This window comes from Pelodiscus sinensis, chromosome 1 (genome assembly GCF_052426305.1).
Source record: "Pelodiscus sinensis isolate ZL-2025 chromosome 1, ASM5242630v1, whole genome shotgun sequence".
Taxonomy (NCBI): domain Eukaryota; kingdom Metazoa; phylum Chordata; order Testudines; family Trionychidae; genus Pelodiscus; species Pelodiscus sinensis.
The window spans coordinates 143429888-143571675 of NC_143052.1; the positions used below are offsets into that span (position 1 = coordinate 143429888).

The 141788-nt window shown below is 48.0% G+C and overlaps 4 protein-coding genes and 2 long non-coding RNA genes across 19 annotated transcripts; 4 read left to right on the forward strand and 2 right to left on the reverse strand.

Annotated features, from left to right (window-relative positions):
* The first annotated feature begins 15948 nt into the window (after positions 1 to 15948).
* ING4 (inhibitor of growth family member 4) lies at positions 15949 to 45371 on the forward strand. Of its 8 annotated transcripts, XM_075903930.2 has the most exons (11): positions 16025 to 16099; positions 34042 to 34117; positions 38303 to 38330; positions 39015 to 39126; positions 41983 to 42054; positions 42247 to 42413; positions 42685 to 42799; positions 43167 to 43275; positions 43718 to 43862; positions 44199 to 44260; positions 44539 to 45371. In XM_075903930.2, the coding sequence occupies exons 4-11, from the start codon at positions 39027 to 39029 to the stop codon at positions 44576 to 44578; spliced, it is 810 nt and encodes a 269-aa protein (XP_075760045.2). In that variant the 5' UTR covers positions 16025 to 16099; positions 34042 to 34117; positions 38303 to 38330; positions 39015 to 39026; the 3' UTR covers positions 44579 to 45371. The 8 variants fall into 8 exon arrangements, with proteins under 8 accessions (XP_075760063.1, XP_075760072.1, XP_075760045.2 ...); XM_075903959.2 differs by lacking the exon at positions 39015 to 39126 and having other exon boundaries at positions 16032 to 16099; positions 43715 to 43862; XM_075903957.2 differs by lacking the exons at positions 34042 to 34117; positions 39015 to 39126 and having other exon boundaries at positions 15997 to 16099; positions 43715 to 43862.
* LOC149525646 (uncharacterized) lies at positions 16106 to 26395 on the forward strand. The gene is made up of 2 exons (XR_016347565.1): positions 16106 to 24351; positions 25658 to 26395. It is a non-coding gene; the product is annotated as an uncharacterized LOC149525646 (long non-coding RNA).
* Positions 26405 to 33021, reverse strand: LOC106732091 (uncharacterized). Its single transcript, XR_003089570.3, has 4 exons — positions 32882 to 33021; positions 29333 to 29420; positions 28261 to 28585; positions 26405 to 26767 (listed from the first exon to the last, which is right to left on the reverse strand). It is a non-coding gene; the product is annotated as an uncharacterized LOC106732091 (long non-coding RNA).
* Positions 45372 to 54268: 8897 nt separating the features above from the next.
* On the forward strand, positions 54269 to 97862 carry ACRBP (acrosin binding protein). Of its 5 annotated transcripts, none has more exons than XM_075904011.2 (11): positions 54269 to 54557; positions 55373 to 55585; positions 69159 to 69253; positions 74360 to 74483; positions 75741 to 76191; positions 94821 to 94953; positions 95238 to 95417; positions 95504 to 95671; positions 95750 to 95836; positions 97235 to 97340; positions 97653 to 97862. In XM_075904011.2, exons 1-11 carry the CDS (start codon positions 54518 to 54520, stop codon positions 97676 to 97678), a joined length of 1623 nt encoding a protein of 540 aa, XP_075760126.2. In that variant the 5' UTR covers positions 54269 to 54517; the 3' UTR covers positions 97679 to 97862. The 5 variants fall into 5 exon arrangements, with proteins under 5 accessions (XP_075760126.2, XP_089628064.1, XP_089628061.1 ...); XM_089771938.1 differs by having other exon boundaries at positions 54270 to 54557; positions 97235 to 97303; positions 97655 to 97862; XM_089771935.1 differs by having other exon boundaries at positions 54270 to 54557; positions 97235 to 97862.
* A 150-nt stretch (positions 97863 to 98012) lies between these two features.
* LOC102455801 (protein Wnt-4) lies at positions 98013 to 105641 on the reverse strand. Of its 3 annotated transcripts, XM_006124161.4 has the most exons (6): positions 105519 to 105641; positions 104009 to 104504; positions 103469 to 103707; positions 100981 to 101112; positions 100516 to 100658; positions 98013 to 98946 (listed from the first exon to the last, which is right to left on the reverse strand). In XM_006124161.4, exons 2-6 carry the CDS (start codon positions 104071 to 104073, stop codon positions 98479 to 98481), a joined length of 1047 nt encoding a protein of 348 aa, XP_006124223.3. In that variant the 5' UTR covers positions 104074 to 104504; positions 105519 to 105641; the 3' UTR covers positions 98013 to 98478. The 3 variants fall into 3 exon arrangements, with proteins under 3 accessions (XP_006124223.3, XP_025040982.3, XP_075760153.2); XM_025185197.3 differs by lacking the exon at positions 104009 to 104504 and having other exon boundaries at positions 105519 to 105639; XM_075904038.2 differs by having other exon boundaries at positions 104009 to 105535.
* LPAR5 (lysophosphatidic acid receptor 5) lies at positions 105566 to 116033 on the forward strand. The gene is made up of 2 exons (XM_006124162.5): positions 105566 to 105694; positions 113394 to 116033. The coding sequence occupies exon 2, from the start codon at positions 113707 to 113709 to the stop codon at positions 114826 to 114828; it is 1122 nt and encodes a 373-aa protein (XP_006124224.2). The 5' UTR covers positions 105566 to 105694; positions 113394 to 113706; the 3' UTR covers positions 114829 to 116033.
* Positions 116034 to 141788: the final 25755 nt, after the last annotated feature.

The following is a 141788-nucleotide window of genomic DNA, read 5'->3' on the forward strand; positions in this document are numbered from 1 at the left end:
CATGCGTTGGGTCTCCTGGCTGCACCTCTTGGGATTTCCTAGGAAGGTGCAGAACACTGTTGAAGACTTGCTCTTTGAGGGATGGAAGCTGTTTTCCACCACCATGGATGCTTCATTATACTTGCTCAAAGATTTGTGAGCTTCACTAAAGACTCTGGGGATGTATGTTCCCCAGCCTAAAAAGAAACTCTACCATTTATTTACACCTCGAGGCAGAGCATCATCCTCATACCCTTCCCTGAGGAGGCGACAGAGGCAACAAAGGCATAGGCAGCCTCAAGGCCAAACTGCCACATCCTTGTCCCTCAATGGCTGGCAAACCTTTTGAACTTCTGGTTGAGGGTTCGAAGTTTTTTCCATCAACTGGCCAATATCAGTTCACTCTGCAGCCCTTTTACTGTGCATGGGCCACCACTGCAACAGACAGATGGGCCTTGGAGATCATAGAAGAAGGCCTCTCAATACCCTTCCTTACCTTTCCTCTCATTCAACCCCCTTCCTGGTCCCTTTTCAGGGACCCTTCTCACGAGTCTCTGCTACAACAGGAGAGCCACAGATTGCTTCAGATGGGGGCAATAGAGAGTGTACCTTCACATCAAAAAGGAAAGGGGATTTAATCAAGATACTTCCTCACCCCAAAGAAATCAGGGTTGGAGGCCCAATCTGGACTTTAAAAAAAAAAAAAAATTCACCATGGTAACTCTTGCAAAGATAATTCCAGCCCTGGAAAAAGGAAACTGGATGTTATCGCTTGACCTGCAGGAGACTTACTTTCACACAGCAATTCAACCCTCTCACAGAAAGTTCCTGAGATTCACAGTAAAGAATCAACATTATCAGTATCGCATCCTACCATTTGGCCTATCCTCAGCACCCAGATTTTTTCCAAGATTTTTGCCATAGCAGTGGCCCCCCTATGAAAACTAGGCATAGTAATCTTCCCTTACTTGGATGATTGTCTCATTGTAGCACCTACACAAAAGGAGGCTGTCCGCAAAGACAAACCAACTGTTCAGAACTCTGGGGCTTCGGGTATACATGCAAAAGTCCCATCCTACTCTATCCCAGGAGTTGGAGTTCATAGGGGCCACACTGGATTGCGTACGAGCACAGGCATGACTACCAATGTGAAGATTACACGCACTGGCTGCCATAGCAAGGACAATCATAGGCAGCCCCGTAGCATTGGTCAAATAATATCTCCAGCTTCTCAGTCACATGGCTGCAACCACGTATGTGGTTCCACACGCCAGGCTCTGCATGAGATATCTAGAAGCCTGGCTTCACACATTCTTCTGGCCTCTCAAACACCATTTACACAAATGACAAAGCCCTACAAAGGTCAGAGACTCGCTTATATGGTGGTTACATGCAAGCAGTCTTTGTTCAGGAGCGCCCTTCCAACAAACGCCTCCCTCCATACACATAACTGCAGATGCTTCGTTGGAGGGCTGGGGTTTGCACACCCACAGTCACAGCACACAGGGAAGGTTGACTCCTCCAGAGTCAAGCCTGCACATCACCATTCTAGAACTCTCTGGAGGAAGAAGAGCATGTGAGTACTTTCTCCCCCTAATCCAGGGCAAGCCTATGAGGATACTCTCAGACAACACCACCTGCATGTTTTACATAAATCGGCAAGGTGAAGCCAGGTCATGCTTCCTCTGCAGAGAGGTGACAGAACTGTGACAGTTGTGCATCCACCACCAGATCACCTGTCAGCAGTATATATCCCAGGCAAGCAAAATGTCACTGCAGACCATCTATTTTATCACAAGTATGAATGAGAGATACACCCCAACCCCTGCATACCATATTCCTCAGGTAGGGCTTTGCAGAAATAGACTTATATGCTGCATCACACAATGCTAAATGTCCCAAATACTGTTCCGGGGCGGGGCTAGGCAAGGGCTCCATAGAGGATGCCATGATGATCAGCTGGCCCCATAACCTTCTATATATCTTTCTATCTCTTCCTCTTATTGGCAGTTATACAAAAGATAAAACAGGACAAGGCCAAGGTAATCATCATAGCTCCTTCTTGACCCAGACAGACCTGGTTGTCCTACCTGTCACAACAGTCAGTGGTTCCTCCGATTCCCCCATGGCTGGACATTTTATCTCAGGACCAAGGCCGACTTCTTCATCCTAACATGCACAGTTTCCACCTCAACGCCTGGTTCTCCCAGGGTCAGCACGCAAGACCAGATCTGTTTGGAGGAAGTTCGAAATTTAATCCTGAACTGTCGCAAACCGCAAAAAAGGACTTGCCTACAAAAATGGCACTGCTTCTCTCAGTGGGCAAACCACAAAATACTGCAACCTCATTCAACACACCTGATGATCATCCTTGATTATCTAATCTCATTAAAGAAACAAAACCTCTCCAATTTATTAGTGAAGGTCCACTTATTTTGAGTGAGCATGATGGGATAGATGGCCACCCTATTCTCACATCTGACCACAAAGAAATTTTGAAAAGGTCTGACTTTATCCTTTCCCCGATAAAACCAACAGTGCCACCATGGTACCTCGACCTCATCCTCAGCACCATGACCTGCCCTCAGTTTGAGCCAATGGCAACGTGCCCACTGTCCCACCTTTTCAGAAAAGTTACTTTTTTTTACTAGCAATTACGACAGCAAAGAGGATCCGCGAATTGGCAGCACTCATGGCAGATCTACCATTCACAATCTTCTACAAAGAGAAAGTAGTGTTAAGTCCCCATCCAAAATTTCCCCCAAAGATAGTCTCGCATTTCCACCTTAACGAACTTATATACTTATCTCTTCTTCACCGGAAGCCTCATCCAGATGCCAATGCAGCACCATTCCACTCCTTGGATGTTTGCTGGGTGACTGCTTTCTACCTAGCAAGAACAAAGCAGTTCAGGTGTTTTCCCAGTCTGTTCACTTCCATAACAGATGGCTGCAAAGGCCACGTGATCTGAAAACTGAGACTTTCAAAATAAATAACAAATTGTATTAAAGATTGCTATATTATTGACAAGGTGCCACTGCCGACCCTTATGGTTGTGCACTGGGTCATAAAATCTTTGAAGTGTAGGGCTGCGAGGGACTTCGAGGGGTCATCTAGCTGAGCCCCCATGTTGAGGCAGAAGCACATCTACCTAGAGCATCCTTGACAGGTGTTTGTCCAACCTGTTCTTAAAAACCTCCAGTGATGGGGATTCCTCAACATTCATTGGAAGCCTGTTCCAGAGCTTAACCCTTGTCACTAAAAAGCAGTTTAACCTCTCTCTTGTTGCAGATTAAGACCATTACTTCTTGTCCTACCTTCAGTGGACTTGGAGAACGAGTGGCCATGATGGGGTAGATGGCCACACTGTATTCTCATGTCTGACCACAAAGAAATTTTTAAAAGGGCTCACTAATATCTTTTCCCCGATTAAACCAACAGTGCCGCCATGGGATCTCAACCTTGTCCTCAACACCATGATCAGTATCCTCTTTATAAGAGCCCTAAACATATTTGCAGACTATTTTCAAGTGTTTTCGGCCTCCCTTAAGTCTTCTTTTCTCAAGACTAAACATACACAGTTTTTAACCTTTTCTCAGAGGTCAGATTTTCTAAATATTTTGCCTTCTCTCCTCTGAACTCTCTCATTTGTCCCAATCTTTCTTGAAGTCAAGTGCCAAAATTGGTCACTGTACTTTAGCCAAGGCCACACCAGTGCCAAGTGAAGAGAATGATTACCTCTAGCATCTTACATAAAGCAGTCCTGTTAATACACTCGAGTGACACTTTTTCCCCCAGCGGCATCACATTGTTGACTCTCATTAAATTTGCTATCCACAATAACCCCCAGAGCCCTTTCTGCAGTATTTCATTTGGTGAGTTATTCTGTTTTTTGTGCATTTGATTTTCCCTCCTAAATGTAGCACTTTGAAAGACAGGAAATGCTGGATGTTAAAGATGTGAGCGATGTACACATGCCACACTTCACTTACCTGACCAGATATTCTTTTTTGCATTTGTCTAACCTGGCTGAAATCACTGGCGGTGTTGTTTGCCCAAGGTATATTAGAGGTTCACTTGACAGCCTGGCTCATGTTTAAAAATACTGCATAGGTTCAGAGAGGTTGAACTTCAACGTGCTTTAATAACTTTTCACGTTGCCTTTCCTGTCTCTGGGATATTTAAATTTTCAGCCTTAATAGTGCATTAGGTACCCTTTTGTATTTCAATTTCAGTAGGTTGTTGCTTGTTTTTTAAGAGAATCCCTCTTGTCCTGATAAACCTAGAAAGCTACTTCCTAGCAATGTAGTGGGTTTTGTAACTCAATAACAGGTTCTTTTCAAAAGACTCTGTAACCTCAGCACTGAAGAGCTGGTTTAATACAGAAGACAGGTAAACACCTCAAGTAGGCAGATCTTATGCAGTTGCTAATGGGAGCCAGATAGGTACCAAATAGATAGATAGATACAGTGAAGTTCAGCCAGCTATTTAAAAAAAGAAAGGGGAGACCAAAAGGTGCTGTATGGCTAAGTGGCGAAATCAAAGTTTTTCAAGTCACACAGAATCTTTCAAACAATAGAAATCCAACTTTATTGAAGCTAATGGAAAGGAGCACGAACTAGAGCAGCCAATATGGAAGAAAGTAGAAGTGCTAGTTTGACCCCAATATGCACAAAGGGGAATTTCAAATAGGAGCAGAGAGGTTATTTTACATGGATGTGACTGCTGCTAAAATACTGTGTTCAGTTCTGGTGTCCACAATTCAAGAACTGGAGAGAATTCAGATAGGCGCCGTTAGAAATACTTTAAAGGATTAGAAAACAGACCTTTTAGCGATTGACTGAAGGATCTCAATCTCTTTAGTTTAATCAAAGAGAAAGTTGATTTCAATCTAAATACCTACATGTAGAACAAATCATTAGTAATGGTACAGTCTACTACAGAAGGGTATACCATGATCCAGTAGCTGGAAGCTGAAGCAAAACAAATTCAGACAGGAAATAAGGTATTTTTTTAACAGTGAGAATAATTAATCATTGGAACAATTTCTAAGGGCTATGGTAGATTCTCATTCACTGACAATTTTTAAATCAAGATTGTATTTTTATTTTCTAAAAATATGCTCTAGGAATTATTTTAGGGAAGTTCTATGGCTTATGATATGTAAGCCAGCCTAGATTATCACAATGGTCACTTCTGGCCTTGCAATTATACATCTATGAGGTAAATTATGAAGCACACATAACTAAAGACCTACCAACAAAGGTTTATTAGGGCTATGAGAGAGTGAAAAATGGCTTGTAAGAGAATCAATGGGCCCGCTGGAATAGCGGGAAGTAGAGAGATTGACAATAGAAAGTAGCTATACTTTGTATCTCCCCCTCCCCCATGGATATTAATAGGTGATCTGCCCCAAAGCTATCTTTCAGTATAAAATCTATTCTTTTTCACTGTTGGAAAAAAGATGTTGAAACACATGCATAGAGAACAAGTCATCAGGATTGTATTTGTATACAGCAGCACTAGCTATTCCACAGTTAAGATTGCAATATTGTTCCTGTTGAAAGTAGAATTTTGCATGAAGCATAAGACACATTGCTACAGTGTTCTTGGTGAGCACTAGCAGGCTGAAGTGATCCCACGTGGCATAGAAATAGTTATTGGTCCTTGTATTTTGGATTTATGTAATGTAATATTGCAACTAGCATGCCCCTATAGATCTCTAGCACACTGTGTAAACTCCTGACAAGAGTTGTTACCAGTCTTCCCTCTAACTTTTTCCATCTATAAGCAGAAGAAATTGTATGATGTGCACTGAGGCATGTGGAGATGTGCACCACCAGTAGAAACACACACTACCAGCTGTGGGTGCTCTGTTAATCAGCTGGGCGGCATTTGACTCTCTCCCAAATGCTCAATTTACAGGAATGCTGGATGTCTCCCACAAAACATTCTGGCTACGTCTAGACTGGCATGAATTTCCGAAAATGCTTTTAACGGAAAAGTTTTCCGTTAAAAGCATTTTCAGAAAAGCGCGTCTAGATTGGCAGGATGCTTTTCCGCAAAAGCACTTTTTGTGGAAAAGCGTCCGTGGCCAATCTAGACGCGGTTTTCCACAAAAAAGCCCCAATCGCCATTTTTGCAATCGGGGCTTTTTTGCGGAAAACAGTACTATGCTGTCTACACTGGCCCTTTTGGGCAAAAGTCTTTCAGAAAAAGACTTTTGCTCGAACGGGAGCAGCATAGTTTTTTCCGGAAAAGCACTGATGATTTTACATGATATCGTCAGTGCTTTTCCGGAAATTCAAGTGGCCCGTGTAGACAGCTGGCAAGCTTTTCCGGAAAAGCTGCTGATTTTCTGGAAAAACTTTCCAGTCTAGACACAGCCTCCATGAATCAGAGAAGGTATACTAGTCACAAGCTAGGAGCCCGTGAGTTCTAACCTGACTTTAGACAGGGGCTTACTATTTACCTGTGTGTGCTTCACAACCTTTATTGAACAAAGCCTGAAGTTCCTATTGGCCTACAGACTGTTTGTTATAATTCCTTCTATTTTATTCATAGGCATCAAGTCTACTAGGAATTGTGATCATTTGGCCTGTCATCCTGCATAACACAGACCACACCACTTTACTGAATAATGCCTGTGTCAAGTTTACAATTCAACTGCCCCATAACTTCATTAACAGAGCTAAAGTTGCCCATTTGTGCCTGCCCTTATTTATTTATTAATTTAAATGGTTGGCTAAACTTAATCTGCTGAGAACTTGGAAAAGATGTAAGGTACATGCCATCTTCACAACACAATGCTATAAAAGCCCCCAGGGTCTAAGAATGGTTCAGTATTGTCGAAGCAAACGCCTCACTCAGTTTACACGGCTAAACAGACAGTTTTATTGGCCAATAAAAGCAAAGTGAGCCAAACGTGGTCTCAGCAAAGCCAGGCCCAGTAAGGCTGCCTAATACAATCAATCCTAGTATCTTTATACCCTTAACCAAACAGTCTGATGTCAGGGCATCCAATTACAGAAATAATCAATTAAACTAGGAAAAACAAAGCCTTATCAACAAGATGGCTGACAGGTGCGAGGGAGTACCTCTTCTCTGAACCAGCCCAATTAACACATTCCAATAGCACATCTGTCTTGGCCTGGTGCATGGGGTGATAGAAAGTTCACTCTGGCCTACGTGCAAAGACAAAAAGCTGAAATGGTTTCTGTTATACAAGATGGCTTCTAGCTAAACATAAAATAGCTTCTACAGTACCATAAGAAGGACAACAAGAATGACATTGTTTGTGTTGGGATCTACTGAAGTGCTGTACTTATCTATATGTGTTGCAGCTGTGTCCACTGATATGTGTAGCCATACTGAATAGTGGAGATATTAGCTGAAGCAGATTGGCAGAGCTGTCAGTGTGATTTGAGGAGGGTGCAGTGTACCTTCATCAATGTGTAGGCCAGAAGGGACCACTGTGATCATCTTGTCAGCTGTTTTGTAGAACACACGAAGGCCCACCAATGGGGGAAGGGGTGAGGGGGCAGTTGCCTCAGTGCTACTGGCTGGAGTCCTGTGCCCTTTAAATCACCACTGCAGTGCAGTGCTCCAAGGGCAACTCTACACCAGGGAGTTATTTTGAAATAAGGTGAGCATCCACACTACCATGCCTGTTATTTTGAAATAATGGGCTTATTTCAAAATAATTCACTTGTGAAGAGGAATAAGCTTATTTTGAAATAGTTATTTTGGGCATTATTTTGAAATAACCTGGTAGGGAGTGCAGATCTGCCCTCTCCCCCCGATCCAGGGGCTCAGCAAGTCAAAAAACTTCCCCAAAATAATTTGTTTGAACTAGAGCAGATAATGCACAAGGGCAAGCCTGGGCCAAAGACCAAGTATGCTCAATCACTGCTCCTGTGCTAGTCTCAGCACTATGTACTTGTCCCGTTCACTCAAAGAGCAGGCTAATGTTCAGAGCACAAGTGACTTGAAATCACTGTCCTTGGATACAAGAAATCCATACTATAAATTTCATGAAAATGTGTGCCTTAAATTTCCCCTAGTTCTACAAATGTAATTATAAGAATCTGAGAATGTTATAAGCAGCACATGTTGGAGGGGAGGCTGTACAGCAGAAACCCCCTGACCAAATTACTTAGTAGTTCACATTTTTTTATCACCATTGTCCAGGAAATGGGCTGAAGATTATGTAGCATGATTACACTATCCTAATGCTGCTGCTTACTGATCTTTCACCTTCTCTTTAGCAAAGGCTCATTTTCTTGACAATATTTCTAAACTAAAATCAGAATCTCCATGGGAATTCTAGAGCACTTTGAAATACCCGCTTTTAAACCAAAACTTTCAGCCTCTGGGCAAAATGTCCAAAAATTGCCTCTGCAGAATGCAAGTAATCCACACAAAAACCCTCATTCTCTGAAAGCTGCCTGTGTTAGAACTCAGATTTAAAGCACATGGGTGCCACTCAGGTTCAATGGCCATAGCAAGACCTGATTTAGATGGAAAATGAAAGCAGCTACTAAAAATGTGCATATTGTGATGAGGCCAGGCCAGATGGCTACAAGAAAGTAATAGAAAGCAGGTAGATTAGCCCCAGATTAAACAATTGCCTGTTTTCCTGATAACCAAACAAGGTCTACCCTAGGTCAATTAAGACAGCTGGAGTCAATCAAGAACCTGCTAGAACAAAGTTGAGAAAGTTTTGGTTGGGACATCTAGAGCCAATCAAGGACTATCTGGAACTTGTTAAAAGCCTCTTCCTTAGTCAGCGGCATGCTAGGAGTGGTGGAAGGAGGATGTGCTGCTGGAGAACAGGAACTATAGAGACAGTGTCAGTTAGGAGGAGAGGAGTCCTGCCTGGGGAATACCCTCCTTTGCGCCTCAGAAGTCAGAGATAGGTAAACCCCTGCTGGGGGAGGGGGAGTGAGATAAGAAATCTGTTGCCTCCATGTTTGGACAGGCCACTAGAGACAGATTTTTTCACCTGCTATGTCAATGATGAGAGTGGTTAAATCTGACCACAGCTTGTCTGTAGTAAAGGAATTAGACCGGGGTTCTCAAACTCCAATTTACCTTCATGCCAGTGCTCACATCCTTCCCACGGGGCCCTTCTCTTTCAGGGCTCCAAGGAAGGGAGTGTCTTCATGAGTCCTCTTCCCCTTCTACTGTCACGTGCTCCATCCCTCGGTGATTTAAAAGCCCTGTCCCTGGCACCACCACTGGTAGGCTAGAGTGGCTTCTGGCTACTAGCTCTGTGCCACTGCTGGTGTGTCCCAGGGAAGAAGCATGCAGAGCCATCCTATCCATAGGATGGTTCAATATGGCTGTCCTGGGTCCTACTGTTTGAGGTGGGAGACCCACAGCAGCTGCACCAACCACCTTATGGACAGGATGGTCTTCTCCTCCTCCCCTTCCCCCCCCATACTCAGATTAGTCTGTGAGTCCCTGGACAGGCTGAGGCTGGCGGAAGCAGTTGTCTCTCCCCCCCCACCCCAACAAAGGCAGCCATAGGGAAGCAGAACTATGTAGCAGCCTGCTCCACTCTGCTGCCATGTCCCAAGCCAGTTTGTGCTGCAGCTGGAGCACTTCACTTCCTGTCACCACAGAGAAGTGGAGCAACCAGGATGTCCTGGGAGATGGTGGCAGAGCAGAGCTGAGGCTGCTGTGTTACTCTGGTTCTCCACAGTGAGTTTAGGGGGACCTGATCCCTGCTGCTACCTCAACTCATGTCCTCTGATATTCTCAAGGGCTGCATCCCTCGGAGGAGGCTTGAGGGAAGGGATGCAATAAAGGCAGAGGGTGGAGCAGGTATTGGAGTTGGGAAAGGGTACAGATCTCCTCCTCTCCCCCACCATGAGGAGTCCTGTACCAGCAGCTGTGCACAGGCCAGATTGTGGAATTGCTTGGGTCCCAGATGATCCCCAGGCCATGAGTTTGAGACCCCTGGATTAGACTCAGAGCTGTAGTGAGCCACTGAGGTGAGCAATTAGACCAGGAGTTGGTTATACCAATCTGGGGAAAATGGCAATACTCAGTCTATTGCTACCTAGAGGCATGGGATTCACAGTATGAAATTAAGGAGCTTTGTCACTATCTATAACAAATGGAAGAAAGGGACAATTGATAGTAATGAATATCATCCAACAGCAAGAAATTATAGGAAAATTAACAAGGGAAAGAAAGGAGCAGAAGTTGAAATCTATGCCCAGCAGACTTAATAAGGTGTTTTTAAGTATATTAGGAACAGTAAGAATCTTTACAATGATATTGGTTTATTACTAGATGGAAATGGTACAATTATCAATAAAATTCAGAAAAGAGAGAAACATTCAATATTTTTCTTCTATATTTGGGGAAAAACAGATGATATGATAATATAGATAACACTCAATTTCACTAGTCTCTCTGGAGGATGTTTTATAGCAGCTACTAACTGATGTTTTTAAATCAGGAGGACTGGATAACTTGCCTCCAAGAGTTTAAAATGAGCTGGCAGAGGAGCTCACTGGACCGTAACTGCTTCCAAAAGTCTTGGCACTTTAGGGACGTTCCAGAAGATTGGAAGAAGGCTAATGTGCTAATATGTAAAACAGGTAAATGGGATGACCCAGGTAAGTATAGGCATATCAGGCTGATATTGATACTGGGCCAGGTAATGGAGTAATTGAGAAATGACTAGCTGAATTAAGGGACAATCATGTAACTAATGCCAATCAGCATGGGTGTTTAGAAAATAGATACACTATTTGACACTAACTTGTTTTTTTAAATAAGGTTATACATTTGGCTGATAAAATCAATAGTGCTGATATAATTCACTTAGGCTTCAGTAAAGCATTTTACTTGGTACCACAATATTTTGATTAAAAAGCTAGAGTATCCAATTAACACACTACATGGATTAAACACTGGCTAATTGATAGGTCTCAACATGTAATTGTAAACAAGGAATGGGAGATTGCTCTAATTGGGTCCTGCAGGAATCTGTTCTTGGCTTTGTGCTATTGAACATTTTTTTTTATCGATGACCCGAAGAAAACAAAATTCTAAGTTAGAAGTGGGCAGATGACCCCTAAAATTGGGAGACTGGTAAATAATGAAGAGGACAGGTTACTGATACAGAGCAAAAAAAATCTGTATTGCTAGGTAAGCTGTTAGCCAGCAAACAATATGAATTTTGATATGCTAAATGTAAATGTACCCCTCGGGAACAAAGAATGTAGACATATTTACAAGATTGGGGGAGGGGCTCTGTACTGGAAAGTAGAGACTATGCAAAAGATTTGGGAGTTGTCATAAATAATCAACTGAGTGTGAGCTCCCTGTGTCACACTGTGGTCAAAAGGACACATGCAGTCCTTGGATGCATAAACAAGTCTTGAGGAGAAGAGGTTATTTTCTGTCTCTGTTACTGTTGCAATCACTGCTGGAACATTGTGTTCAGTTTTGGTGTGCAAAATTCAAGAAGGATGTTGATAAATTGAAGAGGTTCACAGAAGAGCCATGAGAATGTTTCGTTTATCGAGGAGTAGGTTAAGGGTGAATTGACTGAGGCCTCTATACCTACAAGGGAAGCAAATATTTAATAATGGACTCTTCAATCTAGCAGAGAAAGGTATAACACAATCCAGTGGCTGGAGGATGTAGCTCGACAAAGTCAGATGGAAGACAAGATGTAATTTTTTAATGCTGAGAGTAATTATCCACTTGAACAGCAATCCAGGATTGTCTCAGATTCTCTATTATTGACATTTTAACAACAAGATTGGCTATTTTTCTAAAAGATCTGCTCTAAGAATCCTTTTGGAAAAGGTCTGTATTCTATAGATGTGCAACGGGGTATGGTCACAGTAGACCCCTTGCAGTTGCTTTCCGGATTGCTGACAGCCACTGATACTCGCCTCTGCTCTTTGGGACTTTTCACCACCCTGTCCTACTGGGCCAGATCTCCTGGTCTCCCCCAGCCAAGGTACAGAGCTGAGATCACTGCCCCCATCCCCAAAGAGCAATGCAGACATTGACCTCAGGTCTGAGGAGAATGCGGTTTCACACCCAGCATCCAGGAAACCCACTCCCCAAATGGAATCAGAACCCGAGTTAAATCATTCAGGTGAGCCCCCTTTAACAATGAAAGGAGGCTGTACACACTCATTGCTCCCCGAGATAAGAATTACTTACACTGGGCTTGATAGTAAATAAGTGATTTTTATTAAGTTCAAACAGTAGGATTTAAATGGTTGCAGGTGAAACAGGCAAGGTAAATTACAAATTTAAAATAAAGCACATAGCTAGTTCTAACTTTAAAGCTTATTGCAAACTTAACCTAAAACTGTTCTTATTTCAGCTAAACCTCCAAGCTAGGGAAGATCTTCTTATCATAGAACTGGAAGAGACCTCAGAAGGTCATCAAGTCCAGCCCCCTGCTCTAGGCAGGACCAATTCCAACTAAATCAACCCGGCCAGGGCTTTGTCAAGCGGAGACTTAAACACCTCTAGGGATGGAGACTCCACTACTTCCCTAGGTAACCCATTGCAGTGCTTCACCACCCTCCTAGTGAAATAGTTTTTCCTAATATCCAACCTGGACCTCTCCCACCACAACTTGAGACCATTGCTCCTTGTTCTACCATCTGCCACTACTGAGAACAGCCTCTCTCCATCCTCTTTGGAACCTCCCTTCAGGAAGTTGAAGGCTGCTATCCAATCCCCCCTCACTCTTCGCTTCTGCAGACTAAACAGACCTAAGTCCCTCAGCCTCTCCTCATAAGTCATATGCTCCAGCCCCCTAATCATTTTGGTTGCCCTCTGCTGGACCCTCTCCAATGCGTCCACATCCTTTTTGTAGTGGGGGGCCCAGAACTGGACACAGTACTCCAGATGCGGCCTCACCAAAGCGGAATAAAGGGGAATGATGACATCTTTTCCTAGGGTCTCTGGTTTATTCTCTTGGGTGTGTCATACCAGCTAAAGACCAAGGGCCTGAAAACTTTGTGTCCTAAATAGACTTCCTTTTGGGCAGGAGTCTTTTGTTTCTACATTCCACCTTCTGTGGAAAATTACCTGGTGTGACCACCCCAGCTGGTAGGGGCTAAAGTCTTCCTAAGACCAACCACTGCTTAGACTTAAAGGACAAAGGAGGCTGTTTACAGGTGATCACCCAGACATTGAGGTGTCCGAGAATTAGAAACACTCTTGATGACTTTCATTTGCACATTTAAAGCCATAAACAATTCCCTACCCCATATCTCTAACTTTACATATAAGAGTGATACATGCACCAAAATGATTGGACAAAAATACCTCCTGTAACCTAAGTATCTTCAAGTTATGCATATTTCTATCCGTAAGACAATTTCATATCACAAGGGGGGTGGAGGGTCCATCACAAGGTTCTAATACTAGATGATGGCAGTCATCCCTTCTGGCCTTAGAATATATGAATGTCAAATGTATTAAATTATTCGGGTCACCTTGTATGACTGGCATGTCCTCCTCATTATTTAACATTCCACCAAACTTTTGTCACCCATAAATATTGTTAGCAATTATTTTTATGTTTACTTCCAGATCATAGTCTGGGCTTTTCTAGTCTCCCCCAATGGAGGTAGGGTTTCCAGGTGTCCGTTTTTTTTCCCTTAGCAGTATAGCTGGTCCCCGAGTTACGAATGCATCGATTTTACAACCGTTCATATTTATGACCAACCTCCTATACAGCCAGAACCAGAGTTATTAATTAAATCCGCACTTATGAACAGCGCAGCCGTACGTCAGTGAATGTAATCCGACTTACAAGCACACTGAATTACCACCAAGTGCTTGGAACGTGACTCGTTCATAAGTCGGGGACCGACTGTATCCATATGGTACTGGCTGTGATGCCCCCTGGAATGGTGCCTATATGATGCTGTTTTGGCATTCCAATCTGTTACAACCTGTGAACACGGTTGTATATAATTACTAGATTTACCTGGTATTGTTCAGGTCCTTAACTCAATTTTTGTTTTTCTTCATTTCAGTCATTGCTTTGGTGTATGCAGGCTGGTCTGGGGAGAGAGGACTACATGGTGGTGGCTGCTGCTGCTACAGCTCCAGCAGACACAGTTGCGGGAGGGGTGATGTCCCTTGGCTGGGGTAGGTCCTGGTTTGTCTGCCCCCTGCACTCCTTAGCCACTGCACTTTTTCCTCAGTCCCTGAGAAAGGGGTACAGCCAGCAATGTTTTTGTACAAATTGGGGAGGAGGCTGCAGCCCTCCCAAATGGCAATTGAGGGTGGGAAGCACCCCCAGCCAACCCATTTCATCTACCTGGTGCCTGTCTCTTTCCTGTATGGTTTTATGCATCTATGTATGAATCAGGGTGGAGGAATCTTCAGATCCGCTTGTACAACCAAACCCTTACTTTGCTTAAATTATAAGAAGAGGAAGTGGCACACTAGTCGTCTCAAATAGACGGCCAGGCTCTCACAGGCAAACTCTCAAATATACAGTAGATTTTGTAGTTACAGTTTTCTTGTGATAGAAATGTAGCTGTGTTAGTCTGGTTTAGCTGAAACAAAAAACAGGACTAACAAGATGGTTTATTAGGTGATGAGCTTTTGTGGGCCAGACCCACTTCCTCAGATCAAATAGTGGAAGAAAATTGGCATGACCATATATACCAAAGGATACAATAAAAAAAAATGAACACATATGAAAAGGACAAATCAAATTTCAGAACAGAAGGGGGATGAGGGTGGGAGGTAATTAGTCATAGTTGTATTTCTAGCATACCTGATAGGACTTAGCCTGGGATCAGGGCATAAGAATTGCTACATGTGTAAGAAACTTATGACAGTCAGTGACCCTCACTAGCTGGGTTGTGGATACGCATATTAGCAACACTTTCAAGCCATGCATGAGGGAGGGGGACATTAGATTAAGAGCATTCCTTCCTGAAGCACTGTTGACACCAACACTGGAGCTGCCAGCACTGGATTCCATAAACAGCACTGTGGACTCAGAGCAGGGTCCTCAGTTGACACTACAGACAGAGTGGTGGAAACTCACCTGCCCACCACCGTCAACACGAAGAAGAGCAGGAGCCTTTCTCTTGCTTGAGAGGGCAGGAGGTGGGCCTCAACCCGCAAAAGGGTGGCTCATCACCTGCAAGTGGGAGTTGAGCCCTGGCTTTTTCTGAGCAGGATAGCTCTCCTAGGGATAAGTCTGTCACCCTGGGATCCTGGCACAGGAATCTGGCACTTGAAGATGCCATGGACTCCAGGGACACTTAGGGTGGTGCACATTTTGTCTCTCTCAGCACCACTCACACCATCGAGGGCAGGAACCCAGATCTCAGGATAAACCTGTTCTAGGAAACTCCCCCGACAGCTCTGCTCACCACCTCAGGGAACAGCCTGACACCACTCACCCGCCCAGAGCCAGTGCACTCTGGACTCACAGTGGCTGCCCAATTGACCTCTGGACTGTAGGCTCTGCTCTGCAGGTGTGAGATGCTGGTTACTGAGTGGGTGGCATGGTGATAAGAGCCATGCTCAGCCCTGTGAGCCTGGTACCCCAGAAAGAGAAGTCAATCCCCACTGCACTGGTGAGCAGGAGTCCCCCAGTGTCTGGGAAGCCTGATACCACTCCCTGCATGTCACCATCCCTGCCAGTGGTCCCCGAAGGCTGGCCGTGAGCTGGCGAAGAGGGGGGCCTCTACTTGGGCACTGCACGCCGCGGCGCTCAGGGGTGGCAGACTCCCTGTGTCATGTCCTCAGGCAGTTGCCCCCGCCAGGCTCTCACTGCCGGGAACCACGATCGCTAAGGCCCTTCGGCAAATCCTGCCTCGCTCTGACGCGCCGCGGCCGTTATCGCCCAGCAACGGACTCTGCGGCCACAGCCGCGCCCCCCCCCCCCCCGCCAGCCGTTGCGCTGTGTTCAAAAAGGGCGCCCCAGGCGGCCGGAAGCGGCCCTGTTTTCCACGGAAGTACTTTCGGGCAGGGGAGGAAGTGACGCCATGTGGGACGGAAGGACTGAAATCACCTGGTTTCCGGCCCCGGTGGGAAGCGGCCGTGTTGCGGCCCAAGATGGCGGCGGGGATGTACCTGGAGCACTACCTGGATAGTAAGAGGCGGGGCGGGCTGGGGATGGCCGTTGCCTGTAGCCGCGCTCGTGCGGAGCGACGCGCGCGCGGACCGAGTCGGGCCAGAGCCCGTGCGCGGCGGGCGGGGATGAAAGAGGGGCCTGGCCCTGCGGCCCTTTGCCCGCGCTGCTGGGGTGGCGCCGCTCGCGGTTCCCGCTCTTCCTGTGGTGTCTGGAGCCCGGCCCCTTGTGGTCTGGGTCGGGCCCACACACACACTTGCCCGAGGGGCCAGACCCGCCTCAGGGGCCGCGTGGGGCTGCTGGCCGCCTCCTGTCTGCGGCTTCTCGTTTGCACCTTTCCCGCTGGTCTCCCCTTCCACAGCGGGCTTGTGCTGCTGGGGGGTGGGCGCTGGTTTGGTTCTGTTCCTTGTGCCACGCGGCACCCGGCTTGTGGAGCGCTCTGCTGGTTGTGGAGGCCAGTGCTGTAACGGTTAAAAACTAGATAAACCAGCGGAGTGTGGGGCCGACAGTGGCTACTAGCCAAGATGGTTGGTGATGGAACTCATGCTCTGGGTATCCCTACACCCTGCTTTGGGCATACCTGCAGAAATGGTGAACCTAGCCTCCACTTGTCTGGAAATGGGTGACAGGAGAGGGCCCTCTGGGGCATCTGGCATTGACCACTGTCGGCAGACAGGATACTGGGCTAGATGGACCGTTGGTCTGACCCAGTACGGCCGTTCTTATGTACACCTCTAACTGCCAGAAGCTGGATGTGGACACTTGATTGCCTAGACTCTTAATTCTGAAGCATCTGGCACCAACCACTGTTGGAGGACAAGATACTGGGCAATATGGATTGTTGGTCTGACCCAGTCTGGCTGTTCTTACGTTCAAAAAGTAGATTGCTCTTGCCAAGCTCCTGCAAGAGCTGGGAGCCATATAGCTGGCATTGGTGCATATGATGGTTAAAGCTACATTTTTTTCAGGGAGGTTCAGAAATCAGAGAACTTATGACTTCCAGTGACCTCCATTACTTCAACCCACAGTGGCCAGGAGCTGCTGAGTACCCCTACCCTTAGGCATCAACTCTGTAGGTGCTTCAGCACTTGCAGGGGAAAAATTGTTGGGTGCTGAGTACCACCCAGTAGTCCCCATATCCGCTCCCCCTCCAAATCTGAAGTGCCACCTGCCTGCCCGCCCATAGGCCCTGCAAATCATTGCCTCCCCACGCCTCCCTCCCTGCATCTCCAGCCTGCTTCAATCAGCTGTTTAGCAGAGTTTGAGAGGCTGGGGGGGTAGGTGTGAGGAATGTGTGCTCAGGGGAGGGAGCAGGACTAGTCCAGAAAAGAGGCTGTGTCTACACTGGGCCACTTATTCCGGAAAATCAGCCGCTTTTCCGGAATAAGCTGCGAGCTGTCTACACTGGCCCTTGAATTTCCGGAAAAGCAACGAGGCTCTACTCTACAAAATCAGCCGCTATTCCGGAAAAGCTACGCTGCTCCCGCTCGGGCATAAGTCCTTATTCCGGAACACTGTTCTGGAAAAGGGCCAGTGTAGACAGCCAAGTAGTCTTTTCCGGAAAAAAGCCCCGATCGCGAAAATGACGATCTGGGCTCTTTTCCAGAAAAGCGCGTCTACATTGGCCACAGATGCTTTTCCGGAAAAGGGGCTTTTCCGGAAAAGCATCTGTGGCCAATGTAGATGCTCTTTTCCGGAAATGCTTATAACGAAAACTATTCTGTTTTAAGCATTTCCGGAAATTCATGCCAGTGTAGACACAGCCAGAGTGTTCAGAGGGACTTTGGAAGGGGTGAAGTGGGAACAGAGCCTGGGGCGGAGCTGGGGGTTAAGCACCTCCCAATACTTCGGAAACTTGGGGCCTGTACCCCGGCTGCCTGTAGGGGGGTGAGGTGGTTAGAGCTCCACACAGGCCACCTCAGGTCTAGGAACCCCAAAGCTTAGCTTCCCATTTTGTCATGCGTTATTTTTAGTAAAAGCCACGAACAGGTCATGGGCACCTGTGAATTTTTCTTTATTGCTTGTGACCTGTCTGTGACTTACTAATATCTGTGACAAAATCTTAGCATTTAGTGATATTTTGGATAAAGAGAAGAGAAAGTAGTTGGATTTCAAACTCTGCTTCCTAGAATTGACTAAAGGCATATTATTTTCCTGTTTCTCCCCCCAAAAAAGCAGTATGGAGAGTGGATGGTTGTCAGTGTTTTTTTCTCTTCACTATATGGGTGGGGAGAATTTGGTGAGCGAAATTCCACTGTACAGCCGCTCTCCGATTTACGAACCAATACTTGGTCCGTAACTCGAAGTGTTCATAACTCGGATCCCATATAGTTACATGGCGACCGCGTTGTTCGTAAATGCGGATCACCGTTCGTAACTCGGATCCGCATTTACAACTGCTTTGGTCGTAAGTGTGGATGGTTGTAAGTGGAGCTGGTCGTAACTCGGGGAGTGGCTGTATTTACAATTCTTATGTTTGTATAGAATTTGATGCAGCTGGTTTTTTGTTTTGTTTTTTTTTACTTGAAAGGTTTAAAATTTTTCTTGCTTGTTTTTTGTTATAGGGAAAGTGGTTACAGGTGAAGCTGGTAGTACCATCTTTAAGATTGCCTGATACTTGCTATTTAAAAGACTGTCCTTTTCAATTGCTTATAAGTTTACTAAACTTGATCCATTTTTGAGGAAAATTCTTGAGCTGATTTTTTTTCTTTTTAATTTAAGCTAAAATAGCCCAGTTGCTTCAGAGAACAAGTCTAGGAGAAATTTTTTTTTAATTTTAAAAAAGATAAATTAGCATCCTATTTTTAGAAAGTGTTAGGGTTGGGAATTGCCCTGGTTACTAGAATTATGCCTTTTGCAAGCCTGGATAAAATTCATCCAAATGTGCCAAGTTACAAGCCTTTGGAGAGGAGGGGGGTCTGTTCAGAGGTGCATGATATAAACTTGTTGGAACTTAACAGCTAAATTTTCTGAAAATTCTGTCAGTGCTGAGTATGGTATAGCTTGGAGTTATAGGGTGCTACTGGCACTTCTTTGCAGTTTCCACTTGCTCTAGGCCAGTGTGGCACTGGATCTAAGAAATTTAACACCCCAGTGTGACTCTCTCTCCCCTGGGGTTGCACTTCTCTCCCTGCTAGGCAAAGGCACTGTGGTGGTGAAGCTCCCTGAATTTAAAGCAAACAGGACAATAGCCAGACTAGTGGAGAGTAGATCTGGCAGGAAAATTGGGATTAGTTGCAGATATTGAGCAGGTAGCAGAAAAGACAGACCACATGAGGGTCCAGATAGTCCAGCTACTTTTAGTAGGAAAGGGAAGACTGAAGTATGTGGCGGGAACTGAGACTCCATGAGCCCAGGGAAGAAGACTGGGAACTAGTATGAAGATAAGATGAGACTGGAGATTTAGTGAAGAGGGAAAGAAATTGATTTGACAGGGTTACACAGATTGGGGTGTTAAATTTCAATTAATCAGCTAATTGAATTTCTATTGACTACTCAGTTAGTTGACAAAGGGGGTGCTTGCTATTCCACTGTGCCTCAGCCCTCCCTGTTTTACTGTTTCCCCTGCTGCGCCTCTGCCTCTCCTGCTCCCTGCCCCTCAAGGCTCCTGCTCTTCTCCCCCCCCCCCCTTGCTGCTTCAGATACAGAGGCAGCAAGGGGGGGGGAAGCTACTAGTTGAGTAGTCACTGAACTACCCAATAAGCCTAGGCTTACGGACTAGTCGCTTACATCCCTAGCTCAGACCGGGAGCTCAGAGGAAAGGATTAGGACTGACTGGCACTGGAACAATGAAAGAGGACTAGACGAGGACTGGTTGGAGGGAACAGGAACAAAAGGGTCTGTGACCATTGGAGTGCACACTCTCTTCCAGAACCTGGACTGGAACTCAAGATTCCTGAGCCTTACCATTTGTATGCTGTCAGCAAATAACTGTGAAACCCACTGGCAAAGTTTCTTGTTACCCCTCTTGTGTTAATCCACGTACAGTTCTTTTAAAGCAGTTTTGTGTGAAATAATGTGGGTTGTCTAACACTTCCCACTGTGAAAATATTTTTCAGCTAACACCTCTGATTTGCAGCAGTGACTTAAGTTTATCAAGATGGTTTTAGGGTCAGACACTTGTGCCTTGCTGTCCCCATGAAATCAAAAAAGGTTATAAAACTATAAAACCTCTTCATTTTCCAATTGTATTACACTCCGCAGAGTATGCTAGGCTTGATGTTTAATGTGTCTGCATTGAGCATTTAGTTGTTTAAATGATTAAATAGAGTTGGTGGGGGGAGGACAGCTTGAGCTCTAGCCCATGGCACCTCTGGACCCCCCCCCCCCCCCCCAGTTCCCACACGGACTGGGAGCTGGCAGCCCCATGTGGGTGGCCCAGTGGGGCTGGAGCAGCCCTTTGCCCCCAGCTGGGCTGCAGGTAGGAGGCTGCTTCAGGTACCAAATAACCAGTTACCTATTCACATCCATAGTAAGCCTTAGTGGGTGATGCTTACCAGATAACAGTTAACCAGCACACCCGAGCAGCCCTCTCCCTTGGCCCATTGCAGATGAAGGGCTGGTCTATCCCCACTGGGCCCACCAAATTATGGGCCAGGAGCCCCAGGTGGGCCCTGCAAAGCCAGAAGCTCCATGGGCTGGCTGGGGGCTGCTCCAGTTTAGGAATGTAACAGAGTAGTCAACTACCCAATAAGCGTAGGATTATCAGGTGGTCAAGTCACTACTCAACTAGTCCGCTTCTCCCCCTTCCTGCCTCTATCACAGGCAGGAAGTTGGGGGGAGCAGGAGCTGGTCCTGGGGGGAGCCGGCTTAAAAGCCAGTTCCCCTCAGCACCATCTCTGCAAGGGAGGGGGGGTAGGGAAGGCAGAGGCACAACAGGGGACCAGACACTAGCCAGGACTCAGCTGCCCCAGCCTGGTCCCAGATGCTGCTCCTCTGCTTTTTAAATGTATTAAGAGCTGCCCAGCTCTTATTACATTTTAAAAGTCAGAGCCACAGTGGGGTTAGCTCCCGGGGCTGCAAGCTAACCCCTCCATGGCTCTGCAGTTTCCCCCTTTATTGAGTATTTGACGGAAATTCCATCAACTACTTGATTAGCTGATTAAATGCAATTTAGCATCCTTACTCTAGCTGCGCTGGAATGGTCCCTCACCTGGATCCCACTTAATTGGTTAACCAGTTAAACCTAATATTTAACTGGTTAACAGATTAAACAGGATCTTACATCCTTACTAGATTCATAGACTTTAAGGTCAGAAGGGACCATTATGATCATCTAGTCTGACCCCCTGCACAGTGCAGGCCACAGAATCTCACCCACCCCTCCCAGAATAATCCTCTCACCTATATCTCAGATATTGAAGCCTTCAAATACTTCGAAGACCCCAAGATGCAGAGAATCCTCTAGCTGTGATCTGTACCCCATGCTACAGAGGAAGGCGAAAAACCTCCAGGGCCTCTGCCAATCTACCCTGGAGGAAAATTCCTTCCTGACCCCAAATATGGCGATCAGCTAAACCCTGAGCATGTGGGCAAGACTCATCAGCCAGACACCCAGAAAGTTCTCTAGTAATTCCTATCATCCCTCCATTGACCTATTTCCCACTGATAGTGAATGGTCAATTAGTTACCAAGATCATGTTATCTCATCAAACCATCCCCTTCATAAACCCATCTAGTTTAATCTTGAAGCCAGATAGATCTTTTGCCCCCACTACTTCCCTTAGGAGGCCATTCCAGAACCTCATTCCTCTAATGGTTAGAAACCTTCGTCTAATCTCAAGTCTAAACTTCCTACTAGCCAGCTTATATCCATTTGTTCTTGTGTCCATTGGTATTAAGCTTAAATAATTCCTCTCCCTCCCTGGTATTTATCCCTCTAATATATTTAAAAAGTGCAATCATGTCCCCCCTCAGCCTTCTTTTGGTTAAGGTAAACAAGCCAAGCTCCTTGAGTCTCCTTTCATAAGACAGGTTTTCCATTCCTCGGATCATCCTAGTGGCCCTTCTTTGTACCTGTTCCAGTTTGAATTCATCCTTCTTAAAGATGGGAGACCAGAACTGCACACAGTATTCCAAATAGGGTCTCACCAGTGCCTTGTAAAATGGCACTAACACCTGCTTATCCCTACTGGAAATACCTTGCCTAATACATCCCAAGACCGTATTTGCCTTTTTCACGACCATGTCACAATGGCGGCTCATTTACTGTCAGATCCTGCAGTGGGAGGAGGAAGATAGATCCTGAAACACTTTTTTCTCCCCCACACTAAGGAAATAGTGGATGGTAAAAGAAAGGGAGAAAAAACAAGGGAGATTAGAGAAAGAATTTAGGAAGGGAAGAGTCTGGGTGACTGTGGGAAGAGAGAAAGCTGGGGGAGGAGAAAAGAGCTTCTTGTTCTGTGAAGTGGAACTGTTGTACATGTAAGTGAATTCTTGGAAGAGCCTGTGTGACAGGTCCCTTATGTGTAGAGGTAGTCTGTGTGTGTGCTGTTTGTGTTTTCTTGATTTGGCAGGGATGGGAGTATAGGAAGGCCAGAGAACATGACTTTTTTTTGACTGGGGTGCATGAGAAAAGTGACTGTTAGAAGTGACAGATGAACATGTAATCGTGTGGAAAGGGATGCAAAAGAATTATTTTTTTTGTAGTAACCAAAAGACTCTTGAAGACTGGGTCCTCAGTGTGTTAGGTGAGGGGCGGGCAATGATTTTTCATTGAGGGTCACTTCAGAAATTTTTGAAGTGGCCCCTGGCTGCCCTGGGGCAGAGCTTCAGGCGGAAGGGGTGGGGCCAGGACACTTCTGGGCTTCCCCGTCTACAGACCCTGATTAGTTTGGGGGTGGGGAAGCACACACAATATTTGACCCCTCCCCAGAGAGAACTGCCAGCTGTATTGAACTGCTGGTGGTTCCCTCTAGGTACCCCTGCCCCTGGCGGTGGGAGGAGACTTCACATGCTCCCCCCACCACCTCCAGGTCAATCAGAGCCTGGGGAGGAGGAGCACGTGAAGTCTCTTGCTCCCTGCCCTGCAAGGGAGCACCTGTGCTTAGTCAGCCACCAGCTGAGCAGCAGCTGGCAATTGACTTCAAGAGCTGAGCCCCTTGCAGTGCTGGAGGAGACTTCATGCACTCCCACCATGCCCCTAAACCCTTATTGGACTAGGAGAGCATGCAAAATCTCCTCCTACCCTGCCCCCATCCTGCAAGGAGCATGCAATGCCTAGAAGTGCTGTACCCCTCGCATAGGGGGGAGGAGACTTCACACGCCTCCCCACAGGCCCTGATTGGCTTGGAGGCAGGGGGAGCAGCAGGGCCTCCATGGATCAGATCAACTCACTTGGTGGGCTGGATCCAGCCCGTGGAGGCCCTTTTACCCACCCCTGTGCTAGGCACTGTACAAACATGTATGATAAAATATGATCCCTGCCATGCAAGCCTCAAGTACACATGAAAGTTCCACTGATGACATTTCCTCCTACCCATGCTTCTCTGGATGCCCATTGATGAAAATTACCCATTTTTCTGCATTAGTGGGAATTACAGCTGTGTAATACAGCAATTTCACTTTCATGGCAAATAGTCCTGCTGCTGTCTTGTACTACAGCTGTCAAGATAGATTTGTCCTACCTTTCTACACTTTTATATTCTGAGGTCATCTCAACTAGAGGTCACCCTTGAAGACACCCTGTTCTGACAGCACTTGCTAATGTACAGCTCCCATTCATATGCTGCTTTTGAAAGCACTTTCACAACCAAATTCAGCCTTCTTTGGTCATTATACTTTGCATATCTGTCTGGAACCATGAGATGTTTTAAATGCTATTAGGGATATGGAGCATGGATTGTGCCATCTGGGAAAATCGCACCAGAATGCAAATACATCCAAGCCCCTGCCTTGACAGACTGTAGAACTGGGCTACTTTCTGAACAGTGTAGAGTGAAGGGTAAGGAGCTGTGACAGAGCCATAAAAAAGATCCCATTGGCAACTCTGGAAATGCCCACACAATCTGCAAGACGCCTATCCATTCAGTATAGGTTGCTTGCAAACAGTGCTGACCCTGTCTGGAGGCTCCACAGAAGAGTGCTGAGAGGCCTCATGAGGTAGAGCAGTAGAAGGCTAGCACTGACCTGTCTACTCAAAAGCCGCTTGATACTCATGGTCTCCAGGACAATGCCATCAGTCAGGACCTACTCCAGATGCAGATACTGGGATACATCTACCTCAGAGATAACAACGAAGACAGCATACTAGGGAGATGAGGGGCCCACAGCCAGTAAGTTTTTATCGTAATGTATAAATGTAGCTTTTTTGTGTTGGGAGGGAGAGTGAAGGCAGGGCTTTGAATTTTATCCCAGGTTTGCTTTGCCATTTTCTGCTTTTGAAATAGATAAACATAGCTATGCCATTTGGAAACTGTTCCATTTTTCTTCCTCCCTGCTCTGCTCCATCCTCTATCCTACACCTTCCAAAATGCTGCTGAGACAAATTGTCCCAGCCTGTCCTCCTTTCTCCATGCACACCCATCCCTTCCTACACTACTTCTTTTCGATTCCTGACACTTTTCATTTTTTATCTGCCAGTGCCCAGGTGATTGGGTACAAAAATGGCAAACAGTGGCAGCAAAAAAAATAATTCCAGTATAAATGGCCCATGATGTGTCATAACCTAAATATAGAAGCAATTTTGAGAGTACAAAGATTAAACACACAGTACCTGCCAGCCTATCTACTGTCCAGCAATTCATACAAAGCTAAAAATACTGTAATATAATTGCATCTTTTGAGTTATATTAAAACATCATGTTAATACAGCATCATAAGCAATATCATTTGTGGTCTCAAGCCTGTGGTTTAACTGTATGCATAAAAATTTAATAGAGAAAATCCATGAAATGACAGTACTTCTGTGCAAAAAAATAAGGGTTCAATGGGCATTATTGGTTATTGTATTAGAGGAAGTCACTTAATAAACCTGTTAGTGCAGTGCATCATACGTGTTAAGAGATGATTAATGTAATCCTGATTTTTCTCATGTCTCTTGGCATATCAGAGAATTTCTAATACAAGAGGAGTTCTAATTTGGTATGCATAATCCTAGATAGTGCGTGTTTCCCCCATCCCTTCCATTCTGTAGTAGGATAGATTTTCTCACTTATCAAGCAAAAAATCTGGCAAAACCACCTCAACAGAAAACCTCGCATTCTCCCTGGCTGGCCCGTACCCATCTTGAATAGTATCTTCTTTGCCTTTTGGGACTTTGCATCAGGGTAATTAATGTCTTCCAAGGCCAGGATTGCAAGTCACATACAATGCATCATGTTCCCGCACTCGACCAACTCTTTAAAGTAAAGATTGGCATTGACATGGGGATAAACATTCTTTTTCCAGGAAGCATATAAAGGCTGCTTTCCACCTTGATCTGGGTGCCAAGTTGTTTGGGGATTATGGTAAACTAATGTGAAAATGCCTTTCCCCCTCCCCCCAAAAAAGGGGGGGGGAGGAGGGGGAAAGAGGAATGCTGGGTTTCCATAGCTATTGCATTCACAATGGTTACTGACTGATCTCTGTTTTTTTGGACAGTACCTTCAATAGACATACCTTACTAGAAAGTTCCACTGATGCTTGCTGCCTTACAAATTGGAGCACAAGAGAAAGAACCAATGTGAAATGATACTGGCCTGGGACTCAGGATATCTGGCTCAGCTACAGACTTCTTTTGTGATCCTTGGCAAGTTGATAAATATACTTTGTGCCTCAGTTCCCTATTTGTAAGTTAGGGATAAATCTTCCCCACCAGTGTTTTGAAGATAAAGCCCACTAACAATTGTATGGTGTCTGGTATGGTAATGAGGGCTGCATAAGTAACAAAGAGAGATTAAAAAACTCATGGTGGAGTTGCAACAAACCACACAGAGGACTTGGCTGTGTGGAGATGAGCAATTAATTGAGAGTGTGTGGGACAGGAAAAAGACAGTTCTTTGAAGCTGATCTAAGCTGGGGGTGAGGAAGGGGGGAGAGAAGAGAATGTAAGAAGAAATGCTCACCTCAGTTAGGAAGCACACAGTTGCTGGAGATCATCATTACTCAGGCAAGCTGCACCTCATTTTGTGCTATAGAATATGGAGATTGGAGCTATTGTGAGGGCCGTTTTACTTTCCCCACTAGGTCCCAGTCGTTCTTCCACCAGTTCAATGCTCAGAACAAGGAGAACCACTTAATCTGTGGCTTATCTGTCAGAAATTATCTTTAAATGTATGTGAATGCACTGTGTGCTTGAAGTCCTGATTGTGTTTAATAAAATTTGTGCTATTTAATAAAGCAGTAGTGGTGTTCTTGGTTTTAAAATACAGGTACTCAGGTTTATTTAATAGCATTGAAATACATATAAACCAGAAAATGGGGATTTCAAGATAGGCACCATCTTTTTGTTATGCATTTGTATAGTGCCTAGAACAATGACACCTGAACTGTTTACTTGGGACCATAGGCACTTCTGCTATACAGATAATTCAGTATATCTTGTACCGGAACATAATATGTTGTTCTCAAAGTGTAGGCACAGAGCCTTTTTGACCATGGCACTTCTGCTGGCAGCATTTTGAACAGTGGATTGCAGGTTGGGCTGTTCAGATTTGATAAGTAGCTTTTGCATGTCTTGTGTCCAGTCATCAGCAATTACTCCTTTAGTCTCTGTTGGTGTAAAAACAACATACAGCAATAGTACGAGAGGCATCCCAGACCAGTATATCTGTTAGACTTTTCCACTTCCCCTTCAGCCTACCAAATGCACTCTCTACAACCATTTTTCTGTGGCTTAGGTTATAGTTAACTAATCTCTTGTGTTCCTGTTAGGATTTACAGTAGTTTTATAAGACAGAGAAGCAAGGTTGTGCAGGTTCATCCAGAATAAGATGGGTCCATTTCTTCATTCATATCTGTAGCCCAGTAAGGGAAGAGAACTTCTTGTTTCATATTTGTAACACTGAATATCTGAAGATTCCGGTATCCTGGATTTATCTAGCCCCAACCAGTATTAATGCTCATGAACTCCCAGGGTCTTCAGACAAGATTTACGTGGAGAATTCCCCTTTCAGTAACTGAATGGCAAGAGCTGATGAAGCAAACAGAATGGGCACATGGGTCCTTTCACAATTAGGATATTTTCATACACAATAGTGAGCTCCTGTATAACCTACCTTGATTACATGATGCAGTATCAAGTGCTGAATAGTTTTATATACATTTTACACTACAGCTCCAACTGTGGATCTTACATCATTGAATTGGTTTTCCACTAACTGGTAGCAATTGTGATTTTGACTCCAAATAGTGCCAGCTTCCAAATAGTGATTCTTGACTCATTTTTCTATGCTGAGAGGTGCACACATTTTTGTCCGTGGCCTTGCTTCATCAGTGCCCTCAATACAGTGTGAAGATTTGAAGCTTTAATCATCCTAAATCTCCAGGTTACCCATGCTTGTTGGCTGGAGAATACACTAGCATCCCATCAAAGGCAGTTGATCAAAGAACACTAGATTTTTGTTGGTCTGTGCACATTCAATTTCTGGGTCTTTCTCTGAACTTCTCAAACAATTTCAATAATTCTCAGTCATCAGAATTGGTACTGTACTGAACACTTTCAGATATTCCAGGACCTGCTTTTCAGTCTCAGTAATTGACAGGGGCACAGTGTATCTCCTAAGCCATTTCACTATGACAGTTGTTTAGAAATGGGACTTCCATCAGCTAAACTCCAGGAGACAGTGAGAAGATTGTAGAAATTAGGCCTTTCTTCCCACAATTTCTCTGGCCTCCTGGAAGTATCTCACAATCTGAAGCAAAAATTACTTGGGATACCACATACTTAAGAGAAGTGCAAGGAACCCTGGCCTGCCTATCTATCTATCGCACTGCACTGCACTGGGATGGAAGCAGCACAGCACTGCTCTATGAATATAAGTCTCAATAGCTGTATATCTTACCCCAAAGCAGCTATAACAGTGTGGGCATATGCAATCAATGTAAGATACACTAATGGAATTTTTATGTGTAGACAAGTCATAATGTAACACAAGATACAATAATGAGTGTGTAGAGAGCTATGTAGGATATATACTTTAAGGTTTGGCGTGTCTTTTCTCGCCAATGCAATACCTCGTTGAGTGCTCCGCTGTTGTTCTTACCTGAATTTGGATGGTGAGCAGCATATATACTCTACGTAGTGATGTAAGTAGAGAGAGATCCTGTCTAGGCTAAAGAATATGAGGCTCCTGTTAGGGGAAACAAGAGGGGATTGTGCAAGAGAAGAAAGTGGGGGAAGTACAGGAAACTGGAAACAAGAGGAAAAGAAAGATAGGTAAAACTGGAGGTTGATAATGTGGTTAAGTAAGAAAGTAAAGCAATATAGAAAAATAAAAATGAAGGGGATGGAGGAAGAAGTGAAGAGTTTCTAATTTTGTTTTAATGTTGTATGGTATAGATGCAAGGCAGGGAAAGATAAGGCACATGCTATAGGTACAAAAAAGTTAATGGAGAAGGCAAAGGAGAAAGATGCAAGGGAGATACTTTTAAAAAGCTTTTTACTTTATATAATTTGTGATGTTTTATTGCCTAATGGGTTTTTTAATCAAATAAAATGTGCTGATTGGGGGAATTTTAGGGCCAGAAGGGGCTATTATGATCGTGTCAGAATAACACGGGACATAAAATTTCACACACTATTTTCCTGCACCAAGCCCAGTGTGATGAATAGGGTAGGAAAGGTGGTAACACCCTTTTCTGGTCATTCCAATCATACACTTAACAGAAGTCTTTTCACAATCTTGAGATCCAACCCTAATTACCTTGCTTGTAAGGGTTAAAACCATAAATCATGGGTGGGGAACCTCAGGTCCGGGGGCCAGATGTGGCCCTCGACTTGCCAGATTTCGCCCCTGAGGCTCAGCTCCCCCCCACCAGCATTGGGGAGCCTGCACTGGTGCACAAAATCTACTAGGCTGGGCCCCCTTAGTCTCTGGTGTGCAAGGGGAATGTGGGGAGTTTTTCTCCTCAGTTGGGGGCCGCAGTGAGGGTTTTTCCCCCACTTCTCACTTGTCTGGCCCTCAACTGATTTTTCCGTGGGACAGTGGTCTCCAACCCCAAAAAAGTTCCCCATCCCTGCCATAAATGGTGGGTCCTAGAGAGTCCCCAAGAATGCTAAGGAAGCAGGAAGTGTGTTAGCAGGAGAGCCAATGGAAACTGAGTGTAGGCTTTTACCTTGGGAGCCGTGACCTTCCTGTTGCTATAAGGCAGAAAACCCAATGTGGAGAATCCAGCAACATCCATTTCTGAGGAAGGACTAGATCTGGAAATCACAGATATGTGAGTAAAACAGGAAATGTTTAGTCAGATGCAATCTGGTTATTTTCAGGTTTGTTGGACTTGTGTTGAGCACATGTAACTATCCCTTACATTATAACTTTTCAAAAACTGAATCTTAGAGAAGCAATTTTGTGTGTTTTAATCCTTTTTTTAAAGTTGCTTGGTAACACATAGCAACCAAGAAATGTTCCCCCAAGTGCGTGCATGTGTGTGTCAGTGGCTCAGTCTCAGATGGTTCCTCCTCCCCCCCCCCCCCCCGTAGTGTCTAGATACATTCCACATCTTGGCCCACTGCCTCCATTGTTACTGGAACCCATTGAAGAAAAGGAGACTGGAGAAGAACCTCTAGATACTCCCTCTGCCCCAATATCTCTTCTTCCTTAAATGAGGTTATCACTTCAGAGTCAGCATTGTGTCCTTCTGATGACTTTTAAAGTTTTTCAAGAACTCCATTAGGAGACTAGCCTCATCCTTGATGATAAAAAGAGAACTTGTGCAAGACAGTTTGTGCAGACTGTTGATTTGGATTGCCCTTGCCATTAATAAAGCCTCACTGGAACCTCTGAAGACCTTTTAGCAGACAACTTGCTGTAGCCCACCCATTGCCAAACAGACAGGCTTTGTGTTCCTCAACAAGACTTCAGGTATTTCTTTAACTGTCCCATTACAGACTCAATGATCACAGCAGCAGATGAATGTTTGAGGCAACTTCAACCCAATAGGAGACTGGATCTTTGTGGGAAGAAGGCATATATGATTGTGAGCCTTCAAATGAGTGTGTCAAATTATTTGTCACTGTCTAAATATACTTTATTAACTTATCAGCAATTTCAAAAATTTTGGTCAAACTGCCCGAGCAATTCTTGACCGTAGTTTTGTAATGTCATCTCATGACTTGTACATCTCTCCATCTAAGCTATGTCTACACAACAAAGTTTTTGCGCAAAACCAGCTATTTTTGCACAGAAACCAGCAGAGTATCCACACCTGAAGTGCATTTTTTGCACAAGAAAATCAACGGAACAGAGGGCTTTTGCTTCCACGAGGAATAACTCCTTTTTGCGCTACATCTCTTTTGCAAAAAGGCAGGTGTGGACCCTTATGGGAAAAAGCACACGTGCTCTGATGGCCATTCTGTGAATGGTCATCAGAACTTTCTTGCGCAAGAGTGTCTATGCAGTGTGGATGCTCTCCCGAGCAAAAGCACATCACTTTTGTGATGCGCTTTGATGTCTGGACATGTTTTTGCACAAGAAGTTTTTGCTGAAGACCTCTTCCACAAAAGGCTTTTTGCGTGAAAACCCTGCAGTGTAGTCAAAGCCCTAGCGATTTATGCATCAGACAGAGTAAGACATAGGGGCATACGTGGTCTGGCTTAATGGTTACAGCTGGGTGGGTGTCCTCAAGTCAAGGACAGCCACAAGATGGCGGTCAGCAAGCAGGGACTGCAGTAATTACTAGAGCTGGAATTAATAGGCAGGAGTCCGGTTAAGAGTCAGCTTGGGTCAGAGATCAGAAATGGTGGTCATGACACTGGAATTGGGAGTCGGGGTCAGAGTTGTAGGAGTTAGAGACTGGAGATCGGAAAACAAGGTGAAGCCTTGAGTTGCACCTGGTCAGAAATCTGTGTGACTTCCTGACAACTTCCTAGGACACTCTCCATGGTTAAATAGTGAGCATGAGCCAGTCAGAAGTCTGCAGGATGCTCTTACTCTGGACCTTTTATGGGATATGTCTCATGGTGCCTAATCTCTACAGGGCTGATTGTATATGGCTCTGCATGGTCTCCCTGTATTTGTGTGAGAACACCAGCTGTAATAGACTTCACAGACCTTGGTTCTAGCCCAGGAGTGGGAAAAATCTGTCTCATGGGCTGGCTTCAGCCAGGCACCATCTTGTAGCTTGGCAGGCCCCTCAGGTAGGCTCCCTGCCCCCATATGCCGCTCAGGGTGGCTGGCTGCAGGAGCCATATGCTCTCTGTGTAACATGAGCCAGGGAAGGGGGGAGGGGCCCTCGCACATTGCCTGCACCACAAGTATGGCCCAGGCAGCTCCCATTAGCCAGTTTTTGACCAATGGGAGCTGCAAGATTGTGCTCGGGACAGGAGCAGTGCGCAGGTCCTTTGCTCCCCCTCGGTGCTTACAGCATTCAGAGAGCACATGACCCCCACAGCCAACCACTTCGAGCAGCATGCAGGGGTACAGAAGGCAAGGAGCCTGAGAGTCCCACTGGGATGCTTGCCAGGAGCTGCCTAGGTAAGTGCCTCCTGGCCAGAGCCTGTATCTGACTCCTTAGACCCTCTGCTCCCCCTCCTTCACTCCATTCCCCAGTCCAGATCACAACCCCCTTCTAGACCCTGCAACCTCTCCTGCACGTCTCAATGTCAGAATCTTCTACCCCCTATCCCGAGTTCCTTTCTGCACCCAAGTACTGCCTCCATTAGTGTCATGGAAAAATGTGGCCCTTGACCACTTACCAAATTCTTGAAGTGCCCCCCCAATCAAAAATTATTGCCCGCCTCTGTTCTAGTCCCATTGATCTTCATAGTTGGCTATAGCCATTTCTATGAAACATTCTTCTTGGTATCAGGCCTCCAGTATTCAAAAAGAGCTTCAAAATACAGGGGAAGTTTTACCATTTGAGGATACTAAACTGTTCTCCCAGAACACCAACTCTTGCGGAGCTCTTTGTTTGCTTGGTGTGTACATCCTAGTGCAGAGTGTCCCCACTATATGTCCAAGATACTTTTAAAAAAAGTGGATGTATAGTGAAAGGACATAGAGCAGGGAATTTTTTCCCCATGCTTGACTTCTGTTTGCGTGATTGGGTTTGGGTTTTTTGTGCAACGGAAGAGCGGGGAATGGGAGCACTGAAAATGAAACCGTTCCCACAAGCATCAACAAAGCTAATGCGGAACCAACATATACCAGGGTGACTTATAGCAGAGATGCCCTATAACAAAAAGTAAGCAGTGTAAGTCCCAAAAGCAGTATAAACCCTATTATCAGCAGAAGCCTCTAGATGGAGTTCTAAGTTTTCTATGCATCATCCACCAGCATTATCTCTAACAGGCTTTCTCTACACAAGATGTCAGTGATTTTTGAAACCAACTTAAAAGCTGAGATCTTTATTGGCCCACATCTGGGCAGAACTTATAGTATTAGTGTCAGTAAAAACACGGATTCCGTTTTCCTTAAAGCAAAGCTTTGTATTCTTTCAAAGATGTTTTTCATTTGAAAGAATCACAGGCAGGCAACAAAAGGCTATGCAAAAGGCTAATAAGTCCTAGGTCCCCAAGCAGAAGCCCTCACTAGCTCCTGGGCTAGTATCCTAAATGGCAAACAAAGCAGCTGTGGGCTTCTGTTTCTTCTGAAACACTTCATCTGTCAGGTATTTCCTAGGACAGAGTGGTAGCTACCCTGAAGCCCTCTAGCTCAAACTTACCTGATACAAGGGTGTTGGTTGATCTGGGGCTTCTTGTTTTATCATGTCACCAGTCTCTTTTTAAATGTTAAATTGTATGGAGAATGAGCATAGGATATTTTCCCATACTTGTATCCTTTTTCAAAGGAGTCACATGTTCCTGAAATATGCCACACTGGCATTTCATAACTTGTTTCTCTGATGTGTTTGGAAGGGACAGTAGGGATAGATTGACATTTACTTTCTCATCAATCATTCACCTGAGCTCTAGCTGTTGTGCTGTCTTAGAATGTCATTTGACCCTGAACTGTCTCCTCTAAGGTCACCATTTACATGTTTTTATGAGATATGTTTGGTGAACATGACAGTCCATGATGTCCATAGTTCTCTGAGAAGTACAAATACACACACGGCCCTTGATTAAACATCCAGAGTACATAGTTGTACTAGCGTTCAAGTGTACTATCAGTACTCTCAGTAAATTTCCATATATCCTGTCTGAGGCAGAGAATCCTGCTCCCAGAATCCTCAAGTAAATTGAGATTTGCCAGCCTTGAGTCAACCACAGCAATTCATAATACCCAGCACCATCCCAACAGTCCCTTCTCAATATCCAGTTACTAACAGTGATTTTGATATTACAACAACAACACCAATTATACCTATTATTTTTGGGCCATGTGTCTCCTTTTTAAGTTAAAATGACATTTTGCAGTCTTCAGTTGTATAATTTGGCAATTAAATTTTTAAAGGGTCCCTGTAACGTTTGCTTTTTCTTATACTGTTTACATATTTGATGCACAGGAAAAACAACACTGTTATTCCAGGAGTCAAAAATACAATTATCCATTGATTCCCACACCACTCATTACATGACACAAAGTGTCATACTGGGTACTTATTTGAGAATCTATATCTTTTACAGCTTTTTCAATCATCTTGTATTTTCAAGCAAGTGCACTTTTTATACTTATTAGAAGATTTGTTGTCTGTTCTGATTTAGTGTTCGCAAGTATGTTGTATTTCCATGTCTTAATCTTTATCATTTCCTCTATTTCCTCTAAATTTGGTAGCATCTATCTGGGTTGAGGTATATGCTTTTATTACCTGGGGTGTCATTGGTAAATTTATATTGGAAGTTAATTATTTTCCCCCTGCATACACCACATTCCTCATTCCAGGTACCAATGCTGCCTTTGCAAGATCTTGAAGATCAAATGGGAAGACAGGCACACTAATCTCAGTGTTTTGGAAGAGGTAAAGACCACCACTACTGAGGCAATAATCATCCGTCAGCAACTTTCAAAACAGGTCCTGTTTTCTCAGCTGAAAGAAGGATACTGTAATGTGCAGGGCTTAATGAACCGCGGTGAAAGCCGCTTGCCAGCCCCGCACTGCGCATGTGTAAGAGCCGCATTTTGCATGCACGCGTTGCCGGTAAATGGGGCACTGGGCTGAAATCTACTCTCCAAGGGGCTTTCTCCTTTGATTAAACTCTACTGTTTTCAGCACTGCAGTAAACCTGTTCATGGAACTGAGTTTACAGATCAACATACAAAAATCAATCTTTTCCTCTGTATGGCCAACCTCAGCTTGATAAAGGCCAGAGCATCCCATGCTGCAACACAGGTTCCACACCTTGGCCATGCTTATAGAGACAGCCCTCAAATATCAGCCAAATGCTGCTTCCGTCTAGGGCACATGGCAACAGGCACAGATGTGATACCTCATTCCAGACTTCAACTGCAGTGCCCCCAGATGTGATTCAGCTCAGTCTAAAGACTGACTAGACATAGATTAGACTGCCACTACCCACTAAGGGTGTGTCTAGACTACATGCCTCCTTCGACGGAGGCATGTAGATTAGCCAGATCGGAAGAGGGAAATGGTTTCACGAGGCTTACCTGTGTCGATGAAGAAAGGCTTCTTTGTCGGGGCATCGCGTCCAGACTCCCCCGATCTGCCGACAAACAGCTGATCGGCAGATCGGGGCAGCCATTTAAATTTAAATGAAGCCGCGATTATTTTAATCGCGGCTTCATTTCCCTCTTCCGATCTGGCTAATCTACATGCCTCCGTCGAAGGAGGCATGTAGTCTAGACACACCCTAAGATAAAAAACTCTAGACTGGTGGAAAAATCCAATGAACATTTGCAAGATGATTCCCTTTCCTCAGACTTCTCTGATGTTACCACCAAAATCATGCCTCGTAGTTTGGCTGTGCACTCCATCCAAACTAAAAACACTGAGCAAATGGTTAGCCCCAAAAATGTTCTTCCATATGGACCTCCTTGAATTCAGGGCAGTCAGAAATACCTATATCCATCATCCCACTGACCAAGGAACACACACAATAACCTTAACAGACAACATAGGACAGGACAAGGAGTAATGGGCTTAAAGTGCAGCAGGGGAGGTTTAGATTGGACATTAGGAAAAAATTCCTAACTGTAAGGGTGGTCAAATATTGGAATAAACTGCCAAGGGAGGTGGTGGAATCTCCCTCTCTGGAGATATTTAAGAACAGGTTAGATAGACATCTGTCAGGGATGGTGTAGATGGAGCTTGGTCCTGCCTTGAGAGCGGGGGGCTGGACTCGATGACCTCTTGAGGTCCCTTCCAGTCCTATTATTCTATGATTCTATGATAGCATGCATAAATTGGCAGGGAGGAACCAGGTGCTCTCTCTACTCAGAAGTACTAAAGTTATAAAACTGGTGCAGTTCCCACATCTACCTTCTGGGAGTACAAAACTCAATGGACAGTTGCAATTGCAAATTCCCCCATGATCATGAATAGAAGTTAAACCCAGCAGTGCTTCATGACCTATTTAGGCAGTGGGGGGCACCAAGTGCAGGAATGTTTGCCACTTACCTGAACAAGAAATGCCAACACTACTGCTGCGGAGCAGAAATAGGGGAATGCTTGGGAAATGCTCTTTTTTCCCCATGAGACAGGGACCTTTTCTATGCCTTACCCCAGTTTCCCCTGCTCTCAGGAGTCCTATTAAAAGTAATTATACATCATACTGATTGCTTCCACCTGTATAAAACAGATTTGATATCCTCACCTAGCATGCTCAATCTCTCTTCAGCCCACTCCATCTGTTGCAGAACAAAGGATGCACTCTACATCCCAAGCTGAGGATACTTTTCCATCAAGCTCTTTTATTCTGGATCATAGAAAGCTCCTGCTGAAGGGAGACGCAAGAAGTATTCCTACACAGTAGAAGATCCACTACATGTCATTCTTGTATACTCAGGTTTGGTGTATTTCACAACAAATTTCCCCAACATACACTGCTCTGCCAGTGGACCTAGACTATGTACTAATTCTCAGAAATTCAGGGTTCACTCAGAGCTCACCTAGCAGCAGTAGCAACTTTCATCAACAAGTTGTGGGATTCTCAATGCTCTCATGCCAACCACAAAACAGTTGTATAGTATAGGAAATCTTTTTATATAGGAGTATAGTAAATCTTTTCTCCCAATCCTGCCATCCCACTCCTACATGGGAACTAAGTCTAGTGTTGAAAGGCCTGACTAGACTTCCCTTTGAGCCTGTGACTATTTGTTTGCTCCCAAATCTGTCAATGAGAGTGGCCATCCTGGAAGGAGAATAGGGGAAATAGCAGCTCTGATGGCACATTCCCTCATACAATATTCTTTCCAGACACGGTCACACTCGGATCACATCTGCAGTTCACCCCCAAGGTGACCTGTTGTTTTCACAGAAATCAACTGAACCTTCACACAAACCTTCTTACCTTCTACTCTAGCCTCACTGTGATAACAGGGAGTCTGAACTACTACACACTAGATGTTATGAGAGCCTGAACCCTTTTACTTGGATAGACCAGAGGCATTTAGAAAGTCTCCCAAGCGTTTTATTTCTATGGCAGAGAGATCCAAGGTCTCAGTAGTATCAACTTAGGGACTCTCCAAATGGCTCTAAAACGGTATTAAAATATGCTGTCAGGTTTGCAACATAACACCTCTATCCAATATTCACACTCACTCCATGAGGTTGGTCTGCTTCTCAGTTGCTGCTGAACTGGCAACATAGTTGTGTTTCCATATATATGCAGAATATTATACAATTACTGGAGAATCGGCTTCTGATGCCATCTTTGGTTCCACAGTATTTTCACCCGTAACTGACTCAAGTAGAAGCCCCTGCCCACCATTGAGGATACAGCTCAAGCGTCACCTGCACTGAAACACCCCATAGAGAGGCTACTTGAAGAAGAAGAGTTGCTCACCTTACGTAGTAATGATGTTTTTTTGAGATGTGTCCTCTTGTGGGTTCTCCACAACCCACCCTCCTCCTCTCTACTTTGGAGTTCTTTCAAGGACACTGTGGTAGCGAAGTAACTGAGGTGGTTTGCCTGCATGCACTGGTTAACCTTGAGGTGGGACAGCACATGTGCAGGCCAAACTGAAAGTGCTGCCGAAGTTCTCTGATTAGTAGCGAAGGGACACAAGCATACCTACAGATAGATACCCACCGGGAGGGGCGTCTTGAACCATTGTTTCCGCACAGGGTGACTAACTTTCCCTTGATGCTTGTTTATTGGAGTTTGACAATTAAATGATCTGCAGGTTCCGTTTGTGCCAAGCATGCTGAAGCCCAGAGGTGGCTGGGGGAAGAGACATTCTGCAAAGGGATATGTGCTAAGATTGGGGACAGAAGAGGGCATGTGGCAGGAACACTGGGAAATAAAGGTGTTGAGGGCCCTCATTAGACCTTGGGTAGAATCCAGGAGTTTTGATTCTCAACTTAGCAAATAGCTGTGAAACCTACTAGCAAAGGGTGTATAGTACTCTGTAATCATTGGTTCACACATGGCATAAACTCTTACTGCTGCCGCCAATCATTGCTTTAGCTCCAGTGATAAAGTGTCTGTATTGTGGCTTTAAAGGTACCAACCTTTCTGAAGATGCACTTGAGGAATCAGCATAGTTTCTCGTTATGAAAATTTTACTTTTGAAGTTTTCAGTGTTTAAAAAAATTCTATTAATATTAATTAACAAATACAAAGGTTGCAAAGTCACACCCTCTAACAAATGTCAGAACTAAGGTTGTTCATGCAGTCTTAGTCTTAATTCCACCTTTTGTGTATGTGTGCATTATGATATAGTCTTTAATTACAGAATCATGCTATTTTTTCCATAGGGTATCTTTATCATTCATAGCACAGGCAGAGCCTGCTCTGGGAGTGGACCCATGATCGTGTAGTGAATTAGATTGTTGTCTATATGATCCCTTAATTGTTGCAGAAGTTGGTGTGTAGAGAATGAGGTAGGGGATTGCAGAATGAAGAAAGGGTGGTCTTACGGTTTAGTCAGTGGATTTTGTTCCTTTCTCTGCCATGGAGTTCCTGTGTAATAAAAATAAGACTTTTCAAAGGTGGTCACTAATTATGTGTCCTTCATTTTCTAGGTGCCCAACTTGAGAATTTGCGCATGTGGTAAGCGCTCGCAGCTGAAGTCATTGGGAGCTGTGTTTTGAACATATGAAGTTCTATAAAAATATTAAGTACTGTGATTGATGTACCAGGCCTTGGGTGTCTTAAGTTGAGCACCCGGCACGAGCAGATACCTTTTGTACTTTCTGAACCTCAGTTCCTGATCTGTTGAATGGCAGTAATAATAACTCCCTACCTGATTGCAGTGTGGTGAAGATACACTGTGAAGCATTCAGATAGTAATGAGAGCTATAGAAAAGCCCATATGGAAATTAAGAATTCTGTATTTGGAACATAGTTTGACTAATGTGCAGTAAATAAGGCCTGGGACCACACATTAAATGAGGATGAAAATAATTATTGAATAACTACCCATCATTGAGCACTGTCCATCCTGTGCACTGAATGAGGCAAGCATCTTGTGCAATAAATAATATGTGATCATGTAATTAAAGGCTGTGGCGTAAAGATTGAGGTTACAGAGGCAATCTAGGCTAGCTTTTCCTAATTTTTTAATGCTTGACTGTCCACTGTTACCTTTCTTTTAATGTTGTCCTTTCCCCCTTATTTATATGTAATGTATGGTATAATATCATGACAACTTTTCTTTCTATCTGTACACTTAAATGGCCTATAGTAACTGAGCTACTGCTAGCTGTTTGACACATTCTCTCTGTTCCTTCCCAGCATATTGAAGAGATGTTTTGCTCTGTTCATAAGGACTTTGCTTGTGTGCAAATGATTGTTTGTGTCTGCATAATTAAATTGAGGTTGAAGAAACAGGTTCTGAACACAGTGGGTATGTCTATACAGCAATTAATAACCCATGGTTGGGCCAGATCAGCTTGCAGGGCTGCAAAATTGTTGTATAGCTGGTTTGGGCTTGGGCCCAAGTTCTGGGACCATGTGAGTGGAGACGATCCAGAGCCCACTTTCCCACTAGACACTAACTCTAGTGGGAGTTACTGCCCTGCAAGCCCAAGTCAGCGGTAGTCATACTTATCTCTTGCCAGAGTGAGTTGCAGATTTATAGTTTAACTTTTTTGAGAGTTCTGTCTTCTGCATTCACAATCCTTCCCCAACAGTTGGCAGCTTAATTGTTCGAGTTGTGATTGTTTCTGTTCTGGGAATGCATGGCCATGGAAGGAGGGTTGGTTTGTCATGTTGCTGTGACCAGTCCTACAGAAGGCTTTGAATATCAGAACTCAGACCTTGATTCAGATTCTGAATTCAGTGGAGAGCCAGTGCAGAGAATGGAAATGTTTTTGTGGTCTCCTGTGTTGCTGTGCACACAAGATGCTGCATTTCATACCAAATAGAGCTTTTTCAGATCATGTGATTTCATCCCTTACTATAGAAAGCAATAATCAAACTTGTAGGTCGTGAGTCCCAGAGTCACTGGTGCAAATTTAGAGTTTTATTACATATATGTGGTACAGTCCAGTTACAGAAGAAAGTGGGCATTTTTCACCTGAATATGTGTCTCTGGGCAACAAGTTAGGAGTCCAAGAGAATCTCTGTGACTGTGGGTTAACTAACAAGAAGTGATGATTAAAAAGAACATAATGGAATACTGAGTTTCACAGCATGTCTGATATGGTAATAACATTTGGTAGTTAGGATATATGTTGTGCTTCAAAACTTCCAGGAGCTGAACAGAGACTATGGAATTAGAGCATAACGTAGCAGGCAGAATAGACTGAAGAACAGGAATCTTAGACTCAAGGTTCATGTATTCTAGTTCCAGGTTTACGCTGATTTGCTCTGTGAACTTGGACAAGTATCTTCCCAGCTTGACCTTTAACCATCTGTAAAATGGAGAAATTAATACCAATCCTTTTTTGTGGCACTTTGAGTACTTCAGTGCTTTGAGTTGGTTACATGAAAAGTACTATTTTTAAAATTATTTATTTAATATAAAATCATTTTAGGATTGGCATGTTAAATAGTTTAGACAAGCTAAATTTCATCAAGTTGGACTGATGAAATACATCCCGGAATACTGAAGGCACTGATTAAGGAGACTGAATAATCACTATTCAGCTGATAGTGATTATCTTTGAAAACGGGAGATTCCAGAGGACTGGAAGAGGGCAGATATAGTGCCAATCCATACAAAAAAGAAAAATAAGGACAACCAAGGAGTATTTACAGGCCATTTATCTTCAGTATCTGGAAAGATAATGGAACAAATAATAAAACAATCAGTGTGTAAACTCCTAGAAAATATTGCGATAAGTCAGCATGGATTTGTCAAAAACAAATCATGTCAAACAAACCCTAATAGTTGTAAGAATAGTAAGCCTTATGAATAGGGTGGATGTGGCAGATGTGTTATATCTTGACTTTTATGAGACTGGATACTCGGTAGAATTGGAGGATAGGATTAACATCCAAAATGATCTGAACAAATTGGAGAAATGGTCTGAAATAACGAGGATGAAATTCAATACAAACAAATGCAAAGTACTCCACTTAGGAAGGAATAGTCAATTGCACACATGCAAAATGGGAGTCAGGGCAGGAGACTGGGAGGTGTGGGGGGCTTTGAATGGAGATGCCGGAGTCAGGGCTGGGGGTGGGGACCTCAGAGAGGGGGTTGGGTGTGTGATTGGGGCTCAGGGCAGGAGGTTGGAAGGTGCTAGAGTGAGAGCAGAGGATAGGGGACACAGGGCAGAGAATGGGGGTACAATAGTCGGGGAAGGAGGCTAAGGGGTTGGGGATGGGGGGGAGCTTACTGGGGCTGATCATGACTATTCCAGGGGCAGCTTTTCCCAGAGGACTGGGGTTGCACTCCCCGGCCAGCAGCTCCTCCCAGGAAGCCAGGGCTGCAAGGGTCAGCTACAGCGTGTCCAGGTGGAGGTTTTGGGGCTTAGCCTCCAACTCCCCCCCAAGCACCAAAACCTCCACCTGGACACGCTGTAGCTGACCCTTGCAGCCCTGGCTTCCTAGCTTCCCGCTTTTCCCGTTCCAACATTGTTTGGGGCCACTTACCTGGTCTGGTGGCAGGCCAATGTGGAGTCCTGTCCCCAGCTGGCCATTCTCCTGATGGTAAGTTGTCCCCAGTGGTCACTCTCCAGTATTGCTGTCCTCTGATTAGCCTCCTCCCTTTCCATGTTATGGAAAACAGTCCCATTTCAGGCACATCTGATTTTCCTGGCACAACCAAACTGACTTTTCTTTAAGTTAGGCTAAGAGGAAGCTGCATAGCAAATTTGGTGGTCCTAGCTTTTGTCCTTTAGGAGGAGTTCTTGAACAAATGGACTTGGAGCCAGACAGATGCACTCTAAAAAAGAGAGAGAGAGAGAGATACTGTCCCAGCCACTACTCTTGCTCCTGACCCACCTTTTCCATGAGACCTGCAAGAAATTAGCTACATAATGATGTCTTCACTGATGGGCAGTTGGAAATTGTGCCAATTTAGTGGACTGCGGTAAGATTTACCAAAATAACAACCCGATCTTGTGAGCCCACCAGACTCTAGGCTTCCCATGGTCTCATGACTGAATTGGCATCTTAAAGAATACCTGCTGAATTACACCAGAGTCAAACTGACAGAGAATTAAGAGGTTGTTAAATACTAGATCTGGTTACTATAAATACTTATTGGGTGAACAGGGACCTGATCTCCCCCCCCCTCCCCCTCTCTCTCCAGGCATTGAGAACCTGCCGTTTGAATTGCAGAGAAATTTCCAACTCATGCGAGATCTGGACCAGCGAACAGAAGGTGAGTGTCAAGAATGAGGCCCGAAGTAATCTGCTTGCGTAGATGGGGAGCCTGGAGCTGGCCAGGTTTTCCTTCCCTTGCAGGTGGTGTTATGACAACAAGGCAGAGCTGGGAGCCTACAGCTACCTGAATCTGCCTTTCCTACCAGAGGGCACTGGGATATTTTTGACCATGAATCTGGTCTTGTTTCAGACCTCAAATCAGAGATTGATAAACTGGCCACGGAGTATATCAGCAATGCACGGACTCTGTCTTCGGAGGAAAAACTGGGGCTTCTCAAGCAAATTCAGGAGGCCTATGGGAAATGCAAGGAGTTCGGGGATGACAAGGTGCAGCTGGCCATGCAGACCTATGAGATGGTACGAAGAAGAGAGAGGGAGCAGAGTAGTGTCTAGGGGTTATAGCATGAAGGGCTGGGAGTCATGACTCACTAGTCACAACCTATTCATAGTGCTGGGTGGGGTTTTAATGCATTTGGAAATCCTTTGCTCCAGCCCCAGCATGGATGCCTGTCTCCTGTGTAGACACCACCTACAGTTGTCTCTCTGCTGAAACCCTTTCCCCTGTTCTTTCTAGGACTTTCAAGGTTCCATCCCATAATAATACTCTGGCTTACTGTCATATTTGCAGGTGGATAAGCACATCCGCCGGCTAGACACAGACCTTGCCCGTTTTGAAGCCGACTTGAAGGAGAAGCAGATTGAGTCAAGTGACTATGACAGTTCCTCCAGCAAGGGCAAAAAGAGTGAGTCCCAGAGTCCAGCCACAAACTGATATGGAGGGGCCCAGGGAGCATGGAAGTGATGGAGCTGGAAGGGAGCAGGAGATGAGGATGGCAGGAGATGACCCAAAGACACTGAAGTTGGGGTTTGAGAAGGAGCTAGAAGCCCAGCAAGTGACAAGGAAGTGATCCAGGAATGATGGAGAATTGTGCTGGGGTGTCACAGAGGCGATGATGGATGTATGTAGACCAAAGACTATGAAGGTGTGGAGGCAGGTTGTGTTAGTTCTGTAAAGGGGGCTCATATATAGGTCATATATAATATAGGTCATATATCTGTCTTGATGAGTGGAAGAGTTTAATGCTCATTTATTTTCCCCCATCCCATCAGAGGGCCGGGCCCAAAAGGAGAAGAAAGCTGCCCGTGCTCGCTCTAAGGGGAAAAACTCTGATGAGGAGGCACCAAAGATGGCTCAAAAGAAGCTGAAACTCGTCCGCACGTGAGTGACAGGGAGACTTAGGGAATGGGGAAGACCAGTGGATCCATCAAAGTTCCCCTTAATGAGAATCAAACCACAAGTCAAATCCCATCCTTTGTTCCCCTGGCTCCACCCAGATCAGGCCAATTGGTTCCTCTGTCCCATTTGTCCCTGTTGTGCCTTGGAACAGTGAGAGCAAGAGCTTGGGTATCATGTCGGGGACTCCTAGGGAGTGAAATATCCGTCCCTCCACAGGCAGGTAAATGCCTCGAAAGGTCAGGTCCTTGCTGGGAGGACAGGACCTGGGATAGTGGGTTCTGCATGTGTCGTACATGAAGAAGGGTCTGTTTCTGTGTCTGTCATGCTAGAGGCGACAGCATAAGGAGCTTCCCCAGGGTGAAGTGAGGGGTGCCCCTGCCTTGGGGATTTTGCTGACCTTATTCCTCCTTTTCCCCTGCAGCAGCACAGAGTATGGGATGCCTTCAGTGACCTTTGGAAATGTGCACCCTTCAGACGTGCTGGATATGCCTGTGGATCCCAACGAACCCACCTACTGCCTGTGCCACCAGGTCTCCTATGGGGAGATGATTGGCTGTGATAACCCTGATGTAAGAGACTGGGCTTAGAGAGAACGGGGGAGAGGCACTCCTACTGGGAGTCTAATTCTGTTCATGTGGGCCCTGCTTATGTGGGGGATTCTCATTTTAGAGAGACCCTTAGGGGACAGACTTTAGGTACGTCTGGGATCCATGAGGAGGGAAGTCTTAAAACAGAATAGGAATTCAACGAGTTTCTCAATCCACTTCTCCAATCCTGTATATTGATGTTGTCACTTATGAGGAGACTATGTGATTGCCCACTGGGGGCGGGGTAGCTCCCAAAAGACTCAGCAGGGGAGGAAACTCGACTGTACAACTGACTCTGTATTCTCCATTCCACATTAGTGTTCCATCGAGTGGTTCCATTTTGCCTGTGTGGGCCTGACGACAAAGCCAAGAGGGAAATGGTGAGTGGGTGCTGAAATAAGGCCTTCAGAGGTTTCAGTGGGCTATGCATCACTGGGAAGTCCCATGAGTTCCTGGAGAGATGTTCTGCGGTGGGGTGACTATGGATGTTAGGAAGTGTTGGGATTGCATCTCAATGAAGAGTTATTGGGGATTGGCTTTTGTGGGTCTTCTGTGTGTGTGGTTGTATTTGGGGGGTACTAAGGAGGGTCCCATAGGCTTTGTGTATTGATAGGCCCTCCCACCCATGAACTTCTCCTTCTCTCTCCTTTCACTCCAGGTTCTGTCCTCGCTGCTCCCAGGAGAGGAAGAAGAAATAAAATCCCTTGTGCAGTGGCCAAAGTCCCATCTCTTCTGCCAGGGCATCATCAAGGATCTCCTAGCCCCTGGGGTCTTGAGGTTGGGGGGAGTCTTGTCCTGTTTGTGGTTCGGGTGACCTTTGAATGGCCTGTGCCCTCATGACAGTTCAAGTGTGTTCTGTATCCCCTTCTACCTTCAAATTCCCCTTGGCGGTCCTTTTTGAGTGCTGCTCTAGAACATGTCTCTGAATCCCAGAGGGAAGGAGGATAGCTAGGTGGCCCCCAGACTTTCAGGGGTAGGATGGCCCCATTTTCCTTGTTCACCCTTCACCCCACTTAGAGTCTGTTGCCTGCATCTCTTCTTGGGGAAGCCAGATTGAGGAATTACCTGAATGCCCGTGGGCAGGAGGTAAGTCTCCCGAAATGTCATAGGTTCCTAATTTTACTAGATCTCTCCTGGGTGTGGTGGTAAGCAAGCCACCTCTTCATTTGACAGTTGGCTGAAAAGACGGATCCCTTAGTCCTTCACTGCCCTACCTTACATTCCACTATTACCTTCAGTATCAAGTGATCTCTGTTGTATGTGGGAGAGGAGGAGGTTTGGTGATAACCTGAGTCTCATTTATTCCCCTTCTGAGGGAGTATCTCAGGAATGAGTAGCATACTGTGTCTTGCAGGAAAGAGGAAACATTTGTGAGCTCAAGCGGTGTTGCCTATGTACCACTTGTGCTTCTCCCCTAGAGTCCCCATTCCTTTTGTTGTCCAAAATCCCCCTTGTAAAATATGGAATTAAATAAAAACCCATTGAAACAAACACCCCAGCATTTGCCAGGATCTGTGATTATGTGTCTTGGCTCTGACTTGTGGAGGATGACGTGGGAAACTTCTGAAGATTCCCTCCATGGGTAAAAGAGGTGTTGGTGGAAGATAGAGTTGCATTCTGCATTACCAAAAAAAAAAAAAACGATGTTAAAGTTACTGATAACCTAGGTGAATCTTTTTTGGTTTGCTGGCAATTAAAAAAAAATCAAATAAGTGTTGTCTTGGGTCAAACTGAAAATGAAAAAATTCCATTTTTCCATACATGCTAGGGAACACCATCTTCATCTTTTTCCAGTTCCTAGGGCTCGGGGCTAAAGGCATTCATGCTTATCCAGTTACTAGGGATTAGGGCATGATCTTCTGCAGGTTTGGGAGGCCTTTACCACAGAAAGAGCCTTACACAGTCATATCTTTTAACCTATGTTTGTTTATTAACAGTTATCAAAACAGAATTCACATGCTAAACATGCATTGCTCACCATTCCCAATAAGGCAGACAAACTTTTCCAGGTGGCCAGTCAGGATCAAGTCATCTGGGGCTCCTGCACAATATGGGTGGCAGGTTATTGAGGTCTGGCAACTCTAGTCTTGGGCATGTCATTCCTTCTGGACCCTAATTGTATAGTCAGACTCTAAGCCCTGCTTAGCTATACTGTAACATAATTTAAAAGGAAAGTATACAAAACAGTATTTCTCATCAATCCTAGCCCATTATAAAACAGTTCTTTTAATCAGTCCTACTTTACCAACTTAGTTAATTTAAATCTTGCAACATTAGTTACTCAAGAGATACAGTTAAAGAATCAGAGTCTGTACATATAAATAATAACGAAGTTGTGACCATAAAGGCAAACCAACAAAGAAGTATAGATTTCATAATCACAACAGTTGATAACTGATTTCTGGCCAGACAGAATGCTATCAAACAAAGTTTAAAGAAAACATTTTAAGATTTGTTCCTCTTCAAGTGCTTGCTTATGCTGATTCTATGCTAGATATGTGTGTGCCCACCCATGTGCACAGCTGTCAGACTTTTTCTTTAGTGTTAACGGTAGGACCAGCTCTGATGCGTGCTAGAGTGCTCATTCACCAATATATTAGGCACCATGGGCCCTGTACCATTTCAGTTCCTTGTTAGTTGCTGGAACACTCTTTCTTGCTCAGGAAGTGTTTTAGTGGTCTCTTCAAACTGTGTATTATAGTTTTTTGATAGTTAGTATTGTTAATGGTTAGGGTAATCAGTTACAGTCCCTGTTAGGATGTTATTCCCGGGATGGGACATGCCCCAACTCCTGGATTTCAAGCCATACTCTGTTTGTAATAAGCTAATGCTGGTTAATGACCCTCCATTCAAGCTATTTGAAGAGCCGGGGGAAGAGCATATAAAAGACAATTGCTGAATTTGTAAAAACCTTAAGCCGAGGATCCAAAAGAACAGGAACTTAAAGGCATTATTAATGTAGACAACTCTTAGACCGGTGTCAGAGTCCTTCTGGTCTGACTGAGCACGTCTGGTGCCGGACTCCCCATGGCATCACTTGCCATCACCGGTGTCCATGAAGTGCAAGAAGCAGAGGGGGTACTGCCCAACTTCTAATAAGGACAAGGCACTATTAGCAGGCAAAGGACCCATAGCTGGCCACCTGTCTGTACTTGAAAGCCAAGGAGTGGCCACCTCTAGAGCCTCTAGCTCAGAGGAAGTTCCTGGGCTGACTTCTGGGAGTGATGGGGGCACAGTTGATGGTGCATTTGATGCCAGAGGTGGTGAAGGACCCCATGGTACTGCCTACACTAGCGTTTCTCAACCTTTTTTTATAAAGTACCCCCTCTTAAAAAAAAAAAAAAAAAAGTACCCCCAGTACCTACAGTTTTCAGACACGCACAATTTTTTTCTGCCATTGCAACACATTTGTTTAAACAACTTAATTGTAGCCGGGTGGTTGATGACTTCTCTCCAGTACTCCTGAGGGTACTTGTACCACTGGTTGAGAGAGACTGGTCTACACCATGGGACTTCCACTCATTGGCGATGACAGAAGTTCTGCCTTCTAGGGGGAAGCGTATCATGGGCCCACCCCATTGGCCACTCAGGTGCCATTAATCCCTGAAGATTTGGCACCAGTCTGTCAAGGTTTGTGTTCTCAGAGGATGTGATTCATCACGAGCGAAGCTTCAGTCTCCTCAGCATTGACCTGCATCTTACAGACAGCAGTTGCCATTGCCTCAGCACGGGTAACTGATGTGAACATTACCCACATCTGTCTGCAGCCCACTGACTCACCACCATCCTGCCATCGCGCTCTGCCTCCGTGGTACCTGTCCCCATGTCACTGCGAATCACCATTAACTTGGCACCGTTCTCCAGCCTTGAGGTATGGGTGGCAGAGGGAGGCTCTGACATCACCTGCATGAGTCTTTCCCAGAATCTGAAGCGGGGCATGACCTTCAGCCCTTTGGGGAACCATTCACTGGGAGCACCGGACATGATAGGCTCTGCACTTAAGTGCCTGGCCAATCTAGTGATTTTATTAGAATCCATGGGGTCACCCCATGATGCCAAGGCCATCCTCACAGCATTTCCTGGTAGGGCCCTCCAAGAAGTGGTCTGTGGTATTATTGGCACTGGGACTGGACCCGGAAATGGATTCTGACTCTGGCACCAGACAACATGTGTGTGTGGCCCAGACCCTCCCCCAGTTATACTCTCCTCCCCGTTGTCCCCTGATTAGGCAGACATGGATCCATATCACCCATTGTCTTCCAATGATTTTAGGGGCCACCAAGAACTGCTTAACAGTGTGGCAGCAAATCTGGGCCTACAGGTTGAGGAGCTTGCAGAACAAGCATGTTGTCTATTTGACATCTTGGCTATCACAGCACCTACTAAGGTGGCACTACCTGCACATGAAAGGGTGCCTAATGTAAAGGCACTTTTGCAAGCCCCATCCTCTGCCACCTATATCAAAGAGAAGAAAAAATATGTGCCCATCAAAGGGTATATGCATACCTATACTCTCCCATTCTCTTGTATCAGTGGCAAACAAGAGAATTGTAAGAGCCATGCCTAAAATTAAGGATGCAAAAAAGTTGGACCTCTTTGGACGGAAAATTCGACTGCAAGCCTCCCGATGAGGATATCTAACCAGCAGAGACTGCTGCATAGGTACAATTACAACTTGTGGGACTTACTGGCAAAATGTGAAGGTTCCCTGCTATAGGACCTAGGTCAGGAGTGAAGGGCCTCCTTCAGACTGATTTGGATATAGTGGACTCTGCAGCAAGTCCATGGCTATGGCTGTGTTGGTGGAATTCGTGGCCGCAGTCCTTAGACTCTCTCTGGAGGAACAACAGTCCATCCAGGACCTCCTAGCTGAGGGCAGTGCTCTGTTCTGAGTGCAAGTAGATGCCAGGCTGCACAACCTGAAAGACTCCTGTGCCATACTCTGCTCCCTGGGGCTTTACATACCATAGACCTCCAGGAAGTCATTCTGGCATTCTCCCCTACCACTGAAGGTTTTTGACTCCTTGAGACAAGGCCCTTACAGGAGAAGAGACAGCAACAAGGGCTTCAAATGCTGTCGTTCCATCCCTTCATCCTCAAGCCCAATTAGACTCTGCATTGCTCAGATGCCTCAAGACTGGCATTTTGAGTGTGTGCCTGAGGATGAAGCACCAGACTTACTGGCTCCAGCCCTTCACCCCTGTTTTTTTCAATTGTTTATTCCCTTGTTTTACTGTATGGTTTCAAATTACTTCGGACTGCTGGATGTTCATTCTGGGTACACTCTGCAATTTTCCTTCGTCCCTCCCTATTCCTTTCAGGAACTGTTCTCTGAGCAAAGCCTCAGAGGCGCGGGGGCCCCCCCCCCAGCCCCCCCCCCGGCCCCCGCGGCTGCGGCTTCAGTCCGGATGCCTGTGGTCTGCTGGGGACCGTCCCCAGCAGACCACAGGCACCGGGACTGAAGCTGCAGCCGCGGCGGGGTCCCGTGCCTCAGACTTTGCCAGAGCAAAGCCTCAGAGGCGCGGCACCCCGCTGCCGCTGCGGCTCTGCTCCCCGTGTCCCTGGTCTGCTGGGGGGAGGTGGGGGCGCAGCTAGTGTGCCCCTCCCCCAGCAGACCAGGCTTTTGTTTTGGACCCTGGGGCAGAGCAGCTGGGGCGCTGCTGATTGGTCCTGCAGCGCCGCTCTGGGCACTACTGGACCAACCCGGCAGCACCCCAGCTGCTCTGCCCCAGGTCCTGATTCAGCCGCTGCTGGTCAGTTTCAGCAGCAGCTGAATCAGGACGCCTGGGGCAGAGCAGATGGGGTGCTGCTGGGTTGGTCCAGTAGCTCCGAGGAGCGGCGCTACTGGAGCAACCCAGCAGCACCCCAGCTGCTCTGCCCCAGGCGTCCCCAAGTCAGCTTCTGCTGAAACTGACCAGCGCTGACTACAGGAAGCCCGAGGCAGAGTTGCTCTGTCCCGGGCTTCCTGGAATCAGCTGCTGATCAGTTTCAGCAGCAGCTGACTTGGGGATGCCTGGGGTTCTTAAGTTGATTCTGTATGTAAGTCAGTACTGGCGGTCAGTTTCAGCAGCGGCTGAATCTGGACGCCAGTTCCGACTTACATACAGATTCAACTTAAGAACAAACCTACAGTCCCTATCTTGTACGTAACCCGAGGACTGCCTGTACCATGTCCCCTGCTCCCACCAGCACAGTTGAGGCCACATTAGTGAGACTTGTGGGGTTTTGGAGGTGTTATTTTTTTGCATCTTACTTGTGTGGCCCCAACTGACTTTTCTGTGGGTCAGTGACCCCTGACTCAAAACAGGTTCCCTGCCCTTCTCATAAATAAAGACAATGCTGAAACTGTTTGTTTGACATAATACTTTATTAAAAAATGAAGTCTTGCCAAAAAAACCCTAATTGGGACCAAGCCCCTTCTGGTATATAACACTCCTGTACCTCCCCCAACCCCAAATCTGAGCCTATCATACACTGGAACCCCCTGTCCTGAGCTTCTCACATCCCCAAATGCCTGCACCCCCAACATCCTCAGTCTTCTGCCACAATACTCCTGCACCATCCACACACTGTAAAACTGTGTTCTCAGCTCATCATACTCCCAACCTCCCTGCCCTGAGCCCCTCACATACCCCAACCCAAACTCCACCCTCACATCCACAAGCCTGTGGCTTGCTCAACACCCCAACCCTCCGCCTGACCCCGACACTCCCCAGCCTGGAGCTCCCTCCCCGAGCCAGGATCTCCTCCACCTCCTCCTGTATCCAAATCCCTCCCAGAGCTTGCACCTCTCACCCCTTCTCACACTTAAATCCCTCATTCCCACCTGAGAGCCTGTCTCAACCCAGTGAGGGTATGGCTAGACTGCAGGAGTTTTTCTGGGATTCCAGAGATATCCCAGGAAAACTCTTCCATGTCTAGGAACATGTTTGTTGTTCTGCTTTTTTTAGCGGAAGAGCGAACATGCTCTTTCGGCAACCCCTGTATTCCACGTTTCACAAGGAATAAGGGGGCTTCCAAAAGAAGGGGGTTTTCTGACATTTGGCCCAGTCTAGACTGGCCAAATGTTGGGAAAACCTCTTCCTACAGAAGAATAGAAAAAAAAAAAAGTGTCCGTGTAGCTGTATCCTGAGAGTGTATAAGGGCTGGGGATAGCAAGTGATGGAGAGGAGGAGAACAGAGAGGGCGGGGCCTTGGCATTTATAAAGTGGTCTTGGGCGTAAAAAGGTTGGAAACTGCTGGCTTAGAGTGTGCCCAGGAGAAATGTGCTTGATCTGCCTCTGTAATCTCAGGCACCTCACCTGTGACTCTGTGTATCTGACCTCCCTGAGAGGAGCAGCCATACAGCTGACCTATTGGGAATAAAGAGAGGGGTGACCAAGGGTACTGTAATCCAGGTCCCATTATTGCAAAATGCTTTTCCTATGGTATTTGTGAAAACTAGCTTTATCTCTTTAAGGGGGCAGGGGAGGTTCTTCCAAACATTCTGGTGTCTGAATATGCTAATGAACCATCTGGTAAAGGGGTGGAGACAGCCACTTGAGCAGGTAAATCCCTCCTGATAGTTTAGCATCAGGCAAAGTGATGGAGGTGGGCAACTAAAAGGAATCCCAGGAGTGGGGGCTGGAGTCTTTTCATGGGCTAGAGAGGAAATGCAACTCCAGAGGGGGTGGACCAGTAACATATAAAGTCCCCAAAGCAGTACTGAACTAAGAACCTTTACTGAGGCCAGGTCTACACTAGATCTGATAGCTTGGCTTAAGGTACGCAACTTCAGCTATGTAAAATATATATCTGGAGTTGCTTACCTTAACCCGACCTTTGCAGCATCCGCACAGTGCTCCCATCAGCATTCCTTGCTTCTGGCAAAAGCAAAAATACTGTATTACCAGTGGGGGTGCCCTCTGAGTTGGATTTAGTAAGTCTTAATTAGACTCATTAAATCAAACTCCAGAAGATCAGTCATGGCAGCGTCATCTTCTGTGGCATGAAGACGTCGTGGAGGAACACAATGAATGCTGAACAGACTGCTCGGTGTAGATGGGAGGCGTGGCATGATAATCATAATTGGAAGTGCCTCCCTGTTTTGAATTTGCTGGTAATTTTATGTCCCTTTTTTTACACATTCTACGAGTTAAAAGCATAATCAATCTAGACTGCTATGTGGATGGGGAAACTGAGGCACATCACCTCATGGCATTGGTGGCTAAATGCCAAGACACTTGCACTTTAAAATATATTGATATCTGCATTATGTTAGCAATGCTACACGCCCAAATGTTTTCAGGCAACTGGAAACAGAAAGCCAGAACTTTGCAACTTGCAGGTTGTTTAACCAAAGTCAAAAGGGGATTTAGGCATACTGCCTCCTCAATGGTCAGTGACCAACCCTCTGGTAGTAGTCTTGAGGGGGAAGGTGTGACGTTGCACACCATGTTCTTTAAGAAGATAGGCTTATGATACTGATATGACAGAACTGAGAGTACTTCATGCACAATGGCTCATGTAAAATATCATTGGTGTAGTAGTCAGGCATCACTGGTGAAGTGTCCTGATAGGTCTCATGCTCTGTTGGTGATAACCACCATTAGGCTACATGTGTATGCGTCTCTGTGTGTTGTGCTGGCTTGTGCAAATAGCCACCACAGCAGACTCCAAGAGAGCCTCCAAAGTCCACAAATCAGATAAAGACCAAAGGCACCAAGCCAGATTTATTGTAAATGAAGCACAGGAATAGCTTTCCCAGATCAGATGGCTACAGGTAGGCTAACATTGTGCCTGTAATAATGGACACGACTCAGTCAGTGCCAGGAATGAGACACTGGCCCCTTGGACGAACAAAGACAGCTCTTTAGGGTACACTTTTACACAGAGGTACAAACAAGTTACACGTCACTCCTGATGTATGAGATTGCCACCCTCTTGATGTTACCTAGATCCACCCATTTTCTTTTACGTGGGGGTTAAATCATTATCATGCTCTCATGTCTGTATACTGCCCTGAACCTGGGTTCATATGTTCCTATTGTCTGGGGGGAGGGGGTGTTGGTATCAAGATGCTTCTCCATGAGGTTTTCTGTTACGACCCCTCTGGCATGTGCTCACAGCCTGTGTCTAGTACTGCTTAGGTCTGAGAGCGTCTGCACTGTCAGCCCTGTTCTTGCCAACTTCTGTGAGCAGGGCTTGCCTCTTGCTCACAGCTTAACTCTGCTTTATATTAGCAAAGTCTTGCCCATTGTGGCCTCAGGCCTCGGGCCTCATGCCCAGCCTGTGGTATCTGGGCTTATGTTTCAAACCCTCCACTTACTACATTTGGAAAGGCTGTGATTAACTGAATGTGATTATCTCATTTGTATGTCTGGATCATTTCTGTACCTGACGTTAGGAATACTGACCACAGATCTGTGTTTCTAATGTGCTACTTCGGGTGTCACCCACTACTAGCCTTCAGATACAACAATGCAAATGTCAGACCGGGCTGGTGGCCCATCAGCAAAGACAATGGACTGTGGAAGAGCTCAGTCGTCCTGTGGGTGCTCCAAAGGGGCTCTCACTGGGGCTTGGATGTGGGTTAGACATTGACTGTGCTCAGTAGCATGAAGACTGGGGCAGGATTGCACATGCCTGCCAGGAGAACTTTATGCATCATGGGAACTTTCAGTGGAAACTTAGGTACCTCGGGAATTAGGTGTCTACAGGCCTTGTTTTCTGTAGGATTTTTTACCTAGAGTTTAATTAACCTAAGGTAGTTAACAATGTCGTGTAGCCTGCTAGTGAGGACTCTCCTCAAATGTTGTTCCTGGCTACAAACATTTGGGCTATGCCTACACTGCTGGCTTTTGCCAGCAGAGAGTATGCTAATGAAGTGCTCATTAGCAACTTCTCGTGCTTCATTTGCATAATCTCTCCCGAGGCTTTTTGCGCAAAAACTAGCAGTGTAGATGGATCCATTTTGTGCAAAAAATACCCTTTTGCGCAAGATCTGTATACCTCCTTTTTTGAGACATAAGGGGTTTTTTGCGCAAAATGGATCCGTAGTTTATTATATGCCAATTGCTAGGATGGGAGTGTGGGAAGAAGGGTAGCTCTCGTGTCTGTATGCTGCCTCCTGGTTTGTTCTCTAGCCACCACCTCTGTTCCCATGCCCTCTCTCCACTGTTCTCCCCAGCTCTCCCTATTCCCTGTGTCTCTCCTCCTTATTCCCCATTGCCTTCTGCTCATCCTGGATTCTTCATCTCACATGCCTGTTTCCCTCTCTTCCTCCATGTCCCTAGTTTATTTCCCTTCCATTCCCACTCCTCCCTTAGCTCTCGTCCCCCATAGAGCCTCCAACTTTCATGCCCAACAGAAATTCTCACCCTTTCCCTCTTCTCTTCCATGTGGCCAAGCCCTTTCCCCTCCTGGATTTTCCCTACTCTTTATTGTCTCTTCTGTTCTTCTCATCTCTGCCGCTTGGCCCCCTTTCCTGACCATCCCTCCTGATTTCTCCATTGCTCTTGTTCCCTTTGCCGTCTACCTGTGGATCCTCCAAGGTTCTGACTATGAGGTCATCGTATTCTCATTCTGACAGCCTCCATGTTGGCCTTTGAAATGGGAGGAGTTGGTGGGAGTTGTAGGCGCTGGAGTTGGAGAACAAAATGCTGAGGTTCCAGTCTCTGCCTTGGGCCTTTCTGATGGGTAAGAGACCTGTGTTTGCTCCTCCCAAGAACTCCTCACCTCTGATAGCTGCCCCTTCCCTGTAAGATGATTCCTGAGACTAGGAAACTGTGTTGTCTCTGCATATCCCCAGAGAGAACGTACCTCTGCCATCTCTCCCCACAGGGTATACTCTCCTGGGATCCCTCCCCCATCGCCATGGGAGGGTAGCTTCAAGACATTGGTTCTTGAATGGCACTTTCCTCTACTAGGCACAAGATGGCCCCATTGCTACACCTGTACTGTGACCTCTGTTTTCTTACTGTTAGCAAGTCTCAACACTTTTAGAATGGGACATGTGACTAAGGAATGGGGAGTAAATTCTACAGGCCCAGAGCCTGTATTGCTCAGCATGAACCCAGAGGCCTGCAGCGTGCAGGGACTAGATTGCTGAGGCACAGCTGGTGAAAAATGGGTTAAAAGAACTGGCTGAGTCAGGGACATTAAGGAATGGGATAAGAAGGTATTTGTTGCACTGCAGCCCCAGGTCTTGTGGATTGGGGATTTATGGAATGTTTTATATGAAGCCTGTTTACCTCAAAGGGACCAGTTCCAGACCAGACCCACTTAGAGCTGAGGGAAATGGCTGGGTTGAGGTGTTTGTGTTTCATTTTTAAGGCACCATTTCTACTGAGGTCCAGCCAACATGGGGGACAGGTGGGAACCTCAGACTGGATGGGCCTGCTGGGCTGACCTAGGGGTTGTGGAAGGAAATGGGGACTGACAGGTCTATGAACTGCTTCCTTATGCCCTTGGCCCCAATGGCTATACTCATCCCTGTCCCGCTTTCTCTGTAGGACTTCTGTTCCCCATGGTGCAGCCTGTCTGCAGCGTGCCATCTCCAGTTTCAGGCAGCCCACTGTCTGATGACGAGTACCAGGTCTTCTTCTCTGCCCTGAAGCCCTCGTGGAAGGCAGGAGTGGCCTGCCAGATCCGACGTACCCAAGGGTGCCATGACCCTAAAATCATCCGGCTGGACCAGTTTGAGAACCACGGCTGGATCCCAGAGGGTACAGAGAGCATGGGCATCATAGGGTTGTAACAACTGTGTGTTGTCAGTGCCACGCAGATGTAACCCTTCTGCCAGGTAGCACCAGCCTCAGCCGGGGCTGGGATCAATATCTAGGGGTTCCTTTCCATCCATCCAACACAGAACTAGCTCAAGCCCCCACCCAGTAGCCTGGGAAATTCACACACCCCGGGTGCCTCTAGGAGACAATGCATCCCCACTCTCAAGCACAGAGTCTGAGCATAGAAACAAAACCTTTAATAAAGGGGAGGGAAGTATCGTGGCATTAACTTGGGAAAACACCCCAGCGAGAGCTCGTAACCAAAGCCACGAGTAACAGTCCCACCCCAAGTAGGTTGGGCAGTGTCCATCTCCTCTCTGGTTCTTAAGTCCAGCAATGTAAATGTCCCCTCACATGCCCTTCTCTGACCCCCACTCACAGTTGCTGCCCTTGGTCAGTGCTGACCCAGAGTTCAGAAGCGCATCCTCAGCATTCACCTGCCGTCAAGAGTGTGGAGGAGGCAAGGAGGCATCACATTCACTCTGCTGGTCTCTTGCTCACTGCTGCTGTCTCCCCTCGCTGCTGCCACTTTGCTGGCTGCTCTTCAAGCTGCCACCACTCGTCACATCTTTCGCTGGCTTGTGGTGGATTTGGTTCTGGGCAAATCTACTGATTTCAGCTCTTGGCCCAAAGCACAATCCAGCCACAAGAGATTCCAGCATCTACTGATGTAAATAATAAAAAAAGACTCCTTATGGAGTCTACTCTAGTTCTAGCATTAGAACAGAGAGGGGAGAGAAATAGGATGAGCTAGTCTTATAGCTCACACCTGGAGGGCCTGCAGCCTGTTGACTCAATCTCCTACCCTTCCCCCTATTGACTTCACAGAGTTTTGGCAGAGGAATCCTTGTCCATGCAAGATTCTTTTCACTGACAGTTTCTCTCCTTTGAGCTGAGTTAAACACAGTCTGACTTTTCTGCAAGCATTGGTGGTCATATCTTACAGTATGTGACCCCGCAACAGCCAAATTGGTTACAAGGGGCAAAACACCATTGTATCAGTTGAATATCTAGCAGGCCTAAGCAAACCGAGTGAATTTTATTTACATAATCACACCCAGGATTTCTTTCCCATTCCAGCTGGCTGTAATAGAAGCAGTGATTCAGACCCTGCTTACACAGAAACAAACTCAGCATTACTTCTACTGACTCAGCTGAGAAGTTTGGCTCCCACCCATATGGCCCAGACAGAGAGGCAACTCCAGCCAAGCCTGAGTCAGCATGTAACCTATTCTGCTCCAGCACAGCTTTTTAGGCTGCTGGGCTGCTCTTACAGACAGTTCAGTTACTAACCTGGCTTGATATTTCCAGCCTGACAACTTGGCTATTTTCACCTAGAGCCTGGGTTTTGGACAGGATGCTGGCCAGGCTTTGGAGAACAGAATTAGAATTCAAAATGACCGTTACAAATTGGGAGAATTGGTCTGAATTCAGCAAGATGCAATTCAGTAAAGACAAGTGCAAACTACTCTACCAAGGCAGGAAGAATCAAAAGGGTGATAGCTTAGACCCCTTGGGATGTTACCTGATGAGTTGAAGATGCTGAAATGTCACTGAGCCTGCCTTTTCTGCCAGCCTAGGCATCACTGAATCTTATCCTGCTGAGTCAAGCCCTTAACCCTCCTCCAGCACATGCACATTAGTAGAGCTTCTGTAGAGTGCTACAAACACTGAGAACTGCTCTGGGAAGGCCCAGCTTAAGGAACGTGCCACAGCTCAGCAATGTCTACTTCCCTTGGAGTGCAAACCCAATGTTCTATGCAATTCACTTCCTCCCTCGTGGGGGGGGGGTATGCACAACTTTTTGCTGCCCCTCACCCAGGGGTTGCATAAACTTGGTTATATTAACAAGAAATAAGTTTATTATCTCCAAAGGTGTATTTTAAGTGGCTAAAGAGGTAGAACACAGAACAACATGGATTAATAAGAAAATAAAGCATAGCATGCTTGATTCACTAAAGAAATTGCTTTCCAATAATAATTCCTCACCCTACATATTGTTTTAGGTAGATTCCTTCACAGGCCAGGTCTTCCTTTACAGCCTGCGTCCAGCACTTCTTCTCTCCCCTTCCTCCCAGTTCAGTCCTTCTGTTTTCAGATGTTTCAAGTATCTCTTTGGGTTGGGATGTGGAGGAGAAGCAAACTGAAGATCTTGATTGTTTTCCTCCCCCGCCTTATATAGGATTTCTATAAGGTGGGAATCCATTGATTCACCCACCTCCCAGTGGAACCGTTCAGCAGTCCAAGATGGAGGTAGCATCACAGTGTCCATGAGTGGGGAATAACTGGCCTGATGGCAATACTGCTGAAAAGGATCTGGGAATTATTGTGGATTGCAGACTGGAGATGAGCCAATGAGATACAGTTATAAAAAAAGGCTAATATCTTTCGGGGATGTATGCACGGGAGAGTTAGAAGCAGGGGAGGTAATTGTCCTGCTCTACTCAGCTCTACTTGACCATTGATTGACCATTCATTATAGGGAACTTTCTGGGTGTCTGGCTGATGAGTCTTGCCCACATGCTCAGGGTTTAGCTGATCGCCATATTTGGGGTCGGGAAGGAATTTTCCTCCAGGGTAGATTGGCAGAGGCCCTGGAGGTTTTTCGCCTTCCTCTGTAGCATTGGGCACAGATCACAGCTGAAGGACTCTCTGCATGTTGGGGCCTTCAAAGTATTGGAAGGCTTCAATATCTGAGACATAGGTGAGAGGATTATTCTAAGAGGGGTGGGCGAGATTCTGTGGCCTGCACTGTGCAGGGGGTCAGACTAGATGATCATAATGGTCCCTTCTGACCTTAAAGTCTATGAGTCTATGAGTCTACTTGTGTGGCCTCAGCTGGAGTACTGTGTCCTGTGCTAGGGGCCACACTTTAGGAAGATGCAGACAAATTGGAGAGTACAGAGGAAAGCAACAACAATTATCAGAGATTTAGAAAACCTGCCCTGTGAGGAAAGATTAAACAACTAGAATTTGAGTCTTGAGAAAAGACCTGATGAGTCCTCCTATATGTTTTGTGCTGTTATACAGAGGACTGCGATCAATTGTTCTCCATGTCTGCTGAAGGTAGGACAAGAAGTAAGGGGTTAATCTGCAACAGGTGAGATTTAGATTAGATGCTAGAGAAATCTTTATATCCATAAGGGTAGGTAAGCTGTGGAACAGGCCTGCAAGGGAATTTGTGGAATCGCTGCCACTGAAGGTTGTTATAAAAACAGACTGGATAAACACTTGACTAGGATGAGCTAGTTTACATGATCCTGCCCGCAGAGCGCTGGCCTTGATGAGCCACCTGAGGTCCCCTGCATGACCATGATCCTATGAGTGTGTGAAGCACTGGGTTTGTTTCAGTCTCTGTGTTTGCAGAAGTCAATTATCTGTCACCTAAAGGTTGTTGAAGTGTCCAGGTTCATCATGAAACCCCTTCTGCATGCTCACAAATCTGTGGGGCTGGTTAATTCCCATCCCAAAATATTTAAAGAACTGACTCATACAAAAGTGAGTCTAAGAGCAAGGTTTTAAATAAATCTATCTACTCAGGATAGTACCACATGACTAGAGAGTAGCTAATATTGTAACCATAGTTAAGAAGGGGGGGGACAGTCATCCGGACAACCACAGACATGTTAGCCCAGAGATGGGCAATAATTTTTAATGGGAGGCTACTCCAAGATTTTGGTAAGTGGTCAAGGGCTGCACTTCTGTGGAGGGGGTATGGGATCTGGGATGCGTGTAGAAGGGAGCTTGGGATAGAGGATGGGGGTGCAGGAGGCACTGTCGGGTCTGAGAGAGAGTTTGGGTGAAGGAAGGGGTTATGATCTGGGACAGAGGATTGGGGTGCAGGGTGCAGGAGAGTTATGAGTACAGGAGAGGATTCTGGCCTGGGGCAGAGGTGAAGGAAGGGGTGCAGGGTCTAGGAGGGAGTTGTGACCTGGGAGAAGTGCGGGAAAGGGTGCAGAGGGTTTGGGTGGTGGCCTGGGGCAGGTAGCTGGGCAGAAAGAGGGAGTGTGGCCAGAAGGTGCTTACCTAGGTTGTTCTCAGCCAACAGCTCTGCAGGAACCTGAGACAGGCTCCCTGCCTATGTGCTGGGTGGGCTATTCCATGTGGCTCTGCTCCAGCATGGGGGGGGCTTAATTTGCTGCCTCTGCCATCAGCAAAATTTCTCAGCTTCTATTGACTGGAAACTGGCCCATGGAAGCGGAGAGATTTTGCTAGGGGGTGGAGACAGCGTGGAAAGCTTTCTCCTCCCTGCTCACACTGCATAGCAATCAGCAGCCTGCAGTTTAAAGCAGCTGCAGCTGCTCTGTAGTAAGGGTGCTGGTGAGGTGGCTGCGGGCTGGATCCGGTGGTTTGGCGGGCAGGACCCAGCCCACTGCTAGCTGCCTCTTGCCCACCCTTGTGCTAGTCTGACCTCGGTAGTATGCAAGACTTCAGAACAAATTGTAAGGAAAGACTAGGTAAGCTAATGGAGGTAAATGGTCACAGGGGATTTAATGCAACCTGGGTGTAGCAAAGGCAGATCATGCCAGCCTAGCCTGATTTCCTTCCTAAGCAAGATAACTGATTGGTTTTTAGATAAGTCCAGTAGATCTAATATACTTGGGCTTCAGTACAGCATTTGACACCATATCCCAGTTAAATTAAGGGAAATGGAGATCAGTGCAAGTACTGCAAGGTGGCTAAAGCATTAGCTAAATGGAAGAAGGCAATGCATTGCGAAAGGTGAGCTACTGGTGCCTCTGGGTCCGGCGTGGGAGCTCCCACTGCTGCTGTCCAGGCTCCTGGATGGTTCTTCCTTTAGAGCCAGTGCTCTGGCACCACCACATAGGCACACACGCATGCTCCCTGTCTCACTCGCACACTCACACTCCTCCCAATGCACATGCCCCTTCTCTTTCACTCTGACACTCCCTCCCAGCACACACTGCATCTCCCCCACCAAACTCAGAGCGGGGTGCCCGGCTAGCACTGCCCACCAGCGAGTGCTTCATTTCTGTTGGGGCTGAGCCCTGGCAACTCTTCCAGTACAAATGAAGCTGTGGGGGGAGGCAGCGGGGCCTGGAGATGATGGGGGGAGTTGTGGGAGCCAGGGGGCTGGGGTGGGGTGACCACGGGGATGCCACAATACAAGTTCACCCTGGGCACCATTTTCACTAAGGCTGGCCTGATAAATGTGATTGTGAAAGGCACTAGTCAGCCCTCACCTGGACTATTGGGTGCAGTTCTGGGCAGCCATGTTCAAGATAGATGAATTTAAACGTGAAGAGGAGCAGAGAGGAGTTACTGTGGTGACCAGAGGGCTGGAGGGCCTGTCTTATGAGAAGGGACTTTTTGCATAGCTTAGCAGAAAGAAGGCTGAGAGGGGGTATGATTGTGCTCTGTGAATACATTGGGTAGACACCAAGGAGGGTGAAGAGCTACTTAAGCTAAAGAACAGTGTTGGTCCAAGAACAAGTGGATAAAAACTAGCAGGGAACACACTCTGGGTGGAATCAGAAGGCTTCTCGCCGTCAGGGTGTCAGGGAAGGTGGAACAGCCTCCCAATAGAAGGTGTGGAAGCAAACAATGAGTTTTAAGAGGGAGCTGAACAAATTTATGAGTGTGATTGCATGATGGGATTGCTAGTGTGGCAGGGGATTGAGCTTGGCAGTACCTAGGCTCACTTCTGCTTTATGTTTTACTAGGAGATTTACCCGGCGTTGCTCGGGTCTGTAATTCAAATAAGTTTGGTTTTCTTCATTTCAAACATTGCTCTCTGGTGGGATGAGGGGGTCACTATGCAGGCTGCCCCAGGGAGAGAGGACAACCCCAGCCGTCTCTCACTGCACCAGCTTGGGGCCAGATGAGAAGCACCTATCCATCCCCATCTCATCTGTAGTGGGCACATCTGGGGGACGGGTGCACATCTCTCAGCTGGGGGACAGAATGGAATGAGGATAGACTGCCTCAAGTTCCTAGCTAAACCCATGGATTATTTTTCCCCGTCTGTGAGTTAACCTCAACCAGGGGTGGATGAGAGTGCCGCGGGGCCCCAGGAAGCGCGGGGCCCAGGGCAGCCGCCCCGCTCACCCTGCCCTAAATCCGCCGCTGACCTCAACTAAAGGTCCAGCTGTTGAGAAGGCCTTCTTTCTCTAGGTGGACTATGGTGTACGTCTGGCATTCTTGCACCCAAAGGTGTTGTGGGTGCGGGCCTGACAATGGGCTGGAAACTTGAAGTGCAAACAGGTGAGGCTGTTGGATCAGCCTGCTCAGGGAGGGGTTTATGTTTGCCGCAAGCAGTGGTGGAGGAGGAAAGTCAGGAACAGGTGATTCTTGATGCGGTAACTCACCAGCAGTGGAGAGGATGGGCAACTCAACTGGAGATGCTGGGGGCAGGAATAACCTGGCAATAACTGATCTACATGCCGCTGCCAGATTAGATCCTCAGCAGTCCTGAAATAGGTCCTGTTTGAGCAATAATAGTGGCAGGGACCCATTTAGCTCCAGGAGCATAGTTCCGAGCCAAAACCGGCTCTCCAGGACTAAAGATTCAATCTTTTGCTCTGGACGGACGTCTGAGGACTTGATCTTGCTGTTGACATTGCACAGAAGGTTTCAGCAAATCAAAGCAAGTGTGCAGCTGCTGTCCCATCATTAGAAAAGCCAGAGACATTTTGGTTGTAGCATGAGGAATGTTTCTGTAGGATAGTAAGAAGCTGTCCAGACACTTTTGCATGAGTGAATGTCCTCTAGCTGATTGCAAAGCTTGTCTCATTGTCTGCACAAACCTTTCAGCCAGTTCATTCATGGATGGGTGATACAGTGCTAAAGTGATGTGATGGATCCCGTTTGCTTTCATAAAATTTCCAAACTCCTGAGAGACAAACTGTGGACCGTTGTCACTCTCAAATTGTTCAAAACGACAAAAGATTCCCCACAGTTTTTGGATAGTACTCTCAGCAGTAGTGGAAGGCATCATAGAGTCTTCTGGCCATTTGGAATGAGATCTACTACCACCAAGAACATGCTACTTTCAAATGGGCCAGCAAAATCAATGTGAATACATTGCCACGGTTTTTCAGGCCAGTCCCATGGTTGTTGAGGTGCCAACTGAGGTGCATTCCTCACACCCTGGCATGAAATACAAGCTCTTGCCTTCTCTTCAATGGACCCGTCCAAGCCAGGCCCCCAAAAATAGCTTCCTGCAATTTCTTTCATGCATACCATTCCACAGCGACCTGAATGCAGCTGTTCTAACATCTGTTGTCTCAGTATCTTCGAAATAATGACACACATTCCCCACAACAAGTACCCAGAATGGATTGATAACTCCATCCTCCTGGACACATAGGGAACAAGGTCGGGTGAGACCTGAGAGTCCCATAGAGATGTTCCATGCATCACTAGGTACATAACTTGGGACAGTACCGGGTCAACATGCTCTCTTAACTTGTGCAACAGTGATGGGCGTGTTCTCTACCTGTTCAAAGTATATTTCCTGCTGACCACTATCTTGATGTTTGACTGGCAAAGGCAGCCTAGAGAGACCATCTGCATTGCCATGCAGAGGGGCTTTCCGATATCTGCTCTCGTATGTGTGTCCCGAGAGCCACAATGCCCATCCTTGCATAAGACTAGCAGCCAATGGTGGAATACCTGTGTGTGGACCGAAAATTGCCGTCAGAGGTCAATGGTCAGTGAGAAGTGTAAACTTCCATTCAAACAGGTACTGGTGAAATTTCCGAATCCTGAAAATGATTCCCAATGCTTCACACTCGATTTATGCATAGTTAGTTTCAGCCTTGCTTAAGGTGCGTGAAGCAAAAGCAATTGGTTTCTCTTCTCCCAAAGGTATAATGTATGACAAGACCACTTCCACTCCATACAGGGAGGCATCACAGGCCAACTGTAAAAGTAAGGATGGATCAAAATGCGTCAGGACCTCCAAGTTTAGCAATGCACATTTAGCCTTGTTAAATGCAACATCTCAGGCTTCAGTCCACTTCCAGACCTTGTTCTGGCCAAAGAGCTCATGAAGTGGTTTTAACAGTGTGGCAAAGTGTGAAATAAACTTTCCATAGTAGTTCAATAGTCCTTGAAACGAGCAAAGCTGACTAACATTTTGAGGGGGTGGAGCTTCCACAACACCTTTAACTTTTGAAGAGGGCTTACAAAGGCTGATAGTATCAATGATGTGTCCCATATATTCAACAGAGGTCTGAAGGAATGCACACTTGTCTTTGTGTACTTGTAGGCCATACTCTTCCAGTCTTTGTAGGGTAGCCTCTAAGTTCTTCAGGGGATCCTTCTCATTTCTGCCCATGAACAAGATGTTGTCAAGATAGCACTGGACTCCTGGCCAGCCACACAAAATCTGGTCCATAGCCCTCTGGGACAAAGCTGGGCCAGAAGTTATTCTGAAGGGTAAGCGACAGTAACAATAAAGTCCTTTATGTGTCACAATAGTCAACAGCTCTTGGGACTTCTCATCAATGTGCATCTGTTAATATGCATGACTCAGATCAATCTTGCTGAATTTTTGTTCCCCAGCCAGGCCCTCAAAGAGGTCATCGAGGCAGGGAAGAGGGTATTGCTCTGCACATACCACTGGGTTAACAGTGACCTTAAAATCTCTGCAAATCCGAATGGAACCGTCTTTCTTCAATATTGGAACAATCTGAGTTGTCCATGAGCTATGGATAACTGGTATTAGGACTCCATTTTTGACTAGGTGCTCCAGGTCCGCTTCAACTTTTGGCCATATGGCATATGGCACAGTTATGTCCTTCAGATATTTTGGCTGGCTGTCAGGTTTAATGTTCAGTTTCATAGTGATTCCCTTCATGCTTCCCAGATTCTCTCCAAAAATAGCAGCATGTTCTTTTAATACATCAGTCAGACCTGTTTCTTCTTTAGTCATCTGGTGCACTTCTGCCCAGTTCAGCTGGCTCTTCCTAAGCCGCGATCTACCCATTAAGGCTGGGTAATGGACTTTCCCCACAAACAGTGCCAATTCAGCAGATTGTCCATTGAGCACCACCTTAATATCAGTAGTGCCCAACAGGGTTACCGCTTCTCCCATATATGTCTTCAGAACAATCTTTGTTGCCTTAAGCAGAAGGTGCTTTAGCTTTTCCTTATATAGTGTCTGAGACCAGTGAAACTGCTGCACTGGTGTGCAGTTCCAGGCATACAGGTTTGCTGTCCGACAAGGGGGTTACCAAGTATTTAAGGGAGCCCGCTGCCAAAGACTTAACGTAGAGTGGCATTTCTTCTTCAGATGGAGTGTCACCTTGATCATCCTGAGTCTGCTCGATGAGATGCAGATTTTCCTTTTTGGTCTGCCAGACCACAGACCTTTTTTCTTTTGTTTGCAGGCACGCTCAACGTGTCCGTTTTTGCCTCACTATTGACACACTAGGTCCTTACACCATCATTTTGATGCATGGTGACCCAGCTTACCACAGCAGTAACATTCCTGGCTCCCCACTGTTTTGGGGGTTAGTTCTTGGGACACTTTATGCACCTTAGGGGTGCACTGAGATATTTGCACCTGCTCTGTGGCCAGCTCCATGGAGCCCGCAATATCAACAGCCTTTTGTAGGGTGAGCCGGGCCTCTGTTAATAGGCACTTCCGTATAACTTCACTGTGCCGGCCACACACTAACCTGTCCTGTATGGTGTCATTTAACATCTTCAATTCACAGTGTTCCATGAGCTTTTTCAAATTTACTACAAATTGGACAACTGTTTCACTTTCTTTTGGGTCTCTGTTGTGGAGCCTCTACCTTTCTGCAATTACCAGTGGTTTTGGAGCATAATGTGACCGCAGGATTTCCACAGTGTCTGTGTAAGATTTGGTCTCTGGCTTAACAGAGAGCAGTAAACTGCAGCAGAATGTAGGTCCTAGCCCCTACAACAGTGGTCCCCAACCTTTATGGGCTCCCGGGCGCCCGGGGGCGGGGCCACTCACACGCTGGGCGCCCGGGGGCGGGGCCATTCATGCCAGGCGCCTGGGGGCACGCCAGGGCCGGGGCTGCCCTAGCCCCTTGTGCCGTGGGCCCGGGGCTGGCGCTGCCGCCTGAGCTGCGCGCCTGGGGCCGGCACCGGCGCCGCGCGCCCGCATGTGCCCCGGGGCTAGGGCCGCCCGAGCGCCACGCACCAGGCACCGGTGAGTGTCGCGCGCCTGGGGCCGGTGCCTCCAGTGCGCCGCGTGCCGGGGGGCGGGGCCAGCCCGGGTTGTCGGCGGGCGCATACAAATGCCCCGGCGGGCGCCATGGCGCCCGCGGGCACCGCGTTGGGGACCACTGCCCTACAACACTTAAGAATATTGGAACCTTCTTCCCTTCGTTAATGTCATTTGCAAAAACAAAAAGCTCAAAATGCTCATATATATGTGCCATTGATCTACAGTCTCCTTAAGAGGTCTCAGCAGCCCCGTAAGTGTAGCCATGCTGCTGCACCACCTTTCTTTCTCCTTTTTCCTCCCAGACTCTGGGCTTCACTGGTTTTAGTTTCAGTTTGCACGGTCAGTGTAACAGTGTTTTCTCACCGCCACCTTCCTGAGCAACAACAAGGTTTGTTTTCTCACACTGACCTCTACTTCTTCTGTTGCTAAAGGCAGCACAGGTAGCCCATCCTTATCGCCACTTTGTTGTATCGTTAGGAGTTACAGAGCTTAGGAAGAAATCACTTGAAACAGAGAGTTGCAGCAGCTGCAAGTTTCCAATTTATTCCACAACACAGAACTAGCTAGAACCAGCCCAAAGCAGCTGGGCTAACCCCTAATGACCTAACTCAGTTACTATAACAGCAACAAGATCTATATCTATAACAACCCAATACACAACATGCATTATGAAAATAACCAATTGCAGCAGCCTGGCTGCATACAGATCTATGGTTTCTGTTTGATTTTGCTTCCATGTACTGAAAATACTTTACATTTCTTTTAGGCACGTGATATTTTCTTAGAGGATAGAGGAGTGATTTTGACAAAGCATCCAGCTCTATATTCTTTTCCTGCATCTGCGATCTGCAGATACTGACAAATTAAGTCTGCTTGGGAAATTTTTAGCAGTATAATTATATCACTATAGTTATACTGATATAACTCATGGTGTGGATCTTGTTTTCCCGGAACAAGACTGCCTTTTTCTGGTTTAGTTTCTGCCACTTCCAAAGTGATGTAAGTGTTAAGGTGGGGGGCTCCCAGGTCCCAGCCATGTGCCTCAGCACAAACAATTGACCCTTCTTCCTGGGATGTGTCAGCCAGCCAGCTCCAGGAACAAGCGCCACACTTAAGAGCAGCGCCATTCCATTCATAGGATGATTTGGGGGGCTGCTCCACACTTTGGAGCCCTGTGGTGCCCCCCCCCCCCAAGCATGCTAAGGATGGGAGAGACCCAACAGATTACAGGGGTCTGGTGCAGGGCGGCAGCAGGAGTCACCCCCCCCCCCCCACTGTGGTGGTGGGAGCCGCCATGGCCTGGCAGCCTGCTGAGCTCCACCCCACTCCACTGCCCTCCCTGCTCCACAGCCCCAGGGTGCTCCGCTTCCCACCACCACAGAGGAGTGGGGCGCAGCAGGCCAGGAGAGGTGGTGAGGCGGGGGACAGTGGCGCAGGCTGCCAGGCCGCTCTTGCTCCCATGGCCATGGCAGTGGGGCAGAAGGGTGACCCTTGAACAACAAAAGATTTTCTGTGGTGAACGCAAACACTCTCTTGCTGACTACGTGAAATCTGCTCATGGGTGCTTGAAGTATTTTTGTTGGCAAAATGGCCGATGGTGTTTGCCCTCACAACTGCATCGACACAGCCTGGTTGTCAACAGCTGCGTAGAGTAGACACAGCCCAATGCAGCAAAGCCAAGAGCAGCTCCACGCCAGGCTCTCGCTGTGCAATTGTACCAGTCAATTGCCCCGTGTCAGAAGCTCTAAGAAGCAGCCCTTATTCATAGCTTTATTAAAGCCTTGTCTACAATACAGAGTTACGTTGGCTGATGTGATGCCACTGATCTTAAGCTGCTCTAATTACATCGGTTGTGCATTCCCACTCCACACTCAGCTGCATGTGTCTACAGTCTGAGCTTTTGCACCAACAGAGCGCTGCATCATGGGTCGCTATCTGGGGCTCTATATGTGTGTGTGTGTATATATATATATTCACTAAAAGATTTAACTGGCATTGCCTAGGTCCTAGTGGGGGATCAGGGTAGAAGGTGGGAAAAGCAAGGTAGTCAGGGATGGGGGGTTGGGTGGAGGGGGGGCTCAGGCCAGGGCTGTGAGGGTGTGGAGGAGCTGAGGGCAGGGGTTGGGGTGCAGGAATCAGGGCAGGGGGTCTGAGGGTAGGGGGCTGGGAGGTGAGGGGCTTACTTACTGGCTCCTCCCGGGAGGCTGAGCTTTCTCTGCCCAGGTGGCTCCTTCAGGGAGGGATGGGGGGACGGTGGCTCCTCCTGGTGGCCAGGGCTGCATTATCCAGCTCCCTGCTCCCCTGCCAGTAGTTTCTGGAGGAGGGCCTCTTCGTAAGGAGGGATGGGGACGGCCTTTGGTTTCCATCCCCCTGGCTTCTACTCATGGCGGGGCAGGGCCAGGCAGCAGTTCCCACCTCCTGGTGTCTCCAGGAGGAGAGGGGGGCAGGCCACAGTTTCTGGCCCTCCCAGTGGCTCCTGGGAGTGGAGCTACGCTGCCTAGTCCCAGTGTGGTCCGGAATGGCCGCAGTGGTGGGGCCAGTAGCTGGTGGAACTCTTTACCCATCTGGCACTGCGGCCGAGGGCTGGGGGGAAGGATTTGGGGAGAAGGGTCACTTATTGGGTCCAGTGGCTGGCAAGATGACAAGTCCCGGCCCCAGCTGGCCACCGTCTTGCTGGTGGGGCTGCCCCACTGTGGTCACTGTGCAGAACAGCTGTCCCTCCGATCAACTCCCTCCCTTTTCATGTGATGGAAAACAGTTGGATTCCAGGCACATCCCATTTTGCTGGCACAAACCCTGACCTTGCTTTAAGTTAAGATAAGAGGAAGCAGATTTGGTGGTCCTAGCTCTTACCATTTAAGAGTTCATAAACAAACGGACTCATGGACAGACAGTCAGACATTTCTAAAATATATAGATAGATGTTTCTCTGCTTGCCCCAAGGGCAAACAGCCCTCTCCCCCCTTTAGGTAACACATAAGGGAAACTGAAGCACGTCTAGCAGGGGTGGGGAAACCAAGGCCCAGGGGTTTTTTGTTTTTTTTTGTTTTTTGTTTTTTGTTTTTGCTTCTCACTTGTGTGCGGCCCCTGACTGATTTTTCTGTGAGTCAGCAACCCCAGACCCAAAAAAGGCTCCCCACCCCTGATGTACAAACTGCATACAGGGAGTGTGTATAAAACACAGAGTGCTGCAGCTCCACTCCAGTGGGGTGCTTGGGGTCTCCATTTAGCATTTTCTTCCCCACCAAACAGACAGGTGCCCTTGCCTTAATCTGGTTTACGTACCCCTGGGTAGGGGAGTGAGTTCCCTGTTAATACTAACACCCCTTCTCACCCCCTTTCTAGGCCCTGTCTGTTCTGACCTTCTTGATGCCTCGTGGTTTCAAACCTTCTGCCAGTTTGCACAGTATCGCTGCTCCAACCACAAGTACTACAACAAGGTGAGGGGGGGGGGGTGAGAACAGTGGTGGGGATGGCTTTTGGGGGACTTATCCCAGTGGAGCAAAGAGACTTGGGGGTTGTTGCAGTGGAGGGGGGATTTGGGAAGATCATTGCAGTGGAGAGGAGGAGTGTGGGGACCTGTTATTGCAGTGTGAGGGAGCGTATACAGGAGGGGTTTTTCAGCAGAGTGAAGGAATTTCAAGGCATTATTGGAGTGGAGGGGAGAGGTTTGGGGAGAACTGCAGCAGAGGAGAGGAGTGGTTTGTGGGGCATTAAGGCAGAAAAGGGAGGGGTGTTTTGGGGTGCTCATCTCAGCACGGGGAGGGGTATCAGTAGGATCATTGTAGCAGAGGGGAGGGATTCTGAGGGGATTATAACAGTCTGGGGGAGGGGACTCCATGGAATTATTGCAGTGAAGGGGAGTGGTTGCAGGGGGATTGTTGCAGTGGAGTGAACACATGGGGTGGGGGTTATCCTTGTAGAGGAGAGCAGGTGAGGGAGAGATCACAGTGGTGGGGAGGGTTACTGCTGTGTAGGGCAGAGGGGCTCAGGAGGATTTGTAATGGGGGGTTTCAAAAGGAATATCACAGTGAAAAGCGAGGGCATCTGTGAACTGCATCACAGTGGAAGAGAGGGGCTTCTGGGAGGGTTATTGGAGGGGAGGGATTTGGGGCAAATTATTGCAATGGAGGGGAGGGATTCAAGGGCATTATCACAATGGAGGGGATGACGTTTGTGGAGGTTATTGCAGTGGAGTGGTAGAATTCGGGAGTGAATTATGGCAGTGAAGGGTTGGGGCTACAAGGGGACTAGCCCAGTGCAGAGGCGACAGGGTTAGCTCAGAGGGTGGCAGGTATTTCTGGGCATTATTGCGCTGGAGGGTTGCCATGTCTGCAGAGATTGTTGCAGTGAGGGGAGGCTGCTCAGGGGGATATCTCAGTGCAGGGCAGGGGCTTCAAAAGGATTAGCACAATGGAAGGCAGGAGTTGAAAGGGGATTGTTGCACTGGAGGGTAGCGGTTTCAGGGAGATTGCAGCAGAGGGGCGGGTCCAGGGATGGATTATCTTGGAGGAGAGCTGGGTTTTGAAGGGATTGTTGCAATGGAGAGATGGTGAGGCCATGGTTATTGTATGGGGAGGGAAGGTGAGACATGCCAGGGGTATACTGGGGTAGGGGCTTTGTCACCTCTGTCCCATAACTCCTAGGGTGACCTTTACAATGCCTTGCTGCTGCTGCAGCCTCCAACCCAGACTGCTCACAGTCTCCAGCATGTAAATTACTCCCAGCTCTGTCTGTGTTGCAACCAGCCAGCCAGCCAGACCTTGGCTCTTACCTGCCTTGGCTCTTACCTGGGTTACACAGACCCAGACTCAGATTCTCCCCCAAAGATAAAATACAGGGCTATGTAGCACTTTAAAGACTAACAAGATGGTTTATTAGATGATGAGCTTTCGTGGGCCAGACCCACTTCCTCAGGTCAAATAGTGGAAGATAATTGTCACAACCATATATACCAAAGGATACAATTAAAAAAAAGTGAACACATATGAAAAGGACAAATCAAATTTCAGAACAGAAGAGGGATGGGGGGGAAGGTAAATGTCTGTGAGTTAATGATATTAGAGGTGATAATTGGGGAAGCTATCTTTGTAATGGGTAAGATAATTAATGTCTTTGTTTAAGCTTAGGTGTAAAGTGTTGAATTTAAGCATGAATGACAGTTCAGAGGATTCCTTTGGTATATATGGTTGTGACAATTTTCTTCCACTATTTGATCTGAGGAAGTGGGTTTGGCCCACGAAAGCTCATCACCTAATAAACCATCTTGTTAGTCTTTAAAGTGCTACATAGTCCTGTTTTTTGTTTCAGCTACACCAGACTAACATGGCTACATTTCTATCACTATTCCCCCAAAGATGTATGTCCTATACTACCCAACCCTCACCTGGATAGCACCAATATATTGCGTCTGCTATTTCTTTGAGGGAGTAATAGGCGCACAACGTGTTTCCCCAAATGGAGTTACCCACGCACTTCATCTTGAATACATGAGATGAAACACTAAAACAAGTTCATTAACTACAGAGAGAGATTGTAAATAAGTACAAGTAATGAGGCTTAAAAGTCAGAACTGGCTACAAGAAAAATTAAGATAAAATGTGTTCTAGCGTCTAGTTTATCAAACTATATTAGATTTAAAGCAACATTTTCACATCACTTGCTTTCAGCGGTCATACCACCCAGTCTCTGCAGGTGAAAACCCCTCCTTCAGAGTGCAACCGTTGCTTCCTTTTTCTCTTCAGGGGCAGTGAATGTGATGGGCAAAGGGAGAGGAGGATGGTACCTTAGTGTGTTTGTCCCTCCTTGAAAAAAATTTGAGAGTCTGTGTGAAAGGGCATTTGCTGCTGGTTTTTTCACTTGTACGGATGACTCTGCTGTTTAAATGCAAATTAAGGCAAGCACACAATCCTTTCTTTGTTTGGGACAGATCTGACTTCTGTCTGGGAACTGGAACATGAGCTAAGAACATCATAGAACAGAATCTTATAACTTCACATCCAATGTTGTCACACAAATTTTACATTTGGCTTGTTAAAAGACAATACTAACCAGCAGATTCTTAGGCTTTTAAAAAAGTGTGTTACAAGGCATACTTTGTACTAAGGTTATTATAGCAGGGTGTAGCATGTGAATACAGAGTGTATTCTGTCACAGAGGAGCTTCCGGGGATTAGCACAGTCGATGGTTGGGGCTTGGGGGAGGGATTGTCATAGCGGGAGAGGGGTGAGGGTTCATGGAGATTTTCACAGTGAGAGGGAGGCATTTCTTGGGATAACTCCAACAGAAGGAAGAGGGCTGAGGGGCTTTGGCAGATATGGGGAGGGATTTGGGAAGTTATTGCATTGGAAAGGAGGGTTGTGAAGGTAATTATTGCAGTGAAGGAACAGGGTTTCTGGGGGGATTTTCCCCCTGGAGGGTGTGCATAGGGGTTTGGGTGGATTATCAGGTAGGCTATGTCTACACTTTTGGAAGAAGCTTTTCTGGAAGAGATCTTCTGAAAAATCTTCTTCGAAAGAGAGTGTCCACACAGCAAAAGCGCATTGAAAAAGCGATCTGCTTTTTTGAATGATAGTGTCCATATTGATTGGATGCTATCTCACATTTAAGTTGTAATTACTATGGACAGAGTGGCCACCAGGGCACCTGTGCTTTTTCCTGGAGGCCTCTTCTTTCAAAAAAAAAAGTCCTCTTCCCCCATCCACACATGCCTTTTTTCAAAGAGTTCTTTTTGAAAAAGGCTTCTTCCTTGTAGAAAGAGGTTTGTCACTGTCAGAAAAACCCCTCTGTTCTTTTGACTTTTTGTCAAAAGAATGCAATTGCAGTGTGGACATAAGTGTAGTTTTTCTGGAAAAACGGCTGTGGTTTTGTAGGAGATTATCACAGTAAAGAGGAGGATGTGTGTGGTGCATTTCTCAGTGCAGGGGAGGGATTTTAATAAGATCATCATGGTGCACAAGAGGATTTTGCAGGAGATTATTGAAGGGAAACATTTGGGAGGGTGGGTTACTGCAATGCATGGGAGGTCTGACAGGTTACTAGGGAGAGGTGTACTGGGGCACCAGTAAGCCTTCCTGTCCCACCAGCTTGGACTCCTTCACCCTGTCCTACTGAGCCAGGCCCTCAAGCCTCCTCTAACACACACCCAGCTGCAGAAAGACATAGACACTGAAATCAGATCTCCATGGAAAGACTCAGCGAGGAAATTGCCCAGTACTCACATGCATACCCCCTCTGGGGTGCAAGCCCAAAATTGTATTGCCTTGCATTGCGCCGAGAACTGTCCCACATAAGCTCATGAAATGTGTCTCCTCCCTCTTTGTAGAGGAAGATATGCAATTCTTCCCCTCCTCCCCCCAGTATGAAGGTCACAAACTGGCTTTAGAAAAAACAAAAACAAGTTTATAAAAAACCAGATTTTAAGTGACTATAAGGGATAGTAAACAAATCAAAGCAGATTACTGAGCAAATAAAGCAAACAGGAAAACTAGGCTTAACACACTAAGGAAATTGGTTACATGTGGCAATTTCTCACCCTAATTGTTGGTTTAGGCATTTCTTTCATAGGCCAGGCAGCATTTCCAGCCTGGGCTCAGGTCTTCTCCCTCCACCTTTTTTGTCTTGATTTCCTAGAAGTTTTCAGCAGTCACCTGGGGATTCAGTAAAGAAAGAGCCTGTGTTAACTCACTTCCCTGCCTTAAATAGGATTGACATATCACAGGAATCCTTTGTTTCCCAGTTTGATCCCCATACCCTATTAATAGCAAAATACTAGGTAGTCGAAGATGGAATCTGTACCAGGTGACATGATCACATGACCCTGCAGTGTCAAAGCAGCGAAGCACCAATCTTGCATGCCAGGAAAGCAGGAGATTAGCATCTTCAAAGTCCTGTTGTTCCCCCTAATGGCCCATCCAGGCTGATGGCATTGTGTCTGGTAGGCATTCCCCAGGTGTAAACACAGCTATAATAGGTATGTTGACAATATTCCTAACTTCAGATACAAAAATGATGCATGCCGAGAAATACAATAATCATAGTACATTGTAACCTTTCCAATGATTCGTCTTGCATAAAACATATCTCAGTTACTCCATGCTCCTATCATAACAAGGGCTCTATGAAGACTATGGGGCAGAGTGTCACAGGAAAGGGTTGTCAGATTACAAGAGTAAAGGAGGAGGGGTTTTGGAGGGGTAGCTGAAGTGGAGCAGTCAGGGATGTGGCGATGATTAAGGCAGTGGAAGGGAGGGCTGTAGAGGGCATGGTTGCTATAGAGAGGAGAAGTGGGGTGTCATAGGTGAGGGGAGGTGTTTCCAGCAGTGGTTGTGTTGTGAGGGAAGGGCATTGAGAGGATCATCGCAGGGGAGGAGAGGGAATCAGGGGGATTACAGCAGTAGAGGTGAGGCATTTGTTAGGATTATCTCAGTCAGGAGGATTGCTGCGGTAGGGGAGGGTTTCACTGGGTGTAATGCAGTGGAGATGTGGGCTTCAGGAGGATGGTTGCCATGGGATCTGTAGATTCACGGTTCTTTTCCCCCATTCAGCGGATCCTATGTCCTGATATGGCTCCCCCCAAAGAACCTCGTGCCCAAGGGGAGGGATCTGATACCACGGGATCTTGGGAAAAAAGCAACTGGTCTTCCCGTGCTGGGTCCACTAGCGAAGCAGGTACCATAGTGCTGGATGAATTCTGTTTCCATTTCTGGTTCTTTCTCCATGTACCCTTCTCATCCTGTCTCTTCTCCATGCCCGGATTCTTTGAGAACCTCTCTACAGGGTTTGGGCATGATGGGAGATAAGAGAACCATATAGGTGTGCATGGTGGAGCAGGCCAACATGTCATAAAGTGGGTGTAAGAGTGAATCCCTGGCAGTGTGGAACAAAGGTTGTATGTGTGAAGTTTATGGACACATTGGTGCGCACACTTATATCACAAGAAGTTGTGATGGGTTGGGACCAATTGAGATGGCCCCTGATGAGCTGAGATACCACTGGGTCAGCCTACTCTGCCAGCTTGGGTCCCCTTTACCTGTTCTTGCTGGGCCATGCTCACAAGCCTCTTCTAGCCAAGCACATAGGTGGGGCCACTACCAGCTGAAAAATGATTTGGACACTAAGATCAGCTCTGGAAAGATCTGGCTTAAGGGACTTCCCCCAGCTCCAGGTGTTCATCTCTAGTGGGGTACAAACCCAAAATTAAATGAAATTCACCTTCTCCCTTAATGTGGAGGAAGGCATGCACAAATTGCCCACACGCCCCAGGTAGAAATTACATAAACTGGGTTATATTATAAACAAGAGATATGTTTATTGACTGCAAACAGTAGATTTAAAGTAGTTAAAGCGATAGCAAACAGAACAAAGCAGATTACTAATAATACAAAGTATGCAAACTAAGCTTAATTTCACTAAAGAAATTGGTTACAAAATTATTTCAGATACCTTTTTAGGCTGGATTCACTAGTTCTTCCCACCCCCAAATCTGTTTGAGTCCTTTTGTTTCCAGATCCAGATCTTTTCAAGCAACTCTTTGGGTGGAAAGGCTGGATCCTAACTTCAGATACAGAAATGATACATGCACACAAATAGAATCATCATATTCAGTAAATCCTAATCTTTCCAATGACACTTTACATGCATTATCTTGCCTAAAGTACATCTCAGTTCTCTCCTCTCCTTATCAGAAGCATATTTTCATAAAGAATATCAAATGTCATGTCACAGAAGTGTGTGCAGCTCAGCAGCCAGTGGGGATGCAAGAGTGCAAAGCCAGGGAACATGAATCTGAAAGAGACCCCGCTGGATGGGGTGTGTGGGTCTGTGTGCATGCGGGGGAGGAGGGTGTTTCCTCATACAGTAACTCTTCCAAGGAATGCAGATGAGGCTCAGCCCCTACTTCAGGTGCTCTGTCCTCTCTTCCCCCAGCGCTGCTCCATGGGCACCCTAGGCAAATGAGTCAGGCTTCCCTGCTGCATCCAGACATCCGTCTCCACTCCAATGTCAACACCATTCTGAAATATGCCTATGCTGTCTCGGGCCAGGAACCATTGACCAGGAAGCCCATCTCAGACCTGCTGGTGGCCCAGAAAAGTCTTGAGCCTGGAGAGGGCCCAGAGCTAACAGGCTCCCTGCAAGATCAGCCAATCGCAGCCACCCCTGAAACTTCCCCATCAGTCATGAGACCCAGTACCACAACTGAAAGGGCCAGAGAGCCGCACATGCAGGAGAGCATCCAACAGCTGATCAACTCCGCTCTCTCCTTGGAGGGCTCTCCAGAGATGGAAACTACTCAAGTGCCTGCAGGCACTGCACCAGATGACAAGGGCTCATTCAGTGGTGCCCAGACAGGGATCCCAGATGCAAGCAGCAGTGGCAGGTAAAGTAAAAAACAGCCCACAAGTGGGGCAGAGCAGAAACATACACAAAGCTTTTCCCCACGGCCCACACTCACAGAATCAGAATCCCAGGGCTGGAAGAAACCTCAGGAGGTCATCGAGTCCAGCCCCCTGCCCAAAGCAGGACCAACACAACTAAATCATCCCAGCCAGGGCTTTGTCAAGCCGAGACTTCAAAACCTCTAGGGATGGAGATTCCACCACCTCCCTAGGGAACCCATTCCAGTGCTTCATCACCCTCCTAGGGAAATAGTTTTTCCTAATATCCAACCTAGACCTCCCCCACTGTAACTTGAGACCATTGCTCCTTGTTCTGCCATCTGTCACTACTGAGAACAGCCTTTCTCCAGCCTCTTTGGAACCTCCCTTCAGGAAGTTGAAGGCTGCTATCAAATCCCCCCTCACTCTTCTCTTCTGCAGACTAAATATGCCCAAATCCCTCAGTCTCTCCTCATAGGTCATGTGCTCCAGCTCCCTAATCATTTTCGTTGCACTCTGCTGGATCCTCGCTAATGCATCCACATCCTTTCTGTAGTGGGAGGCCTAGAACTGGACACAATATTCCAGATGTGGCCTCACCAGTGTTGAATAAGGGGAATAATCACTTCTCTAGATCTGCTGGCAATGCTCCTCCTAATGCACCCCAATATGCTGTTAGCCTTCTTGGCTACAAGGGCACTCTGACTCATATCCAGCTTCTCACCCACTGGAATCCCCAGGTCCTTTTCTGCAGAACTGCTACTTAGCCAGTCGGACCCCAGACCGTAGCAGTGCTTGGGATTCTGTCCTTGTTGAACCTCATCAGATTTCTTTTGGCCTAATATGCCAATTGTGTAGGTCACTCTGGACCCTATCCCTGCCCTCCAATGTATCTACTTCTCCCCCAGCTTAGTGTCATCTGCAGACTTGCTGAGGGTGCAATCCATCCCCTCATCCACGTAATTAATAAAGATTATGAACAAAACCGACCCTAGAATCAACCCTTGGGACACCCTGCTTGAAATCAACCACTGACCAGACATCAAGCCATTGATCACTACCCGGTGGGCCCGACAGTTTAGCCAGCTTTCTATCCATCTTATAGTCCATTTATCCCATCCATACTCTCTTAACTTGCTGGCAAGAATATTGTGAAAGCGACGAGGAGTCCTGTGGCACCTTATAGACTAACCGAAGTATCAGAGCATAAGCTTTCGTGGGCAAAGACCCAGTTCGTCAGATGCATGTGACGAAGTGGGTTTTTGCCCATGAAAGCTTATGCTCCGACACTTCGGTTAGTCTATAAGGTGCCACAGGACTCCTCGCCGCTTTTGCAGATTCAGACTAACACGGCTACCCCTCTGATACTTGACACCATGCAAGAATATTGTGGGAGACCATATCAAAAGCTTTGCTAAAGTCAAGGTATATCACATCCACTGACTTTACCATATCCACAGAGCCTGTTATCTCATCATAGAAGGCAATGCACAATGACCTCCCCACAAACATGCCTCCCCCAGTGATGCATAGGCATGGTAGAGTCCCCACAAACATTTTCCCACACTGTCAGGCACATTGAGCTCCATACAATCCCCTCCACAGTGACACATACACTCCATTGTGCAAGTGCCTGGTGAGCTCCCCACACACAGTCTGTCATGCACATGCACAGTGAACTCCCCACACAACTGCTCCCCCGACACACACTTCCTCACTTACACAGATCAATTGTTCAGTTCAGTTCAGTTCAGTGAGACCTGCCTGGCAGAACAAGCTATACAATTGTGGTCAACATGTAAAAAAGAGACAGTCTGGCAGGTAAGTAGAGTCCGGCGCAGATACAAAAATATGCATCTGCAATCGAGTCACGATTGCAAACATTATCTGCAGATTTGCAGGGCTCTATACCAGGGCCTGGCTAAGGCTCTGAGGTACCTTCCCTTGGCACTGGAGCCTGGTTGGGAAGAGCCACACTGGCAGCTGTGGGGAGCCCATGTGGAACTGTGGACTGTCCATCTACCCTTGGCCTGGATGGGAGCCTGGGGGACAGGGACACAGCTAGGAGCAGCTCTCAGCCCCCTCCCCCCCCCCCACCTTCTATGCACTGCAGGCGAGTCTATGGGTTAAGTTTAAAGGAGCAAACAACAGCATTGATGTTGTGGTTGGTGTTTGCTACAGGCCACCGAATCAGGTGGATGAGGTAGATGAGGCTTTCTTCGGACAACTGAGAGAAGCTTCCAGATCGCAGGCCCTGGTTCTCGTGGGGGACTTTAATCACCCTGACATCTGCTGGAAAACCTATACGGCAGTACACAGGCAATCCAGGAAGTTTTTGGAGAATGTTGGGGATAACTTCTTGACACAAGTGCTGAAGGATCGGACCAGGGGCCGTGCGCAGCTTGACCTTCTGCTCACAAACAGGGAGGAACTAATAGGGGAAGTGGAGGTGGGTGACAACCTGGGAAGCAGTAATCATGAGATGGTTGATTTCAGGATCCTGACCAAAGGAAGAAAAGAGAGTAGTAAAATACACACCTTGGACTTCAAAAAAGCAGATTTTGACTCCCTCCGAGATCTGATGGGCAGAATCCCCTGGGATGTTAACATGAAGGGGAAAGGAGTCCAGGAGAGCTGGCAGTATTTTAAAGACGCCTTATTGAAGGCACAGAAAGAAGCCATCCCGACGCGTAGCAAGAGAGGCAAACATGATAGGAGACCGGTCTGGCTTACAGGGGAAATCCTTGGTGAACTTAAGCACAAAAAGGAAGCTTACAAAGAGTGGAAACTTGGACAAATGACCAGGGAGGAGTTTAAAGGTATAGCTCGAGAATGCCGGGAGGTTATCAGGAAGGCGAAAACGCAAATGGAATTGCGACTGGCTAAGGATGTGAAGGATAACAAGAAAGGTTTCTACAGGCATGTTAACAAGAAGAAGGTGATCAGAGAGGGTGTGCGGCCCCTAATGGATGAAGGAGGTAACCTAGTGACAGATGATGTGGGGAAAGCTGAAGTACTCAATGCTTTCTTTGCCTCTGTATTCACGGACAAGGTCGGCTCCTGGACTTCTGCGCCAAGTGACGCAAGATGGGATGAGGATGGACAGCCCGTGGTGGGTAAAGAACAGGTTAGGAACTATTTAGAAAAGCTAAACGTACATAAATCCATGGGTCCGGACTTAGTGCATCCGAGGGTACTGAGGGAGTTGGCAAATGTCATTGTGGAGCCTTTGGCTATTATCTTTGAAAAGTTGTGGAGATCGGGAGAAATCCCGGATGACTGGAAAAAGGCAAATGTAGTGCCCATCTTCAAAAAAGGGAAGAAGGATGATCCAGGGAACTATAGGCCGGTCAGTCTTACCTCGGTTCCTGGAAAAATCATGGAAGGGATCCTTAAGGAATCCATACTGAGGCACTTGGATGAGAGGAAAGTGATTAGGAATAGTCAGCATGGATTCACAAAGGGCAAGTCGTGCCTGACCAATCTGATTAGCTTCTATGATGAGGTAACTGGCTCGGTGGACATGGGGAAGTCAGTGGATGTGATATACCTTGACTTTAGCAAGGCTTTTGATACAGTCTCCCACAATATTCTTGCCAGCAAGTTAAGGGATTGTGGATTGGATAAATGGACAGTAAGATGGATAGAAAGATGGCTAGAAGGCCGGGCCCAGCGGGTAGTGATCAATGGCTCGATGTCAGGATGGCGGTCAGTTTCTAGCGGAGTGCCCCAAGGTTCGGTTCTAGGACCAGTTTTGTTCAATATCTTTATTAATGATCTGGATGAAGGGATGGATTGCACCCTCAGCAAGTTTGCGGATGACACTAAGCCGGGGGGAGAGGTAGATACGCTTAAGGGCAGAGATAGGGTACAGAATGACTTAGACAAATTGGAGGATTGGGCCACAAGAAATCTGATGAGGTTCAACAAGGACAAGTGTAGAGTCCTGCACTTGGGATGGAAGAATCCCAAGCATAGTTACAAGCTGGGGACCAACCGGTTAAGTAGTAGTTCTGCAGAAAAGGACCTGGGGGTTACAGTGGATGAGAAGTTAGATATGAGTCAACAGTGTGCCCTTGTAGCCAAGAAGGCTAATGGCATATTAGGTTGCATTAAGAGGAGCATTGCCAGCAGATCCAGAGATATCATCATTCCCCTTTATTTGGCTTTGGTGAGGCCGCATCTGGAGTATTGTGTCCAGTTCTGGGCCCCCCACTACAAAAAGGATGTGGACGCATTGGAGAGGGTCCAGCAGAGGGCAACCAAAATGATTAGGGGGCTGGAGCATATGACTTATGAGGAGAGGCTGAGGGACTTGGGTCTGTTTAGTCTGCAGAAACGAAGAGTGAGGGGGGATTTGATAGCAGCCTTCAACTTCCTGAAGGGAGGTTCCAAAGAGGATGGAGAGAGGCTGTTCTCAGTAGTGACAGATGGTAGAACAAGGAGCAATGGTCTCAAGTTGTGGTGGGAGAGGTCCAGGTTGGATATTAGGAAAAACTATTTCACTAGGAAGGTGGTGAAGCACTGGAATGGGTTACCTAGGGAAGTAATTGGTCCTGCCTAGAGCAGGGGGCTGGACTTGATGACCTTCTGAGGTCTCTTCCAGTTCTATGATTCTGTGAGTGGGGAACTTTCCACAGCTCACCTGCTGGCTGGGTCCATGCTAGCCTGCCTGGGGGGTGATGTACGACCAGAGGAGCTGCCCAGGGTCTGCTCAGGCTCCCTGCTCAGGCAGGTGGAGGGTCCATGCAGCAGTTCCTCACAGCTGCCCACCCAGTTCTTACCATCAGAGCCCTGCCCAAATACAAAATGTGTAGCCATATCTGCACTAGCTGCATAAATGATCCCTAGATATAAAGCAGGTACCTGCAGATGTGCAGGGCTCTACAGATAAGGTACATGCAGGATGGTGTTCCATGCTGAGTCAGGGGCTTGCTTCTGTGGGCCTTTATTTCCTGATCTAGTGGCAAGTTGCTACATCCTGTGCTGCCATCTTCACCATTCCTCTCTTTTCTCCCTGCTGGGTCAAGCACAGTTTTTCCTTGTCGCTTTTGGCTGAGAAGTGTGTTCTGGTGCCTGATGATTTGTGGAAACACCTTTCTTGCATTTCCTCTTTTTGGGGACTCCTCAGTGGCTCCTCTCACATAGGGTGCACTGTCACTTCCTCCCTGGGCTTAGATTCTGCCTTGCACCTCCCCATTTCCATAGCTGCCTTACCATCACTTACTCTGTGTTTGGTGGGAGTCTGCATTTGTTTGGCCCAGTTCACAGTATTGAGGCTCAAATGATATTTCTATACAGGAATCTGTAGCAGTCTCACTTTTTCCTCCTATTTATTATCTTTTTCCTAGTGACTCATATGCTGGTATTTTAAGTGTGGGTCTAGTACTTGTCATTTTTGACTAGCTCTGTTAGCCCCTCTGCTCAGGAAGCTGAGGTTGCTGAGTGAGGAGGATGCTGACACACACAAGTGGATCATGTTTTCACTTGGATTTAATTTTGGATCCTCTAGTAAGTTTTTGCTGCTTTGACTGAGGTGGCAGCAGAAGGTCAGTGATTATCTCTATGTCCATCAATGGGAAGGGCAGATCAGTTCAGCCCTGCAGCTCTGGTTGCTGGAGTTGCTGGCACATGGAGGGTTTGTTTGATGAGCTGCACAGTTTTATTCAAGTCGCTGTAATCAGTGATTCAAGTTGGGCCCCTGATTTCATTCCCAAATAGTAGAATGGATTGGATCAGATTGGTGGTTTTAATGGTGTGTTGTATCTACCTAGTAGTTTCTTCACAAAAAGCCTTTCTAGCCTTTTGGAACTTCCGTGGTGCATTTATTACAAGAGTAAGTTATGTGTAACTTGGAGTGTGTTCAATGGGCATCTCTCCTCTCTTTATATATATAATTTTTTTTTCCTGTGGGACAACAGAGTGATGTCATCATGTCACTCTGCATCCGCAGGCTCCACCCCGGCTAACTAATCTTGTTCCTGCTGCGGCAGGGAAAGTTTGAAGGAGTTTGGGGAGGCGGAGGCAGGAAGTTTCAGCAGGGAGGGGAGCCGTGGGCTCCTGCATCAGCCTGCGGGGGTGGGGGTGGTTGTCCCAAGAGAGAGTCAGGGCGTCCGGGAGTCACATTGTGCAGCGTGGGACTGGCACTGCTACTGTGTGTGGAGTCACAGCACTGGAATGCCAGGAATGCGGAGCGGCTGCTGGGCCTGCGGGGCCCAGAGACCTCAGGGCCTTGACATGAGCAAAGTAAAATCAAATTTAAAAAAAAAAAGCCCAAGAGGAGGGACGAAGGCTGCCCCAGGGAGGAAGAGGAGGGGCAGGCTCCTGTCAATTCCGCCTGCTGCTTCCTGCTGCCAAGGCCGAGGTGGCAGGACCTAGCATTTCCCCTCGGAGCCAGTCCCACCACACCCCTTTGGCTGCGCAACCTTCTCACGAGTCTGTGTAGACAGGCCTGGGGCGTGGGGGTGAGGAGTGAGGGGCAGCTCGGGGGCTGAAGAGGCAGGGCAGAGCTCATATGGCAGGCGCCAGCTTCCTGCGGGGGAAGGGGAGAAAACCCCAAGGCTCCCTGCACGCTGCCTCTTCCCTCCCCTTCCCCCAGCTGGGGAAACAGCAGCACAGGGACACCCAGGGAGGCCTTTCTGCTGCTTGTCAGGGCTCTGAGTGAGGGGGGTGGGGTTCCAGCTGGGGGAAGGGGCAGGATGGAGTGCCAACATGGCCTCAGCCCACTAACTCAGTACCCTGCCAAGACCCTGCACCCCTACCCTCTTCACTTGCTGCCCTGCTGAGATCCCACACACCCAGACCCCTCACTCACCACTCTGCCGAAACCCTGCACCTCCGGCCCCCTCACACACACTCTCTGGCACCTCAGCTCCCTCACTCACCACCCTGCTGAGACCTCGCACCACCAGTCCCCTCACATACTTCCTCCACCAAGTCCCTGCATCACCAAGTCCCCTCATACATCCCTTCCACCATGACCCCATATCCCCAGCCTGCTCCTGCACCCTTCCCTCCCAGGCAGACACCTACTCCCAGAGAGAGGGAGGTTGGCGAGCATAGTGAGCAGGGGGCACAGCCCCCTAGTATTTTTGTAATAAAATATGACTATTTTAGATGTTTTAGGACTGTATCGAAAATATCATGAATTGTTTTTTCCAAGCTGATCTGTGGGACACTGTATTGCAGTAGATTTATGAGAGGTGCACATTTTTTAATCAATCGTCTTATATGACCAGAGTTACAAGAGTGCTCCATGGCTTTATCTATGTAAATAGGGAAGGTGCTAGTATAGATGGTGCTCAAGAAGATACAGCATTTGTTCCTGGAGCAACAAGACTTCTTTCCCTGCAGTGAAAATGGCTTTTTGTGTGCAATTCATTAAAGCAGCTTTTCACATGGCGTCAGAAGTAAAATATTTTCATTACTTTAATTCTCTGTTGGGGACTGATCTGAGGCACTGAGGTCCAGATCCTCCATTGAAATCAGTGCAAGTGAAATGTCTAAATACTTGTGACTTTTAAATGCTTGGGGTTGGCAATAGTGTATATGGGAGGTATATTTTAAAGATTCCTAGGCCGAAGGGGACTGTTGTGCTCATCTAGTCTAGCCTCCTGTCTAAAGCTGTCTGGAGAACTGCCCCTAAATCATTCCTAGAGCCCATATTTTAGAAAAGTATCCAAATTGGATTTAAAAATTGCCTGTGAGTAAGGATACGATTTTCTCACAGAGGTTGTGAAAATAGTGGACTTCATGACTTCCAGAGACCTCTGTAACTTTAGCCTGCAGGGTCTCCTCTCACCCCCACCACCTGCAATGGCTGGGAACTGTGGAGTGCTCTGAGCCACGACGGGTGGAAAAGGCCCCTGCAGCTTCGGTCACCATAGGCAGCAGGACTCCCAGAAATCTGAACTGACACAGGCAGGGGGACCACTGCAGCTCCAAGGACGTACCCCGGAGCTCCCTGTCACTAGGGAACTTACAGCTTCAAGCATGGGCCCCTCCATGGTGGTGTGGGTAAATTGTTACACTGATTTGTTACGTTCTCTGTTAAAAATATACACTTTATTTCCAGTCTGAATTTGTTTAGCTTCAATGTATTACCTTCCTTTAACTATTGGATCATATTATATCTGTCTCTGCTAGGTATAGAGCATACAAAGACCCCATTATTAATTATTTGTTTCCCCCATTTATGTACTTAAAGATTGTGATAAAATAACCCTTTATTCTTTAATATAAACACATAGAGTTTGTTGAGTCTATAAGGCAGGGTTTTTCATTCGTTAATTATTCTTGTGGCTCTTCTCTGAACTCACTCAAATTTGTCAACATCCTTCTTGAATGATGAGCACCATTCCTGGACACAGCATTCCAGCATCAGTTGCATCAGTGCCAGAAACTGGGGTAAAGTAACTTCTCTGACCCTGCACACAACTCACTTGTTCATGCATCCCAGGACTGCAATAGCTCTTTTGGCCAAAGCGTTACACTGCAGCTCACATTCAGCTGATTTACCACCATCACCAATCTTTTTCAGCCACTGCTTCTCATAGGTCGGGCCTACGTTCTTTCTTGCTGGGTGCATACATTTTCATTTGGCCACATGAAAGTATACATTGTTTGCTTGCACTCAGCTTACTAAGTGATCCAGACGACTCTGTACCAGTGGCCTTGTCTTTCCAGTATGTATCACTCCCACAATGGTTGTGTCCGCTGCAAACTTTGTCAAATTTTTCAAGATCAGCACAAGACAAATTCTTTGTGGGCACAGTGCCTTCGGGGTCGCAGTTCAGAACACAACAGAACAGCTGTTGTGAGTCGCTGACTGGCCGTCACTAAACGGGGAGCAGCACTGACTTAACACTGAGCTGCTGAGCGTGACTGAAGTGCCAGAGCCGCCCCCAGGCAGCAAGCACAGGCAGCGCTCTTTGGAAGCTCCGCCATGACACATCTGAACGGCATTTGCAAGCCCAGCCGTGCTCTGCCTTGACATAGATAACATAGCTCAGTTTCTGACTTGGCCCTGGGGCCCTGCTTTACAAGCACAGCATTTGAGTCTTTCGTTTATAGGAGATAACCTGCCAATATATTTGTATATAGAGAAAAAAATTCCCTTCCATCTAATTGGGCACTGCTTATAGCCTTGTACCCCGGGCAACTGCCTAGTTTGCCTATGTGGTGGGGCCAGCCCTAGGCATCAGGAAGGAAGAGACTTGAATGAGTTGGCAGCAGACTGAGGTTGGCATCCAGACTAATAGAGAGACCCAGGCACTGCAGCAAGTAGGCTGGCTTTCCCAGTCTAGAGAGAGCAGTAAGCTGGAGCTCTCTGAGCAGTGCTTATGCATCCTAGGGTTCTCTGCTGTTAGGCCATTCTCCTAAATGCTGGGTTCCATTTGGCACTTAAATGCTACTTTAATCACCTGTTGTCACAGCTGCCTGGGGAAAAGGGACTGAGAGGTGCCAAATGCAGCTGGACCTGTTGTATGGACACAAATGGTAAACGGGGCTGCAGCCAAGAGACCCAGCCCCAGAGGGGTTCAATGGCTGGTTTCCGCAAAGAGAGGGGAAGGAAGCCAGGCCCAACCATCAGAAGGATGAATTCAGGAGTGACCAAAAGTAATCCAAAGTACAGCTCTGTCTTCACTGTCAGTCACTCCACTGAAGCCATGAAGTAGGAAGGAAAAATGATTTGCAAAACTAAAACTTCAGGCATAAGATTGGCAGCCCTCCAGGACTGGCCTGGAGTAGGGATGTTAAAGATCGGTTAACTGAATAGTCAATTAACCTCATGAATTCTTATTGGTTAGTCAACTATTCTATAGTCCCGTGGCAGCCCCTGTCCGGGGTACGGGAGAGGTCTGAGCTTGCAGACCCAGCATGAGCCAGAACTGAGCTGCCTGCCTGGCTTCTAATACACTTAAAATGCAGAGCTGTTGCGGAGGTAGGTCCAGGACCCAGTGCAAGACAGGACTGAGCTGGGCTGCTGGCCAGCCTGCTAAAAAATGTACTGGCAAGTGGAGGGGGCAGAATGCATGCAGTCCATAGCATTAACTTACAAGCTTTTGCTTATTGGTTAATCGATTAATTGTCTATTTTATTACCTCCCTAGCTTGGAGTCTCCAGGGATTAAAAATTAAACTTGAAATGAAGATCATGTCATGTGATGAACTCTACGGGAATACATCCAATCAAAACTGGTAACCTCATATCAGGCATGACATTCCCAAAGATTACTTACTGTAAAACTGCACACAATAAATCACTCACACTACTGGAAAACAAACACCTCCAAGCTAAATTCCTTTAATGGCACATCACTTTATTCCCTGGGATGATCCGTATTTGAAATACAGTAGAGCCCTCCCCGCCACAATTATCTGGCTCGCTGTAGTGACCAAACCGATCAGCTCAGGCTGATCCAGAAGCAGGTGATCTCTCCAGTGGCCACTAGATGGCACTGCAGTCTCACTTTCCCATCCTTCCGATTTCTGTATTCCAATTTGTGATGATCAGATCCAGCTCGGATGCCAAATAGTTCCAATAGGAGGGTTCTGCTGTAATTGAAATGCCACAGGCCCTGCGGCAGAACCAGTGGGCTTTTGCCAGTGACAAAGGAAGCAATGGATTAAAGAGTCCCTGCCATTTAGGTGTTTTTACAGGCCTTGGATGTCTTCCTGGAGAATGGCACTTGGAAATCAAATCTGGGTGAAACTGCAACAGTGAACATGGCACAGGGCAGCAATTCCACTGAAGATACTTTAAGAAGAGCCTGACAGACTCATGGAGCAGGAGTCTGAAAGAGAGTTATGTGACTGACAGACGTGGTACCTCTATACATAATGAGCAAACTCTGCACTTGACAGTTTACTCCTCAAGAAAATTCCACAATGCTCCTGTTATCTTTTACCAGCAATTCAAGGGATCCCACAAAAAACAAAGATCTTTTCTGTGCCAAAGATGACTTCTGGCTGGCAACACCTGGTGAAGAAAGCGCCCATTTGATGGCTTTCTGATCCCTTCTGGGCAGATCCAGATGGCTGTGAAGGCCAGAAGTGTACCAGAGATGTCAGCATGAAGTGCTAGAGGGATTTGAGGGGGTTGATGTAATTGCAGATGACGCCTTAGTGTGTGGTTGTAAAGACTCCCTCGAAGAAATTAATGCTGATCATGCTCGTGTACTGCTTTATAGTACATGTCAGTGAATCTCAAACTAAGTGAGAAAAGGATGATATCATGCCTGTCAGCAGACACCTTCTAACAGCACAGCTCTGAGAAGACCCAAGCCATTCTGGGCAGTCCTTCTCCACAAATGTGCAAGGCATACAGCAATTTGTGGGATTTGTTAATTCATAAACACATAATGGCTATGTCTACACTGGGAGCTTCTTGCACAAGAACAGCTGTTCTTGCGCAAGAACAGCTGTTCTTGCACAAAAACTAGTCTGCTGTCTACACTGCACACGTGTTCTTGCACAAGTAAAGTTACAGTATAGCGTTGTAAAACAGGGCTTCTGGGGGAGAGCCCTGATCACTGCATTATTGGCTAGAATGGTCCCACTCTCTTCTTTCTCATGAGAAAGAGTTGACCAGACGTAGCATAGGTGCCTAATTCAGGGGAAGGACTCACAGCTCTGAATTGTGAGGGTGCTAGAAGGCTCCTTCTGGCTTATAGCTAGGTGCCATTCACCGTGACATTTCCTGCAGGCCAGCTTAGGCAGCTCCCGGCTCAGTAGGCTGGCTTCTGTGAGCAGGGGCGGCCCGTCCATATAGGCAAACTAGGCGGTCGCCTACGGTGCCAAGTTAAATGGGGCGCCAAATGGTGGTGCAATATCATTGAGGGGTTTGGAGGTGGGGGCACCAATTGCATGGTTTGCCTAGGGCGCCAGTTGCTGGCAGCTAGTCTAGGGACGCCCCTGTCTGTGAGTTCCATCCATTGGTGCTCAGTTCTCAGGGCTAGCTCAACATGGCTACAGCACCGTGGCATAACTCAGCATTGTGTATTCTACTTGGAGTTACTTATTGGAAGTCCCTGGTTTGGAGATTTTTCCAGAGCAACATTAGTATTAGTTTTTAAAAGAGCTGAGTAGAAATTCCATCTGTTTGACTTCCCTTTCTTGGTTGGAATCTTTTGTTTGCATATTGTTCAACTTTTATCCTGCCTTGGATGGACGGGGGCATCACTTTAATATCATGTAGTCTCTCCAGTACCAATTTACTGTTCAGTCCTAGATGTCAGGTTGAATCAAAAGGCTTTTAAGCCTATGACCAGCCCACATCTTTCCCTCTGTTTCTTGTCTTTTATACTTGATAATCACATCTGTGGAGATTATGGGAGATCTCCAGACCACTGCGGTTCACCTGCATGATGTTCTGCTGTCTGACTACAGAGAGTTAAATCCAAGGGACCTGTTAAGAAGAACAAACAGGAAACAAAACAATGGACAGAGCAAAGCCGCTTCTGGGCCATTAATTGGGAAGATGCTATTTCCAGCCACTAGTCAAAATTACAGCTGATTTGACAAGGCTGAGGGCCTAAGATCAAAAGGGTACTGGACAGGTGAAAACTCTCTACAAAGGAAAAGAGAACTTTGGTCAGCAGGGGATTGTCTGAGTAGGATATCCAGAGTGAGATGCAGGCCCTGCGGGATAGCTCTTAGGCAGCGGGGCTTGACTGAGGTTGAGGGAAAGCATAAACCTTAGGTGAGCCCCAGGTGTGCATGCCTTTGGTTAGTTGAACTCTCTTTTCTGTTGCAATGTACCTTTGGGTGAATACATAATGCATTTGTTTTGAAGAACCTGGTTTGAGTCACTTCGATCTGCTGCAGGGCACAGGCCCCAGGGAGATGTGTCTTTCAAGTACCAAAATCACCCGGGCCTGTCAAGATATCACAGGTGGCTACAGCCACTGCCAGGGTGTGTCTAGACTACATGCCTCCTTCGACGGAGGCATGTAGATTAGCCAGATCGGAAGAGGGAAATGAAGCCGCGATTAAAATAATCGCGGCTTCATTTAAATTTAAATGGCTGCCCCGATCTGCCGATCAGCTGTTTGTCGGCAGATCGGGGGAGTCTGGACGCGATGCCCCGACAAAGAAGCCTTTCTTCATCGACACAGGTAAGCCTCGTGAAACCAGGCTTACCTGTGTCGATGAAGAAAGGCTTCTTTGTCGGGGCATCGCGTCCAGACTCCCCCGATCTGCCGACAAACAGCTGATCGGCAGATCGGGGCAGCCATTTAAATTTAAATGAAGCCGCGATTATTTTAATCGCGGCTTCATTTCCCTCTTCCGATCTGGTTAATCTACATGCCTCCGTCGAAGGAGGCATGTAGTCTAGACACACCCCCAGACATCTAGTCTAAAAGAGGTAAAATGGCAGTTCCACACAGGCAGGGATGAAAACTCTCACCTGAGAGGTGGACCCAAGAGGGACTGAAAAGGGGTCCCCTGTAACCATGGTAGCACCTGTAGGCTAAAAATATGGGCTGTAGCTCATTTCTCAAGGATATACTATTTGACGTGCCTAGACTATGTTGTAACTGGTCTGGTAATGCATTATTCCAGGGGCAGGTGATGAGACGGTGGTGGTTGCCAGAGTTAGTCCTGGTATGCTGCTGTATTGATCTGAGCCTCCACAGATACAGGTGCTTACAACTTCTGTTGGCTGTGTATCACTGTTCCTGGCCAATGGGAGCTGTAGGACGTGGTGCAGACTGGGACACTGCTTCCCGCAGCTCCCATTGACCAGGAATGGCAATCCACGGCCAATGGAAGGTGCAAGTGCCCATACCTGCAGAGTTGTAGGTGAATATAGCAGCGACCCTTGGCAAACCAGATCTGGCCTGCAGGCCAGTATTTGCCCACTCCTAGATTATTCTGTTGCTGAAGATACTACTACATGATAATTGGCCACCCGTTACTGCTCAAACAGAGCTTTTATAGTTGTTTAGAATGTAGGATCTCTTGGCTTTTGTAGTCAGGTAATTTGTCCACCGACCATATCCCAGAGAGGTGTGCAGACTGGATGGTTAGTTTAAGTTGCGTTTCTGGATGGGTTCCGTGTTGTGTTTCAGCATCTATTGTTGAGACCACATGATTTCCTTGGTTTGAGTTTCCAAACATTTCATTTTCTTGTTATGAGCAGATTGTTTTAATGTGTCTTTAGGTGTTTGATACCTTTGTATAGGTCCTAGAAGTGTTCTGTTCAGATTCTACCATCTTGGATAGGCCCTCCCCGTTCCCCATTGGTTATCTTAAATTCTTTCCAGATTTGCTAGAAGCACTGGGTGTACATCATAACTTCAACCCATGATAATTTTTCCTTCAGGTGCTACAGTTTTTTGCTAGAGCACTAATTTGTTACACATCTGTGAGCTGTGCCTACATCAGTGACATGTACGTCTCTGTTTTAAGCTGAACAGTTCCTCACTTTATTCCTGAGTGTATGGCAGAGTCTAAGTAATGATTTTCTCTCTGTTTTGTGTGATTAAGATTGTGTGGTTGTATGTTTAGGGATTGCTGTGCTGCCCTGGTAAAGACTCCGTCATAGTCTTCTGTGGCAGTGTTAATGTCATTTGCTGTTTGGACAAAGTGTGTGTTTGTTGGATACACATTAATTAGGTTTTTGAAGTTTTCAGGGCACACTCATATTTTTCTTTCTATTTTTGTCTCCAGATGGCTTTCCTGAAAATCTGCAGAGGGTCTGCAGCATATTATTGTCTCCTGTTATTCAGTAGGATTTATTTAGATATAGGGCAGTCCACTATGGTCTGATAACACTCACACACATGCATACATACTATGAGCCTCTCACACCCCCACCTTTCTGTAGCTGTATTGTGAGTTCTCCAAACACAACTTTGTGGACATGTCTAGGAGCTTCTCACACCTATACCCTTGTATATGCATGATTGAGGTCTTCTTATGCTCACGTAAATATCCCCATGCACATGCGCAGTATGTTCCTCACACACCCTCTCAGACACATGTCTAGTGAGCTCCTTTCAAACATACACGGTCACAGTTATGTGCATACTAAAAATGCGTGAAACTTCCTTGTTCAGTGCACACTGATACTGGCCATACCTTCCCACACTTTCATGTATGTGTACATGCATAGAATCCTAGGGCTGGAAGAGACCTCAGGAGTCATCGAGTCCAGCCCCTTCCTAAAAGCAGGACCAATCCCAACTAAATCATCCCAGCCAGGGCTTTGTCAAGCAGGGACTTAAAAATCTCTAGGGATGGAGATTCCACCACTTCCCTAGGGAACACATTGCAGTGCTTCACCACCTTTTTAGGGAATTAGCTTTTCCCAATATCCAACCCCCACTGTAACTTGAGACCATTGCTCCTTGTTCTGCCATTTGTCACTACTGAGAACAGCCTCTCTCCATCCTCTTTGGAACCTCCCTTCAGGTAGTTGAAGGCTGCTATCAAATCCCCCCTCACTCTTGTCTTCTGCAGACTAAACAAGCCCAAATCCCTCAGCCTCTACTCATAGGTCATGTGCTCCAGCCCCCTAATCATTTTGGTTGCCCTCCACTGGACTCTCTCCAATGCGTCCACATCCTTTCTATAGTGGGGGGCCCAGAACTGGATGCAGTACTCCAGATGTGGCCTCACCACTGCTGGGAAGTAGAATGACCTGGCTGGGAGATGGTGGCCAAGCGGAGCAGGCTTCATCTCTGCTGGATGCAGTGATTGCAAGAGGCCCTGATCCCTGCTTCTGGCCCCAGGCCTCCTAGGTAATCCTTCAGGGTGCACTTGGTCCAATGGGTTAATCTCAGTATGGGAGACTGTCCTGTTTAGGCACACATAGAACCTACAGAGAGACACAATTTTTTTTGTAATTTTTTAGCATCATTTTAACAGTTTGTTTCCTTATCTGGATATATCCTGCAGTCAGCAGCTCCACCTAAAAGATACTCTTATCTTATCTGGGAGATTCTGGCAGAGAGAGTCAGAGATTTTTAATTCCAGAAGGGATCATTATGATCATCTATTCCAACTTGCTGCAGAGCACAGGCCACAGAAGCTCACAGAGTCAAGTCCATAATGTCAGCTTAAGCTAGCACATTTATTTTAGAAAAACACCTAAAACTTTATTTAAAGATCTCCTGTGATAGCAAATCTAACATGTCCCTTGGCAAGTTGTTCCAATGATGAATTACTCGCAGTGTTAAAAATCTGCCCCTTATTTGTTATCTGAATTTGTCTATTGTCAACTTGCAATCACTAGATCTCGCTATGTCTTGGTAGACTAGCAGAAATCTCCCCACACAGAAGTGTCCAGGCTCTCATCTAGTCACAATTTAACCTGATCTTTGACAGATTAAACTAATTGAGCTGCTTTAGTCAGTCACTATAAGGCAGGTCCTCCAGACCTCCAGTCATCTGGTAGTCGTCACTCCGAACAAAGGATTCATTATTATATTATTATTATGTATTTATTTATTATTGAGCACTTCTCTCATTTGTGTGCCATCTGCAATCTTGGCCAGAAATGACTTAATGTTTTCTTCCAGTTCATTGCTAAAGATATTGAAAAGCATTGGGCTGAGATTATATCCCAGTGGGACCCCACTAGAATCACCCCCATACCATAATGAGTTCCCATGTATAATTACTCTTTTAGAGCTATTAGCCATTTTAATGTATTTAATAATATGGGATGCATTGTTTTATTATAGTGCTAATTTTTTAATCAGAATGTCATACTGAGCTAAATCAAATACCTTGCTGAAGTCTAAATATAGTATGTTAACATAGCCACCTTTTAACCAAACTCATAAAAAGGATATAACTTGTTTGTCAAGATTTTCCATAAAACCATGTTGACTCGTATTAACGATGCTGCCACCTCTTAATGCTTTATTGATTGCATCTCACATCAGTATTTCCGTGATTTTGCCCAGACTGGAGGTCAAGCTCCATCCGAATGTGGAATGAATTTTGTTCTGTGCATCAATATGGAGGTGATGCTGTGTCATGGGATGGGCAGAGCAGTTTGGTGTGTGGGAGAGGGCTCAGGGCTGGGTCAGAAGATTGGGGTGCAGAGGAATGAGGGCTGCAACTGGGGGTGAGGGCTCTGGGGTGGTGCTGTGGATCAAGAACTTGGGGTGCAGGTTGCCCCAGGGCTGTGGCAAAGAAAAAGGACTCCTCCCAGCTCGCTCTTGCCACAGCAGTCCAGGGCTCGGGAAGAGGTGCTTCTCCCCACTGCAGGAGAACAGGGGTGGGAGAGTGGCACCTCTCCATGGTGCAGCCCTTCAGGTCCTCTACCTCTCTCCTCTCCAGGCCCCTGTGGCTACGTGCCTGCCTGGCCTTTGATAGCCTGCTGCATGGCCGCACAGCTTGGAGGGAATTTAAGTAATCTCATTTACCCTTTATTAAATTGACCCTTCACATTTTTCCTATCCCCTTGACGCTTCCCTGTTATTCCACAATCAACCTGTGGAACTCCTTGCCTGAGGATGTTATGAAGACCAAGACTTTAACAGGGTTCAAAAAAGAACTAGATAAATTCATGGAGGTTAGGTCCATCAATGGCTATTAGCCATGAAGGATAGGATTGGTGTCCCTAGCCTCTGTCTGGAAATGGATGACAGGAGAGGGGTCACATGATGATTCCCTGTTGTGTTCCCTCCCCCTGGGGCATCTGGCATTGGCCACTGTCAGCAGACAGGATGCTATGTTCTAAGATTTGTGGAATGCCATTATCAGTGTCTGAAAGAACACCTCAGCTAATTCTTTTAAAACTCTAGGGTGAAATTTATCCCATCCTGCATTCGAGTGATGTACTTTAGCTGTTGCTTACTTCCTACGTATTGTTAGAATAGAAGGTATTTTGTTATTGCTGCAAGCTATGAATGTCTTCCAGCTTATTTCCAAATATAGAACAGACATATTTATTGAATATTTCTGCTTTTTCTGCATCATTATCAACCTTTTAAACCAATCCTTTCTGGTAATAGGTCTATACCATTGGATTTCTTTTGTTCGTGATATACGTTCCTCACTGTCTTTAATCCTACTGACCACAGATTTTTTGCTCATATCTTTAGCTTCCCTTATTCATTCATATTTTATTTCATAATTGCTCATTTATTGCTCATATTCCCTCCTTTTCTATTTGCTATTTATTGATTCAGGCTGGGGAGAAGAGACTTTTAAAGTGATAGCCTCAGAATCTAAATGGAATTGCACCACAGCTAACAATAAGCAGTTCTCCAAGATCTAGTTCCTGGGTTTTCAAATAAACAAAATTAGCAAGAACAACTGGAGTAATGCCACCTGATAAAGCTCTGTAATGCTATTCTTTGTACAAATTTCCCTTCACATATTGATAAGTGCACACAAAGCAAGCCCCCATATACATTATACATGCACATACAAACCCTGCACATGTGCCTGCCACTCGGACAATCACACAGGTGCAATTTGGCTGAAGGGTCTAATGCTCTATATGTATGTTTTACAATTTCTTGCTCTTACACTTGTGAAGAGAGACCTTCTGGGATCTGGACTATGACCCAGTGTGGCACTCTCCACTCCTCCGGTAAAGAACCAGCAGGAAACGACAGATCCCCAAAACTGACTTGTTCCTTTGGCTGTTTCTTTCTCTGCATTAGCCTCCTTGCGCTGGAGAGGGATGAGGCCCTAGTGATTCTCTGCTATGCAATGCTGGAGGGCATCTGCCTATCTTCAGCCATTACCCAGGCTTGGAAGCGAATGGAGGCAAGAGCCCTTGGATTTGGCGATTCAGTAAGGATCAACTGTTTGGCCTCCATGACAACCTTCCCTACTCTTCCTGCCGGTAGCATCTGGAAACTCCCCCAAAAGTCCATGCTCTGGCTCTGCTCTCCAGTCCCTTCTGCTGGAAGAGGCTGAGTCCCGAGTGGCTAGATTATAAATTGGGTGGGATGTACAGTGTCTGGTCCCAGAGCATAGGAGGCCTTTGAGTCCAGCTCTGGGTCTTCCTGTGCTCTCCCCAGCTGCCCTGTTCAGCCACCAGAGGCCCTTCGCCTTGCCATTGTCGCCTTCTCTAGGTGTGTGACAGTACCGGGAGGCGCCACGTGGATCTGTGTCCTGACTGCGCCTTCTGCTCACTGAAGCGGGAGCAGTGCCAAGGGGTGTCGAATCTGAGACGTGTTCACTGTGATGCTGGCACTTTCGCCACCTACATCAACCCTGAGATCTCTGCCCAGTATCAGGCTGTGGGCAATAAGGTACCCAAGGCACTGCGGCAAGGTCTTGGAGTAAACCCAGCTGGAGGGGAAGCTCGCCCATCTCTGACCATCCCCTCCATTTGCAGGTCGGGTCCCTGGAGGCGGTGGGATATTATGGGATGGAAGCGTATGGAGGGCTGCGTGCAGATTACTGGTGTGGCCGCCTGGCCATGCACGGCTGTGATGACCCCCGCGTGACCCTTTGGCTGCAGGTGGAATATGCTTTCTTCCAAGAAGGAGACTTTCCAAGCAAAGTAGGTGCTGAACCTCTGTTGTCCCTTCATCCCTCCTCACCTGTGTTTTCTCTCTAACATTTCCCCCTCTCTCTGCAGATCTGTGACTCAGACAGAGTTCAGCACCCTAATTACTGTGCTTTCAAGAGCCACCAGTGCCTGCAGCGCAGCCTCAACAGCCAGCAGGTGAGGACCAGCCCCACTCGCCAGGAGTCTGCCCAGCTCCACCTTCCTCCTTGGCTCCATCCGGCTCCTTCCCTGCCCCGGGACTTTCCCCTCCTTGAGTGGAATGGGGAGGAGGAAGTGGCGGGACTCTTCTGAGCTCCACCCCAAAATCAAGCTCCACGCCCTTGGGTTTCCAAAAGGAAATGCCACTTACTGTAGACCATGTGGGTATGCAGAACATGACCCAGCATCCTCTGCTGGGCTCACAGGTTCGACGACTCCTCAGTGGGATTTGGTTATACATAGAGCCAGGCACACACCATGTGCCCCGGCCCCCAGCTCATGTGAGAACATTAAAATGTCAGCATCCAGCAGGAAATTTTCCCAGCCTTTTGAAGACAAACCTGAGTGTGATGGTTGCAATGGAACCTGTGGGGAGGCTGCAGGACAGGAAGGAGTACCAACCACTACAGACAAGGTTGGCTCCAGACTCCCCACCAGAGTCAACCTGACCCCCCAGGCTTCTCCCCTTCTCTAAGACCTTTGGCTTCTCAGACTGGGCACCAAAAAGCTGTGCCACATCCAGGCACTGGGCGCCAGGGGCACAGACTGAAAGGTCACTCACTGTAGATTAAGCAGATTTCCATAGATTGATCCCTCCTCCTTATCCACAGCTCTAATTAGATGTAAAGCAGATAGCAGTGTCAGTCCCAGGAGAGTAGAGACACAAGGGGATAGAAATTACTTCCCCCACCTTGTCTCTCAGATCACAGGGCTGACATTTTAAATCAGCATAACTGGACAGGTAAGCTAGCCCCACTGAAGTAAATGTGGCCGGTACGGCCGGGTCTCTCGGAGCCCTTATTCCAGGCTGCCTGAAGACTTACGCCAGTGTCACAAATGCCTGCTCTGGAGGTTTCTTCACAGCCATCAGGGCTAGACACTCATTTAATAGATTCATAGAATTTGGGGCCAGAAGGGACCGTTAGGTCACCTCACCTGACCCCCTGTATGTCACAGGCCCTTACCCTTCACACTGTTGTTTGTAATGAAATGTGAGATTATGGAGAACAAAATGGAAGCTAAATAACTAACCAGCCAACCATAGGTCACCAAGCTAGTGCAGGCCAGCTCAAATCACTCCATGTTCTGCTCTCTTCTCTAATCGTTTTTCCAGGAAGGCTTTCCCCTCTGGCACCATTGGCTGCTGCTCCCCATGCAGGGTCTACACTCTCCACCCTCACTTCCAGGCCCTCCTCTGATCAAGGGACAGGCACTCACATTTTCAGGACTCATGTTAACAGGAGACAGCTGCTTCTTACTCCCTGAAGTCCCTTTGGGCCCCTAGATGTCCGGGTGGGGTGTGGGGAGAGGGACCCACGCCAGACTCTGGGGATAAGGTTATCATTCTCTGCTCAGGTGCTTCGCCATGGTTGCCACAGGAATGAGACCTACCAAGTGCTGAGCGACGAGAAAGGCGAGGAGGAGGTGCTACGCTGGAGCCAGAAATTCTTCAGCTTCACGGAGGGATGAGTGGAGGAGACAGGACAGAGGGAGATCCCCAGGGAGGAAGGCTAAAAGGGGAATAGGGCACTGAATGGACTCTGTGGAGGCAGAGAGATGAGGAGACACTTGATAGGATCTGAAGCAACTTTCCCCTACCTCTGTCTGTCTCTCTGTCCCCAGTAATAATGTCCAGTGCCCAGCCCCTTTCGTCCACGTGCCACTGCCACCTTTCTGCCCTAGACAGCAGTGGGATTGACCGCAACCCATAATTCACTGGGGAACCAATGACTGGGGGCGGGGTCATATTCACTGTACGGTTTCACTGTCCTCCAGGTGCCTCCAAGGCTCAGCAGCTAGGAAAAGAGATTCCAGCAACAGGAGAGGCATCAGGCCTGGGGTGATTCAACTGAAGCCTCTTCCCGTTTCCAGGTTCCTGCCCCAAACCTGCCGTGTCTTTTACCCTCCAGTATCCTGTCATGGCATCACCCGTGGGCGCTTCCTCTCTATGATGTTTGGTTTTATAAAGGGCCCGGACAGCCCACGCACATCACTGTCTCTGTTCCTTCTCAGCCGCGTGGCTCCTCTCCCAGCAGCCCCTCCCTCCACACTCGCTGCACCAGCAGTGTCTCTGGGACTCTCACTGGTTCCCCCTGCGCTTTCCCCAGCACCCGCTCAGCGAGCTGCCGACAAAGGGCACTGGCGTCCTGAGCCTCCGGAATGGACTGAGCACCCCCCGGCCACGTGTGGAAGTGCCCACCAGAAGGGCCGCCAGGGCTCACACACACAGGAGCTCACGCTTGCCTCTCCTGCTGATACAGGACTTTTATTCCTCATATTTAAGGGTTTATGGCACTTTGTGTGTTCACCCGTCCAAAGATGAATACAGAGCTCACCGGCCCCAGCCCAAAGCCCTCGCGCCACAGCCCGGCAAACCCCTTTGTAACAGGGCAGCAACCTCTGGGCACCCCCCACAGATGCCCCCTCTGGAGCCATCAGCTCCCTCTTTATTGGGGCAGTAAAGACAGCCCCGTCCCTCCCTCCCCCTACTTTGTATATTCCTCTCTGGAGCTCTCAGTCCCTCTCACTGAACCCCCTTTCCCCAGGTCTTCCCCTGCCTCTGGGTGCTGGCATGCTGGCCCAGCACTCGCCCCTGCCCGTCACTGGCAGGTGTGCACCTCCAGCAGGTGGCGGCACTGCTTGCACGTGACAGAGCAGCACCAGTGGAACTTGCAGCTGCATCTCTGCACCACCTCGGCCTGGGCCGTGCGGAAGCCCCGCCCACAGCACAGCAGCTCGCAGCCGTCCGTGGCATGGGATGTCCGGTTGCACTGGCGTCCAGTGGTGCCAGGAACCCCACTGCGGGGATCCCGGACACAGAAATCTGGGCTGGCCATCAAGTAGACCAGATCGTGAGCTGTGTAGGGTTTGAAGCGGGAGCTCTTGGGCACCAGGAGCTTGCGGGAACCAACCCGCTTGGGCTGCACCTCTGTGGCCCCCTCAAATTTTTCTTTCAGGACACTTCCCACCTTGTGGAAGGGGGGCATCACCTTCCAGCAGGTGCGGACCTCACAGGAACCTGACACTCCATGACACTTGCACTCGACCTTCATGTGGGACAGGATGGCCTGGCGAGCAGAAAGCAGCTGTCAGAGGCGATGGAAGGCCTCATGCAGCCCCTACCCCACCACGCCTCACCCGAGGGTGCCAGTGAGAAGTGGAGCTTCTCTTTGCCTCCCAGGGGGTGCTGCATGTGAGGCGTGTGACCTACAGAGGCAGGGGAGGGCAGCCTGGGGAAAGGTGTCTCCCTGTGTTGTGATCGGGATCAGAAAACGAATGGCGGCCGCTCCCAGGAATATGAAGCACAAGTAACGGATCCGCTCCTCAGCTGGAGGGCCCAGTTTGAGGGGAAGGGCCCCACCCCGGACAGAGAGATCCCTTTGCAGAGGGCTATGAGCAGGCCGTCTCCACGTGAGAAAAGGGCCCACTCTGAGGCACTAGGGAAAGGTGTCTACTCGCCACAAAGCAAAGGGAAGCCCCGGAGCAGGTGAGGGGAGAGGAAGCCATTCATGTAGAAAGAGGGGAGGGAGGGAGGACTGGCATGAAGACAGAGAGAAGGAAGTGAATCCACTTAGAGGCAGAGGAAGGGGCTCCATCTAGGCTATCGGAGGGAAAGAAAGCTGCTCTGCAGCAGGTGGAGGAATTAGGATCCATCCAAGGCATAGAGGGAACAGAGGCTGAGCAATGATAGCCTCGCGGAAAGGCAAAGAGACGGGAGGAGACGGGCTCTCCTCAGAGAGAACCACCTTGGGGGGCATTCTAATCTGGACAAAGGGAGTGGGGGATGGGACAGGCTCTGGTACCCAATCAATGGCCCAACAGGGCTGGATTAGCTCTTCTGGGGACCTGGAGCAATTACATTTTGTGGGGCCCTTAGGAGCCCCAGCGCGCAGGAGGAGACTATGGGTTGTGCTAGGGGGTTAGGTGCTGAGGGCTCCCTATGGGGTTGCAGGCTCCAGTGTGGGACTGGAGATTGTGTTTGGGGTGCAGAAGGGGGCTCCAGGCTGTAGCCAAGGGGGTTGTAATACTGGAGGGGGCTCAAGGCAGGAAGCGGAGGTGTAGGGTCTGGGCTAGGGTGTGGGAGGAGGCTCAGGGTAGGGAGTGGTGTCTGGACTAGGATGTGAGAGGGGGCTCAGGGTAGGAGCTTGGGGTGGGAGGGGTCTGGGGGGTTATAGTGTGGGAAGGGACTCATGGTTGGGGCAGAGGGCTTGAGAGTAGGGTGCTTGTGTGGGGCAGCTCCCCTTTGGTGGCCAGGTGGCTTTGCGGGCTACCCTACACTCCCCTGCAGCTCTGGGTCCATGGGAACTTCAGGGGCGAAGCCTGCAGGTGAGGGAAGCGATGGGATGGAGCTTCCTGGTGCTCACAGCTCCAGGCCAGCGTGTGTGCGGGGCGGCAGTGCACAGCCATGTCTCCCCCACGCCAGGCAGGGCTGGAACGCAGGCGTGCTAGTGGCTGTAGTCCAGGGCCCCGGGCTTAGGAGGCCCTGAGCAAAGATCTGCACATTTGTAAGCTGGATATCCTTGCGCAGCCCCTTTCCCCAGGCTCTGGGCTGCAGCCCGTCAAGCCCCTTTCTTAATCTGGCCCAGGGCCCAGACATCTGGGTGTGACCCCGCCCCCACACAAGGCGCAAAGCTCACCTTCCTCCCAGCCTCATTGTTGTGCAGATTCATGAGCGCTCGGCTGGAGGAGACACCCCGGCTCCGCTCGGGGTTATCCACGAAGGCTTGAGAAAAGGCAATTCCATAGGGTAGGTTGTCAGAGCAGCCTGACCACTGGAAGCCTGGGAGAGAGAGGGAGCATTCATAGGCAAAAAGGCTGCCCCAGGTGTGGGGCAGGTGCAGGGTTGTTCATGCATTAGCAGGAAAAGCAGAACACTCTGCTCATCTCTCCCTTACCCCCTCCCCTGCCCACGCATGGTTCCCTTCCCTGGGACACACAGGGCAGCACTGTCCATCCCCATCTTTTTTTCCCTCTCTCCTCTGCTGCCCCCTTCCCAGTGGTACCTAGCAGGCTTTGTGCTCTGTTCCTGAGCCTCCTTCCCTCTGTCTCCATGTCAAAGGGGCAGGAGGCGTCTCTCTCCTGCACCAACCGCTTTCTGTTACCTTCCGAGCTGACCCCACGGATTTTACGATCACACCCGCACTTCTCCAGCTCCCCACGGCTGCAGGCCCGGGTTACGGCGAATGCCAAGCCCGCTGAGGACAGGGCATGAATGAAGGCGGATTCTCGTGTGCCTGCAGAAGGCAGAGAAGTAAGCGTTGGAAGGAACAATTTCTTTCAGAGTTGTCAGTCAAAGTTCTCCTTCAGTTCCTTGGCAAAGAGGGGAGGTGCTGCAGCTTTATCTGGGTTACATGCCAGAGGTAGCCTGGGAGATGAGCCCACAGCCAGGAGAGGAAAGCCTGTCTTGGTAGGGCACTAGGGAGATCCCACATGACATGCACTCAGCTCTGGGCTCCCCACTCCCAGAAGTCTCATGTCCCCAGCAGAGAGGGAAGGGGATGCAAGAGGGAAAGAACTGGGGGGAGAGTGGAGAACAAGACAGCATGCAGTGAGGCTGAGCACAGGAACCATCCTGCAGCTCTGAGGATGTCCATGGTAGGGTTGCCAGGTGTCTGGTTTTGAACCGGACAGTCCAGTATTTAAGCTTTCTGTTCGGGAAACAAATTGAGAAAATAGAAATGAGAAAATAGAAATGTCCGGTATTTTCTAAATAAGATGTAATGTCGATTGTGATGTGATGTCAAGTGTGTCCGGTATTTTTGTTGAAACCATCTGGCAACCCTAGTCCATGGACCTGGGAAGTTGTCCATCCAAGTGAAGGGCCTGGAGCCTCATTTCTCGGGACTAACGCATGGCAGAGAACTTTTTTTTTTTTTTTTTTGGTTTGCTAGTACTTCTGCAAACTAATAAAAAAAGGTTTGAATCAAACTGAAACTGTAACATATTTTGGCATTTTTGGTCAATCAGATTGGGGGAAGAATAATTTTGGGTCAAACAAAATATGTTGTTTAATTTGGGGGAATTTTAACCCTTTTTAAAGAGAAGGTCCCCACCATACACACACACATTCAACCTCTAGCTTAGCCGTTGGGGCACTTATGAGAAGGGAAGGTTCCCAGGTGCATGCTCTAACCATCAAGCTATTCTGGAGTGGAGCGGTCTTGAGCTCTCCTACTAAAGCTGGGTATTAAATACTTGAACAGTCATTGGGCCAGTGAGAGACAGTGAGAAACACTCTCTAGCGCAGTGGCTAGCTCCGACACAACCCTGAGAAGTCGGGCATCTGGCTTCCACTCCCTGTGCAAATCAGTTATTTTCAATTTTATATATATATATATATATTATTGCAGTGCTATTTATCCACAGCAGAATCTTCAACAACAAGGACTGAGAGTGCCCCATATCAGACCATCCTAATGGTCAGGGTGCTCATGGGGAAAGGATAGCTAGGGCCAAGTCCCTGAGCTGTGTTCTGAACCTGGCTCTTCCCCATTCCAGCTAATCTAATCAGGGTTATGGGGAGGCCAAAATCAACACCACATTGAATCTTTCAGTTTACCTGAATCTGCTTTCCAAACACAAACACACTCTGTGGGCTTGGTGAGCATTAGGTTTAATAGGCTGCATGATCATTAAGAGGAATAATCTAGGTAAGCATTAGGATCAACATCTGGTTGACATTAGAATCAGGGTGAGGACTGGGGTGACTTGGGGTGAGGGATAGCCAGAGTACGCATATTAGTTACAGCAGGTGTGTACAGTTTAGTGTTCTACTTGCTATTAGAATTAGGATAAGTGGGTAAGGTTAGGCCTTGGTTTGGGACTAGGGAGAAAGTTTAAAAGTTAGGGTACTTGCAGTGGCATAGCGAGGGTATTATTCACCCGGGGGCACAGGCAAAATTTGTGCCCCCCAATCATTTGTTACTATGTATATGTTATTTATTTCTAAGTCAGCAAAAATAAAAATGTAAATAAAAAAAAGAACAATCCCCCAGCTGGACCCCCACTACCATGTGGGGCTCCCTCTGACACATGGGGCTGTTCCACTTCCAGCCAGACTGATGCGCCCTCTGGCCAATCAGCAGCTGCGGTTTCTCGGGGGTGAGCTACAGGTGAGACCTGGATGCTGAGGCCCAATGGGTTGTGCCTTGGAACAACTGGCAGTGAAGGGGATTCTGGGGTTGTAGTTGCAGAGGGGGCCTGTGCGCTAGCTGTGTTCTGCGCATGCTCAGCCTGAACCCCACCCTGTGCGCTGCCTCTGCTGGGCGCATCACACTCAGTTTTGATTTCCTGCAGGTGTGGAAGCAGCTGGCGGCCGCAGGGTCCTAGCACAGTCCTTCCCTTTGCTGTCTGGCCAGTGCTCCTGGGGTCCTTCCCACCACTGTCCAGCTGTCAACATAACTTTTGGCAGCTAAATTGGCACCCCCCAGCGTGGCGCCCGAGGCAACTCCCAGCCCCCCCCCCCCCTCCCGCCGCACCACTGGGTACGTGTCAGCTTTAGGGTGGGGTTTGGAAATAAGCCAAAAAGTTGGACACTGATGGCAAATGTTCCATGCACTGCCCAGATCTGCCTAACTCTTGACCTCTGACCTTGTATGGCAACCTTGCCAAAAACCTGTAGTCCCTGCAGCGTGGAACAATTCCACCGGCGGTTGTAAAACTGGTGCTGACACTCCTCTATGGCCAGCTCTGCTCCGCGCTTCACTGAGTCCATGGCTTCCACTTGCCGCTGGCAGATCCGCACTTGCTCCTCTGCCAGGCCCTTCAAGCCCTCACAGGCACGGGAATCTCGTAGAGTCCCTCTCAGGGAGGGCTGCTTTGCCAGGTACCTGCACAGAAGAGGAGGGGGAGAGAGCTGTGCTCAGAGAGAGGCTGTGGAGATGCTAACTGCCCAAAGGGGAAAATCCCTCTTCATAGCCTCACTCTGAGGAAAACCAGGGAGATATTCTCAGACTCCCCACAAGATTTTCCAGCCCAGGGGAACTCCAGACTCCCTTTGGCATGCTGAGGTCTCCCACTCCTGCCCTTGCCCGGGAGATCTGTCTTTCATCTCTGTGGTGGGGGTTAGGGTCCCTCAACCTCCCTAGGGGACCTTTCAGTCAGACAAGATCCAGCCTGCGCCATACTTACAGCCAGGTCACGGCAGGGACATACCGCACTGAAATCAGCACAACGTACAGCTGGACAATCTTCATCTTCTCCCTGGAGAGATCTTAGCCACAGCCCCTCTGCCGTAGCTGCACCAGTGCCTTTCCCTCCTCCCCAGCGCCTGGTGCCAGAGAGTCACTCCTCAGGCAGTCCCTGTCCAGTGCTGTAGAGAGCAGGTACCTCCGCTCTCCCTAACACCAGGAGCCGTCTCTGGAGGCCTGGCAGCACAGGAGCCCCAGGAAATGAAGCAATCTCCCAGGTTAGCACTGCAGGGACATCCACGGTGCCACAGTCCTCTGGGGACTGGGAGGCATCACTGGAGGGTCATGAACACAGGGCCGGGGCTCCACAGCAGCTGTCCCAGAAAGGGGGTTTACATGGCGCAGTTCAGGGTGAACAGCAAGCAGGCCCACAGTGCCACATGCAGATTCTTTGAGTCCACTCCTGGGGTTAATGCGTTAGAGTCTCTCTCTTTTCCCTGCAGATCACACAGCCCGCAAGACAACAGAGTGAGACCGGCTGGTAACTAATAGGCTCCTCTAGGCAGGGAAGTCCCAGTAATACCAATCTGCTGTCATGGGAGGACTCAGTTCCCCAGTATCTTTTTCTGCCCCCACCAGTTCTTTTGGGAAGCCAAGGTGAGTCGAGCAGTGGTTCCAAGGGAAGCACCCGAGGAGAGTCGGTGCTGGTCTGGGCCTCCCTCACCTCCCTTTCTTGGTGACTTTCTCTTCTCGGATTCTTCAGACTAGAGATTCCTCTTTTCTGTTCTGCAACCCGCATGGTTACAGCAAACAGACAGCTCAGGCTGCTGCTTTCTGGCTCCCTTAACTCTTTCCCTGGCAGCTCGCTCTCTCCCACGCCTCCATTGCAGGACTGAGTGTAGGGACAGCCCTGGGAATGGGGCGGAGGTAACACCTCTCCCTGGGAGGGCTATCTGTGCAAACTGACATTGGCTCGGTTGGTAAATATGCCCCCTCTCAAAAAACAAACCAAACCCCAAAGCACCCTCCCTGTGGGACCACTGGGGGATGAGGCAAATGTAACCCTTGCGTGCTGGGAGCAAGAACATGGGAGAGGAAGGGTTCCTCTAAGCAGCCTAGGAAACACCCCCCTCTATAGGCTAAGGAAGGTTTAAAGCTGTGTGTAGTTAGCTACACCTGGCTCTGGCTCAGCTGGGGCACGAAGCACCTATGAGGTGAAATGCTGCCCCTTGTGCTTATCTCATCTCGCACATACAAATTCCTCTTTTTGTCCCAGGTGTCACTGGAATTGCCCACCATGCAGACTGAGCTGGGTGATGCCCCATATTCCCTCCTGCAGCCCCTTTCCCCTCCTCCCCCCAACTTGCATGTCTCCGTCTCTGCCGGTCTCTCTTCCCTCCTCCCAGTCTTGGTTTTATCTTTTTCAAGACTGAGCTCCCAGGCCAAAGACATGTTGGGATCTGCAGCTGCCAGGTGGAGCCTGCAACACGCCCCCAGGAAGCAGGTCTTACCTGCTGCCGACTCAGGCAGGGCAGGGAGGTGAGGAAATGCAGGTGGCTATGCTGTTTTCCCTGGCGAGCTGAGGGTCAATGGCACATCTCAGAGGCTTCCCTTGGTGCTTCCGGACCCTGCCTGAGACAACACAAGAATGGCAGCTCCTGGGCTGACGTGTCAGAAAGTCACAGAGGTGGGTAAAACTTTCCAACAGGGACAGCAGAGAACTAGGGGCTAGAGTTAGGGCTCCACAAAGACTCCACTCCCAGGAATACACATGGTGGTCCAGGGCTGCAGTGCTAGGCTGGGATATCTGGGAGTGGGAGAGGAGTATTTGTTCCCATAGAGGGGTTAAAGACTCTCTCTGCCCTGTACTGAGGGGGGGGGGCAGACTCCTCCCCAGTCTCTCTCGTGCATTGCAAGCCTCCCCTGGACTCTCAGTGGAAATTCAAGAGCCACAAAATATCGTAAGCACAAGGCTCCCAGCAACAAGAAAGCCAGAAGGGGGCTTGGCTCAAGAAGACAAGCACTAAAATGAAGCTGGATGAGCTCAGTGGCTGGGCTGCTATTGTCTCCGCGCAGGATTTATGAGCCCCAGACATGTGCCCCTGGAGCGTGACCCTGTGTCAGGAGGCAATGGCGGTGGATATGGCCCAGCCAGAATGAGAGGCAAACACAAGGAAGAACACCCCAAAGGCAGGGGAGCTGGACCAGAGCAGTGGGGAAAGGGGCCGGGGGTGATGAGCTGGCAGGGGGTGGGAACAGGTTCACAGCCCTGGGGGGGGGTCTCCCAAAGGCAGGAGGCATGGGAAGAGAGCCGAGGGCTCAGTGCAGAAGGGTGTTATCTCCCTGGTCCCAACAGCTTCCGAGGTGAAGGGGGCGCAGACCACAGGGAATGAGATAACAGGGATACTGCAGAGGCTGGGAAAGAGGCAGAAACCTCCTGCTCTCCCTTCTCTGGCTTCCCATGACCCTACCCTACCTCCATGCAAGCATTACCTAGAGTCTTTTGCCCCCTGCAAGCCACCCAGCCTGGTGCCCGTCTGGCGGGCAGTTAGTGACACAGCACCGAACTGCAGGGTCACTGGGATGTACACCAGCTGTTCTTTGCTCCTCCTCAGCCCAGTCCTCACCCTCGCTGCACCTCTCCTCTGCCCTTCTTCCTCTGCAGCAGCCCCATCCCAGGGAGCTGCAGGTGGCTCTGCTCTCCTGGGGTTTCGTTCTTCAGTGCCATAATTCCCCAGTAAGCCTCTGGAGGCTTGGGCCTCTGTGCAGCAATTTCTGGCTAATGATTAATCTCTCCTCTAGCTCAGTTCCTCCCCATTTGTTCCCCTCATCTGCTAGAGGCAATGCTTCCCCTACTGCCCATGAGCCACGCGGGGGTGGGCGAATGGAAAGAAGCAATGGGTCAAAGTGGAAGTGTCCTGACCCACCTTTTCCTGCGTTGCCCGCTTTCAGAGGGGCGGCTGGGGGAGCCTGGTAAAGCAAAAGCAGCGAGGGGGCCGTAGCGCTTTCCAAAGGGCCTAGGCTTCAGCGGCTCAGCTGGAACACGGCGTGCGGCACTGCTCCCCAGTGTTCACAAAAGAGCAATCTCTGCTGGAGCAGGGGCAGCAATGAGCCATCAGGCTGACTGGGAAATGAAGCGCCAGATCTTCCCAGAGCAGTCTGGACGAGCTTGGCTTGCTTCAGACCTCGTTTTGTTAGACGAGAGCAGATAGGCTTGCTCTCAGTAAATGCCTTTCAGGGGGGCTAAAGGGAGGGAGAGGAGCTGTGAGAGCCAAACACATAATGCTGCCACAAGAACCCTTGTGTATGAACCGGCTGTGACTATGTTCAGGCTGGAAATCGCAAGACAGTTTCTAATCAGAGAGGAGTGAGATTCTGGGAAAGCCTCCCAACAGGAGGAAAAGGAGAAAGAAACCTGACTGGGATTAAGATGGGTCTGGATACATTTAGGAATGTAGTTATGTGACAGGTTTGCCTGTGAGAGCGGCAGACTGGACTCAGGGACCCAGCAAGTCCCTTCTGGCTCTATGTTGGGATAGAGAGGAAAGTGCCGGAGCCAAGTTTCTACACGCCTCTCTCTGTGCACTTTGCTTCTGTTCTCCTTTCAGTTTTGATTGATTGGTTGAAGTAATCACAGTGGCTGTGGTCATCAGGATAAGGGCATTCACCTGCTTTCAGCTCTGTGCCACGCCAGGTTAGGAGCCAGGAAGTGAGTGTTTGGGAAATTAACAGCTCTCTGAGCATGGGACCTGAAACTACCCTTTGGTCCTAGAAATACTGTGTGCTGCCCTGGTGATTTAGGGCAGTAGTTCTTAGGGAGACATCAAGTCATTGAGAGAGTTGCCTAGTTTTATAACAGGCTACGTAACAAAAATTAGCAAAATCAGTTCCAAACTAAAATGGCTTGCAAACAATGAGTTGTTTATGCTGATCTATATTTTATGCACTGATCTGGGAGTACACTATTTATAGTCCAACTGACTTATTTTAAAATTATATTATGAAAATGTGAGTCAGCAATGTTTCAGTGCTAGTGCACTGTGACATGTTTGTATTTTTATGTTTGGTTTTTGTAATCAAGGCAAAAGACAAATCTGATTCCTGAAAGGACTACAGTCATCTGGAAAGGTTGAGAACCCCATAAAGTTTGTTTACAGCCACCAGTCCTGGTTCTCAGTGTTCTGTGCTGTTATTTAGCCCTAATTGACCCTTATGTGTTTTCTAACAGCCCGCTCAACAGTGGAAGTGCTGGTAATGCTGCTAGACAATATTGATTTCCTGTGGTCCAGAAAATTCTGTCATTCGGAACCGGTCAGGTCCTGAGGGTGCTGGTCTAGAGAGGTTCAGCCTGTAGTTTGTTGTTCCTCCTGGCACTGTGTTTTGGTAGATATAAGTGTATCAGTAGGTGCATGCAGTGTGTACGGGGCCTGTAAGCCCTATTTATTTTCACAAGCTAAACAGGGTTGCTGTGGTTGGAGCTCTGATAGGATACCATTCGGCAGTGATTGGTGTGGAGGAATCAGAACCGGTCTCAGTAGGAGGCCAGAGATTACTAAGTGTCTGGAAATACCTGTAATCTGTTTTAGCTTACTACCTGCACCCTTTGTGGACATTAACTATGCTTTGCTATCCTGGTCAAAAACACATCTAGACTGCTTCCAGTTTGCCTCCCTAAATTCCCTGTGCTTTGAATGGGTTGCGGGATTTCTTCTCTCCTCGTGAGGCTCTGTTAATTAGCTCTTTGTGAAGTTCTTTGAGTGCCTTGAGAAAGCAGCCACTTACATCACTGATGATCAGTCTTTGTGGGGTGGCTTCTGCACATTCATCCTTGGAGATCCACCCCAAGTGCCGTGGTCTAGTGGTATCTTCTGGAAATATTGCCCATGGGGGAGCCTCTTCACCCTCTCCCTCACAGCTCTGAGGAAGCCAGGGTATCAAACCGGGTTGTGCGCTCCATGGCTGTGTCTAGACTGGCCGGTTTTTCTGCAAAATCAGCTGCTTTTGCGGAAAAACTTGCCAGCTGTCTACACTGGCCGCTTGAATTTCCGCAACACTGATGATCTCATGTAAGATTGTCAGTGTTCTTGCAGAAATACTATGCTGCTCCCGTTCGGGAAAAAGCCCTCTTGCACAAATCATTTGGCAAGAGGGCCAGTGTAGACAGCACAGTACTGTTTTGCGCAAAAAAGCCCCGATGGCTAAAATGGCGATCGGGGCTTTTTTGCGCAAAAGCGCATCTAGATTGGCACGGACGCTCTTTTCCGAAAATGCTTTTAACGGAAAACTTTTCCATTAAAAGCATTTCCGGAAAATCATTCCAGTCTAGATGTGGCCCATGTGTGTCAGTTCCTTTCACCTGCCCCACTCAATCACAGCCCACTATTCCGCTGACTTTATTGAAAATGTTTTTGCAACAAGTACTAGATATTTGAGGTTAGAGGATAGTAATTTAGTCACATTTTACTCAACTTCTAGGAATTTGTGAAATTCCCTGCACCTGTGACTTACATTTCCAGCAGGATACAGAACAACAGACTCCATGGTGAAGGAAGCCACGTTCCAATGCTCTGCATCTTGTTCAGAGGCCTTTTCTACCAAGGATGCACCCGTGGTGCCCAGCATGCCTTGGGGAGGCAAACGCCCATCTCATTTGTCTGCCTATCAGTCCTTTCCTCCATAGGCAAGCAGACCAGCCAGCCAGCATCAGGCCCTCCTTCGGCAGGAGGTACTAGCACAGGGGTGGGAATGCTTTTTGGCCTGAGGCCCACATCTGTGTGCAGAAACTGTATGGCAGGCCATGAATGCTCCTGGCAAGTGCCCAGCCTCGCTCCCTGGCTGGAGCACCAGAACAGGGCAATGGAGCTCAAGGGCCGGATGAAAGACTCTGGTGGGCCAGATGCAGCCTGTGGGGCCTAGTGTGCCCACCCCATTGTGGAGGGTGAGCCAAGAAGTTCCCAGGATCAGGGGGAAGGGAGGGAGTGAATGACACTGAATTGCAGCAGCTCGTGGTGCCTCTTGCCTGGTGACCTCTGTTAAGTCTGGAGCAGGCTTGGGCCTTTGGGAAATCTGTAGGGCTGGGCTGCTCCCAGATCAATGAAGTCGTCCCCTGTGCCTAAGGTGGCTCTGCCCTGCTGCAGAGAGGCTGGAAAGGAGCATTGCGGGCACAGCTCATCGGGTGCTTGCCAGCATGGTGCTGGTCGCTGGCATTCAGCATGAGCTCCAGACATGGCGCTGGCTCGAGACTCAGGAACCCTTGCCACGGGGCTTGGGCTAGCCCCAGGCTTTCCCGGGCCCGGGCTGGCTCACTTTCCCAGTTCTCTTGGTCTGGATTCCTCAGGAGCCATTATAAACTAGACTCCGAAGCCACCCGCCATCTTTCTTCCTGCTGTCCTGCAGCCAGCGGTGGATCTGGAAGACAGGAGAGAGAACAGCACCCAGATCCCCCAGGGGCTCAGCTCTCGCCAACTCATCCTTTAACTTGTCCAGCAGGCCCCACTGACACTGGGAGAGCGACCCTGCTCCGTGGCGAGGGTGCGACAGCAGACGTGTGCCGCCAGAGCTTTTGCTTGGCAGAGAGAGCAGTTTGGCTCATCAAAGATGGCTGACAGCGCCTGCTGGAAAGCATCCCAGCTACCCAGCACCAAGCACTGGCCTGCAGCGGGGATGAGCCCAGCCCAGCACCTCCCCAGTCACCAGGCTGACCGTCAAGCCTACCTTGGCCTGCTTGGATGAGTATTATCTGCGGGCCAAGCAAGGAAGATAGGCAGCACTGGCTCACGAAGCCTTAAAACTGGGGCTTATCCCCACTGAAGCACTCCAGGAGTGGGGCAACAGGCCTCGCTCAGGTCAGGATGTGGTCAGTAGGGCCCAAGGTGCATTGCTTTCTGCACAGAGGTAATGGGCCTGCCCTGAAGTGCCTGGTTTTCACTGACCAGCTCTGCCATCTGGGTGTGCATGGCTTGCCTGTCTGTAGAGATGTGACACCTAGTCATAGAGCACAAGCACCCTGCGGGGAGCGGGGAGCTCTGCTGGGCCCCCTCCTGGCCGGACCCCACTTGGGGATGGGGTGGGCTGAGCAAACTGCTGTAGGCTGGAATGTAGGCAATTGGGACTCATGGTTTGAGGAATGGTGGTCATGCCCACTGGTGAGAGCAGGAGTCAGACGCCAGGAACTGGAATTCATGGATCTCAAACAAGGCAGGAGTGTAGGGGCTGCTCTGACAGGCCGGAACCAGGAACAAGGCAGGACTCGGGAGTGAGGCAAGAAGGCAGGGCCCAGTGTAGCAGCCAGCCAGGGATGCACATAGCTGCTCAGACACATTTTTGTGCTTTATCTTGTGTGTTTGAGTCCGTCGGAGGCCAGACATCTCCTCCAGTTGGGAGCTTTGTGGGCAGTGCCTAGGGAGAACTAGGGTCCAGGAGGCCATATTCCCTGTGAGTGCCAAGGAGCTGCCAGATGGGAGCTGCAGGCTGAGGATTAGCTGGGGACCTGCGTTTGAGACTCGGGACCCCCTGTGCCTGCAGCGGGATCTGTGCAGACAAGGGCCTGCAGAAGAAAGTGAGACTACTTACCCTCAGGAACGGGATGCTTCTGTCCACATGGATCCCGTGAGTTGCCCTCCTTTAGCCAGCGGAGTGTTATGTAGCTGTGAAGGAGCCGAGTGCAGCAGGTGCATTCCTACACCTTTGGGAGGGGCACGTGAGGGTGTACAGGGCATGTTTACAGACTCAGTAGATGCTGCTGGCTGAAAACATTGTGAGCTCAGGAGCATCAGCCCACAGTGGGATGCGCATGGCACAGCCTCTCGGAGAACTCCCCCTGCTGTAAGATGCAGCGCCTCTTTATCTGCCAGTAAATGAATGTCCTTGAGAGCGGCCATTGCACAGTCCCACTGGCTGCCCACTTCCCCTCCTCCTCAGAGTCCTGCTGCTCACCAGGCCCTGAGATTCCCGTGGACAGACCCAAGATGTGTGGGTTCCCTATCCCCTCTGTGTTCTCAGACACTGAGAACTCCTGGGGGGGACATACAGATGCCACACCAGGGAGTGCTTGCGGAGTGGTCTCATTTTTGACCTGAGTGGTTAGCCAGCCTTCAGGATCTTGTGGACTATTTCTATTAGGAAGAGCAATTAAAGACAACCAGGTACTTCTGTGATGAAATCCCATCAATTTACCAAGAATGTAGAAAGTTCTGTTTCCCTGACCACAGTGGGAATCAAACAGTAGGTGGCAATGTCTTTGCCCCAAGTTCTAAGCCTCTTTCTAGCCAGCGCTCAACCTAAATGAAATTCATAGGCAGCGGGTTTAAAACAAACAAAAGGAAGTTTTTCTTCGCCCAGCGCACAGTCAGCCTGTGGAACTCCTTGCCAGAGGATGTTGTGAAGACCAGGACTTCAACAGGGTTAAAAAAAGAGCTTGATAAATTCATGGAGGTTAGGTCAGGGTTAGCCAAGATGCCAGGGGCTGGAAATGGATGACAGGAGAGGGATCACATGAGGATTACCTGTTGTGATCCCTCCCTCTGGGGCAGCTGGCATTGGCCACTGTTGGCAGACAAGTTACTGGGCTGGATGGACTTTTGGTCTGACCCAGTATGGCCGTTCTGATGTTCTTATGTTCACCCACAATTTGCTGCCATCTAAACCATCTCCCACTCCTGGATTTTTAGCAGCCCTTGGACTGCACAGGCATGCAGGCACTTTAGTCCTTGGTAAGTGACTTTCATTGTGTCAGCTATCACCCAACAAAGGGGATATTAAACTGTTCCCTCGTTTGGTGTGACTGGCAGATGGCTATCACACCCAACAGCTCCAGTGAGATGGTTTTTCTGCCCAGACCCTGCATGCCAGTGTATCGGTGCAGAGTCACTGTTAAATAACCTGCATGTCTGCACAGAGGAGAGGGGGGGATTTGTGTTGGTGTTTGCCTGGGGACGTTGTCAGGACTACAGTGAACTGCTAACATTTGTGTCCTGGAACAAATGCCCCTGGAGCACCTAACTGAACACTTGTGGTTGTGCCAATTAACTCACATTGGACAGGAGCGGTCTCTAATCTGCACAAACCTTGTGCTTCTCTGAAGCTCAGGCTTGTTTTCAGTGAGCAGGACAGTGCAGAAATTCAGCCTGAAATAGTTTATCATTCACCCTTAGACTCTGCCCTCCCTGCTTCACCGCACCATCCTGTCCTGTCCCCTTTTACTAGCTTTCCGCTCCTTCCCTTGCTTCCCCCACCCCTCCTCTTTCTCTCCTCCACTCTGTCTTCCGGAACACTTATTTCTTAGTCTCTTTTCTTCCTCTGATGAGTGTACTAAGGGCAAAAGCCAACTCCCTGGAGCTTTTACTACTTATAAACTAGACTCATCCTTGATTTTTCACTCTGATTAGGGCCCATGTTGTTGTTCCACGTCTGGCAAGAACCTAGCACTGCATCCACATCACCACTGCTGCTGGGAAGAGTCTGTGAAAAGGAACCAGTGGTTGATCTCTAAGCCACCAAACCAGGAGACCCACTGAACAGCTGGTGACAGAATCAGCACAGAGGGAGACACCCATCCATTTCCTGGGGGAGATGAGGGGAGTGACATGCCCTGTCATCCCCTGAGGGTAATGATCTTCCTCTGTACCCTTTGCTCTGCTCCATTTGCCTGTCACTGGCCTGAACTACATCCCTGAGACCCTCTCCAGGTTGCTGCCGGGCATGTCAAATGACAACGTCTCTCTCAGCCTGGAGCAATGCAAAGATTACAGCGCCAACCACCGGCTGCACCTGGTTGGCTACAGCCTGATCTTTGTGGCAGGCTTGATGCTCAACGCTATGGCACTCTGGGTCTTCCTGCGCTACCTGCACCTCAAGTCTGTGGTGAGCATCTACATGTTCAACCTAGCCATGAGCGACCTGCTCCTTACGCTCTCGCTTCCGCTGCGGCTTTACTACTACTCCTACCAGCACTGGCCCTTTGGCAACTTCCTTTGCCAGGTGTCCGGCTCCCTCTTTCAGATCAACATGTACGGCAGCTGCCTCTTCCTCATGTGCATCAACCTAGACCGCTACATTGCCATTGTCCACCCGCTCCGCTGGCGCCACCTGCGGCGCCCCAAGCTGGCTCGGTTGCTCTGCCTGGTGGTGTGGGTGCTTATCCTGTTGGGCTCTATTCCGGCTGCTCTCGTCCACGGGTCAAGCTCCTGCAGGAAGGGGAACCAGACCGTCTCACTGTGCTTTGAGAGCTTCACCGATGTCCTGTGGCAGAAGAGAATCTTCCCACTGATTATCCTGGCTGAACTCCTGGGCTTCCTCTTGCCACTGAGCTCAGTGACGTACTGCTCCATTCGGATCTTCTGGACGCTGTGCCAGACAAGCGGGACACAGAGTCTGCGCCAGAAGAAGACCATCCGCTTGCTTGTGGTCAATCTGGTCATCTTCATCATCTGCTTTGTGCCCTACAACACCACGTTGGCAGCCTACGGGATGATAAAGGCCCATGTGATCCAAGCTGAGCCGCCTGTGCGGGACTCGGTGCGCCAGGTGCTTATTGTCACAGTCCTGTTGGCCAGCATGAACTGCTCTCTAGACCCCCTCATTTACTACTTCAACACGGAGGGCTTCCGTAACACCTTCAAGAAGCTGCGGCGGGGACAGGCATGGGACTCCGAGATGGGGACAGCCAAGATTCAGATCCTGGAGAAAAAGCCCTACAGTGCATGCTCCAGTCCAGCAGCAAAGCGGTACACAGGCCAAAACTTCATTCTCCCCAAGGAGGATTTGCCACTGGCTACCCCCAAGATATTTTTGAAAGACCCCATCCAGGACTCAGAAATATGATGATGGGAAAGTCCTGGGGTTGCTGAGTTTTAGGGTGGCTACAAGATGTCAGGAAAATTGTGGGAGAAGTGGAATGGTTCAAGAGGGTGGTAAGGAGAAGCCACTGGAGGATGGCAAACTTAATGAGGCAAAAATAAACGATGAAAAATCTTTTACAACAAAATGAGATATGGTGGTGAAATGTTTCTAAAACACTGAGTACTGTGGGGAATATGTCCCTAGCGCACCCCCCTCCCTCCTGCGCGCACACATGCTGCAGTTTTTATTTTGTTCTTTACAGAGGTTCTTATGCTGTGCTCATCACTGTAGTATCTGACTGCAAGATTTTCCAAAATGGGATTTAGATCCTCAGCCTCCTTCCCTCCCCCAATTGCTACCTAGCCCTGCTGGTGCCTCAGTACCCTAGACCAGTGTTTCTCAACCAGTGGTATGAGAACCCTCAAGGGTACTCGAGAGAAGTCGGAGGTACATCAGCACAACTGAAATTTGGAGAAAACTGAATTTTTGTTTTAAAGTTTTACGGCACTATGTACTTTTTCTGCTCAAAAATTTCATCACCCACCCGGCTACAATTAAGTTGTTTAAACAAATGTGTTGCAATGGTAGAAAAAAATTATGTGCATCTGAAAACTGTAGGTACTGGGGGCACTTACAAATTTTTTTTGAAAAAGGGGTACCTTATTTAAAAAAAAAAAAAAAAGGTTGAGAAACACTGCCCTGGACAGCCAAGTTTCCACTGGTAAAGTCCCCAAGATGTCTATATTAACGCTGCTGGGCATGCACAAAGCTACCACAGTTGTGACGTCCAGCACCTAGCTCCCCCTCAGGGGACGCTTAAATTAGGAGGCCCCCACTAATTTGTCTTCAGTGCCCACTCTGATGTGCGTGCTCTGCTCATACCCCAACACAGAACACATCTGGAGGGGGAGGAGGGTGACAGAGGGGTCCCCTCTTCAAATCTTCAGCTCAGTGGTTAGAGCACCTGCCCAGGAGGTGAGAGGCCTGGATGTTGAGCAGGGACTCGAATATGTCTCCCAACTCCCAGGTAAGTGTCCTAACCTCTGGGGTGGGTCCTTCTGAATCTACTCTGCTAAAGCTAAACACTAAAATATAAAATCTGGGAGTGGTGGCCGGGGTAGTCTGTAACTTTAAAAACAGTGAGTAGTCCTGTGGCACCTTAGAAACTAACCAAAATATATAGTATCATGAGCTTTCATGGGCAAATCCACTTCATCAGATGAATTGGAGTGGCCATAACAAGAAACTAAGATGTATATAAAACAGCAGAAGTAGTACCTGCCAATTGTTGCACCTGTGTTAATGACATTAATTAAGTGGGGCTGGATGTGTCCCATACGTAGCTTTTGATGTGTTAAATGCAGCTATTAAAGGCAGGAAAAATTTCCACTCCTATTCATCTGATGAAGTGGGGTTTGATCCCAAAAGCTCATGATTCTATACACTAAAATATAAATAAGGCCACAGAGAGTGTGAGTGAGTCCATAGCCTAGTGGTTAGCACACTCACCTGGGAGTTCTGGGTTCCAATCCCTGCTTCAGTGAATATTTAACTGTGTGACACATCCTATATATTGCCTGAGAGGTGGGGAAACTGTCCTCAAGCCCCTGCTCCACATCAGGCAAAATGGGATTTGGAACTCATGTCCCCTGTATCTTGGGTGAGTGCTGTAACCACTGGGCTATTGAGGATAAAATGACCACTCTTCATTAACGAATTAACAGTTCATTAATGCACTTTGGTTTAGTCCTCTTTGTAAAAGCAGTAGATCAAAGCTCATTAAACAAATGTTAATGTGTGCGGGCAGGGTTTCATGGATAGTTATTCTGTTGCAGTGCAACGCTGGCTAGATTCACCACCCAGACTGTGAACTGCATAGAGAAGCCTTCTGTGAAAGAACGCACAGTGATTGTAGATGTGCGTAGTGCATGCATGTGCATATGAGCACACACACTCGGTAGGTGCAGTAGTTATACATTTACCCAGAACATGCTTGACCCATTTAGTGGTAGTCAATGTGCAGATGCCAGAGACAGTGAGAGCTGGTTGTGGGTATCTGTAGACCACAGTGAGCCTGATTTGCATTTTTGCTAAGTGTAAATCTTCTCTTTGAGAAGGAGGTGTAAATCCCAGCATGAGGACGGCTACTCAGGCTTGCTCTGATCGAGCTAGTATGCTGAAAATAAAGGGTAGCCAGAGTAGCACGATGGGCTAGCTGTCCCAAGAGGTGCCTAGCATCTCAGCTGGGATTGTGCTCAAACAACTAGCCCCTTCTTCACACCACTATTTTTAGCACCTGGGCTAGCTCTGGTTGAGCTAGAGTATGTCGCCTCAAGATGGAATTTATAACCCCACTCAGAGTCTAGACATACCAGTAGGCCCCTCTACAGTACTCAGCCTGCGTATCTGTAATATTTACCCCACTTTAAGGCCCCTTTACACTGCCTGAGTGATGTAAAGTGGTCTTAATGTAACTTGGAATCAGGCCTGGAGTGTAATACATGCAAAAGTGTATTCTTTGTCTGGGTATACATAGGACATGCATACCAGAAGATGGACTGGGATACACCCTGAGCGTATGTAATGTTCACAGATGAAGACTCACTATACAACAGGTATTGATGTATTTTGCAACAGAGAATGCATAATGATCACAGTGCTTGGAAATCAAATATTAACACTACACTATGAAGAATGCATAAAATGTGTTTTACATTGTATGGGTGCTCATTGCATTTATCTGTGTGGGGGTTGGTTTTTGGTACCTTGCAACAGGCAAATTTCCATTGTTGGAAGAAAGTGATGTCACAGAATCCTGTTATGGTGCAATCTGTTTATTTGCACTGGGACCATGTTTGTATTTACACTATGTACAAGACCTCACACTAAGACAGACACAGCACACCTAAGCAATTTCAGAAACTTCTCCTTAATAAGTGCCAGCCACCAGGAACAGCTGCCTCTCTTGCACTAACACCAGTTTTCCCACCATCCCTTTCCCACAGCGGAAGAAGTCAGAAGAAGAGCAGCAGTAGGTTTGCCCTGGTCAAATGCGTGACATTGCTTTCTGTTGGCCTACTGCTGCTCAGGAGAATCGAGAGCAGCTAAGAGTGTAAAAGCACTGGGAATGTCCAAGGAGGAACTCAGAACAAACCCTAAATCCCTGAGCTGCTTCTAGAACAGCAAAGATAGTTTTTTACAGCTAGTACCAGACCTGAGCCACTGCCTAATGGGACACCAAGGCACAGTTGTTGTGAGGCAGGGGCATTGTGCTGAACAGTTACAGAAACTGAAGCAACCCAATCCACCTCTCCTCTAACCCCCTCTGCCTCCCTCCCAGAAGCTCTTGTTTTTATCGCAGGAGATTGTAGTTGCTGGGATGTGGATGCTGAACTTCTCCTTGGAGAAAGACCCCTGTGCTGTGCCTAGGGTTGCCAGGTGTCCGGTTTTTGCCCGGACAGTCCATTATTCATGGCCCCTGTCCGGTTTAAAAAAAAACAGAAAATACTGGACATGTAAAATGTCCAGTATTTTCTGGTTTTGTTGGATGGAAAGCTGGCGGGGGAGGGGAGCAAGGAACATGGGGATTTTTAAAGGTGCAGTATCCCCCCCCCCTTTTTTTTTTTTGCCTCAATGACTTTGGTCCTCCTTTTTTTGTTTGTTTGTTTGTTTGCTTTTTGATCAACCAATTTTTTTCCTGCCATGTTTAGGATTTTTTGTGAAAGTATCTGGCAACCGTAGCTGTGCCATGATGTCCAGAACATACAGGTGGTTCCCAAGAGTGTCCTTGGGAGCCACATAAATCTCTCTTCTCTCAGCACACACATCCACAACAACCCACCCTGCTCTGCAGCTGGAGCAGGATTGCTAGTGCTTGAAAGACCAGGGAAAGAGCAAAAGGGCTGAGGGAAGACTAGAGTCTCCTCTGCTGAGTATGAGCCACCCTCATTGGAGGCCAGGTGGAGGCCGGGGGAAAGAAACACAACACATGTGCATATGCTAGCTTGGGTCAGAAAGGGCATTACTCTTTGAGTCGGGAGGTTGCGTAATAGTTTGCTGGTGTGGCTGCAAATCCCAGTAATTCTGTAGTTGTTGTGGTTGAGAGTATCTCTGTCCTTGTATCACCATTGCAGAAACATGACTATTTTGGAGGGTTAAGTTCAATAACCTTGAAAGGGCTTCCTGGGTGGGTTGAGTGAGTTGTTTAAGCACCATATAAAATACATTGTAGCCCTTAAGTAAAATCAGAAAATACCTGTATTGTGGTTGCCTGTGACACCTTAATTCAGCCCCCTTGTGTGTAGGATACACTCTTTAATTACACGATCATATAGTATTCCCCCCCCCAGATCTCCATCCCATTCAGTGCACATAGTGGAGAGTTTCAGAGTGGTAGCTATGTTAGTCTGAAACTTAAGAAACAATGAATGGTCCTGTAGCACCTTAGAAATTAATCAAAAAATATATATGGACAGTGTCATGGGCTTTCACGAGCAGAACCCACTTCTTCAGATGACAAACAGAGTGGCGAGTGCTTACCGAATGGGTATCTAGTCACCGTTTAATTTTATTTTTATCGTTCTGTGTTTGGCCTCATGTGGTATTGTACTGCCAAGGGCCCACCATCCAAACACGGCACTGAATGTAGACTTACCCATTTTCTGAGGAACATTTTTGTGCTGTTATTACTGTACTACGTGTGTGCTTCACAGACATTATTGCATTTGTCCTCATTTCCTCCAGCAACTTTTCCACATAAGGGAAATTGAACTCAGGTTTTCTCCCTCCTTTTTGTTTCTCCACTCCTGTTTGAAATGAACTTACTGCTGCTAAGTTAAAAATCAAATGCTATGACTACAAAGCAGTGTTATTTTGGAATAATGGACGTTATTCCAAAATAACTTTGTGAGCATCTACACAGCTAGCCCCTTATTTCAAAATAATTTTGCAATTACGGGCATCTTATTCTGGATTCCGTAACCCTCACTGTATGAGGAATAACACCTATTCTGAAATAGCTTATGGTTCATGGCAGGCCCTGACAGCCCTGAACCATTCAGCAGCTGCCAGCCCAGACCTTCGTGGCTGCAAGGGAGCCAACAGCCAGCTCCCAGACAGGAGCAGCCCTAGACTAGCTGCCATAAACTGGCACCCTAGGCGCCCCCACCTCCAAACCCCTCAATGATATTGCGCCACCATTCGGCGTCCCATTGCACCCCATTTAACTTGGCACCCTAGGCGACCTCCTAGTTCGCCTATATGGATGGGCCCCCCTGCTCCAAGAACCCTGCCAGGGGACGGAAGAGGCATGCGCCTTCCTGGTCTGATGCAGAGATCCTGGACTTCACTGAGATCTGGGGAGAGGAGGCAAACTTCCAGGATCTCTGCATCAGGCACAGGAATGCTGACATTTATGGCTGGATGGCCAACAGCCTGGCCACAAGGGACCACATGCACATCCAGGAACAGGTGCACATGAAGGTCAAGGAGCTAAGGCAGGCCTATGCCAAGGCCAAGGAGTGCAGGTCCTGCTCCGGAGTGGCACCACAGGCCTGTCCATACTACACACATCCTAGGGGGATGGGTCAGTCCCTTGCCCCTCCCTCCATTATGGACTCAGGGCTGGAAAGGCTTGTTGTCGGCTGCTCCAGTGGGGCACAGCTGGTGAGGAGGAGGAGCTTGATGAGGCCAGCACTGGGGTTGCCAGATGGTTGAAACAAAAATACCAAACAACCCCCCCACCCAAAAAAACCCCACCGGGAACAATAAAATAAATAAAACAGCATGTCCCCTTTAAGAGTGAGTGCAGGGCTAGGAACAGGGAGAGGTTGAGCACTAAGACCCGGGGGAGCATTGCTTCCCCTTGCTCAGCAGCCATTTTGTGCCGGCAGCCTTGTGGAACCAGGTAAGGATGGGGGCTGGGACTGGGAGTTGGGGGCGGGGAGGCTGGGCGCTGAGTGTTTGTAGGGTTGCCAGGTGCCCGGCATTTTCGCCTCCTGGCCAGGGAAAAATTCAGCGAATACCCCACATCTCCGGTGTCCGGTGCGCTCTGAATATTTTTACCGGACAGAAGGTGAAAATACCGGACTGGCCGGGTGAATTCTGGACACCTGGCTACCCTAGTCAGCACTAGCTCAATGCCTGCCAGCCAGGAGGTCATGCTCACCCTGGAGCCAGCACCCCCCACCCACATTGTCTCCCGGGCATCATCTGAGGCCGGGGAAGACCCCTCAGGTGAGTGCCGTTACTGTCCCTAGACGCACATGGGTGGAGGCAGGGGGCGGTGAGGGGCAGCTGCGCGTTCCTCCCTCGGCCTTCTCGGTCTAGGCATCGCACAGCAGCCTGTGCATGTGGAGCACCAGTCTGGGCACGTAGCCCCAGGAGGCTGCACCAGAGGACCCTTATGCTCTGGCTCACAGGGTGTCTGGAGAAGCCTGCCCCTCGACCCCCCCCCCACACACACACAACTAGAAGGAGGCTGGACACACACACACACACACACAAATGCCTGCCCTGCCCCCCCTCCTCCAGAAGCCAGGGAGATGAGTTCTCTCTCCCCATAGGATGCCACCACTGCTGGACCCAGCCTGCAGTGTCCTTCCCGTCCACAGGCTCCTGGTCTGGCCAGTACCATCCCATGCCTGCTTGTCCCCAGGACGTGGGGGTGGTGAGCTTCCCCTGGGACATCTGTGCTCCTGCAGGAAAGGGCCCACTGGCTAGGCCACAGATGGCCTTGCTGGAAGCACATCGCCTTTGGCTGACCCGTGGCCTTTCTGTGTCGACTCAGAGATGAGAGCCGGGCTTCATGCACATTGTCCCGCAGGATGACCACCCTGCTCTCTGTTCCCCACAGCTGGACCAGCTGCGAGTGGGGAGCAGTCAACACTTCCCGTGCTGTCCTCCAGACCCCGCGTTACCTGCTGACACAGGAGAGCCCACGAGGACCTCCAGAGGGAGCATGGCACTGTCCTGCGAGCCCCGTAGCACTGTATGGACTGGCAGGACTGGAGACTGGAGCAGGATCTCCAGCTGTGCTGCAATGCCTGGTTGGAGCTGATGCAGCAGAGCTGAAGCATTTGCGCAGCCTTCCACATGGCTATGAACCACCTGGTGGCCACTCCCATGCCAGCTCCCACCCCTTTGTCTTCTCTTCCTAAGCCCTCCCCCTGGGGTTGCCGAGGGCCCCACACAAGAGGTGGTGGCACTCCCAGCCCCAAGCATCTCCTCTGCCCTCCTCCCCCTTCCAACTCCCCTCTCTCCCCTCCCAGGTTAATTCCCCAGTCCCTCCCCAGTTACATTTACCCCAAATAAAAAAGCAGAGTTTCTTGTTCCAAACAAAAAGGGTAGTCTGTTGTCTGTGCAGGGAAAAGGCAAAGAGGGGCAATGTACAGGCCCCTTGTGGGGAGGCCCAGAGGAGTATGTCGCTAGCGTCCTCGTGTGAAAACCTTCTGTCCAGGACCCTAAGCTCCCACCTGGGGAAGTTAGCCCCTGGCCTCACTCCTCTTATCCCTCTACCCCACAGCCTCGGCTTCCCCAGCACCTGGGCAGCATGCTAGCTGTGTCAGCAGCCCCCCCCCCGCCCTAAGCAGCATGGGGGTAGACTCCATCTGGGCAGTGCAGCTGTAGTGCCAGCAGTCCCGGTGCTCCAGGCAGCGCCGTCAGGGGTGTGGTGCAGCAATAGTCCCCGGGGAGGGTGGTCAAGGGAAGGGAGCAGGGGGAGTTGGTAGGAGTGGCTGTCCTGGGGGGTGGGGGTTGTCAGGGAGCAGGGGCCAGAGAGCTAGGGCGTTGGATAGGCAGTGGGGATCCCCAATAAATGGTCAGGACCAGAGAGCAGGGGGGTTGGATGGGGCGGGAGCGAGGCCAGACCTGGCTGTTTGGAAAGGCCCGGCCTCTTCTAGCCTTCCCTACCCAGCCCTCCATACAATGTCCATACCCAATGAGGCCCTCAGACCATGAAGTTTGCCCACCCTGGCCTAGATGGTGATATGAAATGGGCGTGCGACTTTTACTGAGCCCCTTGGGGCAGGGTAGGCTGCCCAGCTTTCTGCATGTAAACAGTGATTGATGCCCTTTGCAACCTGAGCCCCAAGAAGCGCTTACAACTATGAAAGCTTTTGCTGGAGCAAGCAGGGGAAATGCTCATCTGGTGCCAGGAGAAGGGCAAAGACCCGTTCTCCGGGCTCCTCTCTCCCCGCCCCAGACTGGACTTTGCTGCATGCTCCTGTTGCCTGTGCTAACAAGCTCTGTTCTTCGCGGTGTCCTTCCCGACTAATAACCCTTCCGTTTTACACCGCTGGATGAGCTGCTGTGGAACTGGGGTATGGGGCTTCTGGCTTCCCCAGGAGCCGCCAAAGGGCCCTTGTTGCGGGAAGTGCATGGTGCAGCAGGGGATGCTGAATGTCTGAGTTCAGACCCAGGAAGATCAAACCAGTGTGGGCTTCTGGCCCTGGAAAAGTGTGTTCAGGGGGAGGCAGTGTCCTGCCCCAGAGTCCTGCCTGGCTTCAGACAGAACAGTCTCAGAACATTACTCCCACGACTCCGTGACAGGCCAGTCCTCCAGGAACTTAGCTCATTCTTTTTTTTTTTTTTTTAACCCAGTTATAATCTTGACCTTCTCAACGGCTGCTGGCAACGAGGTCCAAAGTTTGCACCGCATGAGGAAGTACTTCCTTATGATCAGCAGCACTGACAGCCTCCGCGGGCCCCTGGCAAAGGTGGGAGTGGAGCTGGCTTTGCGCTCCCAAAAAGGGTGGGGCCAAGGGCAGTCAGCCTTCAGCACTGCCTGGATCATGGCACAGCCCGCCCCCTCCCCGCCCCGCCCAGCCCTTAGCACTGCCCCTAAACTTGGCTCCCCATAGGCAAAGGGATCCATCTGCATAGAACAAGCCATAGCACTGGGGTTTAACATTGTATTACAGCAACGTAGAATTTGCAAACAATTGATGCTTAGCGTCCTGCGTGGATACCAAATTTGTGTCTGCATCTGGTCCACAATGAGGGTCCATGGATATAAAGCTAGCAGCTGTCGCAGAGTTGCGGTGCTCTACTCAGCCCTCATCACACACATCAGAGAACTTCATATTGGCCACAAGGGTTGTCCAGCCAATTTAACACTGTGATGATGCCCACGTAGCATTTTCAGACGATGCAAAGTCAGTTACTTTGGATTTTTTTAAGTACGTTTCTAACCCTCCTGGTTGTAGATTTAACTTTCCAAAAGTCAAGCGATGGAAAGCTATGCTGCTCTGTCTTCTGGAGTGGGTGGGCAGCTAAAACAATGAGAGGTGCGAGCTGCCCATTCTCCCATCACCCTCATAAGAATATGAGAGCACTAATGATGCTTTATATGTCAGCATTAACTGCATTGAATTGATCATTTTAGCAGGTTAGATGGGGGAGGGAGAGAAGACAAAGGAGAATGGGAAAGCAAGAAAGAGGGTGGGGAGAATCAATAGTGGTCCTAAAGGGGAGCTGATTATACTGGGTTTTGCTATGTGCAATGCATACGTTTTTAAAAATAGCACCTAACGTCATATTCTGCCCTTGATCTTTATACAAGCCTTCCACTGACCGCAATGGGCCCTGTGGATTTGAGAGGAGCGTGTGATCCTAAAATTACATCTTGGTCCATTGACCATAATTAAATATGGAACTGAATCCTCCTCACAGCATAAATGTGACACCCTTGCACTATATACTTTCCAATGAAACTATTCAGCAGTAGGGTGCAACCAATTCTACCATACGAGAGTGGGATATGGGGGCATTGATACTGATTGGAACAAAACCCCAATAGAAAGCCTAGGGCTGTAGTTCTTCAATTTACTGCACCTGTTCTCAGGAACCTTGACAATAACAGAACAGAACTGGGTAGCATGCCCCTGCTAATAAATATATGAGACTCATCTTGGTGTCAACTCAGTCAAAGCAACTAACATGCCTCCACCTAAAACACCAATATGAGTCATTGGGAAGAAAAAAAAATCTCAACAACAAAAATAAAATGGCTTAGATCCCTGCACAGAACTACCATGAGCGAAGATACTTTACTACAGTGGTCCCCAACCTTTTAGGGCTGCCAGGCACCCGTGGGTGGGGCCGCGCACGTGCCCGGGGGCGGGGCCACCCATGCGCTGCACTCCTGGGGCTGGCACCGCTCCTGTGCCGCATGCCCAGGAGCTGGCATCACCCACGTGCTGTGCGCTTGGGGCCAGCGCCGCTCCTGCGCTGTGTGCCCAGGGCCGGGGACACCCATACACCGCGTGCCCGAGGCCAGCGCAGCCTATGCACCACGCACCTGGGGGCGAGGCCGCCCATGTGCTGGACGCCCGGGGCTGGTGCCACCCCTGTTCTGCATACCTGGGGCCAGCGCCACGCCTGTGCCATCCAGGGGCCAGCACTGCCCATACGCCACGTGCCCGGTGCCGGCACAGCCCTTGTGCTGTGCACCCGGGGGCGGGGCTGCCCATACGCTGCGCACCCAGGGGCCAGCACTTCCCATGCACCACGTGCCTAGGGGGCGGGGCTGGCCCCAATCACTCGGCGGGCACACAGAAATGGCCCAGCGGGCGCCAGGGTGCCTGCGTTGGGGACCACTGCTTTACTACATTGCAATGTGCAAAGCTAACAAAGTTTCTTAGCTAGAAATGGAAACTGGGAAATAACAGCCCAAATCTGAAACCATCAGGTGACAGAAGCAAGTAAGACAGACACTTTCTTGATCCCTCGTATTTCAGAGACTGGAGTGGAAAGTGATTTTTGTATCTGAGAGCCAGACTCTTAGGCCTTGTGTACACTAGTGTGTTTCATTGCCAAAACCTGCCTTTTGGCAACAAAATAGTGAGTGTTCACACTACAATGTGACTTTTTTCAAGAAAAACACCCACTTTTGGTGACAAAAAAACCTTCCTCTCCTGTGTGAGACTTTTGTCTTTTCCCCTCCTTGTACTGTCAACAAAAAGCTAGTACGGACTCTGCTGTTTGTTGTGTAGAGAGAACTGGCTTCCACCAGTAAACCACAATGATGGATGTGCTCAGTTTTTTGATCTCTGCTGCCCTGCAGGCATGCACCCTTCCCCTTTCAAAGCTCCCAGAAGTATTTGACAGCTGAGTGAGCTGCTCTGTTTGGGGAACAAACAAAGAACAAATCATAGCAGTGCTTCTGTTCTGCTGCTGCTGGGGGGGGGGGGGGGGCGGGGGCAGGGGCGGGGGGAGCCTGGAGAGATGGCTGTGCTGTTTTGATGTTCCTCAGCACAGAGAGCTCACAGAGCTATGAGGAAATCCCGAGAAGCACAGGGATCAGCTCTACTTTTCCACAACACTGCACTGTGGGGTGCTTACCCACAATGCTTTGCTCCGTTGACAGGATACTAGCAATGTGGCCCTGAAATGTGGAGTCAGAAAAGGTGGTTTATTTAAAACATCTGGCTGTGGTTTTTAAAAAGTGGAGATGTATTTTCATGAGTAACTTTGAAAAAGGTGAAAATTATCAATTTTCTGTGGCAAAAGTCATGGGCATTTTTGGTCATGTCCTCCATTGCCATACAGACAGCCCCCGTGATTACAAGAGAAAAGAGACATTGACATGTCCCAAGAAACTAAGTGGGTGGGAAGATACAATTTAATGTTAATATTTGTATGTTTTTCCTTCCGAGGATGAGACTCTTTTTTTCTGTCCTATCCTGACCTAGCTGTATGACAGGGACTAGTGGTACAAACAGAAACAAAGACAGGCAGCGCAAGAGAAAGGTTTCCTACATACAAACCCTCCTCATAAACAGGCAGATCTATGGCCTCTATTCCAGATGCCGATGTAAGGGACTCCCTGGGTTGTGAAAAACAAAGTGCAGTCAGCTCTAAAGTACTGTCTTCTCCACATAACAGCATGCAACAAGGGAGCATGGGTATCTCAGGACAGGCAGGTTTGGATTTGGAGCTCTCAGTGTACTAGCCAATCTGAACTGGTCAGTATGGGGTGCTGTAGGTCCCATCAATGTGTGTCAGCCCCCTTAGTGTCTCCAGAATCAGGGAAGTGAAAAAGTGGCATAAGGCCATTACTTCTCTCGTCCTCCTCAAAAGCGACTTTCTGCTCAGCATGCTAAGTACACAGCCCAGAATCCTTTATTCCTAATGCAGAATCTTTTGCTGCTTATATCCTAAATAGAACAAGGGAAAGGTGATTTTCTTCTCCTCGGCCCACCTCTGCACACGGGCCCATACACAGGAATTTCTGGGGGGGGGGAACGACTTTTTTTGTAAACATGGACCACAGTTTTTTTAAATATAAAGGAGTTCTAAATAGTCAAGCAATGAGTGTGCATTAGAGAGGTTAATGAAAAATGTGAGTGGAAACAGTGGTTGGTGAAATGATTTTGTTATTCTCTCTCACACACAGGGTGTGTTTAGATTACATCTCTCTTTCAACAGAGGAATGTAAATGTAAAATTAGACACTTTGAAATTGCAAATGAAGCCAGGATTTGAATTTCCCACACTTCATTTGCATAATTGCGGCATGGCGCTCTTTCGAAAAAGGCTTCTATTTTTGAAAGAACTGTGTCTAGACTGCGGTTTTACTTTCAAAATAACGCTTTTTTGAAAGAGTGCCATGATGCGATTATGGAAATGAAGCGTGGGAAATTCAAATCTCAGAGAAAAAGGGATGTAGTCTAGACACTCCCACAGGGTGTAGCTCACTGAGGGACGTGTGTACAAGGTTTAAGGTGGCGCACAAAGCCAAATGAAGGCCCAGCAGGTTGCTGCCTCACAGTGACCCCAGGGAACCATTTAGCCGCCTGCCCCAGGGAAGCAGCCACTGCCCAGAGAGCGGCGAGCCCAAGCTCACTCCCACCCTAGGAAATTCCACATTCCCCCGCCAGGCACCCATCTTGGCAGTGACACTTTTTATGCCCAAACTTACTTCTGCTGCTCCAGCCCGACTTGCTTTGCAGGGCTGCGCCCAGGATGCCCTCAACCCCACAAAGTGCCTTTAACCAGCATCATGGTGTGAAGGGAAATTGCCCCTCATGCTAATTCCGGCCCCAGGGGCTTGCTGGGGAGCTCCAAGAGAATAAGCATGCTGGGACGGGCAGGGGGGAATGTGCCTCCCCCCAGACAATGGCTGTGGGAACGCGGGTCCTGCTTGCTGGCGAGCACTGAAGTGCCCACCGGGGCTCTACCTTCCTGGAGGAGCCAAACTAAGATGTCTGGCCACGTGCATTTCAGGGGGCAGCCAGAGCCTGGGACCTGCAGCACTTGCTGCCTCCCTCCCTGACCACGTAGCAAGCAGGAGGGGAAAGGGGGGGCGGGATGTGTGGTGCCCCAGAGACTGGCTGGCGGGGGCTTTGCTTTTCCCTGGGCCCATCTACGAGGCCGCTTCAGTGGCTCAGGGCGTGCCTCCACCTGGCGAAGGAACTGGCTGCTCTCTTCGGAGCGCAGAGCAAACCCCCGCTGCCTGAATCTCCTTTCCCCTAGAGCTGCACTTCTCATGCTCGGCCACTGCTCCCTGGCCCCACATGGTTAGTTAGTTAACTGGCAAACCCAGTGTCCGTGAGCTACTGGTGGGCTTGGGAGTCCCAATGTGGCAGGTGTCTCTATGTACGGAAGGTGCCTTCCCTTCCCTCCTTAAAACTCTGATTTCTCCCCCTGCGTTGGGGAGTCCCAGACCCCGCTAAACCATTATGGGGGGCCCCCTGGGCCACCATGGGGGGAGGGGTGTGTTTGCATCTTCACATGCCCCCTGCATACAGGCCTGCTACACTGGAGAAGGAACTTTGGGAAACAGGAGCCGCTACGTGTCTTTTGCATGTGTTGCTTGTGAGCTTTACAGGAGCAAAATGACCTCTAGTGGCCAAACTTCAAAGCAACCTGTTAAATTCTATTCTATAGCAGCATAGCCTTTCCTCCAGGTGTTGAATTGAGCTGCATTGCGATTGGTTGGCCAACAATTTTGTTTTGTTTTGTTTTGTTTTGTTTTAAAGGATTCCATCTTGTTCTCCATAATGTCAGTTTGCATTAAAAACAATTAAGTTTCTATCTTTAATGTGTAACCCCCTTTTTCCTCCCCGGGTTACTCGGGAGCAGGTCACACGCACAGGTGTGCCTGGGTGCCTGATGGTTTTAACATAAAAGAAGATCCTGAGTACCCCAGTGGTGATGTTGTTTAGTTGGGGATTCCCTATCCACCCCCTTGCTCTTAAAGAATATACAATAGTGGTGTCTCCACCTGGCTGGCCCTGTACACACTTAATGGAGTGCCTTGGGAGCCTCCAGGAATAAACTTATTCCAGCAATAGTCTGGATCTAACTCCAGGACAACAATTATAAATAATATACATCTAATTGATTACATTAGAATTAACACACCTTTACTTTACAACATAAAGAAACAGGGTTTAACAGATTAAAAGTGAATAAAATCAATTAACAAAGCACACAGAAATCAAAGGAACTTATCTATCTGGCATTTGCACTGCCCCCATTTATCCCTCCCCAGAGTGTGCACTCCTCTGGAGTCAGAGTCCCAGACACTTGTTTGCGTAGATGCGCTTGAAGTGGAGTGCAGTGCAGCTGGAGTGGAGACAGTGCTGAGCAGTTCCTGTGTGTTAGTCCAAGCTGAGCAGCCAAATGCAGAATCCTTCTGTCACTGGAGCAGGCTCCACCAAATGCCAGCAGCTCTGGTTCACTGGGCTGGTCACTCTGCCTCTCTTTGGACCCAGAGTTAGTCTATATCTCTGAGGTCTGTCCCAAAGAGCCCAGTTACTCACAGTTTCCTCCTGTGTGCAGATATATATAGCCCTTCTCAGAAACAGGCACAGATAGAGTCTCTCCCCTCTAGGAGCAATCAGCAGCCTCTGAAGCAGCCTGCTAGATCAAGCCCTGCAGGCTCTTGGTCCCAGGCTGTAGCTGCAACACAACAGCTCCTGGCCTGAACAAAGGCTCCTCCACTGTAGCCTGGCTCCTCTGTCCCAAAATGGAGAGCCTTTCTCTCTCCCAAAATGCCCAGACTGCCCCCGCTTCCTCCTTTTTCCTCAAGGGCTCATGGGAGTTGTAATCTCTAGAGCTAGATTACAGCACAAAGGATCCTCCCGGAAAAAGTTAGATGCCTCTTTAGTAAGGGGACTACATATGTATATGAAGAAACCTTCAAAATGAGCCAGTGCAATCAGGCCCTATCAGAGGGGAGACCAGGAGTGCCATTTGGCCCGGACCTCACATTTTGACATTTTTCTACTAAGTCATCTTCATTTATTATACACCTTGCAGTTAAAACACAGACAACAAAAGAGGCAACATATACCCACAACAAATCTATTTGACTAGAGACTGGACTGGCTTCTGTGATTAGTGATTCTATGTTATGAAACGCTGTATACAGTCTCTGCATAGTTAAGAGGTTTTGAAAGTTGTAATTAATTCTGTCACTGTAAAGTGATTTTGCTTGGTCTGAGGGTGAGTTTAACCCTTAAATTAGAGGTTTATCTCTGCATAGGAGATGTTCGTATTTCTGTTTTTCTTATGTGTCTTCATATACAATAACCATATCAGGCTCAGCTATAAGCTACCTCTTCGTCCAGTGTTAGATTTACCTTTAAATACTTTTTTGTGTTAATAAACTTTTAATTCTAGTTGTTTAATAAACTTTATATCTAATCTGGCAATCACCCTGTGTTCATATTCATAATAATTCACCAGTTATTAGAGGAATTTAATAACGGGAACATGTTAGCAGATGAAATTTCAAGAATTTGAAATAAAGCTACAAGGGCTGTAGTAACATCCCATAATCATTACTATATAATATTCATTGTGAAGTATATACAATTAAAATTTTGTATAACCACTAGCCTTTAGCAAATTTATTTATTTTATGTTATTGTGTTTTAAAAGACCCCCTTGATAAAAATGAAGCAAAGATTTGAAAGTGGGGCAAGTAAGAGACAGAGAAAGTAACAGAGTAAAGCAGCAGTTAAGAATTTTAAGTCTATAACATCATTTCTTATAGAAAAGATGTCAGCCATTAGACAGTGACACTTCCAAAAGAACTGCTTCAGGAAACATTCAATCTCTGCCTGTAGACTGTATTTCCTAATATCAGAATTGCATTATGTATTTTTGTCAGACTCCCTTTATCAGTGGCTTCAGGTGAATACACATTCAACATGTTAAAACATGTAGGCTGTGTCTACCCTGGCAAGATTTTGCGCAAAAGCAAATCTTGCCGCCTGTCTACACTGGCCACGAGTATTTGCGCAAGAACACTGATGTTCTACTGTATGAAATCAGTGCTTCTTGCGCAACTACTCTGATGCTCCCACTCAGGGATAAGTCCTCTTGTACCAGTGTAGACAGGTAACATCAATTTCTTGCGCAAGAAAGCCTGATGGCTAAAATGGCCATCAGAGCTTTCTTGCGCAAGAGAGCATCTACACTGGCACGGATGCGTTTGCGCAAAAGCAAATCTTTTGCGCAAAGGCACATGCCAGTATAGACGCTCCCTTGCACAAATACTTTCAACGGAAAAACTTTTCCGTTAAAAATATTTGCGCAAAATCATGCCAGTGTAGACGTAGCCATAGAGAACTATCATTGTTCTACAATGGGACAAGAGCGTTTGAATGGGCTTGCAATGCTTAACATTAACGGTGATGTTGTATGTAAATTTTAGTTTTCTTCAATTATAAATAAGTTTGCACACCACAAAGCCAGAAAAGCATTCCTAAAATGAAGAGTTTTGCTTGGTGTGGAAACTCACAATTAAAGTTACGTTTTTAATATGCATGCTATTGGTATAATGACTTAATTGTTAATAAATAAATATCTCTGGTGTTCATTGTCATATATTCTTTTGGTTTTAGCGTGACCCTGTGGATGAGAAGTTAGGTACATCGGAGGCGTGGGACTGGGGCTGGGCTGGGGCCTCTAAACTCAAAGTGGCCCGAGCCTCTGTCATTCTCTGGGAGGGCCTGAGTGCAACTGGTGCAGTGACAATTGTCTAGATCTACCATCTCGGTCCTGTCTCTTCCTCTCACCTCAGCCTTTGTCTGTCTGTCTCTCTCCCTCTCTCCCTCCCTCTTCCAGACTCCTCATCCAGTCCTTGTTCCAATCTACTCTCTCTGCTGGTCTCTATCCCCTCCCCCTGCCCTCCATCAGATGGCTTCCCATTTCTTACTTCCTGGGAACTAGCAGGGGGAGAACTGAGAGCACTCTCTCCCTGACCAACACCACAGCATCCCGCCAGCAGCTAGGAGGACAAACTGCAAAGCAAGTCCCCGAATTTAAGGCCAGAAGGGGCCACTAGAGCATCTAGTTGGACTTCCTGTATATCACATGCCACCACCACCACCATCTAGCACCTGCACATCAAATCTATTATCTGTGGACTGAATTATAGCTGGTACTACTAACTCTGCCTATGAGAAGCATTGCCCTTGACACTCTGCACTGGGCACCATGGACGTTTGAGCATCACAACTGTCATGAACCTTGGTAGCCTTTGGGGAGCTAACATATTGACCGTGGTGTGGACTTTCCATGGTCAGTTACATGTTTCAGCTTGGAGCTTGGTAATTGAGGGCTAGGTTGGAATTGTACACGGTCACTTTAAGAATGTGTGGCTCAGTGTGGGCAGGCTTAGTGCTGAGATCTCCTTGCAGCCTCCGGGGTTCTGTACAAAGCATTCCAGCACCTCAGAGTCACACTGGAAAGAGTCAGTTTAAAAGAAGGCAGATGAGCTGTGTCTCACTGCCTTGTGGCACAGAGCATTGTAGTAAGATGGAGGCCTAAAACATAAGCCCATGTAGCATAGGCCTGGTTAGAGGCCTGAGGCCTAGCTAACAATGGACAAAACATAAAGCAAAGCTAAGCTGTGAGCAAGAGGCAGGCCCCTGCTCACAGAACTTGGCAGGAACAGGGCTGAGAGAGCAAAACACTAATTGATAATAGGCCCAGGTGGATAGAGATAGAAATGTTCTAATCAAACCACGAGGTACAGGGTGATGGATGGTACCTCAGTAGCATCAGAGGGTGGTAACCTGACAGCATTAGAGGTGGCATCCTGATACCAGCAGTGAAGTGTGATTTGTTTGTACCTGTATATAAGGTGGTGTCTTGGAGGAACAGTGGCAAGTACATATGCATAGTGGTTCAGTGGAGTCTACTGACAACTGTTACTGTATTTCGCTTAACAATAAGCCTAGTCTTGCACCTTTGATCCTTATCCAATTTGTGGCCTTTGGGGGCTCTCTTGGGATCTGCAGTCTGTGGAGACTAAGCGCACAAGTCAACTCGGCACACATCATTGAGCACACATGCAAGCAGCCTTCTGGTTATCATCATCAATGGAGTCAGAGACCTGTGAGGACACCTTGGCAGTAAATCCTGACCCCTTCTGAATAACCGCAAGTATTATGGGGCTTTGGTGTGTCATTGTTCTGAATTCTAGCCTTCCAGCAAGGGTACTTATGTTGTATCTAATTCGCTGGAGTGTATGCTGTGAACATTACACTGAGCTAACCAGCAAGGGAGCTTTTGGCTTTGGACCAGAACTCCCTGGAGGAGAATGGAGTTGTGGGCTCTTACAAAACACTGCTGGCTGCAGTCATTGACTCGCTGACTCCTCTGTCTCCACACGTTACTTTGGTTCATATGGGATGGGGAGGCAAAGGCAGAAATCCAAGTATGGGTCTGCTTAACAGTAACACCACAGCAGAAAGTCAATCTAAGCTGCCCAGCTCCAGCTATGTGAATAATGTTGCTGGAATCAATGTACCTTAGGTTGAGTTACCACAAGGAAGTTATTTTCCTGTCTACTTCTCTTACTCTTCTCGTCAGGGATAGATCTGCATTCTGGGATAATCTAACTAGCTCCATGGAAGTAGATCCCTTTCTCCATCAGCACTTAGATCAAGTCATGCTCATAGGTACAGAGATTCTGGAAGCCCCAAAGAGGACATCTGTTCCCTGAAGACTGATGGCCTGGAAGAACAACTTCCCAAGTACCCTAAAACATGGTATGCAGTGACCATGCCTTCAGATTTCACCAGCTGGTCCCTGCTCTTCCTTCCTGGATTCCATTATCCTGAGTAGGGAGGCCTCCACGTCATCTCAGAGGCCTTCCAGCCTAGATTTAGCATGAAGACAGTGTTGGGACAGCTGCTAAACAGCCTCCTAAGAGCCTATGGGTTGTGTCTAGACTGACAAGTTTTTCCGCAAAATCATCTGCTTTTGCGGAAAAACTTGCCAGCTGTCTACACTGGCCGCTTGAATTTCCGGAAAAGCACTGATGATCTCATGTAAGATTGTCAGTGCTTTTCCGGAAATACTATGCTGCTCCCGTTCGGGCAAAAGTCTTTTTGCGAAAGACTTTTGTGCAAAAGGGCCAGTGTAGACAGCATAGTATTGTTTTCCACAAAAAAGCCCCAATCACAAAAATGGCAATCGGGGCTTTTTTGCGGAAAACCGCGTCTAGATTGGCCACGGACGCTTTTCCGCAAAAAGTGCTTTGGACTTCAACTCTTTAGCCATCACCTAGACTGGCAAAAGATTCCAGCTTCCACTGGACTAGCAAAAAGACTCTTCATGGGCTATGTCTACACTGGCGGATTATTGAGCAAGAATGGCCGTTCTTCCAGAAAGCGTCTACGCTGCCCACCCGCTCTTGCGCAAGAAGATTTACAGTACAGCATGATAAGAGAGGGCTTCTTGTGCAAGAGTTACGCTCTTTTTTAACAGGTGTAAACCCTCTTGTGCAGGAGCTCTTGCCATGTGTGAGATGTGCTTTTGTGCCAGAGTGCCCATGGCAGTGTGGACGCTCTCTTGTGCAAGAAAGCTCCAATGGCCATTTTAGCCATAGGGCTTTCTTGCACAAGAAACCCCTGCAGAGGGTCCACACTGCCCTCTTATGCAAAAGCTCCTGTGCAAGAGGGCTTACACCTGTTAAAAAAGAGCTAAAAAAGAGCGCAAGAAGCACTCTCTTACCACACCGTACTGTAAATCTTCTTGCGCAAGAGTGGGTGGGCAGTGTGGACGCTTTCCGGAAGAACGGCCATTCTTGTGCAATAACCCACCAGTGTAAACACAGCCCATGAGCTATATCTACACTGGTGGCTTCTTGCACAAGAACATCTTGCACAAAGTTTCTTGTGCAAGAAGTCTTGCGCAAGAAAACGTCCACACTGCTATGCACGAGCTGTGCTTTTGTGTAAGAGCGCCCATGGCAGTGTGGACGCTCTCTTGCGCAAGAAAGCTCTGATGGCCATTTTAGCCATAGGGCTTTCTTGCGCAAGAAATCCCTGCCGAGTGTCCACACTGCCCTCTTGTGCAAGAGCTCCTGCGCAAGAGGGCTTACACCTGATAAAAAAGAGCGTAGTGCTTGCACAAGAAGCCCTCTCTTACCACGCCATACTGTAAATTTCCTTGCGCAAGAGCAGGCGGGGAGTGTGGATGCTCTGAAGAATCTTGCGCAAGAACGGCCGTGTGTAGACGCGGCCATGAAGTCTACTTCAGGTCTGTCCTTAAAACAAAAGGGGGAAAGAGGCAGGTTGGGCCAGTCTTACAGCTCACACCTGGCAGGCGTGAAGCAGGCTAACTTAAGCCTTCCCCCCCCCCTCCGCCAACTCTGTTCACTCAACTCTGGAAGGGGGGGAGAGGCTTGTTCCTCAGAGACCTCTTACAGTGATGGTGTCTCTCCTGCAAGCACTGGTGTCATGTTTTACAGTTCCCACATTTAGGGGTAGCATGATTTGTGACCCCCACAACAGCCCCAAATTAGTTACAATACATCACATTCCATTCTAACACTGACCCTCCCTCAGCCCTGGTTCAATTGGATTTACATAACCATGCCTCAGATTCCTTCCCCCTCCTGGCATGAGTTGTATTTACATATTCACAGTTAACAGTTAATTATCTTGCAGAGCTAAACAATTGGAGTGAGCACACCCACCCCCAGGGCAGCTCCCTCCTGTTAGCAGGCTGATAGCAAGCAGTTGTTCAGCTCCTGCTTACACTAGGATAGATGAGGAAACTATTCCCTTCTCTCCACCTTCTACTCAGCAAAGGCTGAACATTGAGGCTACTTCTACACTGGCATGATCTTGCGCAAGAACTCTCCCAGAAGAGAGCGTCTACACTGGCATGTGCGTATGCGCAAGAGCATCCATGTCGATGTAGACGCTCTCTTGCGCAAGAAAGCTCTGATGGCCATTTTAACCATAGGGTTTTCTTGTGCAAGAAATTCATGTTGCCTGTCTACACTGGCCTCTTGCACAAGAACAGTTGCGCAAAAGGGCTTATTTCTGAGTGGGAGCATCATAGTTCTTGCGCAAGAAGCCCTGATTTCATACATTAGAACGTCAGTTTACTTGCGTAAGAACTTGCGGCCAGTGTAGACAGGCAGCAAGTTTTTGCGCAAAAGTAGCCACTTTTGCACAAGATCGCGCCAATGTAGACACAGCCTGACATTGCTATTCAAGCAAAGTCCCCTTCCAGCCTAGCACCTGAGGGAAACAGACTCAAAGTTCCTAGGCAAAGCGGAGAGGATGTTGCTCAGGGGGGGTGAACAGTCAGAGAATCCAGCAGGAATTGTGACACTCTAAAGAGGGCAGGATTGTCCTCTCTGTACAGGGACAGCTGGTACGTGGCAGTGGCCAGAAATGCAAGGAGCCCTGGCCCTGGCGACATGGATACATATCCAGTCAGAATGATCCAAGTGTTTGGAATCTGAGATTAGATTTGCTTTTATCCAAGTCTGAAGGCCACCTTGCAGATAGAGAGGAGTGTAACATACTGACAGGAGGGTCTCATATCATACTTTCTGCAGAAGTCCAGTACCAAATCCACCTGAAGTTCCTGCCTTTGATATGCTAGAATAGTGGTACAGCTGGCTGGTCAGATGGAGCTGGTACCTCCCTATTGTTTCCAGCTGCTTCCCTCTTTGGGCACCCAAGTTCCTCAGTGCCAAGAAGAGTTGGAGCACTCATGGAAGCAGCTATGCTGATAGGGGAGCAGGGAATCACAGAGGAGCTAGCCTACATGACTCTACAAGAGGCCCCTGCTTTACAAGTGCAAAGGAATTACCTTGGAGGGCTGGAAGTGAGGCAGAAGTTCTGGTTGTGTGCTTGAAGTTCCCTGGGGATTTTATGCTTAATTTGATTGTCATTTCCAAATGTGTAGATGCTGTAAAGCAGATGCAGGAGCCAATCATAACATTGTTCACAGAAGCTGCTCCCATGTCCATACCATCTCTGCCACAAGCCTTGATCTGACAAATCCTCTAGGGTCCATGAGACTGAGAATTTTAGCAAATAAACTAGACATGGTTTGACAACTGGGGCTGTTACCAGAGGAGTGCGTGTGGTTAGCTCACCTACCAGTGCCACCCTCAGTTATCCTCCCCCACTGCTGCTTCTAGGACTGCTTGATGTTTGGAGGGGCAGGGATGGGAAATGACCTCAAAAGTGAATGTGAAGAGCAAAGCTCCCAGTTGTGTTCCTCTGACAGCAGGCCTAGCCAGTGATCTGTCTGTGGTCTGCATTGGGCCAAGATCTGTCAGGGTGAGGGGTTGGCAAAAGCAGGATCATTCATGGGGCTATCACTTCCCTGACTTAGGTTCCCTTTAAGCTGCGCAGCAGCACAGCCCCACAGCTGCTTAATCAGCCCCATCCAGCCAGGGGCTCAGGGCTCCCTGCACTGAACTGCCTGGCTGGGTGGGGCTGATTAAGTAGCTGTGGAGCTGTGCTACTGCACAGCTTAGAGGGAACTTTGTCCCTCACTAGGACTCATGGGGACATAAGAGCAGCAGGGATGGAAGGAAGAAAGAGTGAAGAATGGGAGACAAGGTGGCAGGCCAGGGTGACATATCTAATCCCACAGGGCTGATCCTCCAGTAATTCACCTGCCATATACACTTGGGTTGGGAAGACGGGTCCTACTTGGCAGTAACTACCTGATCCTCCTCCATTTTGAGAAAGGGAGGATTAGTTTCAGAAGCTGAGTTTTTAGCCTCAGAATCTTTCTCTGTCTTCCAGGTCTCTGTACAACATAGGGCTGCCAACCCCAACTGAAGCTATTCCAGGAGATTTTTTCCCCAATATGGTGTAATGTCATTTTCTTAAAATAGCCTATTGAAATCTCCAGGATCACTTTCCACTGTCACCAGAAGATCAGTGCCAATTCCAGGAGCCTTCTGGCCAATCCTGGGGGATTGACAACCCCACTGCATGAGCTGTATAGCCAATCGCAAGAGATGAAAATTCATGAGACGACACCATTTAAATGAGAGATCAGCTTAAAAGTATTATTTTTTTAAGGAAAGTTTAAACCAAACTTCTTTATTTTTGTCTTCTGATTTTTATACTCCCCTGCCCTGCCCTGCCCTGCCCTGCCCTGCCCTGCCCTGTGAGAACAAATGGCCCTAGCTGTAGTGACTCTCCCTAGAAAACCCAATCAAGATCGAAGTCCCATTATATTAGAAATGGCAAAGCTTGAAATAGGACTCATCAAACTTTCATACTGGAGCCACTAAGCATCCGTTAAATGGGAACAGCTTTTAATCTCTACTGAGCTGTACTGGATTCAAATTGGTGATCTACTGATGTAAGCCATTAGAAATGCCATGAAGCATCCAGTCTCACAAGCAGTAATGTTACAGGTTCAAGAATTAGGCCTGCTTTCTGGGGGGAAAAAAAGTTTATTAAATGAAATTCTGGCCTTTTTTGAAGCTTACACAGGCAGGGTCTTCTACTTTCTGGGGGCAGAGTGAAAATCTCCCATGCACTATTCTCAGACTCCCCTCAATCACATTCTACATTTAGTTTGTTTCTTCAGTAATGTGTCTTAAAGGAGCTGCTCCCATTAACCAAATACAAACAGAAAAAATACAACAATAAAACAAATCTTATTGCAGTATCAAAATTATGTTTTAAATACATTGATTTCTGATATAAAATAACAGCAACAATTTTTCCAGAGCCCTCAGCCTAAGAACCTTATGTCCATCCTGTACACTGAATGAGGCAGGGGTTATATGGGAAAAAAGTGTTACCACTCTTGCTGGTTGCTAGCCCCAATCTCTCTCTATGTCTGTACTGTACCCGTTTTGCGCAAGAAATATGCAAATAAGGCTAAGCGTGGAATATCACTGAGCTTCATTTGCATAATTAATTAGCAGAAGAACGGCTCTTGTGCAAGAAGGGGTTTTTGCGCAAAAAAGGAGAAGTATACACAGCTTCTTTTTGCACAAAAGCCTCTTGTGCAAAAAGCAGGTGCTCATTAATTATGCAAATGAGGCTCAGTGATAGTCCACGCTAAGCCTCATTTGCATATTGCACAAAACGGGTGCAGTATAGACATAGCCTAGGAGAGGTGGAGTATCTACACACATGGGAAAAGCTCTCCTGTTGGTATAGGTAGTCTTATCACTTAGCACTACAGTGGGTGCCACTACTACGGTGCTGTAAATGTAAACAAGTCCTTAGACTCACAGACTTTAAGGCCGTGTCTATGGACTTGTCTATACTTACCGGATCAACACTCTGGTGATAAATCTTCCGGTATTTAATTTAGAGGGTCTAGTAAAGACCTGCTCAACCAAACACTGAGGGAGACCCCATCGACCGCAGTACTCCTTGCAGTCATTCAGAGTAAGGGAAATTGATGGGAGAGCTTCTCCCATTGACCTCTTGCTGTGGAGCTGCCCCAAGAAAATTGATGTGAGGTTTGTCAACTCCAGCTACGCAATTGTCATAGCTGGAATTGTGCATCTTATATCAATTTTCTCTGCTAGTGTAGACCTGGCCTAGGCTTCAAAATTAAGTTGACTTAACTTACATTGTTATACAGCAGCTGCAGTTATTACATTGCTTCTGCATTTCCAAACTATGCTCCTTGTGTCAGTAATACGTGTCCTCATGGCTAAGAGTTCTTGTGTCAATATAGAGTGCAGTGCACCATGAGTAGCTATCCCACTGTGCAATTCACCACCATCCAGTGGTGGGAGTTTGGGAAAGTTTTCACAATGGGTCACAAACCTTAAATGAGTCATGCAGGGGAGTCTGGGACCATGGGTTCAACTTCCCATAGTGCCATGTTCTGCATCCCATAATTGAATCTGTACCTCATAATATTTCACCCCACTTTTCAAAATCCCACAAACCTGCATGTCTCGTCTCACTGTTCACCATCTCTGACAGATGCATGGAGTCCGCAGAGTTCTGCACTATTGTGATGAGCATTATGAGCACTGGCAGCCTGATCCTCATAATAGAGCCTCAAGAGGAGCCCCGGAGACATGATAATTCCTTGGAGGCTTAGATTACTGTGGTACATAGAAAGAAACAATTCAAGGTTGTTGGCAACATTCATGGAGCAGCTAAAAGGCAGTGGGTACCAGTCCTTCTAGGCACAAGAAACAAACATTGACTGGGTTGATCATATTGTCATGCAGGGTTGGAATGATGAGCAGTTGATGAAGTTGAGATTGGCGCTCAAGAACACATGCTTGGATCTGTGTGCAGAACTCATCCCAGTCTTCCAAATGCAGTCACACCAAAATATGATCCACATGCACAACAGAGAAACGAGTGTCAACCATTCTGTAGATTCTTGCAATACCCGATCAATCAGGAATCAATTTGGAGATGGGAAATCCACTGTAGGGGCTCTTTAATGCTCATGCACAGAGCCATTAGTCACCTCATGCTGCACAATACTGTGACACTGGACAATGTGCAACACATAGCAAATGGTTTGCAGCACTGAGGTTCCCAACCTGAGCAGAGCAAACAAAAAATGGGCCGCATCTCGCCATTTTGGCACCAAACTACCTTGCCACAGAAAAGGCTACTTTTCTATGATAATGCAAGTGCTGGGGGAACACTTTACTGCTAGGGAACACTTTATTGACATCTGCATGCTGTGGTTCTCAGCCAATAGGAGCTGTAGGTGCAGCACCTATGAGCAAGGGCAGCACAGGCAAACCTTCCCTGTCTGCTCCCGTGTGTAGAAGCCAGTGTTCTCTGTAAGTTGTGCACTTTTGTGGCCACTCAGCTGATTAGCAGATTACCCACAGCTAGGTTTTGTGTTTTTATTGATGGTGCACATTTGCACATTCCTTGATGCACATTAAAAATGTATTCTGCACATGGATGGAAAAGATTAGAGGGAACATTGCGAGGCACCAGAGGACATGTCACTGCTTTTAGAAGCCGCTGCAGGTAAGTGCCACCTGGAGCCTGCCCCACACTTTGAAACCCCTCCCACAGCACTGAGCCCCTTCCTACACTCAAAATCCCTCCCAAAGCCCAGCTCCTGCACCCAATCTCCTGCCACAGCCTGGAGCCTCTTCCTGCGCCTTGAACTATTCATTTCTGGCCCCATCCCAGATACTGCATTCCCAGCAGGAGCCCTCACCCCCTCCTGCATCCCAACCCCAGCCTAGTGAAAATGAATGTGTGTGCAAGGGTGGGGAGAATGAGTGATGGAGGAAGGGGTGAGAGTAAGTGTAAGAAGGGACAGGGCAGGGGTGAGGCCTCGGAGAAAGGGATGGGGCAAAAGCATTCAGTTTTCCATAATCAGAAAGTCCGCAAACCTAGGCTTTGTGGCAGAGTTAGCCTCCCTTACCTCCTGGTACATCTATTTGCAGCCTTAGCTTTTATGCAGCGCTGCTGCTGCTGCTGCTGCTGTCTTGTTCTCCACCATGACCCAAGCAATCTGCTTGCAGATGACAAGTTTCCACAGCTGAATTGAAGCTATTCTAGCACAGCCTTTTCTCCCTACAGATCCAATAGATCCAACACCTCCTGTCTATTCCAGACAGAAGCATGTCTGCAGCATGGAGCAGTTGTGATCAGCGGGGTAGCTGACCATGCTCTCGAGTTGCTAGGTGTGCTCTTCAAGCCAGGTAACCAAGAAATAGAATTTCAGAAATTGGCAGGGCTTTGAATG

What these genes read in the sequence shown, in the direction of transcription:
- ING4 (XM_075903921.2), top strand. Translation starts at nt 39,027, where the DNA reads ATGTTTTGCTCTGTTCATAAGGACTTTGCTTGTGTGCAAATGATTGTT. An exon ending in CCATGCAGACCTATGAGATG is followed by an intron (nt 42,414 to 42,684) that starts GTACGAAGAAGA and finishes TCATATTTGCAG; the next exon opens with GTGGATAAGCACATCCGCCG. An exon ending in AAGCTGAAACTCGTCCGCAC is followed by an intron (nt 43,276 to 43,714) that starts GTGAGTGACAGG and finishes TTTCCCCTGCAG; the next exon opens with CAGCACAGAGTATGGGATGC.
- ACRBP (XM_075904011.2), top strand. Translation starts at nt 54,518, where the DNA reads ATGCTGAGGTTCCAGTCTCTGCCTTGGGCCTTTCTGATGG. An exon ending in GCCTTGGGCCTTTCTGATGG is followed by an intron (nt 54,558 to 55,372) that starts GTAAGAGACCTG and finishes CTTTCTCTGTAG; the next exon opens with GACTTCTGTTCCCCATGGTG. An exon ending in GCAGCCTCAACAGCCAGCAG is followed by an intron (nt 95,837 to 97,234) that starts GTGAGGACCAGC and finishes TTCTCTGCTCAG; the next exon opens with GTGCTTCGCCATGGTTGCCA.
- LOC102455801 (XM_006124161.4), bottom strand. Translation starts at nt 104,073, where the DNA reads ATGAAGATTGTCCAGCTGTACGTTGTGCTGATTTCAGTGCGGTATGTC. An exon ending in GTCCCTGCCGTGACCTGGCT is followed by an intron (nt 103,708 to 104,008) that starts GTAAGTATGGCG and finishes TCTTCTGTGCAG; the next exon opens with GTACCTGGCAAAGCAGCCCT. An exon ending in CCGTGGGGTCAGCTCGGAAG is followed by an intron (nt 100,659 to 100,980) that starts GTAACAGAAAGC and finishes TCTCTCTCCCAG; the next exon opens with GCTTCCAGTGGTCAGGCTGC.
- LPAR5 (XM_006124162.5), top strand. Translation starts at nt 113,707, where the DNA reads ATGTCAAATGACAACGTCTCTCTCAGCCTGGAGCAATGCAAAGATTAC.